The sequence below is a fragment of the Castanea sativa genome, chromosome 6 (assembly GCF_040712315.1).
Source record: "Castanea sativa cultivar Marrone di Chiusa Pesio chromosome 6, ASM4071231v1".
NCBI lineage: Eukaryota > Viridiplantae > Streptophyta > Magnoliopsida > Fagales > Fagaceae > Castanea > Castanea sativa.
The window spans coordinates 35585897-35730075 of record NC_134018.1 but is presented as its reverse complement, the minus strand read 5'-3'; the positions used below and the strand labels follow the sequence as shown (position 1 = coordinate 35730075).

The following is a 144179-nucleotide window of genomic DNA, read 5'->3' as shown; positions in this document are numbered from 1 at the left end:
CACGACCATTTCTTTTGATAGTGTCCAGAAACGAGTACAAATGTTTCCAGTGTTCACTAATGGAGTTGGAGAAGATCAAAACATCATCAATATAAACAATAGTGAAATGGCTGAAAGAATTGAAAATATCATTCATAATGTTTTGGAATTCACTAGGAGCATTTTTTAGACCAAAGGGCATAACATTCCACTCATAGTGACCAAAGGGTGTGGTAAAAGCAGTTTTATACCTATCATTCTCGCTAACCTGAACTTGCCAAAATCCAGACTTCATATCAAACTTGGAAAATATGATAGCATCACTCAGCCGGTGAACAAGATCATTTTTATTGGGGATAGGGTACCTGATCCACTCTAAAACTTTGTTTAAAGGTTTGTAGTTAATCACAAGACGAGGGGTACCTCTCTCAAGTTCAGCATTTTTCTGGACATAGAAAACTGCACAAGACCAAGGAGACTTGCTGTTTCTAATAAGTTTTTTCTTGAGCAAATCATTGATCTCATTTTTACAAAATTCAACAGTTTCAGCATTCATTTGAATATGACGAGCTTTAGTAGGAATATTCTTCTCATTAAAATCTTTGGCATAAGGCAAGTTAACAATGTGTTTCTTTCTGTGCCAAAAAACATTAGGAATTTCAGAACAAACATCACTTATTAATATTTTTTGGAAATTAACAATTTTGGATTGAAGCAGTTTATCAGAAAGTTGTTCAACAATTTTCTTGTACCTAACTTCTTGTTGAAGGGAGTTGAGGTATTTGACTTTAGCATGGATCAAATTAACAGTATCAGGGGTTTCATACTTATCACAAAATTTGAATTTTACTTTTTGTCCAAAAGGATCAGTAGGAATATTCTTCTCATTAAAATCTTTGGCATAAGGCAAGTTAACAATGTGTTTCTTTCTGTGCCAAAAAACATTAGGAATTTCAGAACAAACATCACTTATTAATATTTTTTGGAAATTAACAATTTTGGATTGAAGCAGTTTATCAGAAAGTTGTTCAACAATTTTCTTGTACCTAACTTCTTGTTGAAGGGAGTTGAGGTATTTGACTTTAGCATGGATCAAATTAACAGTATCAGGGGTTTCATACTTATCACAAAATTTGAATTTTACTTTTTGTCCAAAAGGATCAGTAGTAATTCCATCATCCTCAGTAAGGAAAGGATACAAAGAGTTAATAAAAGGCAAACCAAGAATTACTTTATCAGTCATGTTCTTAACAAGTACAGAGGAGATCTTAAAGCAAACATTATCATGGCAAACATGAGCATTATTTAATTCATATTTTATTTTCATTTTAGTTCCATTAGCAGAAACTAATCTTTCAGTAGATTTTTCAAAATATTTAGAAGGAATCAGTCCTTCTTGAATACAATTAACATCAGCACCAGAATCAATCATAGCAACAACATCAAAAGCATAATCATGAGCAACAACAATTTTGACTTTAGTGTACCATTTGGGCAGCATATGTTTAACAAGAGACAATTGATTATCAATCAAATTAATCAAAGTACGATCAGAAACATTACCAGAAGGAGAAACTTGTTGATCGGATTCATCTCCGTCCTTTTGCTCATCATCATCAGATTGGTGCTTATCCATAGTTTTATCAATTTTTAGAATTAACAATTCTTGTTTAAGATGATCATTATCATGTTTAATAGTTTTAACATCATTTTTTAATTGAATTATTTCTTGTTTAACAGTTTTTATCTCATGTTGAAGATCATTAACAGTTATCTCTTTTGATTTATTTTTATTAAATCTTTTCAGAGTTTCTTCAAAACTTATCGTAGAATTAGGTCTTTTAACCTTATCTTCTTTTGTTAAGTTTTTCAAAAACTTATCAAGATAATCTTTCTGCAAGTTGGGACCTTCAATCTTACTTATCATAGTTAATAGTAAATCATCATTCTCTTTACTTTTGGTAGTGCCAAAAGTGGTCAACATTGTAATCATGGTAGCTTCAATAAACACTTTTACTCTTGAGTGAATATTGTAGCATTAGTAGCCTTTATGCAGGCCAAACAAATCAGGTTCCTAGGTCAGGAGTATTTTCATCATATTCTTCATCATGAGCAAACCAATCTTTTGGATAAGGTTGAGGATAAAGGTAGCAAGGGCTTTCTGCAACGGGGCTTTCAGCAACAGATCCTTCTTCTTTAGAATTTCTGTTCTCAGCTTCCTTCTCCTCTTCAATCTTTTTCTTGAGGAGAGTATATAAATCATCCTTACTTAATTTGTCAATATCTGATGAAGTAGAAGTAGAGGGGACCTTGGAGGTAGACTGGGCACTAGAGATCAGTTGTTTGGGAGGTGGTCTTCGGTAAACATTATCCAATATTTGTGGAACATATCCAAATTTGTCCCACCATTTGACATACCAATGTCTAGTAAGAATATCACCTTCTTTCTCATATTGCCACTTTAGAATCCAGGGGACTCTAAAACGTTTAACAAAGTGGAGAAGGGCAGGAAATTTCGCATTATGAGTATTTACCTTAAAACTTTGCTTCTAGAAATTGAAACAGTCAACAAGAGGTTTGGGGAAGATCTCAATGTCAGAACCAAATTGATTCCACCAACGGATGAACCAAAGAGGCAGATTAGCATTGTTGTCAAATTTTTTATCAAAGTTAATAAACCATGAATGAGTCATTGTCTCATTTTGGTGAAGCATAAATTTGAACCAAGCGTCAATATAATCATGGTATGAATATGGAACAGAGTGTTTAGGGAGACTTTTTGTAGAGGTAGGAGAATGTCCCCAACTGGCTTCAGTAACAATATTTTTTAGGTAAACACTGTGGTAAATAATTTTGGTTTTATCATCCAAATCAAAAATGGTTTTAATAACAGTAGCATCTTCTTGGCGTAAAATGTCAGAATAAAATTCTAACCTTTTAGCACTATGCTCCGGAATCCAGTGACACAGAGGAGGGAAATAGCTTTTTGCAATCTGGAGAGGGTTCTTAATTGCTTCTCGGTTTGGTTCAACAAAAAATAGGTTTTGGAAGTATTGTTTTTTAACATATTGGGAAGCATTGGGTTTTCTGGGGTAAATAGTTCGGACAGGCTAGTTAACAGGGGTTAAAGCATAAAGGTCATAGGCAGAAACCAAAACAGAGGAATAATTAGGCTTGGGGATTGATCCTAAAGTGGTGAGGCGGTTAACAATGTCTCTCGGGGAGACGGGTTCTCGTTTAACAATTTGGTCGTGAGAGGCTGCAGGACCTTTATCCTTGGATCCTCTACTTGCCATTGCGGCACTGCAGGAATTCACGGGTAAGGAAATCAGGAATAGAATTTTGAGATCCTTTAATATATTCAATATCAAAATCAAAAACACTTAAAATAGCTTGCCATCTTGCAAAAATATGTTTGGAAGCAATATTCTCAACATCTTTTTCAATAACGTACTTAGCACTTTTACAATCAATTCTTAATAAAAATTTTTGGTTTAACAAATCACTTTGAAATTTTGAAATGCATAGTACTATAGATAAAATTTCTTTCTTTATAGTGCTATAGTTTAATTGTGCCGCATTCCAGACACCAGAGTAGAAGCGAACAATTTGCTCAGAAGAATCAGGTGAAACTTTTTGTTTTAGAATGCCTCCATAACCAATGTCTGAGGCGTCGGTTTCGATAATTTTGAAAGCGTTAACAGTTGGGATACCAAGACAAGGCAAAGTTTTAACATGGGATTTGATTTGTTTAACAAGAGAAGTATGAATATCAGACCAAGGAGGAGGATTACTTTGTAACCGATCAAAAAGTGGTTTGCATTGTTTTCTCAGATTCTTGTAAAAATCAGCAACATAGTTTAGGGATCCAAGAAACCTTTGAAGTTGAGTTTTGTCTATAATTTCATCAGGAAATTTATCAGCAAATTGAATGGCTCGATCAATAGGACGGATCTGTCCTTCGAAAATATCATATCCAAGAAATCTGACTTTGGTTTGAAACAGTTTGACTTTTTTGGCAGAGACAACAAGACCATTTTCAAAAGCCAAAGTTCAATATGTAATAGTTGTGCCGGATAATGAATGTTGGAATGAGCATGATTGTGTTGGAGAATATTGTGGAAAGAGAGTTGGAGAATATTTTTGTAGGAAGACATCATGCTACGGAGAGTTTTGGACCAATGTAAAGACTTGGTCAAAAGTCTCATGCCAAGAAGACTTTCATGAGTTTTAGCATCCGTAGGAATTATAGGAAGACCTTTGGTGAAGATATGCTTTTCACTAGGGATTTTGTCATCATGCAAGGAGTCAACAAAAGAGATTTTCATATTATCATAGTATCTATCATTCATCAGGACATTGTGGCAATCGGCAATAATTGTTGGCAACAAATGAGTAGAGCTATTCTTTTGTTTAATAAAGGTAAGATGTTTATTAATATTATGAGTTTCACACTTTGCACAAAATTCGAATTTTACTTTTTGTCCAAAAGGATCAGTAGTAATTCCGTCATCCTCAGTAAGGAAAGGATACAAAGAGTTAATAAAAGGCAAACCAAGAATTACTTTATCAGTCATGTTTTTAACAAGTACAGAGGGAATCTTAAAGCAAACATTATCATGGCAAACATGAGCATTATTTAATTCATATTTTATTTTCATTTTAGTTCCATTAGCAGAAACTAATCTTTCAGTAGATTTTTCAAAATATTTAGAAGGAATCAGTCCTTCTTGAATACAATTAACATCAGCACCAGAATCAATCATAGCAACAACATCAAAAGCAAAATCATGAGCAACAACAATTTTGACTTTAGTGTACCATCTAGGCAGCATATGTTTAACAAGAGACAATTGATTATCAATCAAATCAATCAAAGTACGATCAGAAACATTACCAGAAGGGGAAACTTGTTGATCGGATTCATCTCCGTCTTTTTGCTCATCATCATCAGATTGGTGCTTATCCATAGTTTTATTAATTTTTAGAATTAACAATTCTTGTTTAAGATGATCATTATCATGTTTAATAGTTTTAACATCATTTTTTAATTGGATTATTTCTTGTTTAACAGTTTTTATCTCATGTTGAAGATCATTAACAGTTATCTCTTTTGATTTATTTTTATTAAATCTTTTCAGAGTTTCTTCAAAACTTATCGTAGAATTAGGTCTTTTAACCTTATCTTCTTTTGTTAAGTTTTTCAAAAACTTATCAAGATAATCTTTCTGCAAATTAGGTTCTTCAATCTTACTTATCATTGTCAATAGTAAATCATCATTCTCTTTACTTTTGGTTAACATTTTAACAGATTTAATCACATTACAACAATAATCTCTACAGCCAAGTTTAATATTAGGAGATTTAGAAACATCACTACGTGAGTGATAATCAGAATCAGATGAGGAGGAAAAATCCTCTTCAAAGGAATCAGTTGAAGCAGCAGATTCAAGAATCTGAAATAATTCATTTTGATCATTATTATTAATGTTCAACAGGTTCAACTTATTTTTCAACTTACCAGGCTTTTGGGTACAGTCTTTACTGAAATGGCCAAATTTGCCACAGTTAAAGCACTTACCTTTACCTGATCTCTGTGTATCATGTTTTCGAAAAGTAGATTTGTTTTTAGTATAAAAATCATTGGGTTTAACAAAGTGGGTTCTGTGTCTTTTATACTTTTTATGGGAATAACTTTTGTAAACCTTATCATGTTTACTTTTTCCTTTTTGCCTAGAAGGGGCAATAGGAGGTAAACCATATTGTTCACAGAAATTACCCATTTCATATTTAGCTTTCTTTTTATCCTTTAACTGTTGTTTTAACCATTTTTCATCATTGCACATATTAATTCCAATTTTCTTAATAGTGCTGAAAATATCACCATAGGTTAAATTATCAAAGTCAATAGAATCATTTTTACCAATTAATTCATTTTTTACCTTATGAGCAAAAATAGGAGGCAGATCGTCAATAAACTTCTCTTTCCAATAAGGCTTCGTAGAGTCTTTTCTAAGCATGACTCTGGAAGTAAATACATCTTGATACCGTCTGTAATCAGACATAGTAGGACATTTCAAATTATTCAAATAATCAGAAATTCGAGACGAAATATTGGAAGGAGTACCAACAAAATGTTTAAGAATGGTGTAAACCAAAGTGTTAACACCATCAGGAACACCACGGTTAATATTTTGATCAAAAATAGGCATACCATCAATATCTCTTTTAACAGCATGTTTAATAGATTCTCTGGATTCTTCTGTGAGATGTGAATCCCACCATCCGCGAAGACAACCAGTAAAACCAGATGCAAGCAAATCAACAATATCAGGATGATCAAGGCTATCATGGTTATTTATGTATGCAATACCAACCATAGACATGTGAGCCATTTTGTTAATAATTTCTTGTTCAGACAAGCCATCAATATTCCATTCATAAAGTTTATCAGCAGAAACAGAAAACTGAGTTTGAGAAGATCTTTCTTCAAACTGTACATCAGGAGGAGTAGGTTTAGTATACCAATTTTTTGTAAAAGATGTGAGGTTGGGTTTTCCAACAAATCTTTTAATTTCTGGTAAACTTGTGTCATCATCAAAAGCATTTTTAGAAGATTTTGAAGATAATGAGTCAGAATTTGTGTCAGCATCAGAAACAACTTCTTTCTCATTTCTTGAAATAGCACAAGCAGCGTTTCTAGAAGTAGAAGTTTGCTCGGTTTTAACTTTTAAATCAGCAAGCATTTTTTCAATCTTTTCAACAGTTGATCCTTGGGAATTAACTAAATCAAAAGTCTTACTCTGAGAAGTTTTAAAATCAATATTTTTTCTTTGACTGAGTAAATCAATCAAAGGTTTCTCAGGTTTCTCAGGTTTTGAAATAGAAGGTTTTTCATCAATTTTTTCTTCAATACGGTCAAGCTGTTGACCAATAATATGCAAAGATTCATTAGTAAAATTGTTTTGTTCAATAATGGCAGAAACATGAGTTTTATCATCAGCAATTTTGAAAGGGGAGGCTTTCACCTCAGTGCTTTCTTTATCATTTTTGCAAGTAATCAAAACAGTTTCAAGAGGTGGATGATTGGATTTAACAACAGTTTTATCATGTTTAACAAAAGCAGATTTTTTTATTACGTTCAAGTAATTGGTATGAACCTCATTTCTTGAAACATAATAATTCTCAAGATAATCAAAAAACAAAATATGTTGTTTTAACAAATTCATTTTTTCTCTCCATTTCCTTTTGATTCTGTCTTTCTCAGACTGAGCAAAAGTACTTTGGTTATACTTTCTTTTATCACGGTTTGCTTTAGAAAAGAATTCATTACTTAAAGCAACCATATCAATTTGAAAAGCAGGGGTTTCAACATCCATATCTATCAAATTTATCACACGCAAATGTTTAAAAGGAGGAGGAGTTTCAATAGGTGGAAAATCAGATCCAGAAGGAGCTTCAGATTTTGCATCTTCTTCTTCTTCTTGGTCATCTTTTGGAAGAAATTCGGGTTTAGTTGAATAATAAGTATTGCTAACTTGGGAATTGTTGCTAGCAACTCCTTTTAGCTTTAAATCAAGTGGTTCAAAATTCTTTTTCAAAAATTCGTCAACATCAGCATTTCTTTTAACAATACTTTCAGATCCAACAAAGGACTTTCTTCCTTCATTGATTCTCAAAGGTTTGTGAGTAGGAAAGCATTTTGTATCATCAAAAAATATTTTAACAGTTCCATCAGAATATTGTGCAATTTTAGTAAGATCAAGTTCATCAAAAACAGGTTTAACAGGTGGTGCAACTTGTTCCAAAGTCCATTCTTTGGGAAGAGTAATATCTTGCCATTGAATCATTTTAGGGACTTGGATCTTAGCATCAGGTGTGGAACATTGAATCAACATAGTTTTTCCAGCAGGATCACGTCCTCTAGACCGAGGAGTTAGCTGGGAATCAAGCAATCTATAAAAAATACGGTAAATAAGAGTAAAGGGTCTACTACCATCATCCATATCATATCCAGAAGTCAATATATTCAAGGTTAAAGCTTTAATAATATTAGGATCATCAAGAGCAAGAGCAAGATCAGGATAACAATCAAAATAAACAGGACCATCATACAAGGAAGCAGTAATCATGCCAAGAATGCTATCATTAAATTTCTTAAATCTAGCATCACGTAAACACATAAGCACAGAAGCATCAATTCCTTTTCTTGTTAAAGGTTTAACAGCAACTTGAACCAAACCAATGTGTAAATATTTAAGATTTTTCTTGGATAAAAACTCGTTAATATTTTTCTTGGAAAATAAACAACATTTTTCATGAGTTTTGGAAATGGAAAAAGTTTGTTCAACAGTTCGAGCTCTATATTCAAAGAAAATACTTTTTTCAGTCCAATTAAGATCGTAAACAGATTTAGTAGAAACTTTAGGAATATTCCATTTTCTAAAATCTGGGTACTCACTTTCTCCAACAGTGAGATCTTCTTCATTCACAATATCAGGAGGACAACCAGTCCTAGAGCTAACAGATGAGTTAGATCTCCACATCCTATCAATATCTAACTTAGTTATAACACTCAATTATTATGTTTTTCTCACAACCGTTGCATTTCGTAACACATACCAGACATCAACCCTATTCCTCTCACGCCCTCACGCTCTCCTGGCTTCACGGGCCTTACTGTTCGGATCTGGGACTTTTTACAATGGCGGTGGCGCCAACGACAGTGAGATCGACACAACAACGAAGTATCACAAAGTCAGGTAGACACGGATAGAAGATGAAAGACACAACAACACTATCGGCCAAGGAAAGAATGGCTCTGATACCATAAAGGGGGAAGGACGACAGCGCAGAAGGCGGAAGCACAACAGATAGCAGATATATGGATTAATTCAAAGTAAATAATAATTGAAAGTAAGGCGGTAGAACCGGCCAAGCAGTTGTATATCAAAGTAATTCAAAGTATTGAAAACAGCAGTTGTTTATTGAATATACATCAAAGTACTTACAGTAGTAGTAGCAACAAGATTACAGTGATCAACAGGTTGGGTAAATAGTACAAGGCTTGAAAGCTAGTCCTGGTTCCTAGTTACAAGCTTTGCAGTGAGATATCTTGATCTAAGGAGGTCCTAGAGAGAGTTCTAAGGGAAATTCTAGAAAAAGATTCTGAGTTTTACAATAAGGGACAACCCCCCTTATATAAGTGAATAAAATAGTAAATAGTACAAAGTAAATAATGACATTTTACTGTTCACATCAGGACCCGTGAGGGGTAATAGGAGCGTAATATCCAGAAGGAATCAAATCGGCTTTTGAGACCGATAGTAGGATGGCTGGTAGTGCCAAAAGTGTCAGCAGAATAATTTTGTCTTTGAGTCTTGGAATAGTCAACAATGGGTCATTGTTGTCAGGAAAGTATTGTCGGCAAACAGTAACATCATCTAGCTGGATCAATATGCTTCTAAGTAGAAGCTGCATCAGACGGGTAACCAGCATAAGGGTCTCCTAGAAAGGGATCCCATGGGGGATCATCATTGCATTCATGTTCATGATAGGTTGAATATTGGTTACAGAAACCACAATACATTAATGGTTCGTGAATAGGATCTCTTGTGAGGAATATTCTTGGGTCATCATATTCTACCCATTGTAAGTGCCAAACCGCAGAAGTATAATGTTTGTTAACAAAAACAGAAATTCTATCTGTACAGCCAAAGAAATGGTAGTCTTTCCATAATTCTTCGGAGACATCAAGAATTCGATTATTAAAGTAACTTCTCCAACATTCAGCAAGAGCATAGGGATGTTTATGGGAAACATAAGCATTGCCTTCATACCATTGGCCTTGGTGAGTATATCCGTTAATAAGAACAAGATGCTTGGAAGGTTGAACATTCATCCAATTATTCTTTTCCCATTTGGGTAAAGTACTCCAACATCGGATTGAAACATAAGGGGTTGCTGCAACATCTGCAACGGCCTTTTGGATAATATTAGGGAACTGGTTAATTTGATTATGACTCGTTAATTTGATGAGTCTGACAAAACCAAATTCAAACATTTGAGAAAGCCAAAAAGGATCATCGTCAGAACCATCTTCATAATTAATCAAAAGACCGGGGAAAGGATGGGTTTTTTCATATATATATATATATATATATATATATATATATATAATGTAAGGTCCATAAAATCAGATAGTCCAAGCCCACTTAAAACAGTGACTTGTACAGTTCAACCATAACCCAAAATCAATAAATTTGTAAGAGAGAGAAACAAACAATAAGAGGAGGCTTTGCCTAATGATGAAAATAAGGAAGAAATAGTTGATATTCTCGAATAGATGAATTAATCTCAATATAAGCTAGGGCTGTCCACGGGTCGGTCCGGGTCGGGTTTGTGCCCAACCCGGAACCGACCCGCCAGAATCGGGTGGAGAAAAATCGCACCCGCCGCCGACCCGCCGGAGTAATCGGGTCGGACGGTTCAGATCATCAATGGGTGGCGGACGGGTCGGTCGGAATCATAAATCTGAGAAGATGACGAGAAATCGTTGAAAAAACACATAGATCCGGCGAAGTTTTCCAGATTCCGGCGAAGTTTTCCAGATTCCGGCGAAGTTTTCCAGATACCGGCGATATTTTTCTTAGATCCGGTGAGATTTCGCAAGATCCGGCGAAAATCTCACCGGATTTGATGAGATTTCGCCAGATCCAGTCAAAATCTCACCGGATCTAAGGAAATATTTTGCCGAAATCTGGGATTTTCGCCGGATTCTGGAAAAAAGTCGCCGGTTTCTGGAAAAAACTTGCCGGATTCTGGAAAAGATTGCCGGATTCTGGAAATCTCGCCGGGATCTGGGAATCTCTCGGTCGGTTCGGTTTTTTCGGGTTTTAGGGGAGGAAAACCGAAACCGACCCGCCGGAAGTCGGTTTCTGGTGGTGAAGACCCGCCGCCGACCCGCCGGAGCAATCGGGTCGGCCGGATTCGGGTCGGATCTGGTCGGATCTTCGGGTGGGTCGGGTTGCCGGATCTTTCTGGACAGCCCTAATATAAGCTAGCCCAAGGAGGCCAAAGTTACACACAAAAAATGATACTGTTCACTCTCTTCTCTCAGTGTTCTTCTTGTTTCTTTTTTCTATTTTTTATACTTGTGTCTGGATCTTTTCTCTGAAAACCTCATTCTTTCTTATATACTCCTCCCTCCTTTACATCTTAATCTCCTATCTTTACTTTACAAATCTCTCCTCGTGACACTTATCCCATTTTGCATCTGAAGAATGTGGTAGAAGTAGTTTGCTTAGCTGTGACTCATATTGTTCAGGTCACTTCCTCATCAATGTAGCTGATAAAATTGTTGCCCACCATTTAATGCAGAGGCAATAGGCTACTCCAAACTAGAAACTTCCCCTATTATCACTGATTCTCTCTCTTCAGACCTTTCTTCTACCTAGTACACTTCAGAGTCCTTTGTCCTATCCCTTCCTCTCCTCATGCGATTATCTTTCTTGGACCCATGATATCCCCACTCCAGTAGTACAACTCTTCAACTTCATTCTCGGACCTCGGGCACCCACAATAATCATTATTTGTTTCTAAAAAAAAATTATCATAGTTTTTTTTTTTTTTTGAGAAACAAAACCTTATCATAGTTAAACGATAATGTTTCTAAATTTTGGGTAAATTTGGTTAACTACGGCAACCTAAACAATAGTATGTTGGTAAAAAAATTAAGTAAATTAAGAGCAAAATAGAGATTTAAACATGTTTGTTATGTTTATTACACAAGTCAAAAGTGAACTATTATTCCTGTTATTCTTTAAGGATCACTAATATTTCTTTGTATCTAACCAAGTTATGGTGTAATAAATAAAGAAACGTAAATCTTTAAGCTAAATAAAGAAAACAAAATGTCTTCCATTTGATTTAAGTGGGATTGTAGCCCAATACATGGACATAAGGTATGATAGAGAGAATTTATGACAAGTTAGAGCATTCACATCAGTGGATGGAAAGTCTTCTAAAATACAAAAAACAGCTCTCTTTACACATTTTGATAATAAAAAAACACCCACATCAGTGGGTGTAAAATGGTGCAAAATATACACCCGGTTGTGGAAATGAATACTAACCGTGTAAATATACACGGCTACTGTTCACGTTTAAGCGATTTTTTTATTCTTTTTTTCTCTCTTTGTCAAACTCCTTCTCTTCCCCAACCATTACAACAACCCAGTGCGTTGGAATAACCACCAAACCCAGCGCTACCACCAAACACCACAACACAAAGAATTAACCCAAAATCAACAGAAAATTAACCTAAATCAACATAAAATTAACCCAAAATCAACGAAAAAGTAATTAGAAATCCAACTCAAAATCAAGATAAACCCACTAAAAACCCAACTCAAAATAAATCAAAACTCATCGGTAAACCCAATCCAAAAACAATCGAAACCCATTGAAAAACCCAGCCCAAACCATACTCAACGAAAAACTCACGTGAAATGCCCAACGGAGTTGGATTTGCCGCCCGATCTCCTGTCGTCGGGTCTTCCATTGCTGCCGCCGGATCTTCTATTGCTGTCATCGGTTGGGGATGGGAGGTGAAGGGTTGGTGGTGGAGGAGAGAGGGAGGGGCGAAGGAAAGAGGGAGGCCGAATTAGTGGAGGGCTAAGGCGGGGAGCTGGATCGGCGGCGACGGCAAGCTAGGTGAGGCGGCTGTGAGGGAGAGAGTGAGGGAAGGAGAGGAATGGGTGAGACTTGAGAGAGCTGAAAAAGGAAAAATGGAGAGGAAACGATGAGAGGGTGGGGATTAATAAATAATAATAATAAATAAATAAATAATATTATTTAATAAGAATAGATGTGTAAAATAGATGAACTAATGTGGGTGTTTTGAAAATGTAATAGTGTAAAATAGAAAAAGTAAGCTTTTAGTGTAAAATAGACGAAAAATTTTAAACAGATTGATATGGTTGCTCTTAGATCGCTCGACCTCAAACGAAGTGGTTAATATGGCAATTCAAACTTCAAACCGAAGAGATGGCACATCGACCAACACATCCAAAGCCCACAAAATTCCTCAAAGTCAAAACTTCACATGGATGTGAACATTGTGAAAGAACCTTCTCCCTTTATCACGGTTGGATTCCTTGTCACCAGCCCCTAACAATTAAAGGATAATTCCTAAGTTAGAGCATTTACACCGATCAATGCCAAATAATAATAAAAAGACATTAATTTTATATATTTAAGTTGTTATAATAACTATATAAATTTATACTGACATTATTCACTTTGTATATAATTTTTTATTCTTTTTTATGTGTCTCAAGACTGAAGGCAGAAAATAGATGATAATTATTATATGTACAAAAGAGAAACAATTAAACAAATGAAGAAAAATTGATATTTTAATGTAATGTAGTGTAAAATAAATGATCTGATATGAGAGTGTTTTGAAAAGCGAGTATGTAAAATAGAAAAAATAGATTTTTATATTAAAATAATCAATCTCCTGTGGGGTGTTTTGAAGTATGTAGTATTCATTTGGGTATCGCTTATTTTATTGAAAACAAGGGAAAAAAAAGTTACTGTTCACGCATTTGGCACTGTTCATGACCCTAAATGCACTGTTTATGAATAATAAACAGTGCAAGAGACGCTCTCCAGGCAAGAAGGGGAAAAAAAAAAAAAAAGGAAACGCAGACGCACAAAACGCGCTGCTTTCCAGCTATCCAAACCACACGGTAAAATAGGGAAAAAAAATTCTTATACTAAAATATACTAAATTTTTTATACAAGTTAATGTGAATGCTTTTAAATGGGACAGATTGTACAAGATTGAATCCTCCAAAATCTCGACTTAATTCTATCTCTAACAACGATACAAACAGCAACCATCGCAAGTTTTTGATATACAAATAAAATTCTGACTCTGGTATACTCTCTTACACTATCTAATCATTTTACTGGCTTAAGCATCAAAAGGCTCCCTCACTAGCATATCCGGTGCATCAAGTCCCTGTTGTTCTTTGCTGGTGTTTGTGGACCGAGTCCAACCGTTAATCAAACTAAAATTATCAAAGTGGAACTACAGTAGTACAGTGTGTTTATTCTTTATATGAGAGGATTAAAGTAAATAGTATAAACAAATGTAATCTAAAGTTTGGTATTGCGTTTTTTAAATTTTATTATTAGCTTTTTAAATAACCCAATTTGTAAAGGCTAAAACTAATTTTTAATTCGGTTTGGATATTTGGACCACGGTTTTCCAAATCAAAATACATAGCTTTGTTCCGAGTAGGCATATAGGTCCGTTTGTTTTCATTGTTAATACACAGTCGTAATTTTTTACAATGTTTTAAAATTAATTAAAATAAAATATAATAAAGAGAATTGAATCAAACGTCAAAGTTTTAAAAGTTTGTCACAACCTTAATACATGTCTATTATTGTTTTTATTTTTATTTTTATTTATGTGAATGTCTATCATTGTTAAAAACATTGATAGGTAAGACTATTTCATCATGAAAACCTTTATTTTTACTTTGTATTCCACCCAAATTAGATAACCAATAAATTGAATTCTTTATATAACTGACGTGACCAAATCTCATAGCTCTCATGCATTGTTTTGTTTATCTGAGTGGAAAGATTCCTAAACAACATAGGCCAATCAGAACCACTAAAAACAAAGTAATTTTTAAGTTTTATTACACACATTTTTTATAGTAATAACTTTCTACTTTCCACTTTATTATTATACTTTACTAGCCCTAGCCGGCTCCTCCAAAAAGCAAAAGTGTATTTGTATAAATCTTTATTCAACAAAAGCTTCATTTACACACGTGCCACTTCGTGATTGGGCCTTGGTCTTTCTTCTATGACAATCAACTTGGCTTCTGCTTCACAGTCACAGCCAACACAAAGCAACATGAGCATCAAGATTCAAAACTTCAAATCAAATTAAGGTGGTGGACTGGTGGAACCCCCACCATATCTCTTAAACAACATTCGGCGATAGACAAGACCAGTTTGGGTTTTGGTTGGGTCACACCATAGAGAATGAGAGAATATAAAGTCTAAAACTATGTATATTTAGGCTACACATTATTATATGTATCCAAAGTTGTTTTTTTCTTTTTATGAGAGTGACATAACCACTATATTTAATGGCTAAACTTAGCTAAGAAGTTGCTTTCTATGTTTTTCTTTCATCCCCACAAATACCCTCTCGAAAAAAATTGTTTTTAACTTTAATTTATTCCGACCATTTTTTTTGTTTATAAAAATGATGCGGACAGATGGTCTCTATTATGAACAGGATTTGGATTTGCCTCTTTTGTATATTTGAAAGGGTGGCAATTGTGACCTTTGCTACCTACTATTAGTGCGGCTTGCTACTAATTTTAACCAAATTAAATTTAGCCAAGTGGTTGATTTAAGCCAATTCAAATTGTAAGCAGCGTGGATAAATAGTAAATGTAAATAAATGACAATACGAATACATGCCTTTAGCTAGACAAGATATGATTACGGAGATAAACCTTAAGGGTGTGTTTGGTATGGGTGAAAACAAAGAGGATGGAAAATAGGGAGAGAAAAATAGGGTGGAAAATGTTGTTTTCTTTTGTTTGGTTGAGGAAGGAAAATAAAATAAACAGAAAATAAGGGATAAAGTTTTTCCTCCTAGACCCACTTTTTTTATCCTCCCAAATTGAGAGGAAAATGAGGAGGGAAAAGTGATGAGAAATCCATTTACACAAATACCCTCTCACATACCCTCACATATTATATAACAAGGGTATAATAGTCAATTTATATAAATTACATTTTCTATCCTTCCCTTTTTCTCTCCATCCAAACAAAAGAGTTTTCTATGCTCCTACTTTTTCACCCCTCCAACCAAACATAAGAGGGAAAACCAAATATTTTATATCCTCCCACTTTTCCACTCCTCCAACCAAACGAACCCTAAAGAAAAAAAAAAAAAAAAAAAAAAAAAAAAAAAAAAAGCAAACAAACCTTCCAGGCGTATCCATTAAATTGAATCTATTATAAAGATAGTTGCAATACATAACGACTTACAAAACCTTTAGTTATATAATATGCATATACTTGAGCCTCTACCTCTTGCTAGCTACATACCTTGCTAGTTGTTTGTCTTCACATTCTCCTAACATAAGTCAAGTACACCGGCCTCAAAACCAATCTCTTGGTTACTTCATGACCTCTTAATGATTTTCTAAGGGTTTCTATGTTTTTCAACACCAATCAAATGCACTTTGGTAACAAGGTGTTTGGATGGACTCTCCTCTCAAAGAAATTCAATAAGAGATGGTAGAAAGAGGTTAGGAATTTTTAGATCTAGTCTTTCTTTGCTTTGTGGTTGTCTTCCTCTCTTCTAAATTAGGGTTACAAAACCAAGTTATGTATGCGTAGGTTTTGGGGTTTAAGTGGCTTAAAAAAAAAATACTCATTAAAAAGCTTAGGTAAGGCAAACAAGTGTTGTGACCATAGTTTTAAAAACCGGACCGGACCGACCGGTCCGACCGGTTCAACCGAGAACCGACCTTAAATCCGGTCCGGTTATGCTATAAAACTGAAAATACAGTAAAAAATGATGAATAGTGTAGATCAGCCGGTCCGACCTTAAAAACTGTAAAACCGGCCGATCGAACCGGTTTTGCTTATCTACCTTAAAGCCCCTAAATTACGTCGTTTTCCCCCCTCAAAATTTAACCCTAAAATCCTAAAACTATGTTCAGCTTCTCAGTCTCACACTCTCACTTCTTTCCTCAATCCTCAGTCACGCCTCCAGCAGTCCAGCCTCCTCATTCCTCAAGCTCTTTCTCTACTTTCATCCTCACGCCCTCAACTGCTCAGCCCATGCCCTCGCGCCCGTGCCTCGCGCCCTCCCTCGCGCCCTCGTGCCCTCAGCGGCTCAGCCCAGGCCCTCGCGCCCTCCCTCACGCCCTCAGTCCCTCCCTCACCCACTCGCTCGCTCTCTCAACTCTACCTCACTCTGTAATGTTCTTTTCTTTTTCTATTTTGGGTTCTTTTTTTTTTCTTTTTTTTTTCCAGCTTCATCAGATAATAAACTAATAATTACTTAATTAGTATTCTTTTCTTTTTTATGATTTTGATTAATTGATTTTGATTTTGTCATTTTGATCATTTTCTTGGTTCTGTTTTTTTTTTTTTTTTTCATCTCAGATTCTCAGTTCATAGTTCATGTTCTGGGCTTCATCTCAGGTTCTCCTCTCGTGACTTCACTGGTAAGTGGTAACTTCAATTATTAGTTTACAATAGCATTTTAGTTTATTTGTGTATGTTGTGGATTTGATTTACAGAGTATTGTTCTTTGGAAAATATAGTTTACAGAGTATTATGCTTTTGATTGTGGATGTTAGTGTTGAGAAATTTATTTGTTGATAAAATGGTTGATACCAGTCTGAAATTATTGACTATTGTTTGTGTATATTGAGTTGATGAATTTATTTGTGGATAAACTGGTTGCTGTTAGTTTGAAATTATTGACTATTGTTTGTGTATGTTGTGTTGATGAATTTATTTGTTAATAAAATAGTTGCTGCCAGTTGAAATTGTTGAGTGAAATGAAGTCAGCATCTGTACCATCTAATGAACATGCTTCTACAACCGGGTCTAATGCTAATTCTTCATCTGTGAGAGCGAAATGTGATCCCGCATGGGATCATGTAACTGAAGAGTTTAAAGACGAAAAAAGTAGTTATAGATGTATACATTGTGGGAAAAGTTATAAAGGAGGGGGTATCAATAGGATGAAAAGACATCTAGCTGGAATTAAAGGTGATGTGGCTGAATGTATGGGTGTACCTTATGATGTTAGGTTTCAAATGGTTGAGAATTTGAAAGGCATTGCTAAATCTAAAGAACAAACAAAAAATGATCAAGAAGCATCTAATTATTCGCCATTAGAGGACTCACCAGAATTTGAAGATGTTCAAGAAATTATTCCTAGAGATAGAGGGTTAGGTAGGGGAAATAGAAGTGGTGCTCCTAGTAATTTTCCACTAAGATCCAATCTTGGCAAGAAAAAGGTTGGTGACATTGTTAATTACTTTGCTCCTAGAACAACACCGGGAGCTCAACCTTCTATTAAAAGTTTTCTTGCTGGCAAAGAAAAGAAGTTGAGTGTTGATATGGCTGTAGCAAGATGGATGTATGATGCTTACATTCCAATTAATGCTGTAAATTCTAGTTATTATCAACATATGCTTAATGCTGTAGCTTCTTATGGTCCTGGATATAGAGGCCTAAATTATCATGCCCTTCGATTGACTTTGTTGAGAGAAGCAAAAAGAGAAGTCCAATTAATTGTTGATTCTCATCGTTCATATTGGGCTGATACTGGTTGTACAATAATGGCTGATGGGTGGACTGATACTAGGCATAGAACATTGATTAATTTCCTTGTCTATTGTCCTAAAGGAATTGTTTTTATACGTTCTGTTGATGCTTCTGACTTGGTTAAGGATGCTATTACTTTGAGTAACTTGTTTGATGAAATTGTTAATTGGGTTGGTCCTGCAAATATAGTGCATTTGGTTACTGACAATGCTGCAAATTATGTAGTTGTTGAAAGAATTTTGTGTGGAAAATATAGGAACATTAGTTGGTCACCTTGTGCAGCACATTGCCTAAACTTAATTTTTAAGGAGATTGGGAAGATGGATCATGTAGCTAAACTTGCAAAGCGTGCATCCAAGATCACAATGTTCATCTATAATCATGTGGCTTTGCAAGCTTGGTGGAGGACTAGAAAAAATTGGACGAAAATTGTGCGTCCAGGGCCAACTAGGTTTGCTACTACTTTCATTGCCTTAGGGAGTCTTAAGGAACATAAGCATGATTTACAAGCATTGGTGACTAGCAAATTTTATGTTGAATCAAGATATGCAAAAGATAAGAAAGCAAAGGCAGTGGTGAAAATCATTCTTGATAATCAATTTTGGAATGATTGTCATGTAATTGTGCATATTATGTCACCATTGATTCGTTTATTACGCATTGTTGATTCTGATGAAAACTAGCTATGGTTTATGTATATGATGGCATGTATAGAGTAATTGATGGAATCAAAAAAAATTTCAAGGACAAGAAGAGATTATGAGAGCCTTATGTTAATATTATCAAGGATCGTTGGGATAATCAATTTTATAGAGATATTCATGCTGCTGCTTATTGGTTGAATCTTGCATTCCAATATGACTCGTCTACTCTTAATAAGAGGCTAGAGACACAATCTACTGTGACAGATGTTATTGAATCAAAAGTTTCAGTTGGCCGGTTGAAATTGGTGGAGGAATTAAGGCTATTTCGAGAGCATGAACAAACTTTTGGAACCCAACTTGCTCAAGATTCAGCCAAAACATCTCAGCCGGGTAAGGTATTGTTTATTTTAACTAATAATAAAATGAAAATATGTTTTAAAGATTATAGCTCTTTTTTATATTTTTGGGATAAGTATGTTTATTGATTCATTGTATCCTTGTTTTGTGTTGTATATGGAACTTAGATGAGTGGTGGAAGTTGTTTGGATCTTGTGCTCCAACCTTACAAAAGTTTGCAATTCGGATCCTTAGCCAAACAGCTGCCTCTTCAGGATGTGAGCGGAATTGGAGTGTTTTTGAACAAATACATAGCAAAAGAAGAAATAGATTGGAGCATCAACGACTTAATGATCTTGTGTATGTTCATTATAACTACCGATTGAAAGAAAGGTATATATTATATAATCTCTTTGTTTCAACATTTTTGTGGGAAAATATGAGTGATTCACTAATTTGGTCAAGTGGGTTCTTTGTGATTGTGAAATATAAATGATTTGGTTATCAATTATTCATTATGTTCATCTTGTGATATAGAGTCAAAAGGAAGAAGTTCAATTTTGATCCTATTGATTATGCAAGTATCGACAAAACTGAATTTTGGGTAGTGAAAGATGAGGAGCCTCCATTTCTGGATCATGAGGAGATAGAGAATGCATTATATGAAGAGGGAGCTCATCCAATCGAAGAAGGATCATCTAGCCATGTACAAAGAGGTTAGCTTATAACAATTCTTTGTCTAGTTGCATATTTTAATTAGACTATTTATGATTTATGAGAAATGATTATTAGAATCGTTATTTCATTTATTGTTCTTTGGTTTTGTAATTTGTATAGATATGGACAATGAAGTGATTGAGGATGATGATGACATCAATTTGGAATCATTTGGTGACGAAGATGATGCTCCTCCCGGATTTAGAGATAAAAATCATCCTATTCCTATTGAAGATGAAGATGAGGATGAGGATGATGAAAATGATGCTAGTGGCAGAGCATTTGGTTCACATGATGATATTGATTTCAATTTTCTTCATAACAAATGAGGCTTGGGTCTTAAAACTTATTAGTTGTTTGTTTAAAACTTTAAAACTTATTTGCTATTTGGATGTAATGAACTTATTTTTTATTTGCCATTTGGATGTAAATATAATGACTAATGAAGTTATTTATTTGGTTTTGTTGAAAGTTTATTTTGTTAAGGATAATTGTTTTGTAATGTTGTTATGTTAAATTCTTTAAAAAGATATTATATACTTCTTTTAAAAAATTATTAATTATTTATATAATTTAAATAAATAATAATTAAATTATTTATGACGTCACCGGTTCGACCTTAAAACCAGTATTTAGCTCATTTTTCGGTTCTTTCACGGTATCAGTTTTTAAAACCATGGTTGTGACTAGTCAAATGATCTACTTTTCAACTAGCTTGACCAAAGTGTTTGGCGAGTGTCAAAAGAGCTCCTCTAGAAGCCACACTGGTCATCTCGCTTGACCTAGATGACTGGCGAGGGACAAGCAAACCTCTCTGATTGAATCTCGCCTGATCCAATTGTATTTTACTCAACCGAAACTCTTGAATATAGCACACTAAACAGTAACTTCTGGTATCTCCTAATTTTACATCCAATCCAATTATAACTCAAATAAATTGAGTACAAAGAAACTATATGATTACATCGAAACTTTTGATACGGAATTATTCAACACTAAAATGACCCTAATAAACTATATAGATATAGCATTTTTTTTAATCAAATGGCAACATATGTTGATACGCTTGGTTGGCATCGTTATAAGAAGTATAATTCGCAATGTAGGTTTTTAATCGAAAAGTTTCTCATTTTGAGTGTTTAGCAAATTACAATGAATAGAGTTTTAAAGTTGAAAGTTATAGTTTATAAAATAAGAACAATAAATTGTAGAGATTTTTCTTAAAAGTTTTAAATTTTAACTTTAACCGTGAAGTTGTTTTTAGTTTCAAGAGCCCTTTAAAACTCTTTAATGAAATTGTTTTATAGACAAATGAGACAATTAAAGCATATGACTCATATTTGCACTGGGATCCCAAAGCAAATCATTGGCAGCATAACTATTATTACAACATGAAGTCATGAACAATTAAAAATTTAAAACATTTTATTCAGCAATAATGTCCTTCTAATTTGGATATGTTATCTTAGAATAATTAAGGTCACATAGTTTAGTTATCATTCATTCATGATAATTAACTTAATTCTTAATTTCTTATTGAGTTGAAACTAAAAAAAAATTTAAAACTTATATATTTCGATACTATTTTTATAATTCAAGATACTCGTTGACCTCTTTCTCAAAAAAAAAACTCGTTGACCTACAAGGCTCTCGACAATTATATACTTCATTAGTCAATACAATAACATAATTAAATTCTCATAAATAAAATAAAAAACATGGTAAAATTAATTGAACATAAATGTTACTCATATAGTCATATCATATGTAATCAATAGCTAACTAGTTGGAGTTATCTGTAAAATATTAAAATGAGACGGTGGGTGAGAAATAGAATTGGATAGATTCGTTGACGAGTGAGAATGACAGTGAGGACTGCGGGTCTGTTTAAAATAGATTAATAAGACCGCTAACCTTTTAAGACGCAAAAATTTTCCTATATTTATATTCTTTCTTTTTGTCCGTTGAAAGATATCAAAGAAAAATGTGACTTTTGAAAAAGTTGCTTTTTCCTATCTGGATATTTTCTATGTTATCAATGTGATGGTAGATGCGCCCAAACGGTCCTCACTCCTCAGCCAAGTGGACTATTGGGAAGTTTCCCCAAAACAAAACTCTACCTACTAATATTTTCCCTTCAATTTTATGAATTGGTTCAAGTTGTTCTAAGATCACAATATTTTTTATACTATTTTTCACTATTACTTTTACATACATATGCCAAAAATCTTGTAGCTAAATTGACACATTTTTATCAGTGGCAGAAGATCAAAGAGGCTAGAGGAGGCCTAGGCCCCCCAAATATTTTGAAAAATATCTATTTTAATATATGATGTAATTATATTTACAAGTAGCTCATTGGGAAAATAAAACTTGGCCCTCTTCATTTATTATTAAATTTCTAAATACTTTTTAGTGTAAGCATAGTCAACAAATAATTAAGTAATAATCCTCTTATAATATATGTTAAGTGTGACGATATATGTGCGTGTGTTTGCGCGTATATTAGGTTGTAAAAAGCATTATTGTTTTTAAATTTTTTAAATTTTTTGGTGTGTAAAATGTAATCAAATCTTTCCAAGTGTAATGTTTTTTTTCCTTATTCCATATAATTTTCAATCGTTTTAACCACATATCTATAATTTATAATTGATTTAATTACAATATTTGGCTACCAACAAATTGTTTAAAAAAAAACTGTGTTTTATTTAATATTCAAATAACTTATAAATTATAGAGTAAACAATATACAATGACATAGTATTGGTTTACATCTAAATAAATAAATAAATAGAAACAGAAAATATAAAATGAATTCTTCAAAGCATTTTAAATATAATGATAATGATACAAATTTTTTTCTTCTTCTTGAGTTTTGTTGTTGTTTAGATATATGGTTTATGTTAATTGTGGCCCCCCCTCTCCAAATAAAACTTCTTGGCTCCGCCATTGCTCCCCAAATACAAAGTGTTTGGAGGTTTAGGGAGAAAGAGTTCGAGTTGTAAGGTTAGCAGCATGTTATAATTATATCTAAAAAAAACTTTTACATAAATCTACTATTTTTTTTCTCAAAAAAGAAAAAGAAAAAAGAGAGTTACACCATTTACCACGACTTGTATTATAATTTGCTCATGTGGCTAGTCATGAGCGGTTGAGTAAAAGAATTAGATTCATGTAGGTCCACAATTTCACCATTTGCAACTTGCAACGTGAGTAAAGTGTGATAAAAGTTGTAACAAAAATGTGGTCCTAACATTACTTTTTTTCTCTGTCACTTATTCACAATCAGTTATTATACAGTATTTGTGAAAAGATAGTGAGAAATTGTATAATTGTACTTAGAATTATTTGATTGATTTTCTATCAAAACGTGCTTATCTTGATGTAAGAATGATGTGGATTAAGTTACCTGTCCCGTACACTTATCAACAAAAGGTACCTGTCCCTTACGTTTTACTAACTAGATTAGCTGAGTCAGTTCCGTTTAGACCAATTAGTACTTTCCTTCCTAAATAAAATAGCATGTCTAAACTGTAGATTTCGTAAATCCACTGGACAACTTTACTTGAAAAAAAAGGAAAAAAAGAAAGAGATAATCGATGCCCATATTTATATTTGAAACTCACTTGCAAACTGGTTTATAATTCAAATATATCACCATGCAAACGTTTATCAATAATAAATGAAGTGATGAAGTTTATCTCTTTATAATCTTGCATACTAATCCTAATACTAATAGGTAGGATGGAAATTGGAGGAATTTTTCTATTCTAATTACAATAAAATGTTAAAATTTTACAATATTTTTATAACAAGTTAAGACGTTAGCCTATTATAAAAAAAAAAAAAAAATATATATATATATATATATCATTTAGATCCATCACAACACAATATAAAGTTGTAAAAATATTATGAGACCTTATTGTGCCCATAAATTATCTTTTTTATTTTTTGCTTAATCTTTCAAATCACAAAATGGCAACACTGTCTATTGTTACCCATTTTTTTAGTCCAAATGCTATTGATAAATTGTCTTTATATAAAATTTTATTTTTTCCGAGTTTACTTTTTATCAAAATTATGTTCCAGCGTGTTGTTGATCTTGAATTTGGATAATTATGTTAAATTAATTTGCGTGTTCTAAATTAATACTAAAAGAAATCACTTATTGATAATTGAGTAATTTTCAATTTATATTTTTTATTATTATTACGAGTCTAATATCAAAACTATAATTGATTAATAAAGATTGGTAAAAGATATTTTATATCTTTATTAGCCTTTGGCACATATTTATCCAATTTGATAAAATACATTTATTAGTTCATACTCATTGGATTATGAAACACTTTATCTTTTCCCTTGTCCTCTTTGATTCCAACAACACCTCTCTTTTTTTCTTTCTCATTAATTTTTGAAAGTTGAAATAAGATATTATCGTATTTTTAGTCATTTCTTAATACTTATTACAAAATTGCTTTAAAAAATAAATAAAGAATTATTGTGGGCTTCAATTGGCTAGGGCACAATGCCCTTGACTAGTTAACGACAATTCGACCGACCACGGCCACGTGAAGCCCATAGAAAAACTGGCGGCTATTATTGACAAGTTACAGTTGCAATATATAAAAATATAAAAAAAATTAAACACATCGTTATCACGCGAATAGGACGTACGTGGCTAGCACTTTCCATCAAAACTATCACCCTATCATCACACTACGAGAATTGCAAGAGAATCATATGCCTATTGGATAAATTACATTTTATATACATGAAATTCAAAATTATTAAAGGTGTGTCATAGGTCATTGGTGATTAAAGGAAAAAAAAACTTTAAACCACCATTGGCAAATCAAAGTTAGTCAAAATTACAATTGGATTAAGTCTAATTAATTTTAAATTATTTGTACTTTTCTCATTCACCTTATTTGTATTAAAAGATATCTATTATTTAAGTTTGGATAAAAATGGCATTAGATGGATTCCTTTTTTTTTTTTTTTCTAGATTTATTGTTGCATAATAAATTAAATATGCTATAACTATATGTTTAGTTCAATTATAATTTAAGGAAAAAAATCTAATCTCAGTTTGGAGGAAACTTCCTCCATCACACTAAGTACCCGTTAAAAAGATCATTCATGAATCATGTGTGTTTTTAGTCACATGACTTTTTAAAATAAGTTTTGTGACTTGTTTAAATAATACGCATGAATAATCTTATAAATTGTCATGTAGTAGGTTGGACAAGATTTATTTAAACCAAACGTTGTCCATAATTTAATAAATTACTATCACAAACTCATAAAATTGAGATTCATGGACATTATTATGCATTTTAAGGGGATTTCTATCTTTCATTAGAGCTTAATAAATTTGCAAAAATATAGGAGATATATAATTAATTATAATGGGTATTTTTTATAAAATAACTATGAGTGAAATAGATTATGCACAAGAACGTATGCTTTCATTAAGGAAAACAAATCTTTAAAATGTTATTTTTTTAAGAGAAATGTTTTAATGTTAAAATAATTGCGCAACTATTTTTCATATTCTTTACAGTAAAACACAATAATTAAAATATACAATTGACTAAATTTATTTGTAGGATAAATCTTATTGAAGAATAAAAAAAATAAGAGTTATATATAAATATATATATATATTTTGAAAGCCAAAAATACGAGAAAATTCAATTAGAATCTAAATTGGATTTTAATTGTTGTCTAATTTTGTACTATATGTCCTGTTTAATTTTTGTTCTAAGTGATTTAATGTTGTGCAAAAGATGAATAATCTAATATAAATAAATCATAAAAAACCCCATAAATAAATAAAGATTAAATTCATGTGTGTGTGTGTATATATATATATATATATAAATGCAAAAAGAAAAGAGTAAAACTCATGTATATATCTATGAATTTTTTTCTCAAAAAAAAAAAATCTATGACTTAAAAAATGTGTACCTTTTACACTAGGTATAATTTAAACTCATATATGTATTAATTGTGATTGTTTTTAATTGTATTATGCATATATACAAGTTGTAAACTAGTATAATATATTTTGCTCAAAAAAAGAAAACTAGTATAATATATATAGAAACAAATCTCTTAATTAGTCATTAAGAGTGATATGATTACTAATGAGTGAAACTCTCTTTTATGGGAATAAAGGTGAATTAAATATCTCATTAAGTTGTTCCTACTTTTTGTAAGGTAACAAAAATCTAACAAAAGTCTACGTAAATTCAATAAACATAAAATTTTGACCAATAAAACCATATCAATAAAGATAAACTTGTTCAAATACATTCATAACAAATCTAAAGAAATTTTTTTAATTTTTTTTACAAATTTTTATACCCAAAATAATTAAAGTTAAAAACTTTTTTATCACAAACAAAAAAGATAAACCATACCAAAAATAGAAACGTCAACATTGTAACACAACCCTATTGCTATTGGTACGCGCCTAAAATTTAGTGTCAATGCTATTTCCATTTTCACCTCTTTCACCGAGGATTTACCAAAAGGAAACATGTGTGACTTACACGCACGGACACACACACCTATCCACTGTTCCAAACTCAGTTTAGTTTAGTTTAGTTTAGTAGAGATAGAGAGAGAGAGATAAAGAACAAAAGAAACAGAGAGGGAGAGAGAAAAAAGAGAGTTCTGAGTTGAGTCTGAAGTTTCTCACGGAAACCTCTCACAGTACTTTTCACGTCTCCTTTCCCGTCTCTTTTCTCTTCTCTTTCCAGCTCTTTACAAGGTTAGGGTTATACAATTTTATATTGCACATAATTAAGACGCAATATTTGCTTACGTAGCCCACTTGGTTTTGCTATGTTCACTGAATCTTAGCTCTTAAGTTTTTAGCCTTATTAGTGTCACATTTTTACTCTCTTTTCCCTTTTTCTTTTGTTGTATCTGAATTCTTTTCAACTTTTGTCCTTGCAAAATTGCTTCCTTGGCTTCTGTTTTCTTCAGCATTTGCTACTATCCCTGCTTTTTTGTAAGTTTCGTTCCATCTTTAGTTTTTGTTTTTATATATTTACGTATGATTTTTTTGTTTCATTTTTTTTCTTTTTTCTGTTTATGTATTTGTCTTAGTGCCTGTTCAGAATTCTGGGTATTGTTTGTTTTTTGGTTTTGCAATTTGGTTTCTGGGTTGTTTTGGATTGGTGGGCTGTGCTAAGATCACTGACTGTCAGCTTGCGGTTTGGTTATTTCAGATTGGAGGATGTTCTTTTGTGTGAGAAGAGTGAATTGAGGAGTAAGGTTGAGTGTGGGATCAATGGGTGGGAAGAGATCTGCTGTAAAGTACAATAATTTGAAGATCTGTGCAAAGCTTTTGCTGTGGTTCGTGTTGATTTATGCAGTGCAGGTTTCTCGTGGAGAGACTACTCCAAGTGATGGTAAGGGATTTTGTTTTCTGGGTATGCAACTTCAGCATTATGATTCTGTTGTCTGTTTAGTTGCTGAGAAAAATGTGGTAAATTGAATGGAAATCAAAGATTACTGCTGTGTTTATGCTGACTTGAAGTTTTGTGAATTATTTTTTCATCTAGAACTTGGCTAAATACATGAGTTTAATTCAGCTGAGTCGATTTTTTTGTTTGCCGGGGTAGCAATCATTGATTGTGTATGGCCCAGCAAAGAAATCCCTTTTACTTATGTCGTTTTGCTTTGAGTTTTCTGGAGATAATCATCTTGTCTGTAATGCTATAGTTTTGTTCGAAGTTATCAGCCGCTGGTAAAGTTTCTTGGTGTTGTAGCACATCATCACTGTTGGGACATTTAGGTTGGGGGAAGGTGCCCAATGTGTGTGTGTCCCTGCCTCTTAAAAATGTGATGAAGAAGAAGTGTCTGTCACTCTGTGCAATTTGTGTTCTTTTCTAATTTTATGTTTCTGTCAATTGGGCAACACATTAATATCAGCATTGTTTTCTGTTGAATCAGTTGCTGCAATGAATAACCTGTATGTTTCACTGGGACTCCCTGCTATTCCTGGTTGGGTTGCTAATGGTGGAGACCCATGTGGTGAAGCGTGGCAAGGCGTGGTGTGTAACAATACAGTCATAGTGAGAATGTATGGTAGTCCCTATTCTTTACTATTATATATCCATTGATGTTTCTAAACATGTTTACCTATGAGCTCTCATATGGATATGTTGGATTGCAGTGTTCTTAATGCTGCTAATTTGGGAGGAGAACTGGGAAATAACTTAGGGCTGTTTACTTCTATCATTGCAATGTAAGTGTACTCTGTGTGTGTCCCCACAGGCATGCATACATTGTGTGAATGATATTTTGTTGTTGAGAATATGAACTTGACTTAGTCATCTGTTTCTCTCAGTTTCTTTCGTCACAGTAATTAGAGGCCATTTTAATGTCCTTTTTTTTTTGGGTGATAACAAGCCAAGCGGCCACACTAAGCTTGTGATTGGGTAATTATCCGATGACAAGAGGTGACGCTACATAAGGGATTGTGTTAGAAGTATTGGACCTTTTCATGAAGTGAAAAAGTGACTTAACACTTTGAAGTCACAAACTACCATGTCATAAATAGACTGTTTAGATATTTTTCTGAAGATAATAATACTTGTTACATACCATTCATCCATAAATGCAGTGCCAGGCAAGTCATACTTAGTTCTTATTTCCTAGCCTTAATTGAACTGTTGGAACACCCTGATTCCTATTTTGAATTTTCCATCATTTGTGACGAACAACCTGTTTAATTTGTTCCCTAAGCATGTGATATTTGAAATAAAGAGGGAAGGAAAAGTCAGGAATCCATTCTTTAAATTCATATTGTATGGCATTTTATGGATATTAGCTAGTCATCTTTTTCGTTGTTACATTTCTTGCATAATGTCATTGATGTTTTTGCTGTTGCTTTTTCGGCAGAGATCTAAGCAACAACCATATTGGGGGGAGCATTCCATCCAATTTGCCTGTTACAGTGCAAAACATGTATGTCTTACTATTTTTCAAAATTAAAATGTTATACTCTGTCTATATATGTGAAGCTTGAATGTAAATCCCTGTTCTGCACTTCTGTGCAAAAGATATAATAGTCTTTACCTTTGACAGTTTTCTTTCAGCTAACCAGTTCACTGGAAGCATCCCAAGTTCATTATCCTCTTTAACTCAACTGTCAGCCATGTAAGCTTTTCTCTTCTCTATTTTTTTTTCCTAGTAGGAGGCATCCCATCCCAACTTTCACATAACTCTCCTATAAGCTTTTCTTTGTCTTTGCCTTTCAGGTCTCTAAATGACAACCATTTATCTGGAGAAATACCGGATTCCTTTCAATCCCTGATAGGGTTGATCAATCTGTGGGTCTCATTTTGTATTATGCAAATTCTTCATGTAGATTAACTTCTATGGGCTACTTTTATAATTGATGGAGCCACCTTCTCTTCTTCTTCTTCTTTTTTTTTTTTTTTTTGGTGTGTGTGCAGAGATTTGTCCAGTAACAATTTGAGTGGAGAGCTCCCTCCTTCTCTAGGAAATTTGTCTTCTCTGACCACACTGTGAGTATTTTGTGTTGGTAAGGCTGTTTACGTTTGACCTACTTTTTCTCACATATGATGCTAACTTCATTGTTGCAGACACCTGCAGAACAATCAGTTGTCTGGGACCCTTGACGCTTTACAAGATCTGCCTCTTAAAGATTTGTACTGTTCTCAACCATATTTAATTTTCAAAAGAAATATTAATTTCTTATGCTTTACAATTTGGGAATCATGCAGTGTTTTCGTAATTTTTTAGGATAAATTCTGTCTTATCATGGTTCATTGGCTTGCATTTTTTTTTCTTGTGACAATTTTTCCTTGTTTATCAGGAATATAGAGAATAACCAGTTCTCTGGACCAATACCTGAGAAGATGTTAAGCATCCCAAACTTCGAGTGAGAACCTCAAGCCTTGAATTATTAGTTTATTTCCTTTTCAAAGAGAATACTGTTCTCATTTGAATTGAAAAAAATGAACTCATGGATATTAAATGGTTTCAATATATGACCTCGGTTGGAAAAAGATATTTATGTCAACTCATTCCACCAATTCAGGAATTTTCTGAATAGGCAATGTCCCTTAAGACTCAAGCTTCTCATTATTTGTTGGTATGAATCTCTACAGTCTCTGGCAAAGAAACCAACCAATTCAAGCTCTATTAAACAAGCAGGCCTGGGAATCTTATTAAATAACCTAAAAAATTATATTTAAGTCTTTGAGGTCATAAAAATATTGGACTTGCATGATTTTGCAAACAGACTACTAGGTCTTGGCATCTCAAAATGAAAGCTGAAGTAGTCTCCCTGCCAATGAAAATTAAAGCTTCTGTAGCAATATTGCTGATCACAATGGCTGTCAGTAGACTGAGGAATTTCTTCTAGGAACAAGAACCAGTGATAATAATCAAAAATTTATTTCCTAGTGACTTGTGAATTTGCGTTTTGCATGGGTTTCCATGCAGCAAGTCAGCAAGGTCAACATGTCTTCTCTTATAGTTTCTGAGCAGCCTTCAGGACTATCAAGGATGTAAGGATTATATAGATAACCTCATCGCAAGATTATATAGATCGCAGATTATCATCTCTGGCTTCAGTTTTGCTTGAATTCAGCTATATGTTGTTATCAATAAAACAGGAAACAGGATTCCAAGTAGTTTATACTTGTTAGTTTGTACATCTGTATACCAATAATGATAATTGACTGTGCAGAAAAGATGGAAACCCATTTAATGCTACCACCGCTCCACTACCTTCTCCTTCATCCCCATTGAAACCACCACCAGCAAGTCCAGCACCACCATTTTGGGGGCCAGCTACCGGACGTACACCTCCGAAAATTGCTGATGCACCATCTGCAGCAGAGAAATCAAACTCTGGACAAAAGAAGAAAGGTTTAACAACTAAGCAGGTGGTTGGGATATCAATTGCAGCGGTGTTTGTACTGATAATTCTGTTACTGGGACTTGCACTTCTTATGCCAAGATTTAGCAGACGAAGAGAAGCTGAAAGAATTTCTAGGCGGCATCGAATAATAGCATATGAAGGCGACAGACAGAATCCTAGGGACAGTGGATCCTTCCTTCTACCAACCAATGAGAAAGGTAAAAATGATTATTTTTTTTAGCTTTTCAATCAATTTAATATATGTCATCTGGTGTGTAATGATGATATTTTATTTATTTATGTAATTTTTAAAATCAATGACCTGAGGATCTTTGAACAGTTCCAAAGGCAGCAGTTGTGAGGCCAAAGGAGGATGATCAAACAGAGACTAGAAGGGCAAGAGCAATTCCAAAACTACAGAATGAGAAAGAGAGAAATGTACAGGGAACAGGCAAAATACCAAAGAGGGAGGATCACGGGATAGATATGAGCGCTTTTGATATGTTTTCAGATCCTCCTCCCCCTCCTCCTCCTCCCATTTCACTTTCCCCTTCTCCTCCTCCCCCGCCTCCACCTCCCCCTCCTCCACCTCCTGCTGAGAAGGTCATTGTAGAGCCAAAATTGCCTGCTAAAGTAACAACAGTGAAGCCATCCCCCAAAAATCTCCCCATTTTTGCAAAGTCTTTCACCATTGCATCCCTTCAGCAATATACAAACAGCTTTTCTCAAGAAAATCTTATAGGAGGTGGCAGACTGGGGACTGTTTATAGGGCACAGCTTCCTGATGGGAAGGTACCATTCTCAACTATAAATCCCTTACCATGTCGAATATAACAATTCTCTTTAAAGAAATTTATTCCTTCTTAGTTTGGATTTTTCTGTTTTCACTTCTTGTCCAAGATATGTATTGAATGACAAAGATGGTGAAATAATCAAAGCAATGTTGTGTCCTCAAAAGCTCTTAATTTAAATCCCAGATGTGTGACATGGAACTACATATGGCAATCTTTTATATATATATATATATATATATATTCTAAAGTCAAGTGGTACTGCAGTACAATGGCTTCACACTGACATTTGTTCTTTTGGATGCTTTTATAGCTACTTGCGGTCAAAAAACTTGACGTGAGAGCTTCCAGTCAGCAGAAAGATGATGATTTTCTTGAACTGGTAAACAATATTGACAAAATCCGACATGCCAATGTTGTTGAGTTTATTGGTTACAGTGCCGAGTATGGTCAAAGGCTTCTGATCTACGAGTATTGCAGTAACGGGTCACTGCAGGATGTTCTGCACTCAGAGGATGAATTTAAAAGAAACCTTTCATGGAATGCCCGCATTCGGATGGCACTTGAAGCTGCAAGAGCCTTAGAGTAAGTCAAGCAACCATTAAGATAGAAATTTATAACCTAACTTGTTAACTTCTTAATGGGTTAAAATTAGATATATTAAAATTGTGGGTCAGATTTATCAGATTATCACAATTTGCCTGTCTTCAAGTAGATAGGGTCCAGGTTGTGCCTTCCAAATGTGTTAGAACATTACACTATCAACTAGGAGATTAGTTAAGAAATTTATGTGAATTACTTATATGTTAGCCAAAAACCTAGAACTAATTTATCTAAAAGGTTGAACCAACAAAATTTCTTGATAGAAAAATAAAAAAGGGGGATCATCAAGAATGAGAACCCATTTCAGGTGGTTGATGCAATCGCCTTATTGTAAGAGGTCAGAAATTCAGTTTACCTCTAAGGTCAAAGAGGTAAGATTTGCGTGATGTTATATATTAATCTTACATCTGAAAAAGGAGCTTTGTTGGTGCTGTTCTCACATCTGCAGATTGATTTATAAAATTATAGTCTTCCCTTAACCCAACAAATTACTGATTTAGGTTGCATACAAACTGAATAAGAGGAAATGAGGGGGGGAGTTATCCTTGTTTCTATTCTGGCATGAATAATTTCAAAGAAGCATGCACCATTTCTAGTACTGATTTTGTTGTTTTGGTGCGAAGGTATTTGCATGAGGTCTGTCAGCCACCTGTCATACACAGGAATTTTAAAGCTGCCAACGTTCTTCTTGATGGTGATCTTTTGGTGCGTGTCTCTGATTGTGGTCTGGCTTCATTGATAGCATCAGGTGCTGTAACTCAGGTAAGCCATAATTCTACTTTCCGTTTAAATTTTAATGGAAATAGTTGATATTGCTTTGATTTTGGATTTTTTACATCAGTTGATTTCATTAAAAAAAAAAAAAAAATGGAAAGGAGATTCACAGATGAGAATTATTTGACTTTGAAAGTTGAGGGACTAGATTGACACTGTTTATAGTTAAGAGACTAAATTGAACTTGACACGGTTCATTGTTGGACTGAGTTACAATTACCAGATTATTCTTGGCATTGCTGCCACTGCAGCTGTCTAACATTATTTTACTTTCAGCTGTCAGGAAGTCTGTCAACAACTTATGGTTATGGAGCTCCAGAATTTGAATCAGGAATTTATACTCAGAAAAGTGATGTTTACAGCTTTGGAGTGGTTATGTTAGAACTTTTAACAGGTCGGATGTCCTATGACAGGTAAAAATGCAAAACCAAATTGTATTAAAGACTGCATGCCCTTTTTTAAAAAGCTTTTTTGCAGTTAAATAATGTCTTCTTAAACCTTTTGGACAGTTCACGGATTCGTGGGGAGCAATTTCTAGTGAGATGGGCAATCCCCCAGCTTCATGACATTGATGCATTGTCAAGGATGGTTGATCCTGCTCTCAATGGAGAGTACCCTGCCAAATCTTTATCAAACTTTGCAGACATTATTGCTCGGTGTGTTCAGGTAAGTGTTATCACTGAGCATATTTGTGGGTACACTCAGGTTAAAGACCGAATGCTTCAAAAGCTCACTTAGAATCAGCTTGGAGTTCCAAACTAATTTTATATTAGACATTATTGCATTTATTAGAAAAATTGATTTTGCTTTCCACTCCAAATGGAGTTGATATCCTAACATCGAGCATAATTTGCAGTCTGAGCCAGAATTCAGGCCACTAATGTCTGAAGTTGTCGAAGACTTACTAGACATGATACGAAAGGAGCCCAACAGAAGTGGATCAAATGAGGACTGACTTGGATTAGGAAATGGAATGGTGATTTCAGCTTATGAATGAATGATTAAGATGCAGAGAACCAAGTTATCCCAGGATGATAAATCTTTTCTGAAGAAGCTGCCAACAAATGTGCCTTCTAACAACTCACCTGACGTTCACATCCAAATCGCTTACCATGGTGTCTTCCTGTCAGCTTCAGAACTTTTCGATTGCGAGCAAAATCTTCCTATTCTTATTGTCCATTATTCAAGATCATTCTAGCGTTCATTGATAAATGTGCTAACCAATTGTTAAATAAATATTTATAATGAAATTTTTTTCGTGTTGTATCTTTGTGAGTTGTGACTGCATCTGGACTCTGCTGATTGATGCGAGTTCAGTTCTTTTTGTTATTGATGTCCATATTTAGAAATTCAACAAGACTTGGAATTCTCCTATACCAGGATTTGGACTCTGCTGATTGATTCGAGTTCAAGTGTTTCTGTTTGTTTTCTGAAAAAAAGGTCCATTGTTTTTTCGTACCTACCTTTCAGAAACTTACAGCATCCGCATTAGTGGATGTACCTACTTTTTTTATTTTACATACCCATTTTTACAGAACACCATATCAGTTTGTCTATTCTATATATTTATTCAATAAAATATTCATCTTCACACTTCTCTCTAGAACCCTCTTACAGACCTAACACAACCCAAGCTACCATTAACGATCAATTCACACCCACCATTAACCCACCCATCCACCGTCATCAACCCACCACCATCAACCCACCGTTATTAACCACCATTATCAAACACCATCACCCAATGATCATACAAAGAATAAAAAAGGATCAAAACCTCAAAATCCACTGATCAAGCAGAGCTTCAGCAGCGATCGGCGGTGGCACAGCGAGAGTGAGCTTACTTCGAAGATCAGTGGCACGGCTTGCTTCGGAGATTAGTGAGGTGAGAGTGAGAGGGACCAGAGATAAAAAGAGAGAGAGGTGAGAGTGAGAGGCACCAGAGAGGAGAGTGAGGTGAAGGAGAAAGAAAAAAAATAGTAAAATATTAAATGTAAAGCTATAATAATCGTGTATATATGCACGGTTACTATAGTATTTTTGTATATATGCATAATTTTGCAAGCACTGATGCAGTTGCTCTTATGGCATTGCATTTGTTCTACATGTGCCACTATAGATTTTTTTTTTTTTTTTTTTTTTTGAGAATTGTCCTTAGTAATTGGATATATATATATATATATATATATATATATATATATATATATATATATATATATATATATATATATATATATATGAGTCTGAATTTGGTAAGAATGGGTGTAAAACATAGGTCTTACACCAAACAATAGGAGATTGCCATATCAGCATTTTACTTAAAATTTAATACATCTTACCACACCTTATATGTATATATGAGTCCAAATTTGGTAAAAATAGGTGTAAAACATATGTTTTACACCAAACAATAAGAGATTGTCACATCAACATTTTACTTAAAATTTAATACATCTTACCGCATCTAATAACATCTCAATAAACTTTCAATTTGGTTAGATTTATATATGAGTATTAAAATTGTTTGGGTGTGGTTGTACTTATTTTTAAATATGTGATAAGATGATGTGACATGTTGGGATTAGGGGTAAAACATGGATTTTACACATCTATACAAAATTTATTCTCTCTCTCTCTCTCTCTCTCTCTCTCTCTCTCTCTCTCTCTCTCTCTCTCTCTCTCTCCATATGTGTAAGTTTCGGCAATAATGTCTTTTAGAAAATGAGTCATTTTCCAAAAAATGTTTTTTTTATAAAACTATCTCATTTTCCTATATTTGGTAACAACTTTAAATGAGTTAAAGAAAAATCTTCTAAATTTGTTTATTTAGCTTGTTGCGAGATAACGTGTTTTCCAAAAAGAATTAGTGGAAAAAAAATCCCTAAAAATAAATCACACTTTTTATGTTGACCAAAGATAGTTTTCATTTGATTTTTTTTTTTTATGCTATCAAATACTGGACAACATGGAAAACTATCATTACACAATGTTTTCCTTTAAAACACTCTCTGTATGTTTCGGAAAAATGTTTTCTAGAAAATGAGCCATTTTTCAAAAAGTGTTTTCTATAAAAATATCTTATTTCCTATATTTGGTAGCAACTTTAAATAAGTTGAAAAATAATATTCTAACTTCCTTTATTTAGCTTGCTGTGAAATAGAGTTGTTTTCCAAAAAGAATTAGTGGAAAACAATCCCTAAAAATAAATTATATTTTTTATGTTAACCAAAGATGATTTTCTTTTAACTCATGTTTTATGATGCTACCAAACACTAGAAAACATAAAAAACTATCCTTACACAATATTTTCCATTAAAACAAACGGAGCATGTAGCTCTGTGCATATGAACGGGTATTATTAAAAATAATCCCAATTACACTGTTCAAATTATATATATTTTTTAGAATAGGTTCAAATTATACATAGTATCAGTTTACACTTTTTTTAAACCATACATTTCTAAAATATGTAATGGTTTTTCATATATATATATATATGATATTTATAATTTAATTAGTTTTAAACTCTTCGATTTTTGCACTCAATAATTCCCTTGCCACAAAGATTACAAACTTAGATGGACACATAGTGAAAAATTGGACTCCAATTGAAATCCAATTTTGAATCTAATTGGATTTGGACTCTTTAATTTTTATACTCAATAATTCACTTGACACAAAATTAAAAATAAAATGGAACACGTGGTATAAAATTGAGAATTCAATTAAAAATCTAATTGAATTTTCTCTAAGGTTTTGTGTTGTTATGAGCTTTGTAGCTTAATTGATTGGTATCTCTTGGTATTATCAATGAAGACATCCGGGTAATCCCCTTATTGTAATTATTCAATTATAAAAAGAGAAGAAAAAAAAAAAAGGTCTTGTGAATCCATATCCACTCTTTATATTTATTATGAGTCAAGATCAAGTTACATGCGGTGTAATGTTTTCTTAATATTACACCTAATGAATTTTTATTTGTTTAATAATTTGAAAATCTTGCAATTGGATTGAATTTTTTCTATATTCTTAAAATGCATATTAAATTTTGTATTAATTAAATTTATTCATTATTCAATCAAAATAGTTTATGCAAAATTTTAAATAGGAAAAACTTGTTTATAGACGAGATAATTATTAATCTTTGGCCTTCTATATATTTTGCAAACATAAAAAGTAAAATTCGACGACAAGTACCCACCTTCAATCATATACTATACAGGTACTCACCTTGGATCATGGAATCTTCAAATAATCACCTGGCATCCACATTTCAGTTCCGTATACTTCACGGCAACCTCAACGTCTTCATATTCTTCTCTCCAACTTTGCTAGAGTAACTAGTAAGTGGTAAGTAACTGAAAAAAAAAAATATATAAGGAAGCAATGATAGAATCATGTAGAGACCAAGGGGTCATCCCTCCTCCAGGCTTTTGATTTGTTTTATTAGAATGTAGGATTGTACGTAGATTGTGTAGGACTGAATGAGATCCTCCTGATACTACCAAAATATAAATTTTTGTTTTGGTTTTTTTTTTTATGAGACGAATTTTTGGCTTTGTTGAAGTTTTAAGAGTTTTATTTTTTCATATTCTTGTAAAGATCTGACTTTTTGCTTTTTCTAGAAAATTATATTAACGTTGGAAAATGAATTATAGTTTCTAGTTCACTTGTAATTAAAATGAAGAAATGCTTCATCATTTCTAGATGAAAATTTTGATGTTGGCTTTGTTGCTTTTTAAGTTATAATGTTATTAGATTTTTTTGATTAGTATACCAATTTGTGCTCTGTTAAAACTAAAAAGAAATTATATATAATTTTATCAGTTTTGCTTGTATTTGTATGTTGATTTATTTGAGTATGCTCTGTAATTATTGCTGAGAGGTATAACTTGAATAGTTGAATTTGAAACTGTATCTTGTAGTCTTTTACAGGTTTAGTATACAAATACACAATGTCTACATAGATGATGGAATAGACGATTATGATTAGGATGTTGGTTATAAAAACCTTGGAATGAGAATGATTAAATGTTTACTTCACCTTAATATTCATCTTACTTTTGGATTTTATACTGTAGTTAGTTTCCATTTACTAACTGATTTTGGATTTTAAATTTGGAACTTAGAAAATATATTTTATATGCGTTGATAAATATGTTGGTACTTTTTTTTTAAAGAATACTAAACATTTTAATACACACAGAGGCAGAGAGAAGTCCTTAAAAAAACTGGTAGTGGTATATATCCTGAAATACCTAACTCTTTGATACGCAACACAAACTTTAAATTTCTTTAGAAAATGAGTGTGAGTTAAAGAAATTTAAAGTCTGTGCTGTGTATCTAAGAGCTAATTTTGAATATACACCACTGTTAGTTTCTTTAAAACCTATTATTTCTTTCCGTGTATATAAAAAATATTTTGGTACTTGATTGCTAATTATTGAATTTTTTAGATACATTGACTTTGTGATGTATGACATGTAAATTATATCATATGATGCAAATGTTTATTTTTTTTTAAGTGATGAATTCATAATTTACTTGATTATTCAACTACAAATCACTATCAATGTGCAGGATCTTGATCATGACAACTATGGCGGTTTGGCCTAAAGCATTTTTTCAAAGTTTTTATTTTCTTTGTCAACCTTATGACTTTGCCATTGAATATTATTATTGAATAGAAGTTTCCATGATTGAAACTCCTTTTTATTTTTTATTTATTCATAACAAAAATTAATATAAAAAAAAAGTAAATCTCAACCGGGGAAAGTGATATTCCCCCTAAAAATTATGGTGGATAAATTGCCAACCGATCTAAAAATCACAATGGGTATTGGCTAGAGTGTAACTATACCTAATATAATGAAGTCTTATCTTTAATAAGGTTAGTACTAAGTAAGGCATATGCGTAATAACGTATAAAAAAATAATCCTTTCTTATCATTCACAGTTCACACGCGCCAATCATTTTCTCACCCCGATTTTCTCAGGAAACAAACACCCCCTCCTCATAAAGTACAAAAAATTCCGTACGTTTTCAAAAAAGTCGTTTCTCTCTCTACGAACAGGCAAAAACTTTCCCTTCATTTTCACTGCTCTCTTATTATTATTCTTCTTCTTCTACTCGATTAAAGTAAAAGTGTCCCTAAGTTTCTCGATTCAGATCTCGTCGATTTTTGCTTGCGGATCACTAGGTCACCTGCAATGAGTCGCTACGATTCCAATCCTTTCGAGGAAGAGGAGGTCAATCCCTTCGCGGTGAGTTTTGCGCTTTTGTATACCCGTATTTTTGAATTTCGTCTTTGAAATTTGATTCTGTGGATTCGGGAATGTACTGGTCTCTGGATTCGTCGAATTTTGTTGCTTTTTTTTTTTTTTTGCTGAAACTCTTTGTCGATCTCGATTTTGTAATTAGATCTGGTGCTGTTTTCAAATTCCTAATTCGCAATGTGATTCAAAATTTCAAATAGCCAATTTTTTTGCTTCTATTTTCAATTTTTTTTAATTAATTTAAATTTCTATTTGGTTTCCGAGAAAGCGAGAAGAAATTCAAAGCCTTTCTAGCAATATGTTCTTTGTTAAATTTTTAGGTATCTGTCTCTATGTGCTAAGTTGTTGAATCGAGATTGTACTCATTTGCTTTGTATGTTTAAGATTGTTAAATAGTCTTTTTCTATGAATTTGAGTAAATGACATGTTGAATTTTGCCTATCAAAAACAAAGATTGAAAATTTAGTCTACAATACCCGAAGGTAAATGCGTGAGTTTGTAGCAGAATATGGTGATGATAAATAGAATGGAAATGGTTTACAGAAGGTTTATATTTTTCATTGTTTTATCTTGGAGAGTTTTGTGGTAGCCCATAGACGGCAGTGAATTGATAGTGTAATATGAACCAATTTTATGGATTTTTCTTACTCATGAATTCTTTGAAGGTTCTTCATTTATCCCATTTTTTTCCCCTTCATTTTTTTTTTAAATTTTTAATTTTTTTATATGACCTACATATAATGGGTTTTTATTTATATTATAGGACTCGGGAGCTAAAGGGAAAGGATCAGGGCAATCAAACTATGGTGGAGGTGCATTTTATATGACAGTAAGTTTGCCCTTTTCCTTTCCTTGGTACCTTTACTTTTTAACATATAAGACATATTTTCTTTTTGGCTAACTAATGTAGAAGAGGAAAGAGAGGATATGGATTTGAGAAATTTGTTTAAGGATAGGGGTGGCACCTATTGATGAGAAGGTGAGGGAGAGTCGCTTGAGATGCTTTGGTCATGTGCCATTGTGCCAATGGGAGTGAATAATTCACTAGTGGAGAAGTGATTTGATTCAAGTTGAGGGAACGGAATGCTATAGAGGAAGATCTAAAATAAATTTGAGAAAGAGGTGTTAATTAAGGAGGTGACCGAGTACTATTTTGGATTTGGATAGAATGGCAAAAAAGTGTATAGGTGGTCATCTTGATTAGTCTGTTGAGGATCCATAGTTGACCCAAAGTTTGGGACTAAGATTTTGTTGTTGTTTTGATGCAGAACAGGCATCTGTGATGTGCTTTATTTTCATAATGAGCAACATTATTCATAGTTTTCAGGTTCCTATACATTGTTTGGTTGGTTGATTCAGAGGTGTGGATGGCATTGGTTATTGGGTTGATTGATTCTGAATATTACAGAACTGGAAAATTTGGATTCATATATATGTTTAAATTTGTTTCTATTTTTTGTAATTGATTTAAGTACTTCATATCAATTGGTAGAACTCTGGAGGTTTGACAAGAATATGAGATTAGACTATAGGATCTTCTTCAATCTGTTAGCTTTAGTTCTTGAGTTATATGTATTTGTTTCATGTTTAGAGTGTTCATTATCGTGAACACAATGGTTTTTTTTTTTTTTTTCAAAAGTCCTATTACCTATATAAAAAAAAAGACTTTAACAGGACCTTTTCCAGACTTCAAAGCTGCTGTGGCATTGAAACTCTTATTAATGAAGTAATGAACACCATGGATGATGACTACTGCTAAAGCACTCATTTAGGAAGTAAGACTAACAAGATATCTTGACTCATTTATTTTGACAGACTTGATGTACTGGAATCATCTACCTGTAGACCTTAAGCAACACATTTAACTCTTATTCTTCTGTTTGGTTATATATGCTTAATCTTTCTAGCTAGTAGTCCCTATCCGCATTACTTGTTTAGCTTGTTTGCTTCATGGAATTTTATTCATGGGGAGCTGTTTCAAAGTTATGGTTGTCTACTGTGACATTTTCTCATATTAATATGTGCATGCATCAGCATGCAGTAGTGGGTTGAGGGTGCTTTCATGATATATTGACTCCATATAAATTCATATGAAATTATTCTTTTAACATTTATAGAATCCTGGAAGTGTTCCCCCTGCAACCTCAAGGCTTTCACCCCTGCCTCCTGAACCCTATGATCGCGGTGCTACGATTGATATTCGTCTTGATAATACAAAGGTAGGTTACATTACTCAAAATGTTAAATTGGAAAGTAAATCTTGCTATCGGAGTTTTTTGTCTTGACAAATATTTCATTTTTTTCATTTAATTTGTTTCCTGTTTAACTTTAGGATTTGAGATCAAAGGAGAAGGAGCTCCAGGCTAAAGAGGCAGAGTTGAAAAGGAGGGAACAGGTAATTACTCTAAAATTTCATATTATAGATTCTGAAAATGTATGGGTAAATTATACAATCTTTGTAGACCATTTTTTTTTTTTTTTTTTTTTTGATAAGTAAAAAAAGTTTGTAGACCCATCTTTCATGTTAATGGTATTCTGGGTATGTTCATTTTTGGGGTTCATATATTGCCAATGAGCTCTAGTTCAAACAACACTTCCTTGCTTTGTAAGATCAAGGTGGAAAGTGAGGTCGTGAGTTTAAGACCTATCAAAAAAGTGTTTATAACTTACCAATCAATAAGAAAAAAAGAAAATAAAAATGTAGTGTTCATATTGGGCAATTCTCTTCTAGTAGGAAGAATGCATGATAATTTTAATTGCAGACATGGAAAGAATTATAGTCAGCCACTTTTTGACTGACCTTTTGTAGGTCTACTAAATATTCACATAAAAAACTTTATTGCTTTGTTTTTCTCCTAAAAATATTTTCTTATCATTATTTTCAATCTCTTATGTTATATACAAGCATATCACCATTTGTATATAGTGATATACAAGCATATAACCATTTGTATGTGTGTATATATATATATATATACGCGCGCGCGCGCGCACACACACTCTAAATGTTTTACTTAGCTGTGTTTTATCTGGGTTCTTAATTTAAATTTGTACATCATATGTTGTTAGTGCAACCATAATTTTTTTTGAGTAATTTTGTGTGCCTTTAGACATAAGCTGAGATTATTTGGTAATCACATATCAGCTTTCATAATGCATTGCAGGAAATAAAACGGAGGGAAGACGCTGCAGCACGAGGTATATTCATTTTTTATGTGCAACTCAATTGAAAGAAACAATGACAGCAGTGTGCATTGCCGATTTTCCTGTTACTTACAGTGTAAGTTCTTTCTTTTGTTTTGCAGCTGGAATTGTTTTAGAGGAGAAAAATTGGCCACCGTTTTTTCCTCTTATCCATCATGATATTGCAAATGAAATACCTATCCATCTACAAAGAGTTCAGTATGTTGCTTTCACAACATATTTGGGTATGTTAGCTAAAAGTCCTATATCTTGGTTGTTAGTTTCAGTGTTTTAATGTTCATAGAATACGCGCTTGTATGTATTATATGTTTCTCACTTTTTGTTGTACATGTATTAGTATTTTGATTTGGCAATTTTTTTTTTGGTAATAGAGGAATAAAATGCGTTCATAGTTAACTAAATGATTACACTTATTCTCAGAAACATCAAACTTTAGAGCATCCAGAACATGAGCTGTAGGGGAAACATTAGGAACAAAATCAATGCAGCCTGCTTTAGTAAGAATGTCTTTGTATCCGTTGGCTTCTATGTAGATGTGATGTTGGTTGTGCTGCTTAGGCACCTGCACTCATCAACAATAGTCCTCAAGGAGCATTAGTGGCTTGTTTGATTTAATTAGTTCAATAGCTGTCAGTGAGTACCGTTCAATCTCTAAGCATGTAATTCCCATATCTAGTGCCATACTCAACCCATCTTTAAGAGACCCCAACTTGGCTTGGACGGTTGTTGTGACACGAATTGCATGTGAAAAACCTCTCAACCATTGCCCTTTATGACCCCTAGAAGCCCCCTCCTCCTCCTGCAACCCCTGGATTCCTATGAAGCACGGGTGCGGCAAAATGGGTGCCGCTCCCATGTCCGACGTGGCCCGACGCGCGAGCGACACCGCTGCCCGCGCGTCGGTGCGGTGTCTCAGTTTTTTTTTTTTTTTTTTTTTTTTTTTTTTTTTTTTTTTTTTTTTTTCGGATTTGCGCCGACTCGGCTTCGAATCTCGCCGATTCGCGCCGAACTGGTCCGATTCGGCCAGAATCAGGTCGTATCGGCCGAATTGAAACATATTGGCCGGCGGCCAAAACTGACCGAAATCGGCCTTGGATCATGCATTGCACCAGAAAAAACCTGAAACCAAAGCATTTGCTGTCCAAAAACTGAAACCTAAGCCTTACCGTTGAGTTGAAACGCACGAGAGAAGAGATAGCCATTCAACGACCAACGTACTGGGTCTGCTACTCTTTTTTTTTTTTTTTTTTTGATGGGAACCGGCGGAACTGATACTCTAAGTCTGAGTTTTAATATAAACTTTGACTACCCAAAATGCCCTTTGTTTTGTATTCTATTGGACCCCTTAGTTGCACCCAAAGTTATGTGGCTGTTTTGGTCATTTTATCTGATATTGTTGATACCTGGCATGATTAGGTGAGAGTGCAGGACATTTCTTTTTGTTTTGTGTTTCTTGCTTCCTTTTTTATTTGTTTTGTGAATCTAATGTGTTTAAAAAAAATATTTTAATAGTAAAAATATATAAAAAATATAAATAAAAATATTTTTAATAATTTTTTAATCGCTGCACCCTACTTTTTCAAAAATTGCCAAATCCCGCACCCGCACTCGAATCCGGAAACGCACCCGTGCTACATAGCTGGATTCCCTAAGAAGGAGCCATCTGTGTTGAGCTTGATGGACCTAACCCTCTGATTTAGCAAATGATGTTAAATATTTTAACTTTGTTTGAAAGTGGAATTAGAGGCATTATGTGAAAGAAGTGGGCCCTCTCTCTTTGTGGGTGGGGATAAATAAGGGGGAAAAGAAAATACAGCCACTACTTTTATCTTCATTAAAAAGCTATTGAGGTTGTTAGAGCATTCAACTTAACATTTAAGTTATATAAAGTATAATTGGCCTTGCCAAGAGTCTTGTAGCTCAACTGACACCTCTTGTTGTTTCCAATGAAGTTATCCAAGGTTCAAATCTCTCTTTCCCCATTATAACTATTGTATTATCAATAAGAAAAGGATGATTGGCTTTGGTTCTTTGTCATGAAGGTTGATACCTATATCAGTACATCTAATAAATGAGGAGAATACTATTTAAGTTCCTTTTTTTTTCAATTGTTTAGTTATGCTCCCATTAGGTCTTGTATCCATGACCTCACCCTCTCTCATTCTTATTAGGGGAGGAGGAGGTGACTTTGACCTAGAGGCTATTGGCATTTTAATTCCGGCTTATTACTTTTAAGTTTGTAATTAAAGAATATGGTAGCATTTTGAATTAACCTGTGTCTTACAGCAAATATGATATTCATTAATGCTTAATTCCGTATTCAAAAAGTAACCTAAGCATTTAAAATTTTATTTTTATTTTCGATTTTAGATCATATGCTGAATTGCTGATAAATGGACATTGTAGCTTGTGGTTGGGATATGCCTCTGTTCAATGGTTGAGACAGCTTGGTGACTTTATTTTGTATTCCCTGATTTTATATAAAAGGAAAAAAAAAAGTTTTGATAAAGCATGCCAAAATGGTCTCTACAAAAAAAGTAAAAAAGTGACTTTGAAAGAACTTTATAATGTTTTGCAGGTTTGGTTGTGTGTCTTTTGTGGAATATTGTGGCAGTTACCACAGCCTGGATCAAAGGAGAAGGTATGTTTTGCAACTTAATTCAAACCCATAATCTTATTACATTACTTTTCTTTGACAGGCAAAAAACAATCTTATCACATTACATTCTTGAATAATTTGGTCTTTTGAAATTTTCTTCTCTTGCAGGTCCAACAATTTGGTTTCTTGCTATCATCTACTTCATAGCAGGGGTTCCTGGAGGATATGTAATGTGGTATCGCCCTCTTTACCGTGCAATGAGGTACTGTTCTGTAAGATTTGACCTTGATTGTTTTGTTGCCACCATTTTGAAGCTCCAAAACGTCAATGAAACAAGTCGTAAATTTGAGAGAAGTATGGAAAGAATGTGAAATACTTGGAGGCTTTGACACACAAATAGACTCATTATGTTGGAGAAATATTATACATATAGTTGCATTTTTAGGTGGTATAATAAGGGTCTGTTTGTGATCCGCTTATTTTGCTGAAATTAAAAACTTTTTTGCTGAAAGTACTGTAGATAAAGGTAAAAGTTAGCTGAAATAGTACAGTAGGATCCATGAATAGTACTAAAAAGTGCAGTGGGGGCCATGAATAATAGCAAAAATAAGCTGAATAATAAAATAAGTTGGCAAAAATAATTTTTGCCAAACACACACTAAATCAATAAAAGAAATGTTTTTAGGTGGTATAAATAAATAATTATTTGTGAAAATATTTAATGCATTTATGGGGCCAGGGAAGGAAGTGTTTCTCTTTTAAAATAAATAAGTAAAAGTAGGTGTGAGAGATACAAAGAAGAGATTGCGATAAGTTAATACTGGCATTAATACTGGCATTGGAAAACATTTGATAGTAGCTTTTGATCTATGTTTCAACCATTTGAATTCATTAGGATGACTGGGATGTTATTTATAGTAGAACCTGTTAATTGCTACGGTAACCTTTGCTGCTTCAAAATCGTCCACACTAACAATCCATCCCTCTCTTCCAAAAGGGGATTTTAGTAAATAACTAAATATGACACCTGGGCTAAGGGTCAAGTTGGTATTTTTCTTACATCTCCCCCCTTGTGGCCCAGGTATCATATAAGCCTCCAAAGTAAATAGCTTTGAATACTAGAAGAAAAACATCTATCCCTAACAAAATTAAGTGAATACCCAAAATTGTAGTAATTTTATTTGTCTTCCCATACATAACCAAAGAATGGAAAAGACTCTTCAAGAGTCTTGGGTCCTAGAACTAGAAGTGCATGATAAATACTGCCAAAGCCCAACACTGCAGAGGAAATTAAGTGAAGTACTTTAGACACAAAGTATGGAAAGGTATCTATAACTACTCCACCAGGACCTACCCCCAACCTAGAGTAGCTAGGTGGGTAAGTAAAATTCTTGGACAAAAGAAAAGGCCGATGGTTTTTCTTTTTGGCTGCCCATTTCTTGTTATGTATAAAATTTTGTTTTATTATTTGTTCTGACATCTCAGGTTCTCTTATAACATTTTGTGCCATTTCTTGTTACAGGAGTGATAGTGCTCTTAAGTTTGGGTTGTTTTTCTTGGTTTACCTGGTAAGTCCATTTATGTTTTGACTTTAATGTTTTTTCTGCATAGAAGTATTGGGATTACCTCTATTCTGTTTTTTTCAATGCAGATACACATTGGCTTTTGCATCTTAGCTGCAGTTGCTCCTCCCATTATTTTCAAGGGGAAATCTCTGGCGTAAGATTTCTTTTACATTGTTGCATTCAAGGGTCTTTGGTTTGCTACATAATAGCTGATTTGTGCTCTTTTCAGTGATTGGTTCTTTAGGAAGTAGGTCACAAAGATAAATGTAGAAGAAGTGGGGGAATGACTATATACTATAATCTTCTGCTTTTCGATTGCTTTTATGGATATCTTTAGATGAATATTGTGCTGGAGGCTTTTTTGATATATTAAAAATGTTGGCAGAAGTTGCTAGACCATTATAGTTACAGCTGCCATTCACCGGGGCTTCAGTCACAACTTTTTGTGGTACAAGAGCCACAAGGTGTGCGGGTAACTTACCAATTGTAAAGGAAAGGATTTATCCTTTAAACCAGTGTGTTTGCATATAGTCAGCACTAACCAACCTTTTTATGTCCCCTTCTTTTTGGAGGGGGTTGGGGGTGGGCGGGATATGTAGTCATCATGTTTTCCTGCAAAGAAGTTTTGTCATGTATATGCAAAGAACTTGCGTTTCCTAGTTTGCTATCAATTTTAATCTTTTGTAAACTGAAGCTCATGTTTGGATGGTGTGTTTTTGTGGACAGTGGTATTTTGCCAGCAATTGACTTGATGGGCGGTAATGCCTTGGTTGGGGTAAGTTTTTAGATTATGTTACTCCATATTGATGTTGTCACCGGAACACTAACAGCAGCAATAAATTGGTTTTAACTACTAGTAGTTCTAGTAATAGCCCGAAAGAAAAACGTTATAGTAAGAATAATTTGTGTTTTGATTTTTGACCAAGTAAACCTCAACTTAATGGTACTATCTTAATCGATGTCGTGTAATTTGTGAAGTTGGGTTAAGTCCAGGTTTAACTCTTGCCAACTGTAAAAGAAAAAAGGACAAGGAATGAATTGTCAAGTCGTTAATGGCTGATGTTGATTGTTGCTTTCTGACAATGCTTTTGTTCTTGCAGATATTTTACTTTATTGGATTTGCATTATTCTGCTTAGAATCATTGCTCAGTATCTGGGTTATTCAGGTTGGACAATTTATTAGACTTCAAATCGCATTATTTTTCTGGTTGTGTTGTTTTGGTTTCTAAGACTTTTTATTTGCTACTATTTGCAGCAAGTATACATGTATTTCCGAGGCAGTGGCAAGGCTGCTGAGATGAAGCGTGACGCAGCAAGAGGGACCATGATGGCAGCGCTATGACGGGGCACATGTTGAGCCGAGATGTTATTTGTGAATGGATTTTCGGCTGATTTTCAGCCTGCTTTATACAGTTACTGTTTTGATGTGTTTTCTTCTGTATTTTGATACTAAAAGACAAATCTTAGACTTGGCTTAATATTAAATACATTTACTATTGCAGTTTGGGTTCACACAGCATGAATAGAACCTGTGACCACTCGGTAATTAAGCCCATGTACTTCTGAATTTTGATTTTAGAAATTTTATCAAATTGCATAGCAATGCCAAATGCCATACCATCAAAAACATTGCCGAACCTTAATAAATGAATTAGATGAGAAGGTGCTCATCTGATCATTTTAGCTTATAGGCTTGTACCATGTCGAGGCTCTGTGTTTAATTACTAATATTCAGAAAAAGTCGACGAAAACTGTCATCCAAAAGTGAAGGTATATCTGGCCAGCATTGCCTCTAAATCTAAAACCCATCAACAACAAAGCGATAACAATCAAATAAACTCTGGGGCAGCAAGATTTTACACATATTTACGGTAGGTCCAAATATCCCAGAAATCTTTTTCATCTTTTGTACCTGGAAATCTTTTTCATCTTTTATTTTTGGTTCGTGAAGTTTTCCTTAGATGGGAGAGAAGTCGTGATTCCTGATTTACTTTACCCAAAAACAAAAGGGACAAGTTTCCGAAACTTGAGCCGCGATAGCACAGGGTAAGACTTTTCTCAAAAAAGAAAAACAAAAAGAAAGAAAAAAAAAAAAAGACACATTGTGGTGGGTCTTGATTAAAATTGGGCTTTCGTGTTCTTTAAGCTTGAGTTCCCTGCTCACATGAGGCAACAAAGTAGCCCACCTTAAGTCCTTTACCGAACAAAAAAAAGCAAAAATGCAAGGTAGATTTTTTAGGGGTGTTTAGTAGAGTAGTTTGAGATAAGATTTTTGTAGTTTGAGATGAGATTTTTGTAATTTTTAAAAATACGTGTGGGTGAAAACGTGTGTAATGTTGTTTGAAATGTAAAAATGTGAGTTTGAACATAGAAACCAGACAGACCCAATGTTTGTCTTTTTCAATACTGAGATTATTCAGAAAAAATTTAATTAATAATTATATAAATATAAAAATAAAATAAAATAAATGTATGATAAATTAATAGCTAATAAAACTTACTTAAAAAATATATTAAAAAAATTAAATACTTTTCAAGTGGATTTTCGCATATTAATTAAGAAAAATGGAAATAACAAAAAGTAACTAAAGAATTTGATATAATAATAATAAAGCTAAAACAACGTTAATCACCCATTAATCTTTTATTTGTTTAAATTTGATCTTTACAAGTGGAAAAGAAAGTAAGAAACAGTAAACGTAAATGGGAAAAAGAAAGAAAGAAAGAAAAGAATGATACCAATTTGCTACATGGCAAATGCGAAATAGTAGAAAAATGGGGGCAACTAGTAGTAGTGGTAATCAAACGGCTATAATGAAAAGCTGAATGATGAATGGGTTTGGTAGCAAACAAATTTGGGTTCAATCAGATTTAATAATTTATTAATATCAACTTAAATCTCATTCTCATCTGATTCACAGCTGAATTTTTTTTTTGACCAGATTTTTTATATTAAAAAAAAAAAGCCTTCTCTTCTCTTCTCAGTCATATAAGGAATACCCTATTCTTTCTTTCTGAGACAACCAAACCTGTACTGTACATGCCAAAAACCCATTAAACCCAAAACCTCCATTCTTCCAAAAATTAAAAAAAAAAAAAAAAATGATGCTCCACAGTTACAGTTACAGTTACAAGTACAGTTACAGTTCCAGAGAAGAAAGTCTCCACCACAGCTCAATGCAAAGCCATGTCTTCTCACAAAGTAAGCTTCCAACCCCTGACTCTCTTTTCAAAACTAGGGCTTTTCTAAGGTTTAGTCTGCACAACCTTAGCTCTGCTAAAACACAACACTACCCTTTTCAATATGCTTCACCTTCTCCCCAACCCCTTGATATTTCAGTAAGCTCACACCCCCACAAGCACAATCTAAAGGGACCTGGGGTTTTTATAGGGTTTAAGCTTCAGTGCCACTCTAGAGCGTTAGCTTTGCCCACAAAGAATTCTTCAATTAATGGTAGGAAGAAGAGGTATGGAGGTGTTTTGCCTTCCATTTTAAGGTCTTTGGAGTCACAGGTTGATGTTGAGAAGACCCTTAATTCGTTTTGTGGGAATTTGAGTCCAAAAGAGCAGACTGTGATTCTCAAAGAACAGAGTAGTTGGGAAAGAGTTATTAGGGTTTTTGAGTGGTTTAAGTCGCAGAAGGGCTATGTGCCCAATGTAATTCACTATAATGTTGTGCTTCGTGCACTGGGTAGAGCTCAGAAATGGGATGAGTTGAGGCTTTGTTGGGTTGAAATGGCGAAAAATGGTGTTTTGCCAACGAATAATACGTATGGGATGCTTGTTGATGTGTATGCAAAAGCTGGGCTTATGAAAGAATCGCTTTTGTGGATTAAACACATGAGGCAAAGGGGGGTTTTTCCAGATGAGGTTACGATGAATACAGTTGTTCGGGTGTTAAAGGATGCAGGGGAGTTTGATAGGGCGGATAGGTTTTATAAAGATTGGTGCATTGGGCGAGTTGAATTGGATGATCTTCATTTGGATTCTATTGCTGATTCTGTAAATGTGACTAACTCAGGACCTATTAGTTTCAAGCATTTTTTGTCAACTGAGCTTTTCAAGACGGGTGGGAGAGTTTTTAATCCAAAAGTTATGAATGCAGCAGATGTGGAGATTTCTGTTCGGAAGCCAAGGCTTACATCTACATATAACACTCTAATTGATTTGTATGGGAAGGCCGGGCGACTTAATGATGCAGCTGAGGTGTTTGCTGAAATGTTGAAATCTGGGGTGGCAATGGATACAATTACTTTTAATACTATGATCTTTACTTGTGGAAGCAATGGGAATATGTCAGAGGCAGAATTGTTGCTTACTAAGATGGAAGAAAGGGGTATATCTCCTGATACAAAAACTTTTAACATCTTTCTATCTTTGTATGCTGATGCGGGGAACATTGATGCTGCTCTCAAGTGTTACTGGAAAATTAGGGAGGTGGGTCTTTTCCCTGATAGTGTAACTCATAGAGCTGTGCTTCATATACTCTGTGAGAGAAATATGTTTCATGATGTGGAGGCCGTTCTTTTGGAAATGGAGAGATATGGCTTGCATGTTAATGAGCACTCTCTTCCTGGCATTATTAAAATGTATATTGATGAAGGATTGCTTCATCAGGCAAAATCCTTTTTCGAAAAGAGTCAATCTAGTGGTGGGTTGTCATCAAAGACACGTGCAGCAATTATAGATGCTTACGCTGAAAAGGGACTGTGGGCTGAAGCTGAGACTGTGTTCTTTGGGATGAGAGATTTGGTTGGACAGAAGAAGGGTGTTTTGGAATACAATGTTATGATCAAAGCTTATGGAAAGGCAAAGCTTTATGATAAAGCGTTCTCTCTCTTCAAGGGCATGAGAAACTGTGGGTCTTGGCCTGATGAATGTACTTATAATTCTCTCATTCAAATGTTTGCTGGAGGTGATTTAGTGGAACAAGCTAAGGACCTCTTAGCTGAAATGCTGGTAATGGGTTTTAAGCCCCATTGTCTGACCTTCTCTGCTATTATTGCGTGCTATGCCCGTCTTGGCCAGCTTTCTGATGCTGTTGGTGTCTACCAAGAAATGGTGCGAGTAGGAGTTACACCAAATGAAGTAGTGTATGGGTCTTTGATCAATGGATTTGCAGAGTCTGGCAGAGTTGAAGATGCTCTTCAATGCTTCCACCGGATGGAAGAATCTGGGATTTCGGCAAATCAAATTGTGTTGACATCCCTGATTAAGGCTTATAGTAAGCTGGGGAGCTTGGAAGGAGCAAAAGCACTCTATGAGAGGATGAAAAATTTAGAGGGTGGCCTGGATATTGTTGCATCAAACAGTATGATTAATCTCTATGCAGATCTGGGGATGGTATCTGAAGCTAAATTGGTTTTTGAGGATTTGAGAGAAAAGGGTTGGGCTGATGGGGTTTCATTTGCAACAATGATGTACCTTTACAAGAACATGGGCATGCTTGATGAAGCCATTGATGTTGCAGAGGAGATGAAACAGTCAGGTTTACTAAAGGACTGTGCTTCATATAATAAGGTAATGGCTTGTTATGCCACTAATGGGCAGTTACGTGAGTGTGGTGAATTGTTGCATGCGATGGTGACTCGGAAGCTCTTGCCTGATAGTGGGACCTTTAAAGTATTATTCACTGTATTGAAGAAGGGAGGTTTTCCTATTGAAGCAGTAACACAGCTAGAGTCATCTTACCAGGAAGGGAAACCTTATGCCCGACAAGCTGTAATCACCTCTGTTTTCTCTGTAGTGGGTATGCATGCTTTTGCAATTGAGTCCTGTGAAACCTTTGCAAAAGCTGATGTGGTTCTTGATTCTTCTGCCTACAATGTTGCTATATATGCTTATGGGGTATCTGGGGAAATTGACAAAGCATTGAACACATTCATGAAAATGCAGGATGAGGACCTGGAAGCAGACCTTGTAACATATATTAACTTGGTAGTTTGTTATGGAAAAGCTGGTATGGTTGAGGGTGTGAAGCGGATTTACAGCCAACTAAAATTTGGAGAGATAGAGCCCAATGAATCCTTGTTCAAGGCTATTATTGATGCGTATAAAAATGCCAACAGAAATGACCTTGCTAAATTGGTTACCCAAGAGATGAGATTTTCTTTTGACTAACTGCCATCTGATTCTGTAACTGAAGATGAGTCTGATGACTTGCAACAATTATCTGATTCTGAAACCTTCAATGAGTATGATTCAGTTTCTTCACATCTTTAGGATTTATTGTATGTTCAAAGTGTGAGGCTCCCTTTAGTGTACACTGTATAGAAGTAGCATTTTTGCAAGCTTTGAAGATATTGTATTTATGAATTATACAATAGTTCATTATCAGAAAAGAAAAAAAAAATGTACACTAGTGGATTGATGGAAGATTCTAATAAACAAGTTTAGGTTTTTCGTTAAGAAATGTAAATCTGAGGCAAGTACATGTATAATATGAGAATTTTTTTAATATGTAAATACCAAATTTTCCATTTATCCTCTTTGTGTTTGTGAAATATTGTTGATTCTCATCTAAAGTGATCACTCAAACTGTGAGATGAGTATGATGAAATTTGGTATTTACATATTAAAAATACCAAATTTTTTTCACGGCCTTTAGGATCAACAATTATTGTATGCTCAAAGTGTGAGGCTTCCTCTGGTGTACACTGTATAGAAGCAGCATTTTTGTAAGCTTAGAAGATTGTGTATGCATGAATAGTTCATAATCAGAAAAAGAGAAAAATACTATTGGATTGATGCTTTGTAGGTTTGGTTCTCTTTTGTGGTATATTGTGGCAGTTACCATAGCCTGAATCAAAATGGAAGGTTTGTTTTGCAACTTAATTTAGGCCCATAATTTTATTAACTAGCATTCTTACATAATTTGTTCTTAAAATTTTCTCCCTGTGTAGGTCCGACAATTTAGTTTCTTGCTGTCATCTACTTCATATCAGGGGTTCCTGGAGAATATTTCTCGTGGTATCACCCTCTTTATCGTGCAATGAGGTACTGTTCTGTAAGATTTGACCTTGATTGTTTTGTTCGCCTCTGGGAGAAAACTGTATAACAGACTTCCACACTATTTGTGAGGACTTTGAAATGATTAATTCTGATTATTATGTTCACCATTTTGAAGTTCCAAAATGTCAATGAAACAACTTGTAAATTTGGGGAAAGTATGGAAAGAATGTGAAATACTTGGAGGCTTTGACACACAAACAAAGGGTGGTTAAGTGTTTTTAGGTGGTATAAATAAACCAACTTATCAAAAGAAAAAAAAGGTGTTATAAATAAACCAATGACAAAAGTATGTTTAGGTGGTATAAATAAATAATTACTGTTAAAAATATGTAATGCATGCAATTCTTTTTTATTATTCTTATAATAAAAAAGAGTACCAAGTATGAGAGATACAAAGAAGAGATTGTGTTAAGTTAATGCTGACATTGGAAAACATACAGTTCCAAATTGTAGTTTCTGACCTTTTGATCTGTGTTTGGACTATTTGACTCAATTAGGATGCAAACAATAAAGAATGTATCAGTAAATATGATGATAACCAGTGTCCCTTTGTGTCCATGGTGAGTTATCTGTATACAACGGATGCCCATGCCCTACTTGTATATAGTTGTCAATATATCAATTTATAATGTCAATTCGTCAATTGGAATAATGGACATTTAATCCATGAACTTTGATGCATTAATGGATGTAATGATATTTAGGTAGTTCTGATCACTGGGATGATATTTCTAGTAAGACATGTTAAATGCTATGGTAACCTTTGCTGCTTCATAGATTACTAAACTTGGACAAAAAAGCAAATGGTTTCTCTTTTTGGCTGTCGTGTCCGTGTCATATGAAATTTTTTGTTTTTATTGCTGGGTAGAACTTTGGTATAATACCTTAGGTGCGGTACATTAGATTCGCCAATTAAATTCAAACACGTAGATGTATGGGATTTAATTTTCCTTGGGAAAAAAAACATTGTTTGTATTTCATTGGTCAGTACAGTTATGTGTTTGAATTTAATTGGGTAATATATTGCATTTAAGGTACTATATCTAAGTTTTTCCCTTTATTGTTTGTTTGTTCTGACATATCAGGTTCTCTTCAAACATATTTTGCCATCTCCTGTTACAGGTTGATTTTGCTCTGAAGTTTGGGTGGTTTTTCTTGTGTTACTTGGTAAGTACATTTATGTTTTGACTTTAATAGTCTTTCTGCATAGAAGATGTGTTAGGATTGCCTCTACTCTGTTTTTCTCATTGCAGGTACACATTGTCGTTTTCATCTTAGCAGCAGTTGCTCCTCCCATTATTTTCAAGGGGAAATTTCTAGCTTAAGATTGCTTTTACAATGTTGCATTCAAGGGTGTTTGGTTCACCACATAATAGCTGATTTATACTCTGTTTATTGGTTCTACAGGAAGTAGGGAACAAAGATATATATAGTTGAAGTAGGGAATGAGTTCATACTATAATCTTCTGCTTTCAATTACTTTTGTGGATATCTTTGCATGGATATTTGCTGAAGCCTTTTTTTCCTTCGTTATTTTGGCTAATTAAAAATGTTGGCAGAAGTTGTTAGACAAGACCCGCAGGGTGCGTAACTTACCAATTATAAGGATTATTTACCTGCTATGCCAGTGTTTGCATATAATAGAACGCAACAGGAAGCCAGGGGTGAGGAGAAGGGGGGGGGGGGGGGGGAGGGGGGCAATGCAAAGCTGTTCTGTCATGTATATGATAGTACTTGAAGTTCGAGTTTAATATCAATTATTTCCTTCTGTAAACTGAAGCTCATGTTTGCATGGTGTATTATTCCAGCTGACTTGTTGAGCATTCATGCGTTGGTTGGGGTAACTTTTAGGCTTTTGTTACTCTATATTGACTTTGATGTTGAAATCAACGATGTGAGGTGCCCTTTACATCAAAGTGCTATTGAATCTGCTGTGCACTTATTCATGGTGTGCCTTGTAGCACAGATAGTTTGGTCACAATTTGATTACCCCATTAGAATTCTGGATTTAAATGTGCAATTGACCTCTCAATGGGTATGCTCAAGGCTAGCCAGTTCTCAAAATACCTTCAGAAGAATCATGCAACTTTTTTTTGGCTGCTATTTGTTGTGAATGTTGAGAAATAAGCAAATAGATGGAGCCAAGCTAGGTAGTTACTACTAAGGTAAGGAGGGATATTAAAAAGGCTTTTGATCCCCATAAAATATTGTGGGACGGCTTTTGATTCCAATCTGGTGGCTTGGAACCCCTACCTAGGATAGTGAAGATCAAGTTTGATGTGGCAATAAGAAGCTCTTAGGTACATGGTTGTCAAAATCGCGATCCGGATCGTAAAATCGCACGATTTTATGATCCCATCTCACCAAAAAGTTTAAAATCGTAACAGGATCGCAAAAATGTTAGGATCGTAGGTAGGATCATGTAGGATCGTATAGGATCGTAAGATCGTATGGGATCCTACCGATCCTACCATTTGGCTTGAATTTTTATTTTATTTTTAAGTGGGATTCATTTGGGTAAACCTAAACCCATAAGCTCAATGGGTTTTAGAAGCCCAATAATGAATTGAAGTCCCAAATTTGCCCCGATGTCAACATAAAATCTCAAAAAAACCTATGGTATAAGTTTAACGTTTTAACAATTAAAACCTAAACTATTTAGAAACACAAAGTTCCAGCATGCACCTCTGTCTCGCGCCTCCTCAGCTCTCTGTCAAAAACCCAACACCTCTCAGCCCTGTTAATGGTGAGCCATCACTGCCTTTAAGCTTTCTTAACTTAAGTTTAACGTTTAAAAAAAAAAAAAAAAACCTAGTCAAAAACCCAGCACCTCAGTCCTACGCCTCCTAACTCCTCTGTAAAAAACCCAGCACTTCTCAGCCCTCTCAATGATGTTGCCATGAGCCATTACTGCCTTTAAGCTTTCTAGTAATTTGTTTTGGTAGTTAGTACTTAGTAGTTTATCATTTATTTGTACTTTGATAGCTTGATTCCATATTGTTGTGTTGTGTATATGATTTTGACAAAGCTTTTAAGGTTTTTATTTTTCTATTTTGTTAACTAAATTAAGTAAAATTTGAAAAATTATGAAACATGATCTTCATTATTTAATTAGCTAGTTTACCTTAGATTGAGAATTCTCTTTTGGATTACATATTGTAAAATTGTAGTTAGCTAGTTTTTATATGCTAACTAGCCAAACTTATTTTGGATTTGAAACTTAGAATTTGGAAAACATTTTCCATATGTGTAGATAATATTTTGGTACTTAGTTGTTAATTAAACATGTACTGAACTTTTTAGATACATTATGTCAAAAGTTAAATATATTTTGCTTCGTTAGAATGACATAAGAACGATGTAGTGCGTGCAAATTACATTTTATGATGCAATTTTTTTTTAATGGATGGATTCATATTTTAAGTGATTATATAACATACAAAATCATTATCAATAGGTTTTTTGCTTAAAATCTGAAAATAGGTAGGATCTTACGATCCACGATCCGATCCTACCTACCTCCCACGATCCTACGTAGGATCCCGATTTTAACAACCTTGCTTAGGTAACATTGGCGTAGTTTGTAGGGATCATAAATCTGAGGTGTTGCAAATTTGGATTGAGATAATTGATCTTGGATAACCTTTATGGGCAAAAGATCAGACAGCTTTGTTTGCAGTCCAGAAACTGAAGGAAGGAGGCTACCCCATGGTTGTGCTAGAAGGGGATGCTCTAAATGTATTAGGCCTGATAAGCTACAACAATGGAGATGTTAACTTTAGTTTTAGATTTATTTTTTCTGGCAGGCTTCCCATGTTGTTAGTTCGGGAGTATCCCTTGCCCTTTCTCTGACTTAGTGGACAGCCTTTTGTAATCTTTGGGGAAGGATTCCTATCTTCTCAATTCCAGAGACCATTCTTGTTTCCTTCAAGAGACTCTCCCAATAGTGTTTGCTATTGAATAAAATCATAATTATTTAGAAAGGGGTAAAAAAAGAAGAAGCCTGATTTGCAACAATATAATATATTTTAAGGCTGCTACAAAATTAAGCAATCAACTCACAAATATGACTATATGAGACCTCTTTTGTTGAATTAAAAAAAAAAAAAAATAGAGGGGTAAAATTAAAATTGTCATACGAAGTTGCCTAGTTGCAACATAGACACCGTATATCTTAGCATATGCATATTTAAAAATCTTTCTTTATAGATACAAAAGGTCGTACCTAATGTACAAGGATGTTTCCATTTTTGGGAGAGATAATTAGCAAGTAGTCTTAATCCCAAGTTTATATTTTTAAGAGAGATTGATTTTCGGACTTTGAACTCGCAACACATTGGGTAACTTTCCATCTCACTAGAATCTGACCTCTCATTCTCTATTATAAATGTGCATTTCTTAGTTTACTAACCATATGACATTAAAGTTTGAATCGTGTTTTGTCCTACACCTAGCAATTCCCTAAGATTGCAGAAATAAAGGACAGTAGGTAATCTGTTGGGAAATCAGAAATATGCAAGACTTTGAACTGGAATTCACGGTTAACCAGAACACAAAAGTTACAGCGGGGTATGAAGTGTAAAAATATACACTAGGCGACCAAAGTAATCTTCAGTTTTCTATTACCATTAGATTCTACAGTCGTATACTTTTGGGAATTTCACCTAGGATGATATCTTCACAACAAAGAAGTAGATGGTTTACAATATTACACACGTCTCAAGACTGACAATTTTGCTTTGCACTCATTTCAAACTTTGTTAAAATTGTAAAGTTCATGATAATCGAGTTATTCTGCACATTCTTGCCCTTAGGGCTTGTTGAAGAAGTGTATTGTAGCTGTTATGGCGTTTTGTACTTGTTACCTTTGTATCTTGTAGAGATTGTTAAAATTGAGATATTATATGTAGGCTCGGCTGGGGAACTTAAAGATTCGTCCCTAAGGGCACAAATTTTAGGAGAAGGGACTTTTGTGCGTGTGTCCATATATATATAAATATCTAGAAACTTTTTGAAAAAACCCAAATAAATTGCTTTTCAAGATTGGTCCTCATAATTTTCCATCATTTTTTCTTACTGACCAAATTGAGGTTTAAAAAAAAAAAAACCCCAAAATGAGTGCTTTTAATCTATGAAAATGAATGATACCCATAAATACATCATTCCTTTCTCATAACCTCATGTGGGTCCACACTTTTATTACTCGTAACTTGTCATGCAACGAATTGTAGTCAAAGTTGTGTAAAATCATGTGGTTCTAGTATTGCTCTCCCAAAAAATATAGAAATTCACAAATTTGCATGTGAGCACCACACAAGCACAAATAAAACATAAAGGGGCAGGTTGAGAAGTAGGTAAGGATTTCATTTTACCTAGTTTTCCTGAGCATTTTAAAACAATTCAAGTTGTAAAAAGGAGTCACTGCAAAAGTAATGATACCATCACCTTTTCCAGAAAATTGAAATCATTTTTCTTATTAATAAGGGCACGAGAGATAAGAAGATTCATTTGGATTCATTTTAACTCATTTATATATATATATATATATATATATATATATATATATAATATTAGGTAAAACTGAGAGAATCTCAAATTAAAATTTTAAATTAGAGTTTCAATTTTGTATCATGTGTCCGAAATTATTTATTCTTAAAGAGTTTTATTTCTTAATTTTAGAATCAAATGTAGTACCACATCATAAATATTCATCCAAGTGAGTTATTAAGTACAAAAATCAAATAGTCTAGAATAAATGAATTGTAAAAAAAAAAAAAAAAGTGCTTCACAATAATTTTTTTTTAAAAAATGGAAAATTTACATTTTATACCTAATATTATCCTTACAAATTTTTTTAAAGAGTTAACAAACCATAAAAATGACTATCAATAGTATTTAAATTATATACATAGGAATTATATTACGCATCTTATTATATATCTTTAAGTGTATCTATAAATATGCATGGGATTACAGACTAGTATGTAATAAAGAAAAAGAGGCAGGGGGAATCAATAACAACAACAGAAAACAAGAAATCAATTTACAATAACAAAATTGAATGATTCAGTTTGATGTAGTTTGAGATGCGTGTAGTTGGATCATATGCGTCTTGTCCTAGCACTAATGCCATGACAAGATCTTACCGATTGATCTAAAAGTAGAACCATATGTGTCTTGTCCTAGCACTAATGCCATAACAAGATCTTACCGATTGATCTAAAAATAGAACCTATGCAATATTATCTCAAGGGTCCACTAAACCATTCGGGTAAAAAAAGAGATCAATCCCACCTTCTCATAATGCCCAAAGATGAACGTTCAACTGTGGCTCTCCCTGCAGATAGCTAGTGTGAGGTCTGCAATTGCATTGCATCCATGGTTAATAAGTTTTATGCTTCGTGTCTGTATCTTTTGTTATTCTTAACATCTGATAGCACTTTGTGAGGGATAATGCAAGGAAAATTCCAACTGTTTGACCAACTCTGTTCATCAGCCTTAAATGTGCAATTTGAATCCCCATTTTTCTTCTCATCACACAATATTCTCCACACTAGAGCTACTTTTTCCAGTAACAACAAAACTACCCATGTCAAGATGAGAACCAAAGTTTCTATTACTTTCAATCCAGCTCCTACCTGGCATCTTTTTAATCCCTCTATTTTCCATCACCCTCCTAATTTCCAAGGCATCATTCCATCGTCCAACTGCTCTATAAACATTAGCCAAAAGAACATAACTCAAGTGGTAGTCAGGTTCCAATTCCATCATCTTCTTAGCAATTCGCTCTGCAGTAATTGAGTTTGTACAGGTGGTGCAAGCACCAAGAAGAACTGCCCAAAGAGATGAATCACTTTTACAATCTGCATTTTCTATCAAATTTTCAGCTTCTTCAAGTAGCCCAGCACGGCCTAGAAGATCAACCATGCAGTTATAATGCTCTGTTCCAGCTTTAATTCCATAGTCCTTTGTCATTGAGATAAAGTATTTTCGTCCTTGATCAACCAAGCCTGCATGACTACAAGCAAAAAGAACCCCGATAAAAGTAATATAATCAGGCTTTATGCCCTCCATAGTCATCTTATTAAATATTCTAAGAGCTTCTTCACCTTTTCCGTTTTGAGCAAACCCGCAAATCATTGAGTTCCAAGTTATCAAATTTCTAACTTGCATTTGCATGAAAATTGTATAAGCAAAACTAACACAACCACATTTTGCATAAAGACAAACTAAAGCTGATTCTACAATTACATCCCTCCAACCACCCCTTTTCACATACTGGCAATGAACTTCTTTCCCTTGTCTTACTGCTGCCAAACCTGCACATGCACGAAGAACAGTTCCAAAACAGTACAGATCAGCCTCCTCCATTTCTCTAAAGAGTTCAATAACAGATTCAAAGTCTCCATTTTGACAGTATACTCCAAGCAATGCAGACCAAGAAACTGAATTCCTTCTGGGCATCCTATCAAAAACACGCCGAGATTCATCTACCGACCCACATTTTCCATACATGTCTAAAAGGCTGCTCTCAACAACCACATTTCCACAAAGTCCAGAAGTAACAACCTTAGCATGCACTTCTTTACCTTGCTTCAACCTACCTAAATTACCACAAGCAGTCAACACTGTCCCCAATGTAAATTCATCTGGGATCAACCCATGATCTCTTTGCATCACATAAAAGAATCCCAAAGCTTCCTCAAACAAATCATTCCTTGTGAATGCCGAAATGACCGATGTCCAACAAATAGCATCCGGTTCAGGCAACTCATCAAACAACTGGCGTGCATCCCCGAACTCATAGTTCCTCCCATACATGTCAATCAAAGCACTAGAAATAACATGATTCGAATCGAACCCATGTCTCATAACCACCCCATGAAAGCACCAGCCTAGCCTTAAATCCCCAAGCTCCGAACACGCCTTGATCACCGCAGATAAAGTGAACCCATTAGGCTCAATCCCAAATGCCAACATCTCCCAAAACAACTCAAGAGAATTCCTAGGCTTCCCCGACCGAACATACCCCGAAATCATCGAGGTCCAAGATATCACATCCTTAACAAAAAGGCCATCAAACACTCTCCGGGTCTCCGAAAAATCACGACCCAATTTAAAATAAAGAGAAAGTAAGCTATTACCGACGAAACGGTCGGTCTCAAGACCGGACTTAACAACATGGGCATGGATTTGAAGGCCATGATTGAAAGAAACGACTTTGATACAAGTTTGCAAGAGTGCAGCATATACAATAGGTTTGACGGCAATAACGGCGGAATTAGCGGAGTTTAGGAGTAGAAGCGCATCGGAGAGTGAGCCGAGCTTGCAGAGAGAGAGGATTTGGGATTGTTTGGTAGATGGGGTTTTGGGATTTTGGAGATTGAGGGTGAGAGAGCTGCAATGGCGCTTGAAGAAGAACTTGAACTTCATCAAAATAACACTCTTGAGAAGTGGGAAGAGTAGAGTGAGGAAAAATTAAGGAACTGTTGGGGGAAGTTGGTGGTTAAAGTTGCCCGCCTTATTTCAAAAACCTATCGCATTTGGTTTTCGACAAATTGGGCCAATTCAACTCCTCTAGATGGCTTGTGACTTGTCCACGAGTTTGATTGACCCACTTTTTATTTCTCTCTTTTATGTTATATACTTGACAAATTGCAAAGTTGACATGTATCCAAAGTATGTGTATTTTGTGGTTAGAGACTTGGGGTAAATCAAATGTGGGAGTTCATGAGAAAGCTTGAGAGTAATTTAGAGATAAAAAGGAAAAAATCACAATGGTATTCTGTGCGATTTGGAATCATATCTCCTGAGGTGCTATGTGAAAACACAAAAAATTACGTTAATGTGACGAAATAGCACGGTTTTAAAATTTTATTGAACACCTCATTAGTCATTATGCCTAAAACCATGTTTTCGAAATGCCAGTGTGACTTTTTGCCCAAAAACACTAAACCAAACAGACACTTAGTCTAAAATGACATATAAAGGAATATTTGTTTTTGATAGGTGGATAGTGAGGGAGAGGGATGTGAGTTTGAACTACAAATACAAAATAGTAAAATACTACTACCCACAAAAGGTATTATAATTATTGGACTATTTATTAAATTCTTACAAATAAAAAATATGAAGTATGAGCAAATAGTAAAGGAATGTCTCCAAACGTTGAGTTTGGAAAACCATAAAAATGGTTTAGTTTGGTTGTAAACTAAGTCTAAAATAAGACAATATCAGTTTTGGATTGATTTTATTTGTACATTGTTTAAATTTGGGAAACCATAAAAATGGTTTAGTTTGGTTGTAAACCAAATCTAAAATAAGACAATATCAGTTTTTGGATTGATTTTATTTGTACATCGTTTAAATTCATGTTAGAACTAGTTTGGGTTCTGTTCTATATATAGTTTGAAAATCTATCAAATTTAGATTATGGTCTGTTTGGTATTGCTATAGAATAAAATTTTAATTATGGAGTAGATAAAAGTTTCAATTGAAAATAGTGTAAGAGGCAAAATTTTAAGCCAATTATAAAATGCCACATTAAAATTTAGTGGCAAATTCCAAATTAATGTCATTAAATTAATTAAATTAGATAATGACATGTGTCATCCAAATTGACATCACACTGACATATCAAAATTTGCCACATGTCATTTGGCCCACAAGATAAAGATAAACTTCCTATTCAAAATTTATGGATAATTATCTTTATTAAAATAAACTAAATAGAGATAATGATTTATCTTTGTTGATTATTATCTTTATCAAAATATGATATAGATAAATAGAGATAATTATCTCTAAGAAGAATTTGGGCCAATCAAAAGTCTACTACATACTTTCAAGCATATCAACTCAAAGTGGAGCTTATCCTCTAAAATCACTATAAATAGAGGACATCCCCTCTCATTTTAAAGAAGGGTTTTGAAGAGGCTCAGGCTCTGGAGAAATTCTGTCAAAAGAATTTTTGAAGAACTTGAAGAACATTTGAAGAACTTGAAGAACATTCAAAGGACTTGAAGAACTTGAAGGACAACAAATCTCTAACAAGCTTAAAGCCAGAGATTCGTTGTGAAGACCATTTGATCCATCTTTCAACCAAATTGAAGAAAATTTCGCGTTTGAGTCAAGACCATAAAGAAGATAGAATCAGAGGAGCATTTGTCAAAACTGAGATTGAACTCATTACTTGATTAATACAAAAAAAAAATATATTTGTAGAACTCATTTTTTTTTTAATTTGTTTGATTTTTCTTCAATTGAAAAATTTTTGTTTACAAATAGATTTAACATTTAGTATCTGTTGGACATTGTTACAGGGAATACAACTTTAATTTGCAGCTTGACTGAAAAACTCTTTAGGTGGCGTTTGGTATGGAGGAATTTACATTACCCTCATCATCTAGATTCCTTAGAATATACTTTCTTGTAATCTAGATGTCTTAGAATGTAACTATTCCTATGTTTGGTTTATTCATAGGAATTTTAAAGGAATTATTTATTTTTCCTATACTATACTTAGATTTATAAACTCAATATCCAATTTTTATTTAAAATTTTCCTCTAAATAAAAATAACAAACAAAATATAAAATATAAATTAAGAAAAATTCATTAAAACTATAGTCTAACATTTCAAAATGACATGTATAATACAAAATTAACTGTTTAAATTCTTGTTCTTTATGAAAATCACAACATCTTGTTTTGTTAATAAATATTTTATTGTAATTTAGCAAATAACCAATCAAAATAGGAGATATAAATATTTTATTTTATTTTAACATTTATGTTGTTGTGGTGGTAAGAGATAAAAATAAAAGAATAGATATTGATGATTTGTTTTATGTTTTACCTCCAATTTTTTTTGTTATAAGTATGTTTTACCTCCATTGGTTAAATGATAAGTGAAAACTAGTCAAATTGTCAATTTATAACAAATGTAATTTTTTTTTTAACCTTGAGAATTTAGATACCCATCAATATCAATATCAATATATATATAAAAGCAAAGACCTCATGCAGAAGTGCATGAGGTTCTGTCATGTGTCGCTTTGTATGAGTACTTTTTCGTTTAGCCTTTCACCTTCCATCTTCTTATTAATGATTAGTTTAAGCCATAAATGTAGAAAATTACTAAAGATTTGGTTCTACTCCATTTTCCAACTTCTTAAACTCTTCCATTTTTAATTTCATTAATTTAAGAAATGAAAGGTTTTCTCTATTCAATGTTAGTTTTTATGTTCTTTTATATATTCTAGTTTCACAAAATATCAAAAGGCCAAAAGAAAATTAGGACTAGAGAGATAGAGAGACAAAGAGTTAGAAATTAGTGTAAAAAAGAGTATGAAATTGTTTTTGGTTTCAGGTACATATGCTCTAAACTCCTTAACAATACTATCAAAACTTGATATAATGCTTTCATAACATAAGGGGTTTCTAAAAGGTATGTGTTTTTTGTTTTTATTTATATTTTTAGAAAGTGTTTAATCTTTGTAAGTGATTAAGGTACTCAAACGTAAGTAAACCCATTAACAATATTATCAAAGCTTGATACAATCTTTTCACAACATATGAGGTTTTTAAAAGGTATGTGTTTTTTGTTTTTATTTATATTTTTGGAAAGTATTTAATCTTTGTAAGTGATTAAGGTACTCAGATGTAAGTAAAATTAAACGTAAGATACGAAATAGTATAAGTTTATATTTCCCTATTCAATTATTGTTTTATTTTTAATCTCTTGGCATGTATATTTAGTTTTAAGAATTAGAAATTATAAACCTTAAATTTTAGATGTTTAGCATTCAAAAGTTTACGTGTTTTCTTTTTAAAAAAAAAAACTTCTAAAGAAAAGAAAAGGAAATAATAAAAAAATTTATATTGGAAATAGTCAAATGTAAGAACTAAATATACATGTACATCTGATCAAACATAAAAGGGCATATAGTGACATTTTTAAAGTCTAATTAATTATGGTTACTTATGGATATATTGTGTTACAATTTTTTTCATTCATTATATTTTAGTAATGTATAATACATAATCGAAATTAATTTTTTAAACATTAATTATAACACATATGAGTATTATAGAATAACTAACGAATACGCGCATCGCGCGGGACATCCACTAGTTTGTTTCAAAGGGAATCTACATTTCTAAAAGAAGGGAGTTAAGTGGGAATCAAGTTACCCCTGGTATCTGATTTCTATGTATGATTTGTAGTCAAACATACGAATCTTTCAATATTTTTAAAAATCTTAAAACATTACCTCATACCAACACCACCTTAGAGTCTTAAGTGTATGGTAATTTACAGTGATTAGTGTTTTAAATTTCTAAATTTATAAAGTAGGAATTGTAAAATTGCAAACTTTTTTCTAGAAACTCTAAATTTCAATATTAACCTTAAAGTACGTTCTTATAAAAAAAAAAAAAAAACCTTAAAGTACGTTGTTTCCGGTTAAAGGGCCCGTTAAAGCGCACTTTTAATCATTCTACAAGTAAATCATATATTTATATAGATAAATTCAGAGTTTTAAAGCACTATTCATTGTAATTTGCCAAACATCAAAATGGTAAAAGGCTTTTGTGATATCCTAATTTGATACAAAATTAGGTGTTCGTTTGGCAAAGGTTATTTTTGCTAACTTATTTACTATTCAACTTAGTTTTGCTATTATGCATGAGTTCTACTGCACTTTTTGGTACTATATTTATGGGTTTCATTGTACTATTTTAGCTAACTTTTACTTTTATTTACAGAACTTTCAGCAAAAAATTTTCAATTTTAGAAAAAATAAGCAAATTCCAAATGGACCCTAGATATTGATTGAGTGAGTGTTGTGTGTGTGTGTGTGAGTCAGTCATTTAATAGAGATAATATTTCATTATTCTTTAGCCATTTAGTTTGTATAACATTTTTTTTTTTTGTCGGAAAGTTCGGAATGTATTTTGCAACTAAAGGAATAAAATGGAAAAGGAAGAACGAATGGCTGGTGTTCTGCAAACAAGTTGATCTTTTAATGCTTTTCATATTTTCTTAACAATTTTTTATTTATTTTTATATTGCTAATTCTTAATTGTATGAATACAAAAGTTGTGGGAGGTTGTTGAATCTAAAGGATTGAAAATTTCTGTAGACATAAATAATACCTTTAAGACTGGGAACCACAAAAATCAACTAGATGATTGTGATTTGTAGTTTAAAATTAAATACCAACACTCACAGTTCTTCAGTGACATTATTTAGTTTTATATCCTTTTCAATATTGATTAATATGAGAATATATAGACAGAAGGGAGCTTGTCAATCGGTTTAGTTTGATAGATGTGTGGAGAATATTTAACGATCACAATTTAGTATTTGTGACTTCTAGTAACGTCGATGATATTTTTTTTAATAAAAATAAAACAATTAAAACATTGCCACCCTGATTTAGACCACATTTTTTTTGTTGAGAGAATGCTTTAGACCACCTTTAGTCCCAAAGATACAGTCTTTTTAAATAGCATTAATTTAAAAAAAAAAAAAAGGGTCAAATTGCAGTTGGTAATTGCAATGTCTCCTCTTATTATAATTATTGTTTAAAACATAGAAATGTACTATTTTACCTTTTTGCTATAAGTAATTAATCCACGCTGTTAGTATTTTTGGTCACATTAACTGAAAATTTAAAAATTGTAAGTGATGATGTTGAGATCGTCAATAGTTGGGTTCGTCCAGAGAAAGCAATACAAGCTCATTCAATATCCTGCATGGTTAGTGAAAAGAAAGGGGATCCTCTTAGATGGTCATCAGTGCGGTGCTGGCCGTGGAGTCTCCAATTGTAAAGTCACTGAACAAAGCTCAAGAAATAGAGATAAAGAGTGATCAATGTGCATGTAGTTTGTCTAGGATTTGGTAGGTCTTATAAATAGGCTCTTTTTACTAGCCGTTGTCCTTCTTAAATGGTGACTTGAAAGCTTATTTGGTAACATCTCAAGCCTACTTAATTCGGCTTTAATGGAGGTTTCAACGGTCTTATCTCTGATATGTAACCGTCAGGACATTGAGTAGCTGTCTTTATGACACTCTATTCTCGTCCAGGTTGGCTCATCTAGACGATGGTAATTACTTGGTCTATCAGTAAGAATTTTTTTTTTCTTCACTTCGTTGGTATTAAAGAATATTCAGATTGTTAACGAATGGGTTTGAACACAATTTTAAAGAAATTAAAGTGTCAATTTTTTTTTTAATTAGACAGAAAATACTAAAAAAATAGGTAGAGTGCTAATCTAGAAGTTAGTACCTTTTTTTCTTCCTTAAAACACATAAGTGATTATATAGTTGTAGAGCCATAAACAGAATGAGTTTCTGTTAAAAGAAGTAAGAACAAATGAAAGATAGAAATATGGTATGTGAAAGGTAGCATTGTAGTACAATTTTCTAGGGAAACAAACAAAAGCTAAAAGGTTGTTCTATAATTTTTGTCTCCAATATTGGGCTCACGTACGTGTGTAAAACTACAAATTTCTTTGAGGTCAAACAATCCAGCCCAAAATCAACAGGTACCTAGTACCTACCAACTGCCACCCACATTCATTTTTCCTGTACCCAAAACCTGATACCCTTAATTATTTACTGGATCATGTTTCTCTGGTCCACGTGTACGTACCAGATCTTGCGGTCCATAGTCCCCCTAGTTATATTTCCAACTGTCAATCACGCGTGGCACATTTCCATAGGCCTTTCAGAGTGAAAGCCTCCATACCAAAAATTCCTACTAATTCTCGAACTACTCTTTAATAGTAACCCACGATAGTCAATCAATCAATCCGTCGACAATTAAGATACCAAGGAAAGTTACTCGATCTTTAACTCCTCTCATGCATACATAAAAGAAGGCTTCCTTCACAAGGTCCTCTCAACTTCAACTATTTCACAACCTATTCTCTGCACTCCTAATTTCCTTTCCTATACACAAAACTTTAAACACACAGCTCATATATAAACAGCATGGTTTATATGTGTTTTCTGGTTGATCAAACAAGGAAAGTGCGGCGGAGCAAGCCGGCGGCCGGGACTTGTTCACGGTGCGGCGGTGGAGCTAGGGTGGCTGAGATGAAGACTGCTACAAGATTTTGTTATGTGCCATTCTATTGGAAATCTTGGAAGGCAATTATATGCACATATTGTGGTGCAATTCTTAAATCCTATAGATAGAAGAAGTCCCATCTTATTTTCAACTTTTTTTTTTGGGGGTTTAATTTAATATTTAGTTAGACATCTTTAGTGGATGCCTAACTAAATAACAGGTTCATAAGTATTTCAAGAGTGTAGTCCATGAAATATCAAGGATGGAAGTTTAAGCTAGCTAGCTAGAGAGATTGATGGGCCGAGCTTATTTTGAGGTTATATATGTATTACAAGTTCTTTATATTTTCGGAATCAAAATGAAGTAGTAATTTTACATCAGGATCCGGCCCCGATTAACAAAGTTTTTTTTTTTTTTTTTTTTTTGAGTGGGATTATAACAAGACCCTTTTATAAATTGAAATTAGAATATTTTCGAATGGTTGAAGAGCCTCATCAATGTCGCCAATTGGTTGGAACGAATGATTATATTGTTAGTTTCAATTAATGCTTTTACCTTTCTTACAAATTAAATACGTATGGTAGTGAGAATAATTAAAGCATGATTTCCAATTAATTAACCTCTACCTTAGTAATTAAGTCATACATTTAATAAGACCAGGGCTGGCTGAATAGTAAAAGCAATAAATGCAGTCGTCTAAGGTCCCAAGTTAAAAAAAGCCCCTAAATTTTAATCAATAGTGTTATTTATAATCAATAAATAAAATAATATTTTTCACAACACTTTTACAACATATACTAAATAATAGGTTGTTAATTACAGTTTGTTAACGATGGCAAAAAAATAATTATAGTGGTGTTTTCAAATAGAAATCAAGAAGCAACTTAAAACCTAGAATTTGTTGTGAAAAATATTGTGAATGTCGTTTCTAAAAAATAAAATAATAATAAGAGTTGACTTAGCAAACTTTTATTAGTTTTCATATAGGTCTACCATTAACCTCACTCTTTTACTTACCACTATCAATTTGCTACATTAACAAGTGTGAAAAATTTTGTCAAATTTTTTGTATCTGTACAATTTCTAAAAAAAGAAATTCATGTTAATCAGCAATAATTTTGCATCTAAAACAATATAATTAATTTTCATCTTAGGCCCCTAAATGCATCAAGCTGCCCTTGAATAAGACCATATGCATAGCCCAAACCCAAAAGCCTGGGTATCATAATCGCAAGAGAGAGTTTTTTTTTTTTTTTTGGGGGGGGTTAGTAAACCACAGTGAATTACTTGGTTGGCATGGGTTTCAGGTCATACTGTCTTGTAATTACATGCCCTCATAAAGATATATGGCTGTATGCAATAAGTGTGATAGAAGCTAGACAAATACAATACAAAAATACTCTTGAATATACAGGCACGAACGTTTTAGGTGTGAAATGAATAAATGAGTTGCTACCGAATAACCGAATGTACACTGCCATCAGATTACAGCTTTCAACATTTATTGAAGTAGGTACTCTTAATCAAATTTGCCTCCTGAAGCTTTTGATTTTGATGGGTTTCCCTTAGCTTAAGAGCGAAGATATCTAATTTCCAGGCTATATTGGTGTGTCGGCTAGGTTTTAAACAAAACCTCCAAATTCGTTGAAATTTCAACATCTAAATTCGATTTTTCAACACTATTAATGATTATAGATTCTAATTAGTTCAAGTGGTAAAATTTTTTATTGTTGAATAGGAGGGACTTTTTTTTTTGGTTGAAAGGATTAATAAGAAGGACTTGAGTTTGAATTTTGCTTGCAAAATAAAATAATTAATATCTCAACTGATTATACTGAATAATTATCATGGAATGTTGCTATAAATTAAAACCTATCATATTTATAAAAGAAAAAATAATTATTTAGTCGATGATTTATGAAAAAATAAAAAAGATCTTAAAGTAGTTTTAAATTTCATATGCATAGATAAACTTGCTTACTTTTTAAGTAAGTAAACTAATGTATAGGTTTTTTAAGTTGTACGTGTAAGGTAGCAGTTTGCATCTAAGCCCAAAACAAGATGAGTATAGGCCAAAAGAGCCCAATACAATAAATTTATAGAAAGTGGGCTCTAAATCTAGGTTTTAATGAGTTGAGTTAATGATGACAATGGGCTAAAATTATTGTGGGTTGAAGATGAAATAGTTTGTATAGTGAGATTTGTCCTCAGACTCAAGCCGAGGAGATTGATTTTTATATTTCTCCATTCGAAAGACAAATTACAGATATTGTTCTGGAGTCTACAGTGTTTTCTCCTTCTTTTTCTTCGATCCCCTTTTCCATGGGGGATCTTTTATTTTATATAGACCCTTTCAGATGATCCTAGCCTTCCACCTGTTGATTGCGCAGGTCATTCCCCCAATTCCAGTCTTATCTAGCACCTTCTTCAAAGTTTTTGAGAGATGCGGCGCCCAAGTCAACATTGTTCAAAAGTCTTCTCCACATAAATGCAGCGGGAAGGTTTGGTGGGATGCATAAAATGTGGTGTAGTTCCTAACTTTTCAATCACGTTAGTGCCATCTCCCTTCCCAAAGCCCTTTCTGCATAGTAGAGCCTCCTCTGATAATGCATTGATGATGTGATCATAAAATCCAAGGAGGGAGACTCCTCGGCTCAGCAACTGTCCTTCTCGACTAGGCGTGACATGTAGTGTGATTACCTTATTCGGAATTCTCATACCGTATAGTACCTTTACATAAAAACTAAAACTATATTTTTACCTAGTTTATTTATTTTTTAAAAAAGTTAAATAGGCCAACAAAATTAAGCTATCCCAAATGTAAAATTCTAGTTTAATTTTACATATATATCTTAATTTTTTTTATTGATAGACTCCTTAAAAAAAAAAAAAAGAGTTGGCGAATCCCAAACAGTTATTTAAGAATAGAAAAAAAAAAAATACAATTAAGCTTGTCCAATATATTTTATGAATCAGTAAATTATATATTAACCAGTTGTAATATTTTTATTTATAATGAAATGTCTAGGAAAAGAAAAGATAGCTACATATTCATGTTCAAATCAAAGTCAACTACAATAACAACTATAGTTAACTTAATATTTAATCTAATTCTAATATCATATTATTATATACTATACTATAATACTATATAATAAAAATTGGGCCTTGAAATTTTTGGTTGTGTCAAATAGCTACTTTTTGGGGTGATTTCAAGTTATTGATTCCTAGAAGTCATAGTTGTGTCAATTGATTATCCACTACAAAAAAATAGTCCTGTCCCAGCGTTTTTAAGAAACGCCGTAATAGATAAGCCTGTACCAGCGCTTTTTAAAAGCGCTGGTATAGAAAACCCTATTACGGCAGCTCAAAACCGGCGCTTTATAAATCGCTGTAATAAGAGACCTATAGTGGCGGTTTTTAAAAACGCTGGTATAGGATGCCCTATTGCAGCGTTTTATAACCGCCGCTATAGGTTAGGGTAATTTTTTTTTTCAATTAATTTAATTTTTGAAATTATCCTATTCCGGCGCTTTTTGAAGCGCTGGAATAGGGACCTTCCATAAGGCAATGGAGAGAGGCCTATCCCAGCGCTTTCTGAAGCGCTGGAATAGGGTCACCCTATTCCAGCGCTTTAAAAAGCGCTGAGATAGGGTCACTCCATTAGAGAATGGAGAGAGGCCTATCCCAGCGCCTTTTGAAGCGCTGGAATAGGGTGACCCTATTTACCCTATTCCAGCGCTTCAAAAAGCGCTCGGATAGGGTCAAAAAACGCTGCAATAGGTCCTTCGTACCACTGAAAAAATTTCAGATTTCCCTCTTATTTTTTTTAGCTTGGCACCACTTTGGCCTCTCATTTTTGGTCTCCCACTTCTTTCCTTCAGACATTTCCCTCTAACCCACCCTTTTCTTCCTCAATTTCATGTTGGTCTCTCTCTCTCTCTCTCTCTCTCTCTCTCTCTTGTTTTTCTTGTGCTGCAGCCTCTCCCTTCCTCTCACCCAAATCTTACTCCCTCTTCATCTCTCATGAACAGCCACCGTTAGATCATCCCTCTAGCCTCCATATACTCTTTCATTTGTGCCTTTCCCAACAAGATTTTAAGGTAAAAATCTAAGCTTTTTGCTCAATTTCTTTTATGAAATCCTTTGGGTTTTGCTATTCAATGATTATTATAGTAAATACTTGATGAGTTTTGGTGAATAATGCTAGATTAGAGGGTTAAGATGATTTGGGTACCAATGGCTTTGTTAAAATCCGAAAATTTCATATCATTTGAAGAGTTTTTGCTTTGATAAAAGGTTTTGGTTGATTAGTTTCCTAATGGGTATTTGAGGGTTGGTTTGCTAGATCAACTATATGGGTCTTGTTGTTGCATATGTTGATATGAGTTGATTTTTGGAATTTATTCTTTGCATTTTAAATGACTTTGGCAAATGTGGGTGTGAGTGAAGTGATATTTTTTGATGGGGTTTCCATCTTTGTCGATGGTTTCACGGTTCCTTCTAGTCAGGTTCAATTGCTTTTTATAATAATTTTTTGTTGAATTGTTCTTGGTTGCTGAGAAATTAAACAAGAATAATAAAAAAGAGATATGAAAGTTGGACACTTAGACCTTATATTAAATTTGTTCTACTTCTTGGTCTGAACTCTGAACCTTTTGAATTATTTAAAAAACAGGACAATGACTTTAAAAATTCTTCTTGGGTTTGATTGGGGATTAGTTTGTCTATATTTTTTGGGGATTGGATAAGAATTTCATATGGTTGAATCAAGAGACATGATTTTGAATGTGGGATAAGAATGTGTATGTTCATGCTCAAACTATATACCTTTTTATCTTGTTTAAGTCTAAGCTTTCGTAAAATTTATAGCTGTATTACACCTCCAACTGAAATGGAGGCCTTCCTTAAAGTAGTATATGAGAATTCAAAGCCATAGTGGTTGTATTTTTATTTTTATTTTTCTACCAGGAGGGTTTCTGAGAATTATGTGATTATGTGTAGTTGTAAGTTGTAATTGATTAGATGTGCTCAGTTGTAAATTTTATAATGCACATTGTGATAGAGATGGTTGCTAATTTCCAATTATTTGGTTTACAGCCTTAGAACTAAAGAAACTTTGTCGTGAAAATGGTCTGGATAGGTGGCCATATAGGAAGGTAGACTTCTAAGGTCCCCTAATTTGTGCTCATGTTTCAAATTGCTTGGCTATACTAAAAATAGCTCTTTCATTCATTTTCTCTGTGTTTTATCATTTGTACATATTTGTATCTCCTTTTTGCAAGTGGTGAGATTCATTTGTGAATCACATAGCAGTAGTACATGTTGTGTATATTTTATCTCATCAGTGATTGCTATTTGTACTTGTGTGTGTGTGTGTGTGTGTGTGCGTGTGTGTGTGCGCGTGTGTGTGTGAGGTGAATTACTAATGCATTAGCTTCACAAGCTCTGCAATTTACCAATTCTGATATTGTATGTCCCTAAATTATTACCCCAAGACCAACTGGTTGGCATGTCTGTAATTTCTGAGTTTAGAGGTGAATGTTGGTTTGCATAAAATAAAATAATTTTGTAGATGGTTAATGAGATGAAGAAACATGTAGAAACATTGACTGACACTTCTTTTGTCAGTTCAAAACTTCAAATGATTATCTATGAAGTACCTAAGTTTATCACATGTACTATTATTGTCTAAGATGTTTACAATTATTGTAAAATAAATCAATTCTTTTAACTTATCAAAAAAAAAAGAAAAAAAGAAAGGAAATTACATCTTTTTCTATTGCCCTTTCATTTTCATCCCCAATATGATTGTAAACCTTGTGTTTGAAATCAAATTGGACTGGACGGTTAAATCTAAAGAAAAGAGAGATAATAGGATTGAATTTAGGACAATTCAAACAGCAATCTATAGTTTCAAAGAGCTCAAGAATATTCAAATATAAAATTTCATAAGGTGGATAAGAAAATGCTATCTTATATATATATATATAAACTTTCAATTTTGCTTGCCTTGTGGTTGGCTAATTGCTGCCAATGGCAAAGTAACGCACCCACTACACTAGTAGACAAGCTTGAGATTGTGGCCAATTGACCATGCATGTTCTATTATATTACTCCATTCTTTATTTGATTCTTTCTTTTTCCTTCATATTATAATTCGAATTTCTGAAAGAGAATAAAAATTAACATATACAAACAGCTTGTATTTTATCTTGAAGAACTAACTCAACTTATTCATTTTTCGCTTTGGAAGGGATGCAACAATCCCCTGAATTTGCTAATGAGCTATTAAGGGCACTAAGAGGAACAAGGGATTGGAAATTTCATATCACAAAATGTGAGCTTCACTGTTTCTGGTGTCGCATGATGGACCCCTTCTTCGATTCAAGAATACAAATTTTCTTTGACTTGTAATAATTTTCATTCAAATTCTCCATTGTGTAATCTATACATTTTATAATTAAAAAAAAACAAGTTTGATTCTATTCACAATATTTATAGTTTGGCATTTTACAATATCTTACAGGAAAGACTTTTTTTTTTTTCCATTGTAATTTTTGCAGGTGTGATAGAGACATGGATGGAAGACTAACTAAGATGGAGATTAAGCAGGTAGTGTCATGAAAAGCAGTTTGTCACCAAATTATATTTTTATATTTTTTGTTTTATTTTTTTAATCTAGTTTATTTAGACAATTTTAAGTAAGCTGGACTTTATGTATAGTTTGGGACGATAAATTTCTGTTCATATTTCATAAAAATTTGGACAATTCTACAGACTATTTTGTTAAGTGCTTCCACCAATAAGTTGTCTTTGACTCACGAGGGAGTAGAATGCTATGCCACTTTGATCATGGAAGTGCTTATCAAGGCTATATTTGTTAAAAGCTTTAAATGTTTTGAATTAATTATCTGATTCTTTTGGTCAATCGTAAGATATAAACTCTCTCCTTACCTACCAATGAACACGTGTTTTCTTGGATGTCTTATTTAGCTTACAAATACATAACTGGATAATAATATGTGGAACTAAACAAGAATATATATATATATATATAAAGTTAACTTTTACAAAAATTTTACTTTTAATTTGTTACTATCTGCAACAGGATGTCACCAAATATGGCTGCCTGTATTGCAGTGGAGGCTATATCAATTCTTGAGAAGCTTCACTTGAAGGGGTAAGTCCGGTTGAAAATTCTCATGCTTTCACTTTTTCTTATGTTTACCATATTTTCCCCTGTTTCTGTCAAAGTCACAACTAATTTTGCAATTATAATGATTTGCCCTGTCCTTGAACTAGGTTTGTGCATGGAGATGTGGGATAAGTTTGCTTATTTGCTCATTTGGTTATGTGCTGTTTGGTGGCTGATGGGTTGTGGAATGTGTAGTTGTTTACTGTTGGGTTGCTGATGAAATGTGTGAAAGTTTAGCTGTTTGGTTAATGAGAAAGTATTGAAATTTTAGATTTTTTATTGTTTGAGTAACTGCTTAAATGTGGAAATTTGATTTGTGTTTTGTTGTTTGGTTGCTGAAAAAGTGTGGAGAATGTACTTTATTTTTTTGGTTGGAGATGAAGTGTGGAAAATTTTACTTATTGTTGTTAAGGAAATTCATACATTTGCTAATTGGTTATGGAAGGGAATTTACTTGTATATTTTCTTTACTATTTAGTTGTTTCTTGCATCTATGTAGTATGTAATTATTGACTCATAACGTATGTTTGCATTTGTCAAGGTATTTAGACTAGAACCAAAAGTCAGAGGGTTAGAAGCTGCTGATAAGAAAACTGAAAGCCCGGTAAAGGAAGAGCTTTCTGCAGTAAACAAGGCAGAAAGATTTGGAGAGCTTACTAATCTTTATGGAACAAAGAAGGCAAGAAGTGAGGTAAGCCCCCCTCCACTTCTCCCCTTAGGCTTTATTGATACTCTAAAGAAATGAAAGAAGTTTAATGAAAGTTTGATGATGAAGATGAGGCTGAGGGGGGAATAAATTGATATATATATATAAAGACTTAGATTCTACTAAGTTCTCCGACTTTCTTTACATTATAAATCTACGTTATCATTTTTGGTCTAAGTGTTAAGATGCATATTAGACTGGAAACATATTCTCAAAAATAGCATGTTTAGACTATCTAAAAACCATGTATTCTTAATTTGTAGCCATGGTCAGCAAGGATATTTGGGATATAAAAAGGTAAAGCTTAATACATCATGGATGCTAAAGAATCAGCAAAGTCTATTAATTTGGCCCATAAAATCTCTTAATTCCCTTTTGATTTGTTGGGTTCTGGGGCCAGAAAATGTGTTAATCCCACCGTTCTTTTTGGATGATAGATGCATATAGTTACACACCAGCACATGCTTGCCTACTGCAATTTTAGCCTACAAGCTGGTTGTTGGCATGAAAGTTAATTTGGTCAAGACCCACCAACACATTACACATCCACATCCATTTCCACCAAGTATTTTGTGAATGTGTGCTTGTAATTGGTGCATGGTGGCCATGTTAGGGAACTTGGGATGGGATGTGTAACATGTGTTTGTCTGTGGACAAATTTACATTTCTGATTTTGGTACATTGAAGCATTTATTATACCAACTTGTCACAATTAACTTTTCTAATTTTCTTTTTTTTTTTAATTGATTTAGATTTGGTGTTGTAACATATTAGTATCACAGGCATTTATGAAGGTGTACCATATTCCTTTGAAATTCTGACTTGTTATATTGTTGCATGCAACAAGTTGGAATTTTGCAAGAATAACAAGCTGGCCTATTAAATAAATAATAAAAAAAAGTCTATAGCCGCATTCAAAACGCGGCCATAGTTGTGGGCTAAAGCCGCGTTTTAAAAACGTGGCCATAGTGATGGGTTGAAGCCGCGTTTTAGGAACGCGGCTTTAGCCCTCAACTATGGCCGTGTTTTAAAAACGCGGCTTTAGCCCACAACTATAGCCACGTTTGAAAAAATGTGGTCATAGACCTATAGTTACGTATTTTAGGCCACGGTTGAAAACGTGGCCTAAAAAAACGCGGCTATAGACCAAATCGTCCTATAGCCACGTTTTTCTGAGCTATAGCCATGTTTTAAAAACGCGGCTATAGAACCTTTTTTTTGTAGTGTTACATTTTTGAAACTCAATGTGCAATGGTGAAATCGTAGTGTAGGTGCGCCTCATAACATTCTAGACATTTGGGATGTAATTATTGATATGGTGTAATTAAATATATTTAGTTTCTTGGTTCAATGAGGTATGGTATTTTCTTTTGGAAAATATGAATTGTGGCTCATTACAGTTGCTATAAAATAGGTATTGGAAAATATGTATTTTAAGTACACTACAGGTGCTAAAAATTTTATAAAAAAAAAAGGACCTATACCAGCGCTTTTGAAAGCATTGGCATAGGTCCTTTTAAATTTTGGTCATTCAAGACCTATCCCAGCGCTTTTGGGAACGCTGGAATAGGCACAGCCTATCCCAGCGCTTTCAAAAGCGCTGGTATAGGTCTTTTAAATTATTTTCATTCATGACCTATATCAGCGCTTTTGAAAGCGACGGCATAGGTAGTACCTATTCCAGCGCTCCCAAAAGCGCTGGTATACCGACTATCATTGCGCGACAGTTTGAAGCGCCGGGAAAAAAAACGCCGGGATAGGAATTTTGACCCTATCCCAGCGCTTTTTGGGGCTATCCCAGCGGTTTTGAAAACGCTGGGATAGCCCTATTTTTTTTGTAGTGATCCTCTTTGCGAGAAGTGGCTTTACTCTCCTTTTACCAATTAAGTGATTACCTCTTTATTAAAAACTTGGGTAACATTCATAATTCTCTTATAGTTTGGGGTAATTTCAAATTTAAACCCTAAATATCACAAAGTTTACCAAAACAGTAAATTAAAAAATTTTAATTAAAAAAAATCTACTATCAAAAGTTTCTAGATATTTTTTAAAAAATTAAAATTTTAATATTATTTTAATAATATACTATAATTTTTATTTTAATGATAAAGTTTGTATCACTTTGTGGTTAATGAAAGTATTAGAAGTTGTACCATTCCATGTGACTTATTATTATTTTTTATTTTTTTATGGGACCATGTGACTTATTATAAGTACATTAAAATTAAAATTATTAAGATAGTTTATTAAGTAAAACTCTAGCTTTCTAAAAAAAAAAAAAAAGAAGAAGTAAAACTCTAGGGCCAAAGTTTTTTTTAAAAAGATATTACTAATATTATAACTCCATTATCAAAAGTTTAATGAAAATTGTAAGTACACAATTGCACCTGCCCCCAAGAACAGTTATGGGCTCAGGCCCAATGAGCCTTAAACAATATGAATTTGTAGAGTGTGGGCTTGAAACCCAGGTTAGAAGTGTGTGAGGATTAAATGACAAACTAAAGATTGCAAGTACTTGGAAACAACAAGGAATATTGTGAATCAGCTTCCTCGGACGTAAGCCGAGAGTTGTTCTTATATTCTATCTTTCTCTTTGTTTCTTTTTCCTTTTAGATTACAAAAAGTCCCCCTTCCCTTTTGTGTTCTAGGTTGCCCCTTAAATACTCCTCTCTTTGATACTTTGTACACGTGTTGTCCCATCTCCCCCTTAACCTAGATATTTCTTTTCTCAGTGCCTTTGAATAGTAACCAGAAGTTTCCCTTCCACTGTTCAGGTGTCACTTCCCCATTAATGCGGCCAGGGTGGTAGGTGCAGGGTCTTTAATGTGGAGGTAGCAGCCTTTATCTTTGACATTTCTCCAACACCGGTGCTTCTGGGACATTCTAGGGTTCACCCCTTTTAACCATTGGCCTTAACCGTGTCATCCCCTAATCTTTACTATGAAATCCCGAGTTCTTCGGTGTCCATCCGAGGGTAAGTTCACCCTCGGCTGGATCCTCGGACCCTCGGCGTATGGGCCGACCCATAGTACTTAACAAATTCTAAACCCAGGAGCAGGTCGGCCTTCCTTAACACGGCCCAAAAGGCCCACATTCCCATCAGGATCTTTTTACCCCCCACAAAAATTAAAGTGTTTCATTATTTATTTTAATGAGTTTATAACATATTACACTCATTGGTAAATAAAAACTTGGTCTTATAGTACGATATGCATTCATCTTGTAAATTAAAAATAATTTTTATTCTCCTTTATTTTTTTAACATAATTTTGTTTAAACAAAGCTGACAACGGATATGGAAAGGAGAGGAGTTCATTGCTTCATTGATGGGTAGGTGCAAAATCAGAAGAACCCAGTCAGAAAAAGTTTAATAGAATTGAATTTTTAAGCTCAAAGAAGGTCCTCCCTCTCAGCCATTAAAAAGCAATGAAACTACAGCTTGGGGCTAAAAAATAATAAGGATTGTAGTTATTGTGGGAGCAGAGTACCGGTGATTTTAGGATTTTTTTTGAAAATAATTATAAAAGCCAAACTATTTTGTTAGTTAACACAATTTTGAAACCATTTTGCTAAGTAACAACTCGAGAGTGTGAGTCTTGATTTTGGGGTTATAAATCGAGTATTATGTACTTGATTTTCCTACTGCGCTAGTAGTTGAGGTGGATGAATTGTCCACGTAGGCTTGCAAATCGAGTCTAATGACTCAGTTTCTGGTCACTGAAATTAAGTCTTTTGGACTCCATTTTGCTACTCGGAAACCGAGTACATTAAACTCGATTTATAGGGGGTCCCGCCAGTCATGCTTTTTGGCTATGTGGATAGAGAACTCGAGTCCATTAGACTCGAGTTTTCCTTAGTGAAAATCGAGTCTAACGAACTCGATTTTAATGAATGGTCACCAGCCCCTTCACGTGTGGCATGTGGGTCCCAGGTAGGACCTTTTTTCCCCTTACCTGTCTCACTCAGTCTCTCTAGCTCTCACTCCCTCTCTTTAGCTCTCAATATTCACTTTTCAGCTCTCAGAAATTCCTTCACTCAGTCCACTCAGTCACAAACAAATCTCCCCAGCTCTCACACAACGCTCACCTCAAAAACTTTTCTCACAGGTAATGTTTTGTATATATTTATACTTCAGTTATGTTATATATTTATTGTGTTATGTTTTTACAATATTGGGAATATTTTTTGTTAGTTAATATTGTGATTATTTGCTAGGTTTTTTTATTTTATTTTATTTTAAATTTCAACATATTAGGAATATTTGTTTTTTTTTTTTTTGGTTAGTGTAAATATTGTGATTAATTTATTTGTTAGTATATTGTGATTATTTACTATTTTTTTAAATTAATATTATGATTAAATATTGTGATATGTTATTACAACATATTGGGAATATATATATATATATATTTTTTTTGTTAGTGTAAATATTGTGATTAAATTATTTGCTAAGTTTAAAAAAAAAAAATATTGTGATTAATTATTGGGAATATTTAGCACCAAATATTGTGATTAATTATGTTATTACAACATGGCACCAATATTTGTTTATTTTTTGTTAGTGTAAATATTGTGATTAAATTATTTTCTAGGTTTTAAAAAAAAAAATTAATACTGTGATTAATTATTGGGAATATTTAGCATTGGGGGAATATTTAGTACCAAATATTGTGATTAATTATGTTATTACAACATATTGAGAATATTTGTTTTTTTTTGTTAGTGTAAATATTGTGATTGATAATATGCCAGGTTTTGAAAAAAAAAATATTGTGATTAATTATTGGGAATATTTAGTACTAGATATTGTGATCAATTGTTAGGAATATTTAGTACTTTTAGGTTTATCATGGGTATGACATGGATTATGAGTTTGATACCTAAGATAGTATTTGTAGTCTTTTTAGCATAAATTATTTAAAGATATATTTGTTTAAAAATTTGTAACAGAGATTTCAATGGATAACTGGTTGGTATAATATTTTTGTTCATCATAACTTATTTGAATGGCTTTTGAAAGTCATGCCCCCAGAATGATTTGGAATTTTAAAAGAATATGAAATTGGTAATGACTATTTTTTTATGTGACCTGAGGTCAGTAAATGCAAATTTGGTTGAGGTTAGTATTATTGGCATTTCATACGCAAAGTTTTGTGACTAATGTTGATTGAGAATTATAATTTTGTCACTAGCACAATTACACTTGATGATCTATAGGTTGTCAATGATCCATATAAATATATACTATGGTGGACCCCTTAGCAATGCCAACCCTTATGATGGATTCCCATTTCAAGGTCCGGGTATCTAGATATTAACTCCAAAATCGAGTCATTTGGTCTCGAATTGTTAGATACCTAAATAATTTTAAAATTGTGCTAACTAACAAAATAGTTTGGCCTTTATAGTTATTTAAAAAAAAAAAAACCGTGATTTTATAATAATGGAACTCTAGATTTCAAAAACTTGGTGTGGAAGCAAATTTGAAATCGGTAAGGGGCCTTGGCATGGATAAATCAAATTTTACATTCTTAACAATCAAATTTCAAGTTATATGAATATATTTTTTGAAAAGGGATCAAAATTATTGGCAACGGTTTACAACAACGCGGTTGTTAGATGTCTTGTACTAAAGAGAGAGAAAGTAGATCTGGATCTCAAAGGAGAGGGAAATCAAATTTGAGATCTCAAAGGAGAGAGAAATCATATCTGGATCTCAAAAAACCCAAACTAGATATGAGATCTTGAAGGTTTTGAATGCTTTGATCAATACGAGTATGACCACCACACGTGGAAGCAAAAGAGAGATACAAGATGCTTTGATCGACCAAAATGACTAAACATGGCTAGAGAGTGCGAGCAATTTCTTGGGCTAAGGCAGCGTTAGAGTTTAAGTAAAGCAAAGGAGAAAGGGTTGAGAGGGAGATTTGTATTGAGGAATACAGCAAAGAGATTGATGCTTGTTTTGTTTGTACATAGTTTTTTAAAATGATATATCGTGCCAACTAACCTACTATTTCCTTCAAAATCTCCGACCACCGAACCAATCATTGTCGATAGCACCTAGGAATGGTACAATTGGCTTAGCTTCGATCGATTTCTTCGGTTCCAATTGAACATCCTTAGCCACATCATTATAAAAATGTCACCTCACCGTTCTGTTAGCTACTTATACACAAGAAAATTAATAGAATTTTTTAAAAGGAGAAACCAATGACTTGTTTTTTGGTTTTATAACCTACAGGACTAAATCCCTCATCAAAACTTCAAGTTCTAACAATGTATTTGGCCTTCGTCTTGTTACCCCCCCAAAAAAAAAAAAAAAAAAAAAAAAATATATATATATATATATATATATATATATATATATATATATATATATATATATATATATATATATATATATATATCTCAGAACTAGAAATTCAATTCAAGAGCAGCCCAATATTGCTAAAATAATATTACTCTAGCCATTGCTTTAACCTTCAAGGCCCAAACATATTACTGGTTTGTTGGGCTGCCATTGCCTCTCCAATTAGGGTTGGAGGATTAGAAGTGATTTGTGATTGTGTGAGCTATTAAAAGTCTTCGACTTTGGACTTCATATTTTTATTTTTATTAGAATTCGTGAGTTACAAATAGATTTCTGACACTATGGGCATGTTTGGTACATGTGTTTAAAAACATAATTTTTCAGTTTTTAAACAATATTACACGTATTTTTACATTTTTCATTCACATGTATTCTTAAAAAAACTAAAAACTGTTGTTTCAACACACGTACCAAATGGGTCCTATATATTCACACCACACTAGGTTGTCCAATTTTAATCCTAACCCTAAATTTCTTATCTCTCATCTTCAATATATATTTTCTTGTTCAATACACGCGCTCTTTCACAAGTCACAACATACAAATTATAGGGAGTATTCATAGTTCTCTTTTCTCTCTTAGCTCTGCTTTGAACACTATCCACCATGACTAGAGGCTAGAGCTTTGATAGCTTTCTTGTTCTCGACCTTTTTGTTTTCACTATTTGTTTCATCTCAAACATGCAAGACCGATACTTTCTCCAACCAGTATAGCTCATGTAACGATCTTCCTGTGTTGAACTCTTTCCTTTATTGGACTTATGATCCATCCACTAACACTCTTGATTTCGCATACCAACACACTGGAACCACATCCTCTAGCTGGATTTCATGGGCAATCAATCCACAACTAGTAAAGGAATGATTGGATCACAAGCACTCGTGTCTTACCAAGACTCCAATGGAGCCATGCACGCATACACGTCCTCAGAGATATATGGGATTCGATACAATGTTGCGAGAGAGTAGTTTGAGCTTTGAGGTAGCAGAGATTTCAGCTGTGCGTGAGAATAATGAGACAATTATCTTTGCCACTTTGGTGCTTCCTATGAATTTGACAAGGGTCAATCAAGTTTACCAAGTAGGGCCTGTGAATGGCGATGATGATAGTCTTGGCATGCATGCTTTGAGTGGAGACAATATTAAGTGAGTCCATGGGGAAACCAGATTTTCTCCCCGGACAAACAGTACTATTGAGCCAAGGAAAAGGGGATTCAAGACTTTGGCTAAAGAATTTAAGTTTTGCAATTTTGGTTGATTTAATTGACCATAAAAATTTTCTCAGATCCTTTGGCTGATCAATTTTATCTGGACTTTTCCTTGGTAGCAAATCTCACGGTATTCAAAATGATGCACATACCGCGATCGGCATAGTGCTTTTCTGCATTGCTACCCAGGTACTTTATAATTATTCTTAAATTTATTTAGAACAAAATATGATATATAATTTTCTTTATTTATTAATTTTTATATTTTATGTAATTTTCGAAAATTTTGGATTTTCCCCCCTTGATTTTAGGTGCATCTAATGCCTTTTAAGTTAAATTATAGTAGGTTATCAATTACGATTTCTTTAAGAATATAGATACCTTGCTAATCAAATTTTACAAAACCTATAAATTTTCCCTAAATCCTATAAATGAAAACTAAGTTTAGTTTTGAGTTAAAGAAAATTTCAAAGTTTTTTTTTCTCAATAATTTACGGTTGATTCCAAAGTTCTTGTTCTTTTTAGTTCGGTTATTATCTTGAAATGATATGCTTATCAGCTGATATCAAAGCCTTGCTCTTATCTAGGTTTGATGATTTCAACAAGATTCCCAAACAAGGATTGTGCGAACTACAATAAGCAATTGCTACACTTCTTGCTAGGAATCGTTCCACAAAAACACTAGTCAATATATTCATAGACACATTCCTAAATAGAACAAAACTTCATTATTTGATGGATAGATGTGTAAGTTGGATTTTATTGATTGAATTCTTAATTTGAAAGAATATTTGAATTATTGGGAGATCTATGATGAAGAAAAAGACAAGACTTGTGTCTAATAAATTGAATGATGAAGCCACCAAGTGGTGGGATGACATAAAAACTGATAAAAGGTGTTGAGGTAAGCATAAATTTGCTTTTGGCAAAGAATGAAGAAGATGGTTAATTTATGGTTTCCTTGTGATTATTATGATATATTACACTATATATTTGTTAATTATAGATATATAAATTCAGATTAAGAGGAAGTATTCAAAATTTGTCAACCATAAAATCAAAATTTTAACATCCAAGTTCATGTGTCGAGAAGATAAAGGTTTGAGGATTGATAATATAAAGCTGATTTTTAAAGAAGGCCTTGAAGAGGTTGGAACATATCAAGTTAACTGTTGCAAGTTCAACAATTTTATGTAAAAGAAAATTATTTACATGAAAATTGTTTTAAAGTTAAAGAGGAAAAGATGAATTTTCTCGAGACAATTGATGAAGATTATAGTGAGGCAAATTAGCATGAGGCAAAAATGTAGAGGTCATTGTCAAAGATCTCAATGAAATCAAGTTAGATGATTGCCATTCTGAAGATCCTATTAATTTAGTGGAAGGCAGTACATCCAATTTTGTTGATTTTATTGGACTTGAAAGGTTTGATTGGATCATTGAAAACTATTTGTGACTCTTGTCAATTGCATGGATACTAAGGAAAAAGATTCTTAAGTTGATTTGTTTACTCAATTTATGAGTTGGAAGTATGGAAAAAAGATCAAGTGGTTGAGGCATTCAAAAAATTAGCTTGCATGACATAGAAGATTCCAAATCTCAAATGATAACTGGAAAATGAGGTTTTTTTTTTTTCAACAAGAGGGGTCTGGGATAGAATATAAAGCATCATTTTTGTTATTGAATAATTTTGATATATTATTGTAATTTCCGAATTTTAGGTTTAGGGTTATTATTTCTTTGATTTTAGGCGCATTTAATGCTTTTCTAGTCAAATTAGAGTTCTATTATGGTAGGGTATCAATTAGGATCTCTTTTGGAATATTTTTACTTGCTAATCAAGTTTTACAGTTGGTCCTAAAGCATGTAAATGATAATTAGTTCAATTTTGAGTTAAATAAAATTTCAAAGTTTTCTTTCAATATTTTTTTGACAGATTTTGATATTTTTTCTTGTGGATTCAAGGGTTATTGTCTTGAAGTAGACGTGATATACTTCTTATGGCTTCGTAAGAAGCAAAACATATTTGCCTTTGAAAGAAAACCCTTGAATCCACCAAGAGAGAGCTTGGAAGCCACCATAAAATAATAGAGATAACTCTGAAAATTTTATTAAATTGAATAATTCAATTTTTGTTTACAAGATTGGAGTTCAAATTAAAGGCTTTGAAAAACTTGATTGAAAAGAAAAAAGATGCTAAAAGATATCCTAATTGTTACACTACCATAATAGGACCCTAGTTTTGACTAGAAAAGCATTAAACGCACCTAAAATCAAGAAAATAATTACTCTAAACTTAAAAAATAGAAATTACAAAGAAATGTAAGAATTAATAAATAAAAAAGATTATGTTCAATATTCTGTCCAACATCAGACCCTTTCACTTGAAAAAAAAAAAAAAAAAAAAACTTGTCCTTGAATATTAATTCGAGATTTGAAATCTTCCATACCAAGTAAACAAAGATTTTGAATACTTCAACCCCTTTGTCTTCTTTCTAACCTTGCAAGTCACCAATCTAGAAATTAAATTTTTTTTTCCTTGGTCTTCATGCAATTGGGAAGATTCACCAAGTAAGTCATTGGTCCAATTAAATCTTTCAATCCCAATAAAATCTAAAATTTTTGATGTGTTGACTTCCACAAAAGTCATAGGATTTTGAGATTTGTAACAACCTGATTTGATTTGATCGAGAACTTTGACAATTTTCTCTACAATTTCTTCCTCGTAATCTTTTTCTTCATTAAAATCTTCATAAATTGTCTCAAGAACATCCATCTTTTCCTCATTGACTTCAAGATAATATTTTCAAGAGAATTATATTTTTATTTGCACAAGATTGTTCAACCTGCGATGACAAAACTTGATCTTCTTCAATCTCTTCAATGTTTTCTTTAAAAATTGGCTTTGTCTTGTCAATCCTCAAATATATTTATTCTCTTGATGCATGGACTAGAGTACAATTAAAATAATTCCTTGGGTTAAAATCTTGAGTTTGTGGTTGTATAATGTAATGTAATCAATAATTGTATTTAACAATTGTATAATGCAATATATCATAACGAATCACGAGGAAACCAAAACTCAACTAATATCTTTTTTTATTCTATGCCAAGAATGAATTTTATGCTTACCTTGACGCTTTTATCATTTTCTATGTTATCCCACCATTTAGCAGCATTATCATCCAATTTATTCAATACAAGTCTTCTTTTTTTAATTACATATCTCCCAATAATTAAATATTCTTCCAAATCAAGAATCCAATCAATAAAATCCAACTTATGCATCGATATTTGATTCTTTTTTTGACCCAACCCAGGGGAGGAGGGGCTATATGGGACATCTATCTACGGGGTTTGAATCCCTCCTTGTCCACAATCGGCCAAAAAGGAAAGAGCCTTTACCCTTGGAGTAGGAAAATCATGATCGGGATAGCGGTTTTATAGGATTGGAGGCCAATATAAAGGCTCTAGAAAACTTGATTGACAATAAATAAAAAATGTTAAAAGAGAACTTTATTGATATTCTACCATAATAAGATCATAATTTAACTAGAAAAATATTAAATGCACCTAAAAAAAAAAAACACCTTAAACCTAAGAAAATGCCAAAAACTACAATGAAATATCAAAATTAATAAAAACAAAGATTATGTTCCATATTCTGTCATACATCATTTATATTGATTGGCTATATATGCTTTGCAATTAGTCAATTACTGTTCTCTCTTTCTTTTTATTTTTTTTGTGAGGCCAAAGAAGGATCACAAGCATCGAACAATTTGGAATCTTTACCACTATTTTATTGGATACACTATCATTATCCTCGGTATAATCAATGTTTACAATGGCCTCGACATTTTGGACCCTGGGAAGAATTTGGATATAGCATACTGTGTACTCCGTGATCCTTTTTTTTTTTTTGGTTGTATTGCGACCATGGCATTAGCAATTTTCTATTATTTGAAAATCAAGAGGAAAGAGGATGATTTTGGGAATACTCCATGATAAAAGAGGAGAAAAGCTTGATAAAGAGAGAGTAGTGTGCCTTTTCTTTCTAGTTGCCTCACTTGTCTATGCCTACTGCTAGCCCTGAGTAGATTCAATATCCTTGGCATTTCTTGCCAACAATTTTGCTACTTTGTTGAGGTTTTTTTGTGTACATGACTACTTGCTCACTCCCAAATGTATGAGATCGTAACAATATAATTCTCGGACTATCGAGGTTGAACCACAAGTAGTAGAGTAAATTCAAAGACAATATAATTAAATAACAATTTGGGTGAAGAAGAAAAGTACTTTTGCTACGTGATTGTTAACAAGAATAGTAATAAAAACTGATTTAAGTCAATAATGTAAATATTAGAGCATCGGTAGGACTTATATTGGGTCGGGTCGGGTCGGTTTTACTACCACCCGCAACCCAACCCGATAACAATCATGTTCATCAGGGAGAAACCCGACCCAACCCAAAAAGTACGAGTCTCGGGTCAGGTAGGGTTGGGTGGGTGGTTGGGTATTGGGTCGGGTCTATCTTTTTTTTTTTTTTTTTTTTTTTTTTTCTCCAAATTGCGTGAAGATGAAACTGGGAAAGGCCTAAAGAAACATTGAAATAGCCACCACTTTAATGAGCTATTAATGGGGAAAAAATTACTTACCCTATTACCCAAACTTGCCATTTAAAAGTTGTCATGGTTATATTTTTATTTTTAAACTTCCATGTTTGAAGGATCTCCACTTTTTATGATAATAAATGTTAATTCATTTTTCTTTTTCAAGTTAATGCATCATGCATGTCTGTTTAGGCAATATTTTATTGAAATTATTTTACTAATTTAGTGATTTACATTAATGTGAAAAATTAAATTCAATAATTTATTTATTGTCATATAGGCTTAATGGTCGTGATTTCTTGATTAGGCAACAAACTTTTTCAATTTTTTTCCTTGTGTACATCTTGACCTCATTGAATGGGAAAATAAAATTCACCTTTTTTGTTTACATCAGCACTAGGCTTAGTTTGGAAATATACTTTCCAATAAGAAACAAGATCCTTGATATAATTAGAACCGAAATAAAATATTTTTTAAACAACAATTTGACTTTCATTATGGTAAATATTATTGTTAGAGTTATTCCTTTTCTTTTTTTTGTAAATTCAAATTATTTTATTATCATTTTAACCTTCATTTGGATGGAAAGTATTGTCATTAGAAAATTATGCTACAATAAACTAAATTATGCTAAAAATTATATTTGGAAATATTGCAAGAAAAGACCATTACTATTTAAATAAAAGCAATATATAAAAAAAACATTTGAATGTTTCAGGAAAATGTCACTATTTCCCCATATTTCCCTTGTTTAAAAACAACATCTTGGACCACTTCATCAGTCCAAGTTCTGAAGAATTTTCGAACCTCATTTTCAATTTGAAAGTCAAATTTAAACCCATCACTTTGCTAGGGTTAAAGGGTTATGTTTAAATTTTTCCCCAAAATTCATTTTGCTCAGCCTCCATTCAAAACCCTAATGTCCAAGTGTCCAAAAAAGATAAAACTTTTACTATTTTAATTTTTGTCTAGATTTACAGCAGTAACTTGTGAGTTAATTTCGGCCTTCAAGAATTGTGAATTTTGAAAAACTCAAAACTGGAAAGTTGTAGATATTTACGTCACAGTTCCAACTGATCTAACTTTGTGTCAATTGGATATTTGAGGAGAGAGATACGCCAAAATACTGATCAGTGCTCAAATCTGATTTTTCATTTTCAGATTCTACCTCTTTAATTTCTTTTCCTATTTGAAGCTTCCAAACATGGTAGACGACCCAAGCACTCCATCTGCACCTCCTTAGATATTTAAGCATGGTCCTTCAAAAAGAATCACATTGAATATTTATACTATATAGAAGAAACATAACCCCTATCCCTAGCAAAGAGTTTAGGGTGCCATTAGAGAAAGGAGAATATAAGGTTTTTTTCCCCAAAATTCGTTCTACTTAGCTTCTATTCAAAACCATAACGTCCAAATGCCCAAAGAAAATAAAACTTTTACTATTTAAATTTTCGTCCGGATTTATAGCAGTAATTTGTGAATTAATTATGGCCTTCAAAAATTGTGAATTTCGAAAAACTCAAAACTGAAAAGATGTAGATATTTAAGTCATGGTTCCAATCCATCTAGCCTTGTGTCAATTGGATATTTGAGGAGAGAGATACGCCCAAAATACTGATCAGTGCTCAAATCTGATTTTTCCTTTTCCTTTTCATATTCTACCTCTTTGATTTCTTTCCTTATTTGAAACTTCCAAACATGGTAAATGACCCAAGCGCTTTAGCTACACCTCCTTAGACATTTAAGCATTGTCTTTTAGCTCCCCTTTAATTCTAGTTTGGTCTCCATTCTCTCACAAATTCCTGCAAACTCATCTTTTTCACATGATTTCCTGAAAGTAGAAAATTACACGCAATGAATAATATCTTATTTAAGAAATTATATAAAAATAAATAATAGAGACTAATGTAAATCATGACTTAATTATACAAATTAAGTATAGTAATAAGAAGATAACGCCTACATAAATATATAACAAATATACATTTTAAGACGTTATCAATGATTAATAGACATTAGTCAATGATTGATACCAATGCAACATTATTGGCATTTGGTGGTTCTTGCTAACAATTGTTTGGAAATTAGATATTTTTATTATGGAGAATCCTTCACCTTTCTCCAGTTTTACCTTTCACTAGTATAAAAATTTCACCCAAAGAATCAATATAAAAAATTGAGAAGGTGAAGGATTCTCTGTAAAAACATCTTCATGATTATCCAATATTTCCAAATTTATCGATCAAAATGCTGCCTTAGTACTTAAATAAAAAAGTTAAAAAAAAAAAAAACTAAACTGAGGCTAGGTTTATTTCTAATTTCTAAATAATAGTAGTAAGGTCCTGTTAATGGATGTTCTTGGATATTTGTTAATGGGCTATTCAAAAAAGTTTTGATACGTGGGTTCTAGTTAGCTCAACTGGTAAAGTCTCTGATGGTTATATAGGAGATCTGAGATTTAATTCTCGCCTATACCAAAAACTGATTGGTGTCTTGGTTTGATGATAAAGAGCTATCATTAGGAGCGGATGCCATAAGTTGAAAATTTTAAAAAAACAAACAATTTTGATACCACTTCCATATGAAATATAAAAAAGGGCCAAAAAAATAAATTGTTTTTCTTTTCCCATAAAAAATTAAAAAAAATATTACCCAAACTAATTCTCTTAGTGCATCGGTTAACTTTTCCTATAGATTAGTTTTGATACAACTTCCATAAAAAATATAAAAATTTGCCACAAAAAAAATGTTTTTCTTTTCCCATAAAAAGTTAAAAAAAAAAAAAAAAACCCAAATTAATTCTCTTAGTGCATCCGTTAACTTTGCATCCGTTAACTTTTCCTATAGATTATAGTGGTAATAAACTCGTATATCCATAAACTTAAAGTATTTTAGTTTTTCTTGAACCAATTCCTTTAGGGCATCTATTCACTTTTCCCATAGAAGTAATAAACAAGCTTGTATAACAGTAAAAAGTATTTCAGTCTTTCTTGAGGCATGTGTGCCATTTTTTTTTTAGTTAAATTTGTGGCACATAAACTGTTTTACATACGCCCAATCAAATCATTTCATTCCAGCGCTCAATTCTCCTAGACTAGTTCCACTAGTTCTTCAAGTTCGTTATATACTCAGATCAAATCCCAAGATTTCTTCGAGCTCTGGCAAATTTAAATTTTAGGTGCAATTCATGTTCCCATGTCTAAGGGGCTATTAATCTAATTATTTCTGGGGATTATTTTTCTTGATAACATCTGTTTGGAAGTCACCTTCTTAGTCCATTTAGTTACAATCATTTTAAGCAAACATAACTATTAAATTGCTCTAACAGACATATACGCAGAAACTTTTAACAGTTCTATAACAAACACAAGACGTAAAACTTTGTTTATCAGCTAAAACTCAAGACTCATCAGTGTCTTCTTTGTATTCTTTTTCTTCTACATCTTCCAAATCATCTTCTCCTTTTTCTGATTCTTGTTCATTGCCATCCTCCAAATCTTCTGTCACTTCAGTTGTCTCGTCAATGCTTGTTTGTTCTGTATCTTTTTCTACTTCATTGATATTACCGCTGCTTGTGTCTTGTTGAATGCCACTGGCTTCATGCTCTTCTGATGACTCTCTCACTTTGTCTAGTTTCCGCTTTCTATCATCCAATATAATGTTGCTCACATCACCATTGGCAGTTCCATTTTTCAGAAGCTGGACTACTTTTGGAAAATTATGGGGATTTTCCAACATTTCTTGTCCACTTACCACTTGATGATTTGTATCAGCATTAACAAGATTGCTAGTCAGATCTTTTCCATCTGAAGAATCAACAGCTTTTCTTACTTCCATTGGGTCATTAACACCCATCTCTCCTCCCTCTCTTTCCATTTTATCCTTGTTCTCAGTAGTCCTTCCCTTCAATCCATCTTGATCCCCTAAAAAAAAATTTCTACTTTTCATTCTCACTGCTTTATCATTTACTGAATTCCCATTGTTCTCCAACCACCTATTCTTGACAAGCACTCTCCATTTCTTTCCCTTTGTTTTACTAGCATGGCCATGTTTCCCTCTCATTCTAGAAATTCTACCAATGCTAGAATTCTCCGGTTCTTCTAATTTTCTCTCATCCTTATGAATCTCATCAAGTTCCTGACGGTCACGTTCTTGAGAATTTTCAAGTTTTCCTATTACTTTCATCTCATCATCTCTTTTGCCAATGCCAAAATCACCCCCATTTTGAGAATCTTCATTTTTATTTCCTTGAACCTCTTCAATAGGCTTCTCAATAACATAGCTTCCATTTTTAAGACCATCTTGCGAATTTTCTAGTTTTTGCATCTGTTCTCTCATCATCTCCCTCCTTGTAGTATCTTCTGCTTTATTTTCAGTTCCTTCTTCAACTCTTACTATACTCCCAGCCTCTCCAAAATTGTTCGATTTAAGTTCATTTCCATCTTCACTTGTTGAATTTTCATCGCGCATGTAATTACCGGATTCTTGTAGTTGCTCACCCTCTTTATTACTCATAATGACCTCACTTTGATCTTGTCCTGCCACACTTCCATTCACAGTTAAATTCACAGGTGGGCTTGATGGGTCATCAGTACTTACTGACCAAACCTTAACTGGGTACTCAAGACGGTGTTTCAAATCCTCGATTTCCTTCTGCTTCAAGCTTTCCATTAGAGTTATCAATTGAGAATTTTCTTTTCCTGGATCAATCTCTTTCTCACTTAACATTTTGAACTCATTCTGCTTCTCCTCGAGTGCAGACTCCATGGTTCTCTTTTCATCTTTTAGTGAATCAATAGTAGACTGCTTCTCTAGAATCCTTCTGTCAAGCTCCATCTTTTGGTTTCTAAGGGAGTATATCTTTGCTTTCATCTCTTCATTCTTCCTTTTCATTTCTTTGGAGTAGTCTTTTTCCTTCTGTATGATTGAAGAAATTGTAGTAGTGTTGAGAACAGCTAAATATTCAACATTTTATTTCTTCAATGCTAACAAATAATTCAATAGTTAATTTTTCAATTTTATGGTGAGTGTATGCACACCAAAATGGGAATGTGCTAAAAAAATCATCACAATTTTTGAACCAATACCTTACGAGTAAAAGGGTTGTAAAAACAGGAAAATGATGTGCAGGCAAAAGGCCAATATATGATTAATAAAGATAAACTTCTAAATTGACTAATTAAGCATGATCATGATGTGTATTTAGACTCTTTACATCTTCTTAATTTTATAGAGCAAACATAACATAACTATTGGCTACGGCGTGCTTTTAGATCTACAATTTTCTCCATGCTTAAACCAGACCCTTTAATTTTGTAATAAAAGTAAAAAATTGTGATTTGCTCTTATTAGATCAATATAGTTGAATATATATACTTTAAACTGGGCTAAAATCCTGTGCCAAAAGACAACATGCATTTTAGTTGCACTATTAGTTAATTCCAGCATCAAAATACATTCAAGAAAGGAATACCAGGAAGATTTGGCTATCTAATTCTAGTGTGATCTGAAATGCTCTAAGAGTGCCCAAGTTTACTCTACAGTTGTGATCCCCATGGTTGTGGCTGCTTTGCAGCATCCACAACCTGAATGAGAGCATTTTGTGTTGGAGCTACTGAAGGCTTGGGAACTATCCTTCAGTTCATGGTCTCATTGAAATGAGAACTCAGAATGGCTAGCTAGAAATATGCTTTGAGAAAATATGAATCAGACAACAATATCCAAATGCTTTGTGCTAGGGATTTCAATGAGCTAATTGAGCCACACATCTGTGGCTTCTAGTCTCATAGTCATGGCTACCTTTACTATGGTCCAATTTTCACTGGAATTAGGAGTATTTGAGGTTATATTTGAAACATGTGAGGCTCAGACCATTTTTATCAATCTCCTACAACTTCAGCTTTATATTATTTACCTAGTTATGGTCATTTAGTTAAACCAGTGCTTTTAATTCTTCCAGGTTTTCGCTAGTGGTGTTTTAGTTGCTCATCACAAAGTGACAATACTATGGCTTCTCTCAATTGTTTTCAATTTGTATTCAGTAAAAACAAATGTTATTGGACGGTGGAATTGCCTGTCTTTTTAGGCAGTCTGCATTTTCTGAAATCGTAATGTAATCTTTTTTAGCAATAATATATTTCTGACTTTTAATAATTTTTTAAAGAAAAATATCGTGTTTCCTTTAGGCTGTTTGGACCAATTAATATTAAAACACCATAGAACTATAGAAGAAAACCATAGAAGGGCTTTACCCCCCCCCCCCCCCCCCCCAAAAAAAAACTATAGAAGGGCTACACCAATTGGTAAAGATAGTGGGTTAATCCCATGTTGAAAAATGATCATGAATTAAAAGAGAGTTAAAATATGTGCGGTGTATGTAAGAGTCAAAACTTTTTTTGATATACATTATTGTCAATATCTTTAAAGACATTCTGCCATCTTCATGTGCGGATTAAAATACTTAATATTCTTAAACAAAAAATGGTAAGAGTTAGATACAATTTTTACGTTTTGAATTAATTTCCAATTGTGAATTGAATTGAAACAAAATAATCTCGTTTATACTGCGTTCATCAATCCAAATTTATGGTTGAATTTGAATTTAATTGAAAAACTAACAATATAGAAGGGCTACACCAATTGGTAAAGATAGTGGGTTAATCCCATGTTAAAAAATGATCGTGAATTGAAAGAGATTTAAAGTAAAAAATAATTGTGAATTGAAAGAAATTTAAAGTTTGTATTGTTTATATAAGAGTTAAACTTTTTATTTTTATTTTTATATACATTACTGTCAGTATTTTTAAAGCATTCTACTATCTTCAATACTTAATATTTTTAAACAAAAAATAATAAAAGTTAGATACAATTCTTACGTTTGGAATTAAATTCCGGTTGCGAATTGAATTGAAACAAAATAACCTCGTTTATACTGCATTCATCGATCCAAATTTATGGTTGAGTTTGAATTTAATAGAAAAACTAAAAATACAGTTCTACCCACCAATATTTTGTCGTTTACCATTTTAAAATGGCTATTAATGTTTTCTATTTAAAGAAATGTAATAAATAAAAGAATGCATGGTGCTTCATACGTGGCGTGCAAGGAAAATTACTAGTCAATAGCAAATTGCATGAGAGAGAGAGAGAGAGGGATTGACCTGCAAGAGGAGCTGAAAAGAAATGAGTTCCTGATCTTTCTCTTGAACAAGAAGGTTGAAGATGCGCCTCTCTCTGAGTTTATGAAGGAGCATGACACCAAGCAATGCCGCCCCAAATGCCAGCAGCAACATCAACCCGTATGGCTTCCCCCTATGGCTATGCCCACCACCATTAGTGTTGCTATTACCCTTATGATAAGATCCACCCATTGCTATAAATAACGAGATCAGAGTTTCCTTTTATCTTGTTGGACCAAACAAAACAGAAGGGAAATTAAGCAAGAACGAAAGAGAAAGAAGGAGATGGGTCTCTCTCTAGTATTTTCTACAATGAGAGTTTTATATATGTTAGATTAGAATAGAGTTCTTTGGTTGCTTGTCATTTAAAAAGAGCCATGCAACTACTCTCTCTCTCACGAGCGGAGTTAACAATGCTAAGGAAGCATGGGAACCGTGTCTAGGCGCTGATTCTGGAAGTTATTGCCTTTTTATTTGTGCTCTCCAATGTTGTCACTTTCTTTTACTATAATGCCCTTTTTCAATTATTTTTTATGAATGTCCATAAAAAGATAACCAATAAAAAAAAAATTGGTACCTCTTTTTGAACTACACACCAGGAATTTTTATTTTATAAGAATTCTAAAAACTTAAGTGAGAAAAAAAATAAAAAATAAATACCCATCCTATGAGGTTCTCATATCATGAGTTTATAAGAATTTGGTCAATTCGATGGTTATTGTCATTTGCACAAGCCTGAAGAGTTATGAAGATTTTACTTAAGAAGTTTCATCTTAAAAAAAATAAATGAAACAATTGACAATAAGCACGGAGCTGTATGCCTTTCTTAAGCATAAAAGTTTCAGTCAACTACATCTTACTTAATGGCCTACCATTGTTTAAGGCACAAGACAGTTCCTAGACATAAAGGGTATACAGGAGTAAAGGAAAATTTTCTTTTAAGCATCTCCAGTAGTGTAACCGTTTTCTCGCGTGTATATATCAAAACTTTACAATCTTTTTTTTTTTTTTTTTTTTTTTGTTGATAAGTTTTTATTGATTTTTATTTAAACCCTTTATTGATATAATTTTTTTATTTACCAGTAACAATCGAGAAGATTTAGTACTACATAAATTGTTATAACTTTTGCTACAACTATCTTATGTGTCAAACTGTAACTAGCTTTCTGTCACTTTGACATAGGCCCATCACTTTTTCTCCACTATTCACATTCTGCCACGTGAATAATTGTGATATAAATTGTACCATTTTATATGATATTAGAATTTTTCTTAACAATGTGTCACATTAATTAGGTGTGAACTTTTGTGTGTCTATAGACCAAGTTAGAGACTTTCTAAGTTTCTATCCTTTTTCTATTCTATATAATATTATCTTTATTCTTTCCTAAATATTCTTTTACTCATTCTTTCAAATTCACTTTTTCACTTCTTCTTTGTTTTCTTTGGTAAAAAAAAAAAACCCCCTTTTGCTAATGAACAATGACTTTTTAAACAAAGAGAGTCACTATTCATAAGCAAAGAAAAAAAATCTCTAAATAGAAAAATTGTAAAACTATATTAATTTTAAAGGTTTACTCTTTAGAATAGAGAAGATTTTAGCTTATATTGCGTGCCCCTAAACAATTCCTTCAAAAAATTTATAGGTGAGAGGGCTATGGATGATTATTTTCGACCAAGTAACACTAATACACCCAGTTCCAACATAGCAAATCACTGAGGTGGCAAAGTCTTTGACAGCAAATATTGGCTCTTGCTAGTCTTTGAGGTGTGCACTCTTAGCTGTTGCACTGCAACAAATTGTAGCTACTACTTTTTTGATAATCACAACTTGTAGCTACTAGTAGACTATTGGATGAATTTGTTTTATAAACTTACACTAACTAGTGACTCTGACATTGCTTGTTGCCTTCCAAGACATAAAGAGTGCCATAGCCCGTTAAACCCGACCCATCCAACCAACCCAACTCAGCCCAAATACTAAAGAGTGGCTTCAACCCCTCAAAATTTTATAAAATGTTTATATTATTGTTTGTGTGTATTTATAGACAACACTATAATTTATTAAATCATAATTCTATTAAGATACTATATGTCAAGTGATAATGCCACTCAAACTTTGATTAAAGCAATCCCAACTCACATTATTCTCACTAAAACAATAATAAAATGAATGGGGTGTGATTAGAAAATAATAAAAGTTAAAGGGATATGCATATATTTTACCTTTTATTTATTATAACCATTGAAATATTATTAAAATATAACTTTCTAAGAATAAGAATATTCATTGGGGGTAGGTGACCGTGATTGAAGTTGTATGGGATTGTGCAGGGGAAGGATAGGGTGAGTTTGAGCAGGTGACAGTTGATTGAAGCTTTGTGGGGTTGTAGAATTTTGGAGATGAGATTGCCGCATGTGTGGGTTTAGATGGAATGGTGAAGAATATTCCAGATTTAGGCGAAATATGATTGTTTGGTAAAAAAATATGTTAATAGAATAGAGAAAACTTAGAGTGTGTATCAAAAAAGTAAGACAGACTGGTGGGTTGTTATTTGTTAAGGTTCGGTAAGGTTGTTGTTGTTGCAGATAGGGATTAAACCTCCGTCATGTCCGATGAAGAAACAGCTCTTTCCACAGAAGAAACAGATCACCTCGTTCACAGTATGAAGAAACAGAAGGCTTCATCCAAGCCTTTCTCACCCCAAAGACCCATTCTATCTTACAAAGACTCTGTTTTGCATCCCTCCTCAGACTGGGAAGACCTCTCAGCGCAAAACCTTCCCTTTGATGATGAAGACGCGCACTCGGACATCGAACTTGACAATGACGATCCTTACCCAACAATCCTTCCATCCCGAGAACAGCATGGCGTTCTACACTCATCGTCAAAGCTTTTGGTAAGTCTCTAGGATTCAAATACTTCAGCTACAAAATTAGAACTATCTGGAAACTGGCCAGGGATATTCACATCATCGACCTAGGCCTGAATTACTTCCTTATCCGTTTTAAACTTAAAGAAGACAATTGGACAGTTATTAGCGATGGTCCCTAGTTCATTGGACAACAATTCCTATTCATTCGGAGATGGTCACTGGGCTTCAGACCTTTGGCAGCAACTCTCACCACTACGGCAGTCTGGGCTCGGCTCCCAGAGCTCCCCATCGAACTATACGATAAATCCATACTTCGTAGAATAGGTAACTAGCTCGGTATGCTATTGAAAATAGACTCACGTACCACAGACAACATTCGAGGAAGATACGCACGCCTTTGCATTCAAATCGACATGGACTCACCTCTTATCTCCAAAGTAAAGATCGACTCTATACTTTAGCCTGTCCAGTATGAGGGCATCTCAGCCATATGCTTTGAATGTGGCCGGGTTGGGCATAGAGCCTCACTGTGTCCATCCATCATTCACCCTAACCCTGCTTCCAACTTCACTGAGCCACCTTCACAACCTTCGCTTGATTCCACCACCAACGAGTTCGGGGAATGGATGCTGGTCCAATGTAAAAAATCTTCGAAATAAGGAAATCTCAACACCGAAAACCAGCCAACGACAACGTTTCAATGCCATGCACACAACCCTGGCCATTCAAACGCCAAGTCACGCGGTGAAACTGCTCAACCATGTGAGCCCAAACCAAGCCCACTCCCATGCATAGAGCTTTGGCCCATAACACCCCTAATACCCAGCCCATTAACACTACCCAGTGCAACTGAATGAGGCATCAACCCCTATCCCCAAAAGCTCTGATGCTAATGTATCACACCCACGTGCTGTCACATCAGGTCAGACTTTTGAAAAAGCAACTACTAAAGCCACTTCTACCCGTTGGATACCCACAAACATTGCAGTCAATACTGCCTCTGCCTCTCCTCTGTCCTAGAATCCCAGCTTTAATTCAAAATCTTTCCCAAGCCTTGCTCCTGCCTCCGCCTCCCTTGCTACCGAGACCTCTACCATTTCCTCAATTAGTACCCACGCTTCCCACACCGATAAGCCGTTCCCTAAGGCTAGCCCAACCCCAAAACCTGTTGAACAGTCCACCATACCCTCGGAAACACCACCTGATTGCCCTATAAGCAACTACATCACCATAGACGTTCAAACAAACCTTGCCACGACCCCTACAAACTCGGCTCTGCAAGAAAACACCACAAAAATGTCTCGGAATCTCAATCTCATGGCGACACCCCTAATCGACTTCTTCAACCCTCTGACTAGAGACCATTAGGCGCTTCCCAGCTGAAACCGCCTTTAACCCATTCAGACCAACCTTCTCCGATGGATACAAACTTGCCCCAACAGGTTTTGGGCGCACATCGAAGAGGAAGTCATGAGGACTTTACAAAGCCAATCTTCCTTACCACCTCAGAACTCTCCCTTTGGCCGTGTCGTCATTCCTCTCTCTCCAGACCTCGCCATAGTCTCCCCAATCACCACTCTCCTCCCAGCTATCTAGACAGAGACTCCTCACCTTCGCCTGAGGACGGAGCCCGTGCCGAGCTTTGCCGAAGCCCAAGAATGTTTGACAACACTCCTTTCTCTCGAGAGCTCACTCATCAGCCTTCCCTTTCGTGGAACAGAGGAGAACACCTTCCTCATTCAAGTCCTCCTATGGGTACCTTAGTTCAGAATGACAGTTCATTGCCATCATCACAGACACCCAACACCCCGCACCTCCCTTTTCCTACTGAACCCACTTGCACAGGAACACATAACCCCAACTTCGAGTGACCTTGGATTGGGCCCAGGCCACCAAACCAACCCCTTCAATCCATCTGAGATGAAGATTTTGGTTTGGAATTGCAAGGGCGTTGGGAGCACTTCTTTTTGTCGAAATTTTCTAGATATGACAAGGCGTCTTAGATCCGCAATTGCTGTTATAAACATATCGGGCACTAGAGCTGAGGAAGTCAGCTCTTCACTTGGCTTCAACAATGTTTGCCGCTCGGATGCCACAGGCTTCAGTGGTGGCATATGGATTCTCTGGAAGCTCAAGACACCGACCTTGACATGCTCTCTGTTACGGACCAAGAAATTCATGCATCCTCTCTCTCTCTCTCTCTCTCTCTCTCTCTCTGCCTTGGTTTATTGTAGGAGATTTTAACGACATTGCTAGCAATAATGAAAGTTTCAGTTGCACTCCACCCAACCGTAGCCGCATAGCCCATTTTAATGACTTCTTAAATAATTGCAACCTCCTTGATCTAGGCTACAACGGACCATGTTTCACTTGGTCGAATAAAAGGGACTCAAACCTCGTCATGAAACAGCTCGATCGAGCTTTCTGCTCCCCTTCATGGCAGATCCTTTTCGAAGACACCACTGTTACCCATCTCCCAAAAACTTCTTCAGACCATCACCCTTTACTCATCAACACTGACCAACCACCACCAAACCCCAATAATCGGCCCTTTCGCCTAAAGACAATGTGCTTCAACGATCCCTCCTTCAATGAAATTGTCCAAGAAGCTTCACAGACCTGCCCCGTTGATATCATGCAAACTCTCAATAACTTCACCACCAAGGTCGGGATTTGAAATAAAGATTGTTTTGGAAACATTTTTCATAGAAAAAACAAGGTGCTCGCTAGACTGAAGGGCACACAAATAGCCATCTACTCTAACCCTTCTTTTCCTCCTCAAGCTTGAAAAACAACTCACTGTTGAATTCCATCTCATCCTAAAGCTTGAAGAAGATTTTGGGCCCTTAAATCCAGAACAGAGTGGAACATGTTGGGGGATCAGAACACAAATTTCTTCCACATCTCTACCATACGTAGAAGGCACCACAAAAAAATTTGGTGCCTTAAGGATGGCACAGGTAGTTGGACTTACTCCTCTGGAGACATTGAAAATCTTATCACCTCACATTTCATCTCCCTCAACACTACAGATTCCACATGCTCACTCTCTACTATCCATTTCCCAAATATTGATACACCTTTTCTCCATGTGGAAGACCCCTTTCTCTAAAACATCACCACACATGAAATTCATGTTGCCATTAACTTTTTTAAACCTCACAAGGTACCGGGTCCCGATGGCTTCCACCCCATTTTCTTCCAACGTTTCTGGCACACTCTAGGCAATTCCATTTGCTCCTTTGTCAGAAATGTCTTCACTAATAGAAATATCCCCTCTGAGTTAAACTCCACCCTTCTTTGCCTTGTCCCTAAGACCCCCAAACCTGAAACTGTCCATCAACTTCGCCCCATTGGTCTTTGCAACATTCTATACAAAACCATCACAAAAATTCTAGTAAGTAGGCTGAAACCTCACCTTGGTGACCTTATTCATCCCTTCCAAGCGACAACATGATTATTGCCCAAGAGATCATACACTTGATGACTACTTCCAAAAGTAAAATTGGCTCTATGGGTATTAAGATTGACCTCGAAAAAGATTTTTATTGGCTTGAATGGATTTTTGTCAAGCATACCCTTGATCACTTCAATTTTCCCCCTGCTTGGATTGAGCTTATAATGTCTGCATTACCTTCTCCAATCTCTCCATTCTGCTTAATGGGGAGCGTCTCAATCAATTCACTCCCACTAGGGGCATCCATCAAGGCGACCCTCTCTTCCCATACATCTTCATCCTATGCATGGAGCATCTTGCATGGCTCATCCTCAAGGAAGTCTCATTGGGTAACTGGAAAGGAATCAAAACAGCAAGAAATAGCCCTCCCTTCTCCCACCTATTTTTCGCCGATGACCTCTTTTTGTTTGCCAAAGCCACCAAGAAAAATTGCTCTACCATCAAGAAAGTTCTCGACATTTTTGCAAACGTTTGGGTCAAAAAATAAATCTTGCCAAGTCAAAGATTTTCTTTTCTCCTCACACCTCACCCTCCAATATGGTGCACATGGAAAATGAGCTTGGAATCTCCTCCTCTAGAAATTTTGGAAAATACCTTGGAGTACCCATTCTCACAAACAAGAGAGACAAAAGAGCTTTTAATTTTATCATCGACAAGATCCGTGACAAAATGGCTTCTTGGAAAGCCAAAACTCTCTCCCTTGCTGGTCGCCTCACTCTCATCAACTCCATCACTTCCGCCATCCCTACATAGATCATGCAAAGCACCCTTTTGTCTCAACAAATCTACAAGGAAATTGATAAAATCAATAGAAACTTCCTTTAGGGTGATACCGAAGCTTGTAAGAAAATCCACCTCAAAAATTGGAGCACAGTGACAAGCCTAAAATTCATTGGTGGGCTAGGAATCAAAAGAGCTTATGCAAAAAATTTAGCCCTTCTAGCTAAAAGAGCTTGGGCTCTTTGCAATAACTTAATAGACATTTGGGATAAAACACTAACATTTAAATATCCACCCAACCATTCGGCTTCTAAAAATGTGTCTACTACATGGGCTGGTCTACTTAAGGCTAACCACATTTGCACTCTAGGCACGGGTTGGATATTGGGCAATGGCTCCTCGGCAAATTTTTGGGTTGATAACTAGTCGGGTAGAGGCCCATTAAGAAGCATGATTCACGGCCCTCTAAACAGAAACGAAGAGCTGCTAAAAGTTTGTGAGCTCTAGGACCATTCAGGTAACTAGTGCCTTGACAGAATTTCTTTCCACCTCCCCACCATCATCAAAGACATAATATGTGCCACTCCCAAGCCCCACACTCACTTACACGATGACTCCATCGACTGGTTTCCTTCACCGAATGGAGAGTTTAGCATAAAGTCAGCTTATCACCTAGCTTGTGATCTCACTTCCGAAGCACCTAACAGCAAATGGAAATGGATTTGGAAACCCTACTCTCTTAAGAATTAGCACTTTCATATGGCTCTTTTGCCACAATAGCCTACCCACTAAATCCCTGCTCCACAATCGGAAAATCATCATGGATTCCTTATGCCACACTACCCCTAAAACCCCACTGCACATCCTCCGTGATTGCACTGTCACCACTCCCATTTGGTCCAAAATCATCCCTCACCCCCCCCCCCCTCCCTCCTTTTTTTCTAATCTTCAGACACCATGGCATCATGAATCAAAGCCATGTCTTCCAAAAGCATCCCCACAAGCCTTTTCTCAAACATTCTGTGGCAGATCATATTCCCCATTTCCATTTGGGCAATTTGGACCGCCAGGAATAAGTTAGTCATGGAAAGCAAACCTTTCTCATCAGATGACATTTTCAAGAAAATCCAATCCTTATCCATTGAACTCTTCACTGCACTCCTCTGAACTCTAAAACAGTATTGCAAAACAATTTCAGTCAGATGGAAGCCACCACCCATTGGTTTCTTTAAACTCAATACCGATGGCTTTGTAAGAAGCAATCCAGGCAAGGCAGGTGCTGGTGGACTGATCAGGGATCATAGAGGCAGCTGGATTGGAGGATTCTCTAGAAACATAGGCTTCACGCATTCCCTTGCCGTTGAACTATAGGGATTAAGAGACGGTCTCACACTAGCTAAAAATCTTAACATTAAGAAACTCCACATTGAGCCCAATGCCAAAGTGGTCACTGACTTCATCACTGCCCAAAATACCAACATCATGGCTAACCATCTGTGCAATTCCTTAATCTTTGATTGCAAGTTGCTCATCCAAACCTTTGAGGAAGTGCTTGTGTGCCACACCTACCGCGAAGGAAAACCATTGCGTGGACCTTTTGGCTAAAGAAGGATGCTCCATTTTGGATGGTTTTATTATTTTTACGCATCCCCCCCCCCCCCCCCCCTCCTCTTGTTTTGTACCAATTATTGGCCAATGCTTTGGGTGTGGCCTACCCAAGACTCTGTAATTCTTAAGTTTTTAATCTATGTTCCTTTTCACCAAAAAAAAAAAAAAAAAGTAAGTACGTAAAATAGAAAATGAGTTTTCTAACAAAATTTTTGCTTGAACTATGTAGAGCATATTGTGAATGATCTATAAGAGAGGTGTGACAGCAATCCTTTTTGGGTGTGGTAATATCTTTTGCTAAATAAATATGATCTATCATGTTAGATGATGAAAAATAACTAATATGATGCAAAGGAGAGTGAAAATAATCAAATTACTCTCATTTTTTTCAAACACAGATTCTGGATTCACCATGGTAATAGGAAGAGTTTTGGTTAACATATTTTTATTTCCTAAATTAAATTGCATCAACTGAATGTTTCTCCTCTATAAAACTTATAATTCAACTGGCATTTTCTAATATTCTATCTTTATGTATATAAAATAAAAGGGTTATCTCCCCTTCCCACGGGTCAAGAAGAAAACCATAGACCAATCCTTGCTACAATGCAGCAAGCTCTTAATTTTTTAATCACATAACCATGCTACCCTTAATGCAATTGAATGGGCCTCAAGGCTTGACCCAAAAACTGTCTTCGTGAACAATTTTGAGGATCAAGCTTCTAATAGGGTCCAATATACCTTGATGCAATATGTGGAAAATTTTTAGGTGGTCTCGGAGTACAAGGTCAGCTTGCTCATTTTTCTCTCTACTCATTTTTTCTCTTTCTCTAGTTGTTGAAATGAACTAATTGAGAAGCCTAAACTTCCACCATTCCATGGACTTTGTGAATCTTTTTTTTCTTCCTTTCCTAAACCTATAGGTGATTTTTTCCCCAACCTATAGGTGATTTTTTCCCCCATGATATCACAACTTTTATATATTTTTTATCTTCTACAGTCCTTCTCTAGACACTAGAGTCATCCATTGATAACTCTAGAAAGGTCGATTGGAGCTTTTTTTTTTTTTTTCTTTTTTCCTGGCTATGGACGGGAGATACGGGTTTTTGTGGCTGTGGTAATACAATTTTTATTTTTTATTATTATTATCTCTATTTGTCTTCTCTATTGTTAGGATTTTTTTTCCACCTAACTTGTGTAATTATGTATTTCATGAATTTTATGTTGATACTTCACTGAATCTATGTAAAATTATAAATGGAAGATAAAATTGATAGGCTTAGTCATTGAATCATATTGATCTCTTGAAATTCCCAGATTTTTTTTGGCCCAATGAAATTTTTTGTCGTGGGTGTTTTTCATGTTGTAAAATCAATTGGCCCAATGAACACAAGTTGTAAAATCAATTGGACATAAATTCCTCAATAGTCAATACAAAATTCATTCAAGATACATCATTCCATCAAAGACTAATCATAATCATCAAAGAGATCAACATGGGTATCAAAGAAATCAAAGAAAAAAAATCATCAAAAACACCCGTGGCAGAAAAATTCGTTGGGCCAAAAAGATGGATTTGAATTTACTGAAAATTTTCAGTTGACCAAAGACGGATTTGAATTTTGATCAAAATTTTGACGGGCAGGAGGATTGAAGAAATAGCGTCAAGCCTGGCTTCTTTGTTTTGCGGATGCGTTAGCCCATTGCTTACCTATTACATTTTGATAATGTGTTCTTTTTTGAATGGCTGGGTGCTGACCTTGTAGCCCCAGATTACCTAAGAATTTCCCGCTATATGTAGTCAAGTGCATGATACCACAAGTCAAGGAGTACCATTTATAGCCTCTTGCAACAGCTTCCAAGGCTGGTCCAAACCTTCTACAGTGCCTTTCATTTCTTCTCAAGCTAGAGCATGGAAAATAAAGACATTCTTGAACTATGGTGAACAAAATATTCCAACGGTAACCTTTATATTCATTCATTCTAAATAATTTTTCCTCTTACTGAAACTGATACATTGCAGTGACAGTATATCTGTAAGCTGCAGCGCAGGCAAGAGGCAAGGCTCTAAACACTAACCATTAGGCTCAATCTTGGATATTACTGTCCTAATTATATAGGCAACCGACTGCGGTTTCTCGAGGAAGAGGCATCTAAATGATTGGAACAAATCCATGAGTTTCATTGAACAACATACCCATCTTGTCTACAGATGTCTCAGCTGCTCAAGGAATTGCTTTCATTGTGAGCACTCAAGGTAGGCTCCCTAAGTGCAAACACTGGGCTTGGTTCATGGTATGGAGATTCAACCGAGATAATTCGCATGCTCTTGGAGCCGAATCAAATTGTTGCAGCCCAGGTCCAAAACCGGGTTGAGACAATAGTAACCGAAGGGTTGCATGAAAGGATATTTTACTGATTTTCACCATACATGATTATAGAAAAATATATGAACCCAATCTCTAAAGAGACTAATCAAAGACACCACTAAAAATTAAATGAGTAAAATGCATTGACGCCGCTTCAACTCGTTTAGTTGCACTAACACCTCTCGAACTAAAACTAAAACAGATCACACCCTTTTGTGCATCACATATTTCCTTCTCTTTCTTTTTCTTTTTTCTTTCTTTTTCATTTTTTGTTGGTACCAAGTATAATGAAAAAGAGACGTTACAAAATAAAAGGCAACAATACTAGGGATTTTTTATTCCCCACAATTTACTAGGTGATAATTCATTTGGATGGAATGTTAAACGGGTTTTAGTGCAACTAGATAAAATAAAAGTACTAGTGATGAACATTATCCTCATAAAAAAAACCATCATATCCACCTAGTCTCAGTTGGGCAAAATGGGCTGAGAAACTTATTTGAGGAAATCTCTCAGGTTTAAAAACATATTTCTTGACCACTTATAATGGAAAAATGAAGAAAGTTCAATCTAAAAACTGGATAGACAAAACTTCGAAAGTCAAGGCAATTCCAGAATATGCAGTAAAGTGAATATTGTTTATAGCTTGAATGTTCAATTAATATTAAAATCAAAATTCTGCGAACTTTACATCAGCCGTATATATTATACGTTAATGTACACTTGGGGGGTATCCAACTCTTACCTTTGTTATGAACACTGTTTTTTCCGAAAATCTTCAGATAACAGAGTCTGAAGCAGTTCCTGGAACCTCTCAGCACCAGGACCTGGCCTAAACACTGTATCATTACCACGCAAAGAGCATGGGTCAGCCCCACCATCAGAGCTCCCAGTACACCATGCCCCAGGTGCAAAACGATTTGTGCGGCCTAGAAGCTCTTTATCAATCTTGTCTAAGACAGGATCATTCTTAGCAAATTTTCGTGCAAATGGGGCATTGCTTTTAACCATTTTGTCAAAGTCCTTCATTGTCAAAGAGAGGGGATGCTGCTTTGGAGGAGTGTCCCATGCAATGTAGTGGAGATCATGGCTAATTGCAGTGTTACGGAATTCTGGAGTATTGCAAATAACAGTGTGAAAATAACCTTCCGGGGAGGAGACAAAATTTGTGTAATACATAAGGATAGTTCGTGGGAGGTTATCCCATCCCCATATACAGTACTCAACAAACGATCGGGTTAGCATTACCCATGCTGAACCTGTGCATAAGAGAATTAAAAGCAATTTGGAAGCAGGTTATTAACAGAGATCATGCTAACTGTAAAAACAAAACAAAACAAAAAATCAGACCAAGATGCGAAATTTAAACAGCAAGCAAATTAGATTTAGGAGAACAAATAAGCTTTTAATTAGCTAAAAAGAAATCTATACCTAGGGAACCAACTAATAAGGTTAGTTCCTCATAGCAATGATTAAGAGGGTTGCCCTATTTTAACCAGCTTCCAACTGCTGAGATTACAGATAAATGTGACACAACAAGTTATAACTACACCACTAAGTGCCCACTTGCAAATTTCTCAAGATAAGAATTAAATTTGACACGTTGACATCTACAAGTCAAATCGCAACTGGTGAGACATCAATTAAAGAGTTCACCCAGAGGCTCACAAGTAAAAGAAGAAAAGTGAATGGGCACATATCAAAGAGAAGAGCCTTTGGCATGTTCTCCATGTGCCAACACTGTCATTGCTATCCAGGCACAAAACAATCATGTTAGAGAAAGATATTACTTTTAGTCAGAAAATCTAAACCCCTCCCCACCCCCACCCCCTCACCCCCCCACCCCCCCCCCCAAAAAAAAAAAAACTGACGGCATCCCAATTGGCATTTTTAGCTTTGTTTGGCACATATTAAGTTTGAATTACAAAAGCAAGGTAAAACCTGTCAATGATGGGACCATGACACAAGAATTAAATAAACATCAACACAGTTGTGCTCTAGGAACTCATGTAAGTGCATTTTTATTTTTGGGGAAGAAACTTTTCCCCCGTTTATGTTTGGAGTAGTTAACAATTGCCCCCTTTATCTTTGAAACCAACCAATTTCCCATTTTATGTCTAGGAAATGAGCAAATACCCCAAATCCATTACCTTCTTAGTTAAATCCAATGGAATCTCTTCAAGAAATTACCAGTCAATACACCACAAGGAAGATAAAAAGTTGAGGACTGCATTTTCATTTCCTTGGACTGCATTTTTAATTATTGTGATTCCGTTGGATTTAACTGAAAAAGTAGGATTGGGGGTATTTGCCCATTTTCCAAACAAAGAGGGAGAAATTGGTTGGTTTTAAAGATAACAGGGGAATTGTGAAGTACTTTTTCCCCTTTCTTTCTTTTTTTTACAAGATTTGAGTGTAAATATAGACATGCTTACCAGTAAACAACGTGAATGAGGTAGGAAGTGATCTTCGTTGAGTGGTCAAAGCAAGATCAGATTTTTTCGACAGGTAAAGGCCTGGATCTATGATGATCGGTTTTGCTCTTTGGTTCCTATAAAAGTAGGTGAATATCATATCATTATAAAAGTGAAAAAGGGAAAGACTTTCCAAAGGGTGATATGCACACTTATAGGTTACTTACAATTTCCACCCGGTAATCTGCATATGCTCAATGAAGTTGAAATTTCTAGACAAATTGGAAAAAACATGAAGCAAATCTGCAGATTTAGGAAACAAATCAGATTTTACTTCCGTGAACAGTGTAAAGAAAAGCTGTAGACTTGTTTATAAATCAAAACTTCTACCAAAACAAAGTATATGTCAATTAAACCATATGTAGCAGCTCAACAAGATAGAGCAGATCACGGGGACTCTTTGGATCAGACACATCCCAAAAGGAAGCCTAGACAATAAAATAGACACTGTTGATTTTTTTTCTTTTTAGATAAGTCATTCATTGAAGATTTTGCCTCCATGTAATAAGCCATTGCTAAAACTTTTACAACGCTATGTGTACAAAGGCAGAGAAGAGTGCAACAAGCATGCCATTAGGCAGATAGAGACAGGATACATAGTCAACAATAGGTCAATTTTTGGGGTATTATAGAAACAATGCATATTAGGCAGTAAAAGAAAAAAATGAATATTAGATGGAAAAACTTAGTGTTATAATAATAGAGCTTTTGACATCACAACCTTACCATAGACATCTTGTGATTGATGATTGATAATTATGATTAAACATATTAATTGGACAAATATGTGAAATGGAAAATGGCAGCTATTATTAATTAAGAGGTAAGATTAAGAAGAGATATTCAAGCAACAATATGAATCAGTAAATGATTTGCAGTTAAGAGAACTGCCAATATTATATCATTTTAACCAAAACACATATAAAGTGCACTGCATAAGTGATGTATTGGAAGGAAAATAAAATTCTAGTTTAGTATAAAAAAATTTTAAAAATAAAATAAAATAATTTAGTAGAGGAAATGAAGAAATATAACTGCAGAAAGAAATCTTTCGTAAGCACAAACGGTTTAAAAAAAAAAAGAAAAAAAAAGCATATTGAATACTGAATAAAGAATAATAGTAAATCATCCTTGGTAGAGGACAAAAAACGACTGAGTACAAAGAGATATAATTAGCAATTTATAACTACCATCCATACATATAACAAGATAGAAATTTTCTATTAGAAACTCAACAATCAGAGACTGCCTTCATAGATACGAAAAGAAGTAAAATGAAAATGCATCACAGAACTTTCCACTCAAAAGCTTATGCTATCATGTGGAGAGGCCAACTAATAAATAAAAATAAACCCCAAATTAACCCAACTCTAACTGAGGAGGGACTATCTTAACAGGGTGTGTGTATATATATATATATATACTTTTTTTTTTCTACACAAAAGTTTAGTCATTTAGCCATATTATATATATCATGTTTAAGAGGATTTCAACTTTGTAAGTCAGCATCATCAAATCATCAAACCAAGAAACATATATTTATGACTCTAAAATGATGCTAATCACCTAGCTCAGTTAGATTTGCAATCGTATTGTGATTTAAATACCTAGATGTAAAGAGCAATATCTAACTCAGTGGGGTCAGTAAATTTTCACTAATATGCATCATTTTATCCTTAAAGAGAGAGAGAGAGAGAGAGAGGACACAGATTTAAGTCGAAAAGGAAGGAAAGAGTACAGAAAGGAACAAGAGCAGTCTAATCAAAATTGAGGGGGAGGGGTGAATTAACAGACATTTTTTGTCCTTGATATTTGGTACAAAATATCTCTCCCAGCTCGATAATGCAGTCTCATCAAAATTGAGCTCCAAAAAGTCATATGGGGAAGCTTACGCTTTGTGTGTGTGTGTGTGTGTGTGGGGGGGGGGGGTGGCGGGGGGGAGTTGCACATTGACAAACCGCATAAGGAAATAAGCCAAAAGACCAACAAACAATATTTTACAACAAGGCATGAGGATCCCATCAGATTTCAGGAACTGGTATCTAAGAGGATACTGCCATTGTTAGTGTCTCTGTCTAAATGAGTTACATTATGATTTTGGTTTTCAGAAGTTTTTCCCCTTTCCAAAACATTGGATTAGAGGGTTACCATTAATAGAACCAATCCAACAAAACCACCAAAACCTAATTTCTGAAAGAACCAAATATCCAATGGAGTGACACACACCTACTAAGCCCAAGATGGACCATTACAGGACAACAAAACCTGAGATGATTGATTGCTACCCTCCTGCAGACTCTAGATACAATACAAGCTAAATCTTTTTAAGAACTTTCTTCAGACACATAACTCATGTATAGACCTACCTGGAAGCTGCATTTAACTGAAAATGAAATATAGAATATTAAAATAATAAGGCTTCTGAGGAGAATTAGCCACATACATGAAAACTAAATTGCATAAGGAAGCCTTGGGTGGTTCCAAACACTACACTTACATCAGACAAAAAGCAAGATATGGTATTATAAACTTCTTTGATCAACTCTAGCTAGGATGTCATCTAGTTGTAATTTATAAACAATTTCTGGCACTTCAATATCTCCAGTCTTCTATGACCGCATTAACATGATACAGAGGTTGATTTGAAAATCTCTAACCCACTAATATAACTATTAGCTCACTTTCACCCATGAGCTTAGATACAAGAAAACCATATCTTGCACTCTAGAATGCATGGTCAATATTCAGCTATATAAATCCCCAAGGGTAAATTTTAGGCAAGAATCACCCAATATGCTTAAAACTCAGGCAACAAAATGCCCTGTGCAATTTATTGATACTTGCAACTGTCAGGAAGTATATCAAGATGCAAACATGACAGCCACTGGTACAAATACAACTATATAAAATGAAAATAAAACAAGAAGAAGAATAGCAGCATAATTACTAATGGACAAACAAAGTGTAAAATCAGGTACTAACCATCTTGTGTTACAAGAGGATAATCTGAAGCACTGAGGTTTATAAACCAGTCCCACTCTGAGCTCTCCCTCAACAAAATTGCAATTGCTTGAAGGGTGCAAGCAATCATTGTAGGACCTTTATAAGTCACCAAATTGGATTGAGACATAACACGCACATTCTCCACTTCATGAAATGTGGGATCAGACTTCACCGAAGCCGTCAAGTCCAACCTTTCGCGGGGCGGTGCCTCAAGATCCAAATGTAGAATATATTGGTTTCTAGGATGATACACTGCCTGTAATGTCCTCATCATCCTATGACTATCACCCTTAGTCCCTGAAATCAGATATGCCAATCTAGGGGCTTCAGTTTTCGATGCCTCATATGTTTCCAGTGATCTTTTCAAATCCGGTTCAATAAAATACCCACTTGAGTCCTCTGATCTTGCCAACGAGATAACGTCAAATGGTAATTGCTCTCCAGCATAGGGAGAGGTATATAGCCCAAAAATGGCTGTCAAGGACAGCATAACTGATACAGTCACAGTCGCAAAGAATGGAAGAACCCACTTCCTATCGCCAAACACTCTGCCTGAGTGAGAATTGATATTTTTCCTCATACTTTCTCACAGGTGGTTAACAAAACTCTAATTGCTAATACAATTCTCTATTGAGATAAGAACCCAATTCTCTGAATTAGCTGAGAACGCCAGAAATCTGAGAAAAAAAGCAAAACCCTCCAATTTTCTGAATGGAAGAGGGCCAAAGCAAAGACAAGCAAGGAGGCCAGGTAACAAAACCAAAGCCACCTTCTTAATGAGTAAATGAATAACATTTACACCAGAGGCTTCAGTGTTTTCCAAAATAAAACATGGTTCCCATGTAAAAGTGCATAAATTTGCACAAAATATCACAAATAAATGACTGAACTCCCAAATTCTGAAATCAAGAGCTGGAATGGCCAAAGAAGCATGTGAAAAAGATATGATCTTTGGACCCCAGTTGTGAAATAAACACCAAAACTGCTTAATTCTTTGAGAATGAACAAACCTAAAGACACAAAACAAAAAGGCAAAAAACTATCAAACAGGTAACGTCTAAATAAACTTAAAGGATATAAAGCAGTTAGATTTCACATTCAATAAATAGAAACTGGCTTTTTTTATGAACTGTCCCAGATCTAACTCAATCAAATTTAATATACAAAGTGGGCAAACAAACAAAAAACAAACACTTGGAGTGTAAGTTTCAGATACTTCAAAGCTAAGAGAAGTTTAAATTAAAGAGAGAGACTGAGTCAAATGGGATTGAATTAAAATGACCCAGATAGAAGAAAAAGGAAACAGAGTTGAGAAATGCTTACTCAGGTGAAGAGGATTCAAAGAAGATGCAGAAGAAGTGACTGTGAGAGAGAGAGATTCGAAGGTTGTAGATTTGTAGTAGTATTTAGTTATGAGTAGGAGTATTGGGTATTTGGGAAAGCGAAAAAAAACGAGAGAGAGAGAGAGAGCCGTCCAGATATGGGGGATGGGTTTGCTTTAATTGTTGGCAAAAACACAAAGATTTAAGAATAATTAATTAATTAAACTAAAATGGAATAAGATTATGAGATAATATGAATAGAATATACTATCCACCACGCCACTGCCCACTTTGAGAGCGAGTGCGGTGCGTTGCTTTTTTGTGGGTTTGAAGAGGAAAGTAGATCCTCCACAACCTTATGCAGGTAATTGGTAATTAATCAACGTGGTTTTCATGTGATTCTTTCGATAAGGAAGATATTAATGAATGGCTTAAAAGAGTATTGGTTTAGAAATTAATTTTTTAAAAAATTATAAAAAATTAATTAATTTTTTTAATAATTTTTATATTTTTCGTAAAAGTGAGTTAAAACTTTTTTAATATGTTTTATTAATAGTTGTCTTAAGAGTAATTGTTAAAACTTTTAGTAACTATTAATATGATTTGTTGTAGTTGATGCATAATAAACATGTTATTTATTTTAGGGGAATAAAAATGATGTTTGTGATAGGAACATGCAAAAGTAATATTGTTCTAATTATAACAAGAAATTAATTGTGTCCCTATTGTCAATAAAAATAAGTAAATTAGAGTTCGATTGATAGATGATACTAAACCTCATTTTGATTTGATAATGTTAATGCATCCATTAATATGAGTGTTGTTTTTTTGATAGATATGATAGTATTTCAAATCTAGATGTTCATTCCATGATAATTGTTTTTTATTATTAGGTTAAGATACCAATTAGTTTTTGGTATATGCGAGGATTGAATCATAAGTCTCTTATTTGGTGATAAGAGACTTTATTAATTGAGCCAACCGAAATTCCACAACATGAGTGTTATTTGAGAGTGTTGGCATAAAAAAATTAATATATATATATATATATATAAGTCTTGGAGAATCATATATAAGTAAGATTTATTTAGGAGAAAAAAAAACTTTCATTTTTTATTTTGTGCCAAATAGCCGGATTAATTAAAAATATAATGACATATAAAAAAAAAAACAACCAAATTACTAATATATATATATATATATATATATATATATATATTTATTTGTTAGCAACACGAAAGAAGCTAACACCTTAGAATAAATTAGAAAATGTTAAATATATTATTAATTTTACTACATAATTTTTCCACATTGATATAGCAACTAATATGATTAATATAATATTCATAACATCACTCAATATATGGACTACGGTTTGCTTCCTAGTTCCTACATTTTTTTTTTTTTTGCAATAAACTATTTATTTATTTATTTGGAGAGGGTGAAACAGCTTTTAGGAAGATTTTTATTGTACAAACCAGAAATTTCTTTTACATGAATGTTCAAATTGAAGAAATGATAACTTAGTAAATAAGAATAACAAAAACGTGGGAGTAAATAAGAAACCAATATCGATTGAACGGCACAAGGAGATGCCAGCAATGGCAATGACCCCTGCGCTAACTCGTGCCCTTTAATATAAATATTTATTTTTTCTTTTTATATATATATATATATATATATATATATATATATATATATATATATATATATATATTATTGAACTTCTTGAACCCACCAATATTTATTGCATACCCAACTATAAGTCTATAATATATCCATAAATCTTGACTCCATCTCACTAGGGGCAAATGACACAATTCCAACAAAACCAATTTTTATGTGCCTGGATTAATAATTTAATCAAGAATTAAGTTGTGGTTATGTTTGTACAAACTAACACATGGACCATTAAAAAAATTGCACAAAATCTCCACCTGCAAATATTCTTTTAACCTAAAATTGGCAATGAATATACATAGTGCCAAATAGCCCCATGATTGTTTAAACAACAATTTTCAGTAATCAAATAATAATAACACTTCTGACACGTATTTTTATAACACTTAAACACATATTTTTATAACACTAAAAATTGAACAACAATACTTAACCTAGGGCTGTCCATCAACCCATCAAACTTGACCCACCCGTCCAACCCAAAGGCCCACGGACGGATCCGAATGTCTATATGGGTCGAGTATGGGTCAATTGAATTTAAAATTAGGTTTTTCGGGTTGGTTTGAAATTTCTGAACTTATAACCTGTGTAAACCGACCCGCTCGACCTAGAATTTTTAAAAAGAAAAAACATGGGTACTAACCTGTTCTACACTCAAACTTGCATTTTAGGTTTAAAAAAAAAATCTCTCACTCTCACTTTCTCTAATATCTCACTCAAATCCCTAACCCTAGAGCCTAGCCTCCTTGCTGCCGCTGTCACCAAGTTGGACCTTATTGCCGCCCCTAATCCTAACCTCCTTGTCGTTGCCCAGCCTGTCGTCGCTGATTCAAACTCCACAAGCCTATTGCCGACGTCGCCCTGTAGTCGTTGCACCTACCGTTCTTGGTTGAGTCTCAAACTCCAAAAGCCTCCTCTAATCTACTTGAAATCTCATTTTGATACTTTGATCTGTGTTTGATTGTGGGTTAGTAAAAGAAGTTTTCTTTTTTTAAAAAAAATTGTATTGATTTTGTGATGGATGTGTTGGTGGTGGGGGAGGGAGTGGTGGTGGTGTTGTTGATTTAATCTTCTCTTTTTTTTTTTTCTTTTTTCTTTTTAGTCTCATAGATCTGGGGCTTTTGGTTTGGATTGTAATTTCTTTGTTCTGGGTTTTTTTTTTTTTTTAAAAGATTGTTCTAGGATTTGATTTTGTTTTAGTTTCATAAATCTAGGGTTTTTGGTTTGGATTTTGAGAAGATTGTTCTGGGATTTTTATTTTTATTTTTGAGAAGATTGTCCTGGTTTGTTTTATTTTTTATTTTTAAGATTGTTCTTGGTTTTGAATGTTGTTGTGCTTGAGAGTTGAGACCTGAAATCACCTGTCCAACTCCGACCAGCTCAGTCGGCTCGACCCGAATGTTCGGTTAGCCGTGGGTCCATTTTCCATTCACCTGATTCAATCGGGTCGTTGTGAGTTAGGCCCAAACCTAATTCAAACCAACTCGTGGTCAACTCTAACTTAACCATTGTTACCAAACAGACCCTTGAAACTATTTAAATCCAAGTCAAATTTTGCAATCATTTTTCTCCTCCAGATTTCAAATTCAAATTTTCAACACGAGCTAGAATTTCAGCCAAAAAAAAAAAAAAAACGTTCTAGAAAAACAAAGGTACCAAATTTACCAAATGAGCTGTACTCCACAGTAGCAATCGGGTTGTACTGAACACAGGCTGTTATTCACACATCCTGCTGCACGTTTGAGCTATTTTGCATTTTGCTAGAACACACATTGATAAAAAATTAATTTAAAAAAAAAAAAAAAAAAACCCACACCAATGCTTTAATATTGTTGAGATTTTGTTCCTCAAAAAAAAAAAAAATATTGTTGAGATTTTTGTATTTTGCTATAGTAATATCTAAAAATAGATGTCAATCAATTGTAGGAACATATATATCTTAAACACTATTATTTTAATCTCACTTAAAATATAAAAAGAGTAGAATATGAAATGTAAGGTGCATTATTAAAGTGGTAATTAAAAAAAAATTTAGATATTTGAATAAAATAGTAAGAGAATATAGTATGAAATGTAGTGTATATTGTCAAAAAATAATGCAAAAATAGATAGAGTAGTACTAAGGCACTAGGTGAACAAGACTCCGGACTTGGGTTTGAATATTCCCGCTAACAGTGTCTTATGAGTTCTTATATCTAATCCCTGCATAGAATAAAGGTATGAGATTTCGACCGGAGTGGCTAGGGTACTAATAACTTACACATAAAAGTAATACTAATTGCCCTCTAGCCTTTTTTTGTTTACCAAAAAAAAAATGAAAGAAAAAGAAATTTTTGGCAACGCAAAATGTTTCTTTTTTGGGTTGCATTATTTCCAGTTGTGAATGATCTATCATCTGTGCGAGTGGGGAATGAACAATCGTAAAATGTAAATCACAGTAATGTTAACGTTAAATAGTTGTAGCCTGTTGGCTTTGACGTTGTTGTTGCTGTGTTGTAGCCTTGTAGGACACCAATGACCACACCATGAAGACATCTTAGGAAAAAACAAGGTCGTTTTAGTTTTTGACTTTCTGAACTGTCCTATGATCTTTCGGTTCACAGTGTATCTCGTTTATTGTTCTGTGTGCGGCCCCACAGATACCTACCAACCGTTCTTGTTCTCCTCCACGTGGCGAATTCATCAAATCACTGAAAGTTAACGGATCTTTTTTTTCTTTTTGAGGATTAATTAAAGGATCATTGTGGACCATTCCGTATGATATTGTTTGACGTAACCATTTGCGTCTTTCTGACATCAAATCGAACACAACTACAAGCTGGGTTATACTTATATGTAAAATAATTTATCTGAAAAAAATGTAAAACTCACCTTTTAATTTTTGCTCTTTTTCTATTCAGTTCTTTAATTTTTAATTTTGTTAATTTAGTCTTTTAACTTTCAATTTTTGTCAATACAAGATTCTGTTAAACCTAGTTATGGGATGCTGTTAATATTACTAAAACAACGCCGTTGCCTTTTTTTTTTCTTTTTTTTTTTCAGAATTAAAAGAAAAAAATCTGTAAAAAAAAAAAAACATTTAAGGGGAACGTCGTCATTCCCCTTCTCCTGCGATGAGCTAAAGAAAAATGACAAGAAATGATAGTCATCGAGCCCCCAAACACCATGAGAACCAGCAGGCTCCAAGCAATAAACCAATTGCAATTTTCTCATCAATTCCAAGTACTTCACGAAAACCCGAGCTACCATGGCATGGTAATCCTCCTCCTTGATGACTCCCAATTGAGCCAAGCAATACAGCCACGCTGCGAAGTTGGTCTCGTGGTCGGTACCGTAATCGATTTGGCTTGAGTTCTTGAAGCTATCAGTGAAGTAAGGGATGATCTCGATCATGGTGGATTGGAGATTGGCCGGGAGGAACTGGAGCATCAGCGAATCACTAGTTTTGGTGAGGCGGTTATGCCAGGTCCGGTACGAGAGGTTGCCGTAGCGAGAGGATTGTTGAGCCGGAAGGATTTTGTTGATCCATTGGATTAGGGTTCCAAGAATGGAGACGATGGAGTTGATGGTTTCAGATTGGTGGCAAGGGTCGAAGAGTTTGTGGGAGCGAATGGACTTGGAGAGAGCGACGACGAAGCCGAGGAACTTTTTTTTTTTTTTACAGAATTTTTTTCTTTTAATTTCAAAATTAAAAAAAAAAAAAGAAAGAAAGGGAAACGGCGTCGGTTTCAGTGATGTTAACAGCAGCCCATAACTGGGGTTTAATGGAATCCTACATTGACAAAAATTGGAAGTTAAAGAACTGAATTGACAAAACTGAAAGTTAGAGGATTGAAATGAAAAAGAGTGAAAGTTAGAGGGTCAGTTTTGCATTTTTGTCTAAATTTATTAATTCAATTAATAATTAGTGAGTATTTTGATATTTTAATAGAGTTTTAGTTAAACATAAATTTTAAAATTTTAAAAATTAATGAGTCACATAACAAAATTACAATAATTTTAAAACATGTAATGCATATATATGTATCAAGACACTTGACATAAGCTTAATATGTAGTGTAAAATTTTTAATATATTAAAATATAAAATTATGATATATGATCAAAATAATTACAATTAATATTAAATTTTATTTTAAATTACTTACAAATTTTTTTAAAAGATTTTCGGTTGAAGTGAAATTTCAGGTTTTTTGAAACTCAACTATTGGTAGTTGAGTTTAATTTAGGATAAACTATCTTAACATTATCAACAACAACAAAATTTACTAATTAATGAGAGTGTAAACTTTTGTTGTAGAGAGACGTTTGTCATTTTTTTTAGAAAAGAGAAGTTTATCATTTTAGTATTCTACACAACTACAACTTCTATAACCCAACTTTTATAATATATATATATATATATATATATATATATATATATATAGCATATAATATTATAGTCTTTTACTTGGGGTTATTTTTTATTAAATTTTCTAATTTTATTAATTTTTATTTCAGCCCTTTGTTGATAGTCATTTTTGCAAAAATCCTCCAAGCCCAATGTGAAGAAAAGTCTGACTCTCTTTGAGCTTGTTACTCATATTTTGTAATATATTTAATTATTTTTTGCAGGGTCCAAGCTCATGTAGACTTGATGAAGATTTAAGGAAGTGTGATTTAGAATGTACAATTGGGCCTACTTAGGTATTTTCATGAATCCAAAATGTAAATTTTGTTAAGTAGGCTAAGGCCACTCGCAAAATCTGAGAATCCATGAAACAAGCCATGTGCTGGCTGTAAGGTCGCAATTTGTACCTAAGCCCAAACAAAAGGAAGGGTGTAGGCTCAAAGAGCCCAATACAATAAATTTATAGAGTGTAGGTCAAAAATCTTGTTTCTAATGAGTTTAAATGGTAACAACAATAGCCCAAGATTACAAAATGATAAAGATGGATGAGTTTATATGTTGAAACTTATCCTCGGACTCAAGCCGAGGACCAGATTCTTATCTTTCTCCTCTTTTAAAGATTAATTACAAATATCCAGTTTATAGTGTTTTCTCTTCTCCCCTCTCGATCCCTTTTTCTCCGGGACCTCCCTCCTTCTTATACCTCCTCCCCTTCATTCTTACTCTCCACTTGTAGATCTAGGCAGCTAACATAGATACTTGTCCCATTAGTACCTTCCTGAAGTCTTTAGGTAATAGCTGTAAGGCTGAAAATCACTGTTCAGATATCACTTCCTCATTAATGCGCCAGAGACTTATAGAGCATTCAATGCGGTGGTAGCAGTTTTCTCTAAGATATTTCCCATCCGTTCTTCCTCTCTGTGCCCTTGTGAAACATATCTTCATTTATCCACAAGACCTTCTAAAATATCATTCTAGTCAATATGACGTACCATCTAACCTTCACTTCACTTAACTGAGGAGATACCCTTCCTCGGACTACTTCTACTAATCTCTTTCGCAACAGTTTGGTCGTGAGCCTTCAATATTCATTCATACTTTATGTACAAAATGGTTCAGATATAAACATTATTCAAGTATGTATCTTCCATCTTTTGTTGTCTAGCATTTTTGGGGTTATTTTTGTGATGCATCACTAGCCTCTATTCATCTATTCCTTTAAGTATTGAAGTTTTGAGCTTGACTATCTTATTATCTTACATTTTATCAAACCAGGGGTCATTGGGCCATTTTTTTCTTATTTAGCCCTTTCCCCAAATTGACCCAACACCCTTTGACTTCATTTGTTGTCAATTCACTTCTTTTTTTTTTTTGGGATTTTCAGCATTAGTTTAACGGTTTGTCATTAAGGGTCCGTTTGGATAGAACTTATTGTTGAAAACTGAAAACACTGTAGCAAAATAATTTTTAAATGTGTAAATAATGCTACGGGACCCATTTTTAATAAAAAATTGTTAAAAACGTACATGAACAGTGCGCGCACAGTACGCGCACTGCGCGCTTGTCCCCCCACAGCAGAAGAAAAAAAAAAAAAAAAAAAAAACGCAGACGCGCACTTATAAGCTGGATCCAAACCAGCACTAAGTGTCTAAGAACGGCATAGTTTTGATATTCTCAAAATTTTTTAAATAAAAATATCCAAAAAATTATTATAAAAAATATAATAGATTTGATTTCAATTGTTTGCTATCTTATTTATTAGACACCACTTTCCCAAAAATCAAACAAAACCAAAACATCTAATCCACAAAAACTAAAGACTTTAAATCAATCTTAAAAGTAACTAATAATGTCATAAACACCCAAAAAATAACAAGGGAAGGTCATGGTTTTCAAACCCAGATCAAACCGGCTGGTCCGATCAGGTTAATCGTGAACCAATCACAAAACCTATTTTTTATGAATAAAAACTGGCTATTTGAATAATTTGAGAGAACCCCTTGAACTATGGTTTGACTTGAAAAACCGTTTTGACCGTGAGTTGGTTCAACTAGGTCAAAGAGTTGACTTTATTTTTAAAATTAGAGAAATGGGTATTGTGGAGAATAGAACCAAAGATCTCAAAAAACCATTTGAACTGTGAGCTGGTTCAACCAGGTCAAAGAGTTGACTTTATTTTTTAAAAAAGATAGATGGGTGTTGCGGGAGTAGAACCAAAGATTTGGCACTCAATTAAGACCAAAGACTAGCATTGTAACCATGAAACCACTTGGACTCCTTAAGTCTAATTATGATCCATTATTATATTCATTTTATACTTACATGATTTATAATATCTCAACTAATTAAATCGCCTCTCTCTCATATTAAATATTACAAAAAAAATTTCTTTGATAAATTTACTTGTGATTTAATAATATTTCATTTGCATGGGAATTTACTAAATTAATTAAAATTGATTTTTTAATTTAATCAAAATGATTTATACTTGAAGGATAATTATCCAAGTTTATTTTCATGCTTATTTATCTTCTATTATTTTCTATTAACCTTATAATATCATGAAAATTTATTTGAAAGACTGTTTCAATTTTTTTAAAGAAAATTTTAGCCAATCTTGCTAATATTTACAAATTTAGTATAATTTTTTATTTTAATAAATTACTAAATTAATTATGATATCATCATGGTTCAACCTCGATCGAACCTCAGTCCAACCTTAAAAACCTTGAACATCTTCCTTTACTGGTTCTTTGAATGGTTTGGGTCTGAAAATCATAGGGAATGTACAAAAAAGAAGAAGAAGCTGGGTCTCTTGTTTTACAATTGAAAAAAAGAAAAGAAAAAGAAAATCAAATAAATGAGAGAGGGAAATAAAAAATAAACTCTTCTTTCTCTAGTCACCAATGTAATTTGTTAGAGTAAATTACATTATTTTCCCTTAAGCTATAAGAAAATGTTAGTAACCCTCGATTCTTTTTTTCTTTTTCTTTTTTTAATTTCCAAAAATGACTCCCAAAGCTTTGTAAAAATGACTATTTCATCTTCTTCTTTTTTTTGAGAAAAAGGTAAGCGAGATTTTATTAAAAAAGAATAACGAACTACAAAGCAAAACAAAAAAACAAAAAACTTAGGGAAGATCCGACTGGAAAACAACATCCACATCCTCGAGTTAATCTTCTACACAAACCTCAAGTTCTGCAGATAAAACTGTTTTTTTAGCTAAACTATGAGCTAATCTCTTCCCATCCCGCCTAACATGTTGGAACGAACAGCTTCTTAAAACTCATCCAAGTCTTTTAGTCTCATCAATGATATGGCCAAACAACAAAGGACATGGGTCGCTACGCTGCAAGGCCTGAATAACATGAAGAAAGTCACCTTCAACAATAATGTTAAATAAACTCATCTCCCTTGCGAAAATCACAGCCCTTCAAGCCGCCAAAGCTTCTGCCATCTCAGTTGACGGTGCCTTACCCAGATTCTGACATAGTGTCGCAATAGCTTGCCCAGAGTGATCTTTTCATATAACACCAATACCTGCTAAACCTGATTCTTCAAAATAAGCAACATCAAAGTTTGCTTTGAAGCACTCATTAGGCAGAGGAGACCCACGAGCCACAGGACGAGGCATAGACTCACCATGCTCTTGACACGTTCCAGAATTGGTCAACCAACCTCCGAGTTAAGAGTGATATTGGGTCGGGTCGGGTTGGGTTTACTGTGACCCGAAACCCAACCTGACAAAAATCGGGTTTAGTTGCCTGAAACCCGACCCGAAAAATTGGGTCTATAATCAAGTCGGTTTTTCGGGTCTCCAGTCGGGTCTTAGATTGGACCTTTTTTTTTTATATGAAAATTTTTTAGTGAAACAAGGGATGTGATGCTGAACAAGAACAGCTTTCAGGAATTCTCCAATAATATTTTTAAGCTTCAAAGCCTCCTTATGGGAAGCTTTTTTGTGTGCCATACTAAATCCATGTGTCAATTCAAGGGAAAAGTGTGAGACTTATGGCTTGGAGGGTGAAAGAGAATTTTTTCTTCACCAATTTTGGGCTTTATAGGAAGTCTTGCAAATGGGCTAGGAGTTTTTGCAAGCCATGAGCCCACATTAGGTGTGCAAAAGCTAAATGCACAGGGAAGACACTTAGACCTGCTGAATAAAAACTCACGCCTTTGACTCCAAATCTGCAATTAATGTTCACTTGAATCTGCAAAAATCTACACATATGTGATATGTATACATACAAATCACCAGAATCTACCAAACTTGAATTAGAACAACCTAAGCTTCATCACCACACACAAATCTGTGTCTTCATATTCACGAGAGAACAAAGGATCATCATAACATACTTATATACACAAACACACAAACATAACCTTCCAAACAATTTATATGCCCCACTTGCAATATCTTCTTCACAATTTATGTAAACCCCACGAAGCTTGTCGCAATAAGATCTTGTTTCCTTCGATTATACACATGATGATATATATTTAAATCCCCCCCAAAAAAAAGACTTGGTTCAAAACAATAATTGCAGCTCTAGACCAAAATATCACACTAACAATAAAATAAAACAAAAGCCAAAAAATAACCTAGAACTCTTTCAAACATACACACAATTTCACAAACATGTAGAACTGGCTTAACCAAATTGCCTTGTTTAGCACAAAATAGAACCAGATCAACCTCCTATAAACTTCACTGCCCAATGCACAAGTTCTCCTATTACCCACTCCACTGCTCAAAACAAATTCTTCCTTCTTTCTAAAGGATGTTTACAGCACCCCCAAGTTATCATAACAAGAGTATAAAGCAAAATATGAGACATGTATCCATAAGGTTACAAAAGCTAACAGTTGAGAGTTCCAAGATTTAAATCTTTGTAATGAAAATGCAAAATTCATTAAACATATTAAAATAGCTAAGATGAACGAAGTCCTTCAAAGGAAACAAAAGAGTATTTGCGTATTTAAGCTCTTGCTATGTGTTCATCAGATGACAAAGTCCTTCAAAGTCGCTCCATGGAGGTTTTCTGGTGAGCATTTCAAAAATAGTACAGCCCAAGCTCCAAATATCTGCAGCAAGAGCCAGAATCTCTTTGCATCACAGCTTGCATGAGCTGCAGAAAGACAATGATCTAGAGCCATCCAGTATGGACTTTCCTTTAAAGAAATATCAGCTGCTTGTCCAGTAGCTGTGCAATAATAAGTCCCAAATTACTTAAGCCTAATATTAGAAACATCAACTAGAAATCCTAGAAAGCAAATTATAATGGCAAGTTGGCAACAAAAATTTATTTTATAGGTAAGTTTTCAAAAACAATAAAAGAGGTCAAGAATGGTTATATTGAACATGATGATACACCAATTTATAAAATTAGGTATCACCACAAACCAGAGGTAATCACCCATATTTCTTTGAATGATCCTCAGTTCATTACTATGGCCAGAAGGTAATTAGCTACTGGCAATAACAACAATGTCCTACCAAAGGATTCACAAGTCTAAAATCAGGATTCACAAGGCCAAACTACCAAACGAATCACAAGATTTAGGCAGAAACAAAACTCACCAATGCATGTGGGCAGATCAGTCAAGATTTGTAACAGTGCTTGATGGTGAAGGTGATGCTGCTGAAGGTGAAGCTAACCTCGCTTCCAAAAAAGTTTCAAAACATTTTAGAACAACAATATGTATTAAATTCTATTTAATGCACTTACAAGATATATTAAATACATAAGATATATTAAATTTCAGTTAAAGCACAAGTTAATAAATTTTAAGAATATTACATTTTTCATAATCTTCAAATAGCTCAACATCATCCATGGCTTGTTGAAGCAAAATTTGCACTGAAGATTGAAGCCAATTTTGAGTACATATGAGAGATTGTACCATCTCAGGGGCAAGTGAACTACGGAATGGGTCTAGTATACGTCCTCTCGTACTAAATGCCGACTTAGAAGCCACAGTAAAAGAAACAGGTACAGCCAACACATCTCGTGCCAGTCGAGATAGTATACTATACTTATTTATATTATACTTCCACCAAGCCAGTATATTAAAGGTTTTTTCATTTTCCCCTTCACTATTCTCCATCAAGTATTTTGCAACCTCATCTACAAACCCAACAGGTTGTTTTCCTTGCCTAAAAGCCTTGTATTGAGAGGCAATAAATCTGTCTGGATCATCATTATCATCATCATCATCATCAACATCAACACTTTCCATCCTTGATATCTCACTCGCACTTTGTACAGACACATATGATGAATGAGTTGAATTATAATGCTCATACAAGCGTTCCAATACACCTTTCACAAGGTCAGTGATATCCTTAGCAACATTCTCCCCATACAAATTTGATAAACAATAATTCAAATAATCCAATTTCTTTCGAGGATCAAGCACCACAGCAACATACAAAAGCACATTTCCCTTCTTTGATGAATCCTCCCTGCTCCCCCAATACTTGTCAAACTTCTCTTTCATTGTTTTTGCCATTGAGTACAAAAAATGGTCCTTACTCCTGGAAAAGAAATCTATCTTTCTTTTAATCATATATATCTCATCAAAGAAAGCATTTGATGTCACATACAAGGAACCCAAAAACCTCTTTGTGGCATTATAAAAAAGTTTCAAAAACTTAACAAATTTTCTATAAGTCTCCCAATCATCCTCATTTGGAGGTCTCCTATCATAGTCCTCCATCCCGAAAGTGTAGAATATAATCAAGATCTTCATATTCCATCTGCTTGAATGCATGTTCAAATTTTTCAGCATTTTCCAACATTTAATAGGTGGTGTTCCATCTAGTGGCCACATCCAAACATAGAATAGCCTTTGACTCCATTTTCACTTTCTCCACACACTTTTTGAAGGTTTGTAACCTATTTGGAGAAGTTTTCACATATCTAACCGCATGAAACACCCTATCAATTGACTTATTAAGCCATCGGTCACAATAAGATTCAGGATGTGAGCACAACACCTCACGTGAACAAATTCATTCCCCAAAATAGTACCTTTCCATATATTAGTAGCTGCTTTCAAGTAACTAATGGCTACGTCATTTGAGGAAGCATTATCCACCGTCAAGGTGAAAATCCCCTCAATATTCCACTCTTCTAAACAAGATTCAACCATTTTGTCAATGGGTTTTCCTTTATGGTTATCAACAATACAAAAATTCAAAATTCTTTTATGTAGCTTCTAATCACCATCTATAAAATGACAAGTAAGACACATGTAATTAAAATTTTGTATTGAAGTCCATGTGTCAGTGGTGAGGCAAAGCCTACGGCCTCTCAAGGCATTTCTCAACTTATCCTTCTCTTCAAAATAAATCCGACTCACATCTTTAGCTACCGTGAAGCGAGATAGGATATTAAAATTAGGTTGAAAGACATTACAAAACCTTCTAAATCCTTGATTCTCTATAAACCTAAATGGAAGCTCATCCAATATGATTATCTCAGCAAGAAATTTTCTACCCACAACATTTGTAAAAGTCCTAGGCACTAGATTTCCCTCCTCTACATCCTTGGACAATGGGTCTTGTCCATCATGCAATTCATTAAAAAGATATTTAGGACAAATGGGTGTATGGTTTTTTAAATTAGATATCTCGTAAATTTTGCTATCAATCATATACTCCTTGCTACAATATATATACATCTTGCCTTAGTTCTACCTTCCTCATCTATAAACTTCTCAAAGTGGTCCCAATCCGTTGATGATGATTTTCTCTTATTAGGATTAGAAGAAGATGTTACCTGCGGTGGATGAGGAGGTCTCATAGTTGGTCTTGTAGTGGCAACATTAGGTTGTGTAGGCTCCATTGAATCCATGACCTAGTACCACACAAAACAAATCAATCATTAAAAATTATTAAATCCAAAGACTCAATATAACTATATGCTTGGTCATGATTTGAGCTAGGTAGGCATCAAACAAAGACAATAAACAAAAAGAAAAAAAAATAGTATTAGGGTCTTGTTATTTCAATTTACCTTAAAAAATATAGTAAGGGATAACAATTTGAAACCATACAAGTTACAATAATCCAGGACATGGGTTCTTTGGTTTAAGAAACTAAAGCAAACAGAACACTTAAAAATCCAACCTTTTGATTCATTTTTTCATTTTTTTTCATCCTTAAACCAATCTTCAGAAGGTGCAAGGCACTAATTTTTCAGCCACAAGGAGCACATTAATTAAGCATTCAGTTTCATTTGTTCAATGACACCAAAACAACTAATCCCTATAGCGTCTTTGGAAGATGGGTGAATGGGTGATGCTTTTTATAGGTAATTTAACACAAGATATTTGAAGAAAGAAACTACAATTCACAAAATAGAGGTGGATCGACTTGCATGCACCCATCACATTTTTAGCTATTCTAAACAAAATAACATTTATTTGAGTTAAAGCATTGGCTGAATTTTTTTTATACTATGAGAAATTTAGAGTACGTGATTAGTTTTAGCAGCAGAAAAATCATTCAATATGTTTATACACTTTTACAAACAGCAAACATGGATAAAGGCAAGCAGCCATTTCATCAAACACCTGGAGAGCAAGGCACAGTTTGTCTACCAAATTGGAGTCATTGGTTGATCCAAACCATGATATAAACCTTTATAGTAATTGGGTATTTGATAATGCATAAAAAAAACCAATGAAAAAAAAAACTCCCAAAATCAGAGACTAAGATAAGGAAATTAAGAAGAAAAAAAAAACCCACAAAGAGAAGGATGAGTGGGTGACTTACACTGTTACACACGTAGAGAGAACTCAGTGACAGAGGCAGAGGAGCAACTGAGCAAGAAATGGGTCCTTAAAAAAACGATTCAAGCCAAACGCACATCACAAAACACAAGAAAAATCAAACCCAAGGATGACTTACACAGTTATAAAGCTTTAAACTGAGAGAATGACCAAAAATCTAAATGGATGTTGAGGGAGGCAGAGAAACACAAGAAAGACCAAACAATGTTCACCTTCTTTCTTAAACTAAGCTTGTTTGAGGAATAAAGAGAGAGCTGAGGGAGGCGGAAAGAGTAGGGTTTTTTTCAAAAAGAAAATCGGGTTCAGAAGTAGGAAATATGTATGACTTGACGCCGACTTGACACCGATCCGAACTAGAAAATAACCTGAAAATAGCCTGAAACCTGACTCGAATACTCTCAGACCCGCCCAAAACCTTTCGAGTCGGGTCGGGTGGGTCGGGTTGTCGGGTGGGTCGGGTCCACTGCTCAGTCCTACTCCGAGTGATCACCCAGTTCATGAAGCGCCCATGACGGTTGATGCTTCCTCATCCGGCTACGATGCTGCCATAAACACCATGCCACAGTAGTGAGCATAGCTACCCTACTACTTGACACAACACTAAAGAGTTCCTCCAATAATTCAAAGAAGGTTTGACACTTATTCAGAACGAATGAACGAAATTCCAAGAGCGACATCCACATTGACCTCGTTTGATCACAGAGCCATAAACAATGCATAATCGATTCCATGTACTCTCCACAACCATCACATTCCTCGCCAATAGGGAGATGCCAAGCCTTTAAGTTTTGTTTCGTGGGTAGAGAATCCTTAGTAGCGTGCCAAATGAAATGCCGAATCTTATTAGGTACCCTCATCTTCCAAATTTTCTTCCATACCAAACCATTGCTACCCAAAGTTGATGAACTTGGCATAAGATTGGATTTGGCAGAGACAAGCATACGATAAGCGCTCCTAACAATATAGTCCCCATCATTGGTCAGAGGCCAGATTAAAGTATCTTCTGCCCCATCCTCACATACTTGAATCCTCCTCAGCTAGTATGCCTCCCATGAAATCAAACAACTCGCAAGACGACCCGGGTCCCAAACTCTCGTATCCAGGAAGAACAAATCTTAAACCCGATGAACTAAATAATCAGCTCTTGGGGAGAAGCGTAATAAATATAAAAAAATTATAATTTTGCCCTTGAGTTACTCCATTAAATTTTCTTGCGATTTTTGGATTAATTAGATAAATTGTTTTACTCAATGGCAAAATAGATATTTATCAATAAGTTAGGGATAAATTAAATACAAATGGATCAAGAACAGGGAAGGCTAAGGGACCTCCTCTTCAACTTTTTTTTTTTTTTTTTTTTGAGAAGAAAGATTGATTACTGATTTTATTTCATAGCGTTGACATCTTTAACAAAATAATCAAAGATGTCAGAAGGAACAGACTCCATCCAAATCAATACAAAAAAAAGAAATTCTAGCTCTCTGAGCTAACACATGAGCTAGAGTATTGCCTTGTCAAATATTGTGGGAGAAAGAGACGCTTTGTAAAAGGCTAGCACAAGATAATGTGTCTTTAATAATATGCCCCAAGGATGAATGCAGCAACTTATTATGGCGTAAAGCATTTATAGAGATTGCCGAATCACCCTCAAAGCTAGACTGACGAAAACCAAGTTCATAAACGAATAGTATAGCTCTTCTAGTTGCCAAAGTCTCCAATAAAACTACTGAAGATGGCATGAGGATCTTTTCGGACAAAGCCACCATAACTTCCCATTGAGAGTTTCGCAATACTACTCCGATACTTGCTTCCTGCAAATTTGCGAACATTGCCCCATCAAAATTTGTTTTTAATTCATCTTCTAATTCTTGAGGACCTCCTCTTTAACTCATCTTCTAATTCTTGTAAAGTGTAAACACACACCAACTGTTTGTAAAATCTTGTAAAGAAATATGCTAAAAGTATTCTAAGTTTTATAATATAATGTCTACAAACTGATGTAGTGATAAATGTGATTGGTGGACTTCAATCATCTCATAAATTAATATTTAAATTACTATTTTATGGTTGATGACATTTCAGGTTGTAAGCTCAGTGTTGTAAAATTTGTAATATCCATAACACTACTCTCTTGTAAAAAAAGTGATATTTAAGGGTTTTTCATAATTGATCACATAAAAACACATGAAGGTGTGTGTGTGTGTGTGTATATATATATATATATATATTAGAATCCACTATATTATTAAATAACTTAAATGCTGACCACAATTTTGATCCTATGATGTACAGTTTGGATTGTAGGGCACTCCTGAACATACAATGAATGACGATCCCTAGTGTACCATGAAGCCAAAAAAAGATGCACATATATATATATATATATGTGTGTGTGTGTGTGTGTGTGTTAGAGATATATTAGCCCATTAGTATAAGTTCAAGCCTAATTCTACTTTGTGTGCAAACCAAGTCTCCTACTTGTACTAGAAGTCGATTAGTCTAGGGTTTAGTCTATTATATATACACATGTTATGGTTTATTGTAATACAGGATTTGTATTACACTCTAATATATTATTGATGTAGCCCTTTAGGGTTTCCTCCGTGGATGTAGACCGTTAGGCTGAATTACGTAACCCTCTTGTGTTATTGTGTTTTATATTTTATGCTTTCGTTTCCGCATCTAGCATATTCAACATGGTGTATCAATGCTAATATTTAACAATATATATTTTGGCAAATAGGGGACGGGTTCGACCAGGTAGAACAATAGTTTATCATTTCTATCATAATTTTGCAATTTAGACATTTGAATGGGACCTTTTGTGGGAATGATCTCTAGTCGCCATGTCCCAACTCTGCCTTTTGTAATTACGTTGGTTTTGACTTCAATGCTTTTCCCTTTTTCCCTTTTTTCTTTAAAAAAGAAAGAAAGAAAGAAAGAAAGAAAGAAAGAAAGAAGAGAGGAAGGGGGTAAGAAGATACAAATGATCCATCGTATTATTTGGTGTTAAGTTTGATGGAAAATGTTAGCACATGTAGGACATGTGATTTCTGGACCGACTAAAGAGCTAGAATACCACTTAAAATTAAAAGAATTGTTCATATCAGCCTAAGATGGAAGAAAAAAGAAGAAGAAGAAGAAATCGATTTAATTTGACCATTTTGATGCCCTAAGCCCAAATCTAGTGGAGAGAGAGAGAGAGAGAGAGAGAGAGAGAGAGAGAGAGAGAGAGAGAGATGAACTAATTTGTTTATAAATAGTTCGGGCTTGGCTCAGTAGGAAACTCGTTCATGTTTATTTGTTTGTTTATAAATAAGCTAAAGTTGAGCATTAATTTTAAACTTGTTTAATAAATGAGCAAGCCCTAGAAAATAAAATAAAATTGCTCATGATCAAGCTCATGAACAATAGAACTCGATAAAATACAAGCCGAGTTTAAGCTAGTTTTTGGGCTTGGTAATACGTTCGATATGGGCTTGAAAAATAAGCTCACATCTTACTAAACCTTTACTTAATTGGGGTTGTGACTACTTGTCAAAACCAAATGTACTTGTATTGAATCTTGATCTCAAAAACTTGATATTGAGTTGAAACTCAACTTAACTAATGAATCAAGCCAAACCAGGCTGAGTTCAAGTTTTTAGACTATCTAACAAGCTCAAACATAGTTTGTAGGCTTGGTTCAAGCTCAAGTCAAGTTTGAACATTTTATATTGTTGCCGAGTCGAACTTAAGCATTCAATACTCACAAAGCTTGACTAGTTTATGGCCTTACGCTCTAACACAATAATTTTCTTTACTTTGATTTTTATTTTTTTGAAGGTTCTGTTTAGATTGATGGAAAATGTAGAAATTTTTTTGAGAAAATAAAAAGTATGCTAATATGAAATTATTTTCCATAGAATGTTCTCAAAATATGAAGCTAGTAGAGCAGGTTGAAACGAAGAAGCTATATATGTAGGATAGAAAAATGAGAAACTAATATTAATAGGCTGTAGTAGAAATTTTTCTTGACTTTTTTGAAGTTTTTTTAAATTAATAATCGCATCTACATTATATCAACATGTCCTTGTCAACCATACGTATCTCATTATCTATCATCCTCAGAATGTATGCGTGGATATCCTGTAATTTTGTCCTCAAATGCTATATTTTGACCATATACAAAAGGGATTTCTTCTTGTTGCTTTTGCTGCTGTTGTTGCCATAATTTCAACTGAATAATACTACACCTTAGCCTTCTCTCTTCAAACTGCCCACATATAGTCAATAAAAAAAAAATAAGGAGTTAATTTCCAATCAATATATGTACATCGGATTCCAGATTTGATGCTTTTGTTTGATAGTTAATGATTAAATATATTATATTTTCATGTTTGAATATAGGAAGGAAAAAAAAAGTCTTGAAGTTTGGAAACTTTTTAAACTACTGGTAAAAATTATGCACACACTGTATCTTTGCACTATATGTTATCAAATAAAGGAAGTTATAAAAGAAATGAAGTTATATGGAATTACTGATAATTTAGTGTTTATATCTTACCTCAAGGGTAGATATGGTTCTAAGAAGCTCAAGACAATGCTCTAAAACTAACTTCTCTTGAGCCACAACCTTCGCTAATTTTGATAGCAATACAACAGTCTTCTCAGCCTGTTGAAGCAACAACTTAAAGTTGAGTCAAAATAACATAAGCACAAGATAACAAAGCACAATAATATAACATGGCTTAAACAAAGGCTGCCTACCGAGGGTGCAAGACAAGTTAACATTGATTTGATAGAAGCTGTGAAATCTACTGCATTTCCAATAGTGAAGGTAGCTAATTGTGTGTCCACCTATAACAAACATGTAGTTTAGTTGAACAATAATTCATAACTGGCAGCAAAAAAAGTGCTTTTGTTTTTTAAGCCTACCTTTGCACCATCAATTAGGGGTACTCTGCAGACAACAGAATGCAAACACTCCTTGGTCCTGGAAACTGCTGATAGTTGCTGCCTTTCCATATCTCCCCAAGCTTCTAATAGCTTAATCTACACGAAAGATCACAAATTGATCCATAAACAACATCATTTGGATGAATCATAATGTTGATAATTTATTCATTTGAATTTAAGAATTTAAGAAATTTATATTATTAGCAACTTCTTACTTACTTGGGAATAAAGTACAAAGTTCAGCTTCATGTCAAGCTTTTCCTTCTGAAATTGTAATTTCTTTTGTACCACAGAATGCCGCAACTTTGTAAGACCATCCCAAGCATATAACAAATTTCTCTGCCCAAACAATGGAAAGTTATTAGTTAAGATTGGATACAATCCTATCCATGTCTATATAATTAAAGAAACCTCATTTTCATCTCAGATAAATTTGACCAGTCGATCTAATTGGAAGGGCAAACACCTCCATATATATACATTTCAACTAGCATTGATGTCTTCCTGGTGATGAGGTGGTAGTTCATGTTGTTCATATGGATTTGAAAGTATCATCTTGTGGTACCGACACAAATCTGAGGACATATGACAGTACAATTTCTTGACCCTCCTTTCTAGTTGATGGTTTTCACATAAATAATCCAAAGATGCCGTTTGATAAGCACCCTTTGAAGAAGGATATCAAATCAAAATTTCAGAACCTTGCAAAGTAAACCTTCACAACATCTGCAGCCATACAAAAGCAAAGCATTGATGGAATTTATCTCTCTCTCCACTTTCCTTTTGGTTTTGTGCCATTAGCTTAATAAGTCCTTTCTTTCATTATAAATGTTTCTCATTAATATATTGAAAACAAGATGCATTAAGCTTCAACCCATCTTCAAGGTATGGAGATTGATTCACCTGGCCCATAGTCCAAATTGAATCTTTTTCCATTCCTAATATCATACAAGTTCTTAAATTGTTAGTTTTTAAATTCCCTTCAGACGAATAACCCTTCTAAACCTTCAATCAAATATTTAATTTGAAAACCCCCTATTATCTTAATCTCCTACGAAATTATGCAAAGATGGTTACAATGGTCTTATAGTGTGCATTTTCCCTTGATTTCTGATAGAAGAAGTACTAATTTTTAGCCTTCAGCTTCAACAGCCACTGCTTTAGAGATGCAGAATACTACAGCAAAGTGAATTTGATCATCCTAATTTTTGCCACACAGAACAAATCAACAAGATACAGTAATTGTTTGAAACTTAGGGCTCGTTTGGTAAGAGATTTCTTGTAATGTTGTTGTTTGGTGTAAATACATGTGGTAAAAAGTGTGTGAAAATATGTATAATGTTGTTTAAACATTGAAAAACTGTTGTTCAAACAACTGTTGCTTAACTTAAAACACCAAGACAAAGTTTTCATATACAAATCTATTTACCTAAACTATGTTACTAAAATACCATAATACAAAGTCACAAAGTGACACAGATATCTTAAATCAATCAGAACATGCTAATCAAAAAATAAAATAACAAGCATTAATGCACACCTCTGCCTGATTAGCTATACTCCAATTGACAGCCTCAGCTCTAGCATTGGCATACCGCCACTGCATCCACCGATTATGAAGCATCCGTAGTTGATGAACGGTCTCTGAATTACCCAGGACCACCACAGGCATCGAATTAGACAAAGATTTCTTAGTCTTGAACAAGTCCAATCCCATGTTAAACAATTTCTTCACACCCGTCCCCCTTGAATTAGGACTATCTGGAGGCTTCAAACTTGAGAAAGACATTGGTAATTTTCCTTTGTTTTCCACAGACATTGGCGGTGACCCTGTCCGTCCAGGTGACAATGCCCACTGTGACTTAGCACTAGTTGGCGAATTCACCCTCTTGATTGCATTTTTTGTCGTAAACTTCTTTGATGACAACGCAGGAGAACCATCCCATGATGTTTGGCTTGGCATACTTGAATATGAATTTCCTCTCCGAGTCCTTTTTGCTAAATTCTTCATGTACTGTGAAGAACCCTCTAGGCTTGATTTCCTCGAACTTATTGAATTTGTGCCGTCCGCAATAGCTGTAGAACCAAAATCAGTAAAGCAATCAGAGTCAAACTCGAAAGCATTAGTAAGGGAATCCGATTTTTGTCCCATCGATCTCCGGTATATGTCATTTTCAACAATGGACAATCTTCCAGGTACAATACACGAAGCTTTAGACGAAGAACTAAATTTTGCTGTATTTCTCATTGACTTTCCAATACTTGGTCTATGATTTTCTTTGGCGCTCTCCTTCTCATTCTCAAACCTATTAGACTCCGAGCAACTTCGTTGTCTATCAAGAAAAATGGTGTCACCCTTGGGGGGTTTTTCATCACTTTTTCGATCTTTCAGCCTCTCATTTCCAAGATGATCTCCTAGAGTACCGGGATTCAAATTCTTGTTCAACTTAGAGGAAGAAGAAGAAGAAGTTGTTGCAGTTGTAGTAGTAGTAGCAGTAGCAGTAGCAGTGGTGGTAGTTGATGAAGGCCAAAGACCTCGCATAAATCCAGAGTCCTCATGGCTCCGGTGGTGCTTTTTGGTTTTGTGACGGTTTGGTGAGAGCGATTGATTTGGAGATGGGATTCCAGCTTCAAAGGAAGCAGTAGTAGTGTTGTTTGAAGTTGGAGATAGAAACCTTGAGCTCACTTCCCGGGATTTTGGTCTTCTGGGTTTGAGAGATTGATCTGAAACAACCACCTGGTCATTCTCATTCTTCATGTTTAATTTCTGTGTGTGTTTCCGTGAGAAATGGGAAAGACTTTTCTTTTTTGTTTTTTTAAACGGAAGGCCTAGAAAACATAGAGAATGTTGGGATTTTTGTTTCGACTTTTGTGTGTGTTTGAAAAGGGGATGAGACTGAGAGTGATTATATTAAAACAAACAAACATAAGAAAGTGGCGGCAAATAAGAGTTTTATGCCGGCGAATGAGGGATTTGCAGTTTTTTATATGTGAAATTACTAGAAAAGAAGTTCATGTTGGCCGGTTGAGTAATCAAAAGCTGGTGGGCCTAATGCAGAGTGGCAAGGGTGGTTTTGGAATTTTCGGTGTAGGATGTTGGAAGGGATCAAGAGTCGTAGGGGTAGTAGGAGAAACAAGGCAAATGAGAACTAATTTTTTTTTTTTTTTTAATTTTAAATTATTGAAAAAGAATGAAGCAAATGGGAACCTTTTGGAAGTAAGAAAGAGTGATTTGTCATAACTCAAATGTGAGGGTTGTGCTTGTTTTGCCTTCTGTTCTATTGGTGCCGGCAAGTTAGACTTTGCAAAACGGCCTTCATGGGTATGTGCCACGTATGTATATGAAGGCATTTTTCACACAAATTGAGTGGACCAAATTCAATTCCATTATTGTCAATTATTTTTTGTTTCTTTTTTTTTGAGGGGGAATTATTTTTTGTTTCTTGGAGGTCAACTTCCATCTTCGTTATAATAGGATTGCATGCATTTAACAATCATCCACGAAAATTAAAGAAAAATTAACACTTAAAAACACAATTAAATTGCTTCTCAAAAAAATAAAAACAATTAAATTGTATCAAATCAAAGTAGAATTCTAAGAATACAAAAATTAATCAGTATAGATTAAAGAAAGAATAAAAAGTCAGAGAGAGAGAGATCATTTAAAAAAAAAAATTGTAGAGAGAATATGGATTGAATGAGAGAGAGAATAATGAACTTATGTTAAAGAAGATGGAAAGAAGAAAAGTAAAGGAAAAAAAAAGGAAGTTGAAGAGATGAAGGAAGAATAACAATAATTTAGAAAGTAGTGGAGAGATGTGTTAGAAATAGATGAATGATGTGACATAATGAAAGAATAGCAAAATTAATTGTTAGGTTTGCATTTGTATAGATTATATATAGATATAAAAAATATCGCGTCCACAATATTTTCATAACAAATTTTAGGTAGTAAGTTGTTATTGGTAAGAGCAAAAATATAATTTTAATGATGGACTTATATTAGAGCCAATATCAACTTGCCATAACGGATTTGTCATAAAAATGTTGTAAACTTATACATAGATGATAAATGATCATGTACTAAGTTGAAATAATAAGTACTTTTATACATCTACTTTAGTGTTTTCAACAAAGGAGAACTACTCCGAAAAAAAATGGTTAGTTATAGTCAAGAGCCTTGTAATAAATGGCATTGCATATTCTCCTTAATAAAGATCAAGGTTTAAATGTCTTTATCATTATCGAATTATTTAAACAAAATGTGGCTATTCAAGTCTTTTTTTTTTTTTAAAGTAACGTTACAGCCACAAACTATTTTATAATTTTTTACAAAATATTGATGTGACCAATCTTTTATTAGTTTTCATTTAGACCTACCATTAATATCTCTTTTTCATTTATCAATAATTACTCACCACATCAACAGTTTGTAAATTTTTTTTATAAAATAGTTTATATCTCTAGGATTATTATTATTATTTTTTTATAGAAGAATTCAAGTCATATCATTATATACATCTTACACAAACACGCATAGATTCGAAGGAAAATGTAATGTTTGGTCTGTTTATCAGTTTATTGTTAAAATATTGTGTCCATATTTTCATACGTGTATACTGTCGAAAGTGAGAGGGCATCTCTGTTTATATAAGAAGTTAATTATACATTTTATTTATTAAAAAAAAAAAACACTTCCAAAGTAGAGAAATACAAAGGGCAAGCGTTTTTTTACTACTAAAAGCATGCAAAATCTAGTATTTATAACTTCTTAACAAAATTTTGGTACAATTCATTTTTATTAAGAGTACAACAGGACTTTAAAAAACAAATGAAATTTCAAAAAGTTGTATCTAATCATAATATAAAAAAAAAACAGATTAAAAAAAAAAAGTAACTGATTAACAATGCTGCTAGTAAGAAAAAGAAGAAGAAGAAGAAAAAACTAATTTACAATAGCAATAATAATTTACGATGATATAAACTTTAGCAACCTATAATTTCCTAATATAGGTGACCAATTACAATGTGTAATATAATAATAGTAATATTTTGCTCATTTTTTTAAATTTATTTTTTTGAAGTCATTAATTCAGTACCCAGGAAACGGGAATAGGTTTAGATTGATAAATATTAAACAGAAATAGGGTGATATGGGTGAAAAATGAATTAAGTATCGGATGCCAAATGATAAATTCGGTTGGGTTCGCAGAAAAAAGAAAACGCCGCTGCCGGGGATCGAACCCGGGTCACCCGCGTGACAGGCGGGAATACTCACCACTATACTACAACGACATGTTTGTGCCTTACAATTGTAGAAAGGGTTTTTATTACTTTATCGAATTTGAAGAGTTCCCAAATTTATATCATTAGACCAAAGAACAGGCTTAAAAAATTGAAAGAATTCCTCGGTGCTTTGAGAGATAATGGTCCAAGGACCATGTAGAGGCCGGAATATGTGAATAAATAAAATTTGAAAAAAAAAATCAAAATTCAATGCCTACCTGATGATCTATTTTCCATTTGTTTTGTCCTCTTCCTTTAAATTTTAAATTAATTTACTTCTTTAAATTTCCTATGTATTCAACTCTAGTTATTTCAGCCCAAAAAAAAACTCTAGTTATGCTTGCAATTGAATGAAACATTGCTCACTAGCAAGGAGTCGAGGAGATGAAAAGATAAATTTGAGATAAGTTTCCCTAAAAAAAAAAAATCCTTATTGAAGTTGTATATTTATTATTAAACTATGCAGTTTTTTTTTTTTTAAGAAGTGAATTAAACTCTTTAAGAGAATAAATATATCCTCTACAAACCGAGGATTACAATACTCGAATACGTATTACAAATAGAATTAGTGATTCCTTTGTTTGGACCCAATGTAAGATTAAATACAATGAACACAGATAGAGTTACACAAATGGATTGGGGCGTTGAGTACAAGAATATGAGAAGGATCATATGGTGTACTTGGGAGAGCTAAATGCTCTTGGATGTAAAGTTGTTATTCACTTATTCCCATCACCTTCTCCTATCAAAATCTAAAAACCTTCAGAACTTGCACATTGGTCACTTTGCCTTTGGGATGAAAGATCTGAGTTCTGAGACTTGAACAAGCTCTTGCAATTTTTCTTTTGTTGGTCTAACATCCTTTTGAGCTGCCTCCGTTGTTCTTCAATCAACAACTGTAAATTTTGCTGAACCTAACCGAGTGAAGTATACAATAGTAAGTTTATCATTTGAACTAGTAATGTTAAACTGCTCTTACATAAAGAGGCTATAAGGAACTTTATTCTTTATTTTTTGGTGGGGCTGGATTAAGGAACTTCATTCAATTACTGAGGAATTAAAATTACTTAATGAGATGACAAATTGATTGTGTGTACCATGCGGGAGAGGGAAGTGATTGCCGGAATTCTATGACTACATTTCTCACGACTATTCTATGTGGCTGACTGGGAATAGTGGTGAAAAAAATAATGGATTCATGTAAAAGTGATAGACAACCAGTTATAATCTGCCACATATGATAGTTGTGAGAAAGACGTGGGAAAGACATGGTAAATGCTATTGTTTGGTCCTAGATTTAGGCGAAGTGCACTAGTGTAAAAATAACCAATATGGGTGTGTAGATAGAATTTTCTATTAAACATCTTTAACTTTTGGAAGAAGAGACAAATGGATAGCTTGGAAAAAGAGGCCTTTAGTCAACACAAACACATTCAAAATATGGCATATATGGAAGCAAATTTGCATTCTGCTAATGTTTAGATGCAAAATTCTAAAATCAAGTATAGAAATCAGGCGGTACTGTACCTCTAATTGTTCATTAAGACTCCTCTCCACTTCAAGTTGCAGTTGTAGCGTCTCCTTCATTTGCATACTACTGCTAGACAAGTCGCCAAGTAAGGGTCAGAGGCAATAGGCGACTTTCCAATTCTACTGTTGCAGTAGGAAAACTAAATTCTTTAATGACAACATATCAAAATGCTTATGGCTAGCACTACAAGAATTTTACATTTTCATAGGGAGCTGATCAGGTATGCGGCCAGCTGCCCTTGTTCTTCTCTCAGATATTTCTGCAAAATACGTAGTGATATCAAATCAAAGCTTACTAGTAAACTGGTTAGATCAAATTACTTTATTTAGAAAGGAAATACTAAGGGGGCATGATAAGTTTGACAGATGTTCTAACCAAGTAAAAGAAATATGACAGTTAAAAATAGAACAAGAAAACCTGATTAGTTAACCATGCATGTTGTGTCCTAATCAAGTAGGCTGAGCCTGAGAGGAAAAAGTTGAGGCCCAAACCAGATTGGAGTTATCTTCCTCCAAGCCATTATGTAGCGGTTGAAAAGACAATTAATGTGTTGTTTAGTCATATCACTTTTTTAAATATGTCATGTGATTTGTTTAAATAATAAAACTAGAATAGTCTTATAATTTTTCAATAATTGATTTGGAGGAAATTCCTTTAAACTGGTTTGGAACTAAGTTATGTCAGGCTGAGAGGATGCAGATCTAACAAGATTTTTCAACACTCATGCATAGCAATTAACAAGTAATTTTTTAAACAGTTGTTTGGCAGACATACTAATTAAGATGGAGCGTTTTAGTAGTTTTCATTTTTTTTTTTTTTTCATTTCAATAGAAAGTTCATCATTAAAAATTGAGTCCTCAACAAAAATGCAAATACTAACTTAATGGAAGTATTGGCGCACCTATTTAGTGTGACACAAAGAATTTGTTTGCTTCAGGTATAGATTGAATTAAAATAGGAATCAAAGCCACAGAAAATTATCTACTGATAGAATTAATCCCATTTTTTTGTTACTTTGATATTGCTAAATAAAGCAGAGGATAGCAGAAGGCAAGATGAAATATCATGAACAGTTCACTGGCACATTAACACTCATAGAAGCCTCCGTGAAAACCTTACAGTTCAATTTTGTTAGGAAGATACCAAATTCTTAATCGGACAACAATAAAAGCTAGAAATTATATAACTTCCACTTTAATAACAAAAGTAAATATTTAACAAGATATACCCTCTACAGAATAGTCTGGCATGTGCACAGCAGTTCGATATTTCTGCAATACAGATGCAAAAGCAATGGAGTAGAACGAAATTTCAGATATTAATGTTTGCATAAGTATATTATAAACAGGATTTTCAAAATGCAATCCGAAAGTTCTTAAAGAAAAAACTTATACCTGCAAATGGCTTTTCACATTAAATATAGTCAATAAATTTGTGTCCATCAACTCCAATATTGCTTTTGGTGTTGCCTCTGTGATTATGATGGGTGAATGAATGTTTAAAAAAATTCAATATTTACATGATACAAATTTTTTTTTTCCCTTCTTAAAATCCAATAACTTACTCTCAGCACCACCAAGGCGATTAACACACTTGACGAACTGCTCATGAAGATCTTGAGACCATTTGATTCGTTTTTTATTTGATGGAGCTGGCCTGGTTGATGAACTCTGACAAAACTGTTTCAAACATGAGAAAAGCCAAAATCTCAAAAAAAAAGTTCCAAAATATTGAAAACCAGATATGCATATGTATTACCCCTCCAAAAAAAGAAAGAAAAGAAATCTATAGCAAGCAGGCAAGAGATCAATTACATTAAGAGCCTGATTTGCATGATCAGGAACCGAAAGTTGCCTCCTGACAAAGTCTGCATTCTCACAAAGCAACATGTTTTGGTCATGTGGAAAAGGCCTGCTGCTATTGTTGCTTGGAACCATATTAGACATCTCTGAAGAAGAACAGTAACAATTGCTGCACAATTGAGATTTCACGAGTGACTGCAATGAGTCCTTGAAGTCAAAGTTGGAGCTAGATTGCTCAGCTGAATCAGTGGAACAGTTATTATCCCCAGAAGATTGACACGAAGACAAGATGTGTGAATCATAAGTGGGAAATTGTGAGGCTGAACGAGAATTGCCAACTTGATGCTCAAATTTTTCTTGAAATTCCATGTAACTTTCAGCTGCATGAAAGGCTGAGACTAGTGACTTGAAAGGATCATTCATGGCTGGAGTAATCAATGGAGGTTCAGTGCAATATAGTTGGGAAAAATCATCCATGGTTTTGTCAAATTCGTGTTTGGAAATCAATCTTGGCATGAATTATTTAGAGCTGACAAATCTAAATGTATATATATCCTACAGGAATGTGCAATAACACCATCACTGTTTCTGAATAATGTCCTAATTTCTCTCTCTAAAATTCTTAATTTTGTAAAAGGATAAAAAATTATTCAAAATTTTAATGGAAGGCAACTTTTGTTTTCTTGTTCTTTTGAAAATCCGACACTTTCTTTAACAGAATCTAGAGTTTCAACCCTCAGAGTGTAGTCATTATGAAATCATATGTGAGTACTTGTGCTGCCCTCAAGAATATTATTAATGAGCACACGGTGACACATACATGTTTTCATGGATGGAATTAGGAATTTACCTTTTGAGGGCAAAAAAAAAAAAAAAAAAAACCTTAAAATTCAAAATTAAATTAATACATGAAAAATAAAACAAGCGTTTATTAAATTTTAACAAAATAGAAGACAAAAATAACTATTTCATAATCATTTTCAACTTAATCATATAGGATATATCAAAATGGAATCAACATTCTTCCAAATTCTGAAAACATCTATAATTAATTTTATAGAAAATTTATACTAAATTTTGCAACAATTTTGTTTTAATGCACAAAATCAAAAAGTTTGTTAGAATTTTATCTTTTATTTTGTTGCAAAATCTTGTTTTGATTACATTGATGATCGGAAATGCTCATTCCGTAATTGTGATAGAAATTGGAAGAGTAAGCAATATAGATTTACGTCTCTTTTCAATCCATTTTAAATTAGAAAAATGCACCATATTCATCTAAATGTATTTTATGTTCATGTATAAACTATAAAGGCTCCTATACATTTACTGTGGCCACTTTTACTTTACAATAAGTTGTACTAATCGGCAGTACAGCCATTAAAGTTCAAACGGCATATAGTTAGTACATTATAACAAGGAGAAAAAGAAACTAGTAGTACAATTTGAAATGAATTTGAGTTGTTGTACACTTGTACTTCGGACTTTAGTGGAGAGAAAAATCGAGTTGTAAAGAACTTATACCAATACTAGGGACAACAATGATTGCCGAAGGGAAAAATGCGTACAAATGGACCTTTCTTAAGACTATCTAAATTTCAGGATATTACCACGTTGAAACCAATGCACCTAATTAACTAATAATCATCTTTCTCAAATAAAAATTAACTAATAATCACTAAAAGGAAAATGGTATGAAGATTCTATGGTTTAGAATTTATTGTAACTTTAAATTTGGTATTAGAAAATTAG

At 34.0% G+C, this 144179-nt stretch overlaps 10 protein-coding genes, 1 long non-coding RNA gene, 1 other non-coding gene and 1 pseudogene across 17 annotated transcripts; 6 read left to right on the top strand and 7 right to left on the bottom strand.

Moving 5' to 3' along the window:
- Window positions 1-26719: 26719 nt before the first annotated feature.
- On the top strand, window positions 26720-34535 carry LOC142640415 (protein STRUBBELIG-RECEPTOR FAMILY 3-like). 4 transcript variants are annotated; one of them, XM_075814493.1, is made up of 18 exons: window positions 26723-26859; window positions 27078-27102; window positions 27323-27505; window positions 28050-28179; window positions 28273-28344; window positions 29001-29066; window positions 29187-29258; window positions 29360-29431; window positions 29558-29629; window positions 29708-29773; window positions 29941-30006; window positions 30820-31211; window positions 31334-31785; window positions 32098-32369; window positions 33011-33149; window positions 33438-33574; window positions 33671-33827; window positions 34018-34535. In XM_075814493.1, exons 3-18 carry the CDS (start codon window positions 27385-27387, stop codon window positions 34114-34116), a joined length of 2385 nt encoding a protein of 794 aa, XP_075670608.1. In that variant the 5' UTR covers window positions 26723-26859; window positions 27078-27102; window positions 27323-27384; the 3' UTR covers window positions 34117-34535. The 4 variants fall into 4 exon arrangements, with proteins under 4 accessions (XP_075670609.1, XP_075670608.1, XP_075670607.1 ...); XM_075814494.1 differs by lacking the exon at window positions 27078-27102 and having other exon boundaries at window positions 26720-26859; XM_075814492.1 differs by lacking the exon at window positions 26723-26859 and having other exon boundaries at window positions 26966-27102.
- Window positions 34536-39001: 4466 nt separating this feature from the next.
- On the top strand, window positions 39002-48317 carry LOC142639265 (secretory carrier-associated membrane protein 1). Of its 2 annotated transcripts, XM_075813429.1 has the most exons (13): window positions 39002-39425; window positions 40201-40266; window positions 41555-41656; window positions 41770-41832; window positions 42602-42635; window positions 42743-42865; window positions 45220-45282; window positions 45409-45502; window positions 46763-46808; window positions 46892-46959; window positions 47532-47580; window positions 47906-47971; window positions 48061-48317. In XM_075813429.1, exons 1-13 carry the CDS (start codon window positions 39372-39374, stop codon window positions 48145-48147), a joined length of 915 nt encoding a protein of 304 aa, XP_075669544.1. In that variant the 5' UTR covers window positions 39002-39371; the 3' UTR covers window positions 48148-48317. The 2 variants fall into 2 exon arrangements, with proteins under 2 accessions (XP_075669544.1, XP_075669545.1); XM_075813430.1 differs by lacking the exon at window positions 40201-40266 and having other exon boundaries at window positions 39208-39425.
- A 1510-nt stretch (window positions 48318-49827) lies between these two features.
- Window positions 49828-53288, top strand: LOC142638612 (pentatricopeptide repeat-containing protein At1g73710). The gene has a single exon (XM_075812658.1). The coding sequence runs from the start codon at window positions 49908-49910 to the stop codon at window positions 52923-52925; it is 3018 nt and encodes a 1005-aa protein (XP_075668773.1). The 5' UTR covers window positions 49828-49907; the 3' UTR covers window positions 52926-53288.
- A 6556-nt stretch (window positions 53289-59844) lies between these two features.
- LOC142639012 (pentatricopeptide repeat-containing protein At1g03540) lies at window positions 59845-62399 on the bottom strand. The gene has a single exon (XM_075813100.1). The coding sequence runs from the start codon at window positions 62247-62249 to the stop codon at window positions 60351-60353; it is 1899 nt and encodes a 632-aa protein (XP_075669215.1). The 5' UTR covers window positions 62250-62399; the 3' UTR covers window positions 59845-60350.
- Window positions 62400-68635: 6236 nt separating this feature from the next.
- On the top strand, window positions 68636-69272 carry LOC142641474 (uncharacterized). Its single transcript, XM_075815914.1, has one exon. It carries the CDS (start codon window positions 68817-68819, stop codon window positions 69021-69023), a length of 207 nt encoding a protein of 68 aa, XP_075672029.1. The 5' UTR covers window positions 68636-68816; the 3' UTR covers window positions 69024-69272.
- Window positions 69273-75150: 5878 nt separating this feature from the next.
- Window positions 75151-77004, top strand: LOC142641464 (uncharacterized). The gene is made up of 4 exons (XR_012845405.1): window positions 75151-75308; window positions 75462-75510; window positions 76007-76078; window positions 76635-77004. It is a non-coding gene; the product is annotated as an uncharacterized LOC142641464 (long non-coding RNA).
- A 6449-nt stretch (window positions 77005-83453) lies between these two features.
- LOC142639865 (cytochrome b561 and DOMON domain-containing protein At3g59070-like) lies at window positions 83454-84321 on the top strand (annotated as a pseudogene).
- Window positions 84322-92249: 7928 nt separating this feature from the next.
- LOC142641501 (uncharacterized) lies at window positions 92250-96456 on the bottom strand. Its single transcript, XM_075815936.1, has 2 exons — window positions 96156-96456; window positions 92250-93912 (listed from the first exon to the last, which is right to left on the bottom strand). Exons 1-2 carry the CDS (start codon window positions 96363-96365, stop codon window positions 92395-92397), a joined length of 1728 nt encoding a protein of 575 aa, XP_075672051.1. The 5' UTR covers window positions 96366-96456; the 3' UTR covers window positions 92250-92394.
- Window positions 96457-107795: 11339 nt separating this feature from the next.
- On the bottom strand, window positions 107796-114152 carry LOC142640949 (beta-glucuronosyltransferase GlcAT14A-like). The gene is made up of 5 exons (XM_075815286.1): window positions 114004-114152; window positions 112660-113690; window positions 109845-109920; window positions 109639-109754; window positions 107796-108462 (listed from the first exon to the last, which is right to left on the bottom strand). Exons 2-5 carry the CDS (start codon window positions 113258-113260, stop codon window positions 107954-107956), a joined length of 1302 nt encoding a protein of 433 aa, XP_075671401.1. The 5' UTR covers window positions 113261-113690; window positions 114004-114152; the 3' UTR covers window positions 107796-107953.
- LOC142639864 (serine/threonine-protein phosphatase 2A activator 2-like) lies at window positions 113551-119111 on the bottom strand. Its single transcript, XM_075814001.1, has 2 exons — window positions 118760-119111; window positions 113551-113690 (listed from the first exon to the last, which is right to left on the bottom strand). The coding sequence occupies exons 1-2, from the start codon at window positions 119109-119111 to the stop codon at window positions 113551-113553; spliced, it is 492 nt and encodes a 163-aa protein (XP_075670116.1).
- A 13852-nt stretch (window positions 119112-132963) lies between these two features.
- LOC142639863 (QWRF motif-containing protein 3) lies at window positions 132964-136566 on the bottom strand. The gene is made up of 6 exons (XM_075814000.1): window positions 135349-136566; window positions 134028-134147; window positions 133788-133904; window positions 133620-133709; window positions 133417-133524; window positions 132964-133125 (listed from the first exon to the last, which is right to left on the bottom strand). Exons 1-6 carry the CDS (start codon window positions 136564-136566, stop codon window positions 132964-132966), a joined length of 1815 nt encoding a protein of 604 aa, XP_075670115.1.
- A 2465-nt stretch (window positions 136567-139031) lies between these two features.
- TRNAD-GUC (transfer RNA aspartic acid (anticodon GUC)) lies at window positions 139032-139103 on the bottom strand. Its single transcript has one exon. It is a non-coding gene; the product is annotated as a tRNA-Asp (tRNA).
- Window positions 139104-139645: 542 nt separating this feature from the next.
- On the bottom strand, window positions 139646-143045 carry LOC142641271 (uncharacterized). Of its 2 annotated transcripts, none has more exons than XM_075815676.1 (7): window positions 142440-143045; window positions 142190-142304; window positions 142020-142096; window positions 141854-141896; window positions 140824-140884; window positions 140622-140694; window positions 139646-140008 (listed from the first exon to the last, which is right to left on the bottom strand). In XM_075815676.1, exons 1-7 carry the CDS (start codon window positions 142941-142943, stop codon window positions 139847-139849), a joined length of 1035 nt encoding a protein of 344 aa, XP_075671791.1. In that variant the 5' UTR covers window positions 142944-143045; the 3' UTR covers window positions 139646-139846. The 2 variants fall into 2 exon arrangements, with proteins under 2 accessions (XP_075671791.1, XP_075671792.1); XM_075815677.1 differs by having other exon boundaries at window positions 140622-140691.
- Window positions 143046-144179: the final 1134 nt, after the last annotated feature.

Bases quoted from the DNA above. Each gene is read 5' to 3' on its own strand.
- LOC142640415 (XM_075814494.1), top strand. From the start codon at position 27,385: ATGGGTGGGAAGAGATCTGCTGTAAAGTACAATAATTTGAAGATCTGT. The intron at 33,575-33,670 runs GTAAAAATGCAA...CCTTTTGGACAG, and splicing joins GGTCGGATGTCCTATGACAG to TTCACGGATTCGTGGGGAGC. The intron at 33,828-34,017 runs GTAAGTGTTATC...CATAATTTGCAG, and splicing joins TTATTGCTCGGTGTGTTCAG to TCTGAGCCAGAATTCAGGCC.
- LOC142639265 (XM_075813429.1), top strand. From the start codon at position 39,372: ATGAGTCGCTACGATTCCAATCCTTTCGAGGAAGAGGAGGTCAATCCC. The intron at 41,833-42,601 runs GTAATTACTCTA...AATGCATTGCAG, and splicing joins AGTTGAAAAGGAGGGAACAG to GAAATAAAACGGAGGGAAGA. The intron at 42,866-45,219 runs GTATGTTAGCTA...AATGTTTTGCAG, and splicing joins TGCTTTCACAACATATTTGG to GTTTGGTTGTGTGTCTTTTG.
- LOC142638612 (XM_075812658.1), top strand. From the start codon at position 49,908: ATGATGCTCCACAGTTACAGTTACAGTTACAAGTACAGTTACAGTTCC.
- LOC142639012 (XM_075813100.1), bottom strand. From the start codon at position 62,249: ATGAAGTTCAAGTTCTTCTTCAAGCGCCATTGCAGCTCTCTCACCCTC.
- LOC142641474 (XM_075815914.1), top strand. From the start codon at position 68,817: ATGGTTTATATGTGTTTTCTGGTTGATCAAACAAGGAAAGTGCGGCGG.
- LOC142641501 (XM_075815936.1), bottom strand. From the start codon at position 96,365: ATGGGTGGATCTTATCATAAGGGTAATAGCAACACTAATGGTGGTGGG. The intron at 93,913-96,155 runs GTCAATCCCTCT...TCAATCATACAG, and splicing joins CTTTTCAGCTCCTCTTGCAG to AAGGAAAAAGACTACTCCAA.
- LOC142640949 (XM_075815286.1), bottom strand. From the start codon at position 113,260: ATGAGGAAAAATATCAATTCTCACTCAGGCAGAGTGTTTGGCGATAGG. The intron at 109,755-109,844 runs GTAAGTAACCTA...CTACTTTTATAG, and splicing joins CAGATTACCGGGTGGAAATT to GAACCAAAGAGCAAAACCGA. The intron at 108,463-109,638 runs GTAAGCATGTCT...TCTTATGCACAG, and splicing joins CTCATTCACGTTGTTTACTG to GTTCAGCATGGGTAATGCTA.
- LOC142639864 (XM_075814001.1), bottom strand. From the start codon at position 119,111: ATGCTCCAGTTCCTCCCGGCCAATCTCCAATCCACCATGATCGAGATC. The intron at 113,691-118,759 runs GTTTTTTTTTTT...TTGTGTCTTTAG, and splicing joins TGACGACGTTCCCCTTAAAT to GTTTGTTCATTCTCAAAGAA.
- LOC142639863 (XM_075814000.1), bottom strand. From the start codon at position 136,566: ATGAAGAATGAGAATGACCAGGTGGTTGTTTCAGATCAATCTCTCAAA. The intron at 133,905-134,027 runs GTAAGTAAGAAG...TCTTTCGTGTAG, and splicing joins ACTTTGTACTTTATTCCCAA to ATTAAGCTATTAGAAGCTTG. The intron at 133,126-133,416 runs GTAAGATATAAA...ATATGTGGGCAG, and splicing joins GAACCATATCTACCCTTGAG to TTTGAAGAGAGAAGGCTAAG.
- LOC142641271 (XM_075815676.1), bottom strand. From the start codon at position 142,943: ATGCCAAGATTGATTTCCAAACACGAATTTGACAAAACCATGGATGAT. The intron at 141,897-142,019 runs GTATAAGTTTTT...TCTGTATTGCAG, and splicing joins ATGTGAAAAGCCATTTGCAG to AAATATCGAACTGCTGTGCA. The intron at 140,885-141,853 runs GTATATCTTGTT...CGTATTTTGCAG, and splicing joins GCCAGACTATTCTGTAGAGG to AAATATCTGAGAGAAGAACA.